The sequence below is a fragment of the Carex rostrata genome, chromosome 14 (assembly GCF_964058835.1).
Source record: "Carex rostrata chromosome 14, lpCarRost1.2, whole genome shotgun sequence".
Lineage (NCBI taxonomy): Eukaryota > Viridiplantae > Streptophyta > Magnoliopsida > Poales > Cyperaceae > Carex > Carex rostrata.
In genome coordinates this window covers 2,270,155-2,414,333 of record NC_135931.1, presented here as the reverse complement: position 1 = coordinate 2,414,333, position 144,179 = coordinate 2,270,155, and the positions used below count along the sequence as shown (strand labels likewise).

General features: G+C 34.6%; 9 protein-coding genes and 3 long non-coding RNA genes across 18 annotated transcripts; 5 read left to right on the top strand and 7 right to left on the bottom strand.

Annotated features, from left to right (window-relative positions):
• The first annotated feature begins 6,715 nt into the window (after positions 1 to 6,715).
• On the top strand, positions 6,716 to 12,823 carry LOC144565730 (homeobox protein KNOX3-like). The gene is made up of 5 exons (XM_078315550.1): positions 6,716 to 7,349; positions 8,217 to 8,339; positions 8,600 to 8,741; positions 10,965 to 11,197; positions 12,479 to 12,823. Exons 1-5 carry the CDS (start codon positions 7,020 to 7,022, stop codon positions 12,698 to 12,700), a joined length of 1,050 nt encoding a protein of 349 aa, XP_078171676.1. The 5' UTR covers positions 6,716 to 7,019; the 3' UTR covers positions 12,701 to 12,823.
• A 13,362-nt stretch (positions 12,824 to 26,185) lies between these two features.
• On the top strand, positions 26,186 to 28,265 carry LOC144565739 (uncharacterized). Its single transcript, XR_013514948.1, has 3 exons — positions 26,186 to 26,888; positions 27,458 to 27,517; positions 28,217 to 28,265. It is a non-coding gene; the product is annotated as an uncharacterized LOC144565739 (long non-coding RNA).
• Positions 28,266 to 75,426: 47,161 nt separating this feature from the next.
• Positions 75,427 to 79,447, top strand: LOC144565315 (lipid droplet phospholipase 1-like). Of its 2 annotated transcripts, XM_078315037.1 has the most exons (10): positions 75,429 to 75,779; positions 75,995 to 76,062; positions 76,358 to 76,428; positions 76,502 to 76,720; positions 77,065 to 77,225; positions 77,366 to 77,421; positions 77,629 to 77,681; positions 77,905 to 78,028; positions 78,834 to 78,931; positions 79,206 to 79,447. In XM_078315037.1, the coding sequence occupies exons 1-10, from the start codon at positions 75,550 to 75,552 to the stop codon at positions 79,275 to 79,277; spliced, it is 1,152 nt and encodes a 383-aa protein (XP_078171163.1). In that variant the 5' UTR covers positions 75,429 to 75,549; the 3' UTR covers positions 79,278 to 79,447. The 2 variants fall into 2 exon arrangements, 1 of the variants encoding a protein (XP_078171163.1); XR_013514871.1 differs by lacking the exon at positions 79,206 to 79,447 and having other exon boundaries at positions 75,427 to 75,779; positions 77,905 to 78,101.
• LOC144565316 (uncharacterized) lies at positions 79,230 to 79,827 on the bottom strand. The gene is made up of 2 exons (XR_013514872.1): positions 79,729 to 79,827; positions 79,230 to 79,453 (listed from the first exon to the last, which is right to left on the bottom strand). It is a non-coding gene; the product is annotated as an uncharacterized LOC144565316 (long non-coding RNA).
• A 10,600-nt stretch (positions 79,828 to 90,427) lies between these two features.
• On the bottom strand, positions 90,428 to 91,273 carry LOC144565530 (protein FAR1-RELATED SEQUENCE 5-like). The gene has a single exon (XM_078315322.1). The coding sequence runs from the start codon at positions 91,271 to 91,273 to the stop codon at positions 90,428 to 90,430; it is 846 nt and encodes a 281-aa protein (XP_078171448.1).
• LOC144565612 (protein FAR1-RELATED SEQUENCE 5-like) lies at positions 90,924 to 91,939 on the bottom strand. Of its 2 annotated transcripts, XR_013514917.1 has the most exons (3): positions 91,819 to 91,939; positions 91,287 to 91,732; positions 90,924 to 91,060 (listed from the first exon to the last, which is right to left on the bottom strand). XR_013514917.1 is itself a non-coding variant. In XM_078315409.1 (2 exons), exons 1-2 carry the CDS (start codon positions 91,882 to 91,884, stop codon positions 91,358 to 91,360), a joined length of 441 nt encoding a protein of 146 aa, XP_078171535.1. In that variant the 5' UTR covers positions 91,885 to 91,939; the 3' UTR covers positions 91,138 to 91,357. The 2 variants fall into 2 exon arrangements, 1 of the variants encoding a protein (XP_078171535.1); XM_078315409.1 differs by lacking the exon at positions 90,924 to 91,060 and having other exon boundaries at positions 91,138 to 91,732.
• A 13,081-nt stretch (positions 91,940 to 105,020) lies between these two features.
• Positions 105,021 to 112,900, top strand: LOC144565057 (Sulfite exporter TauE/SafE family protein). Of its 2 annotated transcripts, XM_078314684.1 has the most exons (12): positions 105,021 to 105,289; positions 105,813 to 105,972; positions 106,310 to 106,510; positions 107,630 to 107,691; positions 107,890 to 107,935; positions 108,057 to 108,124; positions 108,383 to 108,469; positions 108,569 to 108,619; positions 110,011 to 110,250; positions 111,328 to 111,421; positions 111,992 to 112,132; positions 112,417 to 112,900. In XM_078314684.1, the coding sequence occupies exons 1-12, from the start codon at positions 105,116 to 105,118 to the stop codon at positions 112,494 to 112,496; spliced, it is 1,404 nt and encodes a 467-aa protein (XP_078170810.1). In that variant the 5' UTR covers positions 105,021 to 105,115; the 3' UTR covers positions 112,497 to 112,900. The 2 variants fall into 2 exon arrangements, with proteins under 2 accessions (XP_078170810.1, XP_078170811.1); XM_078314685.1 differs by lacking the exons at positions 111,992 to 112,132; positions 112,417 to 112,900 and adding an exon at positions 111,514 to 111,978 and having other exon boundaries at positions 105,024 to 105,289.
• Positions 110,914 to 111,321, bottom strand: LOC144565059 (uncharacterized). The gene is made up of 2 exons (XR_013514830.1): positions 111,178 to 111,321; positions 110,914 to 111,122 (listed from the first exon to the last, which is right to left on the bottom strand). It is a non-coding gene; the product is annotated as an uncharacterized LOC144565059 (long non-coding RNA).
• Positions 112,901 to 113,319: 419 nt separating the features above from the next.
• On the bottom strand, positions 113,320 to 114,494 carry LOC144565058 (uncharacterized). The gene has a single exon (XM_078314686.1). The coding sequence runs from the start codon at positions 114,492 to 114,494 to the stop codon at positions 113,523 to 113,525; it is 972 nt and encodes a 323-aa protein (XP_078170812.1). The 3' UTR covers positions 113,320 to 113,522.
• Positions 114,495 to 120,036: 5,542 nt separating this feature from the next.
• On the bottom strand, positions 120,037 to 127,313 carry LOC144565098 (serine/threonine-protein kinase VPS15-like). Of its 2 annotated transcripts, XM_078314742.1 has the most exons (13): positions 127,106 to 127,313; positions 126,700 to 126,804; positions 126,528 to 126,602; positions 126,323 to 126,445; positions 125,871 to 125,916; positions 125,623 to 125,783; positions 125,453 to 125,532; positions 125,110 to 125,215; positions 124,685 to 124,861; positions 121,719 to 124,568; positions 121,323 to 121,567; positions 121,098 to 121,197; positions 120,037 to 120,372 (listed from the first exon to the last, which is right to left on the bottom strand). In XM_078314742.1, the coding sequence occupies exons 1-13, from the start codon at positions 127,196 to 127,198 to the stop codon at positions 120,196 to 120,198; spliced, it is 4,338 nt and encodes a 1,445-aa protein (XP_078170868.1). In that variant the 5' UTR covers positions 127,199 to 127,313; the 3' UTR covers positions 120,037 to 120,195. The 2 variants fall into 2 exon arrangements, with proteins under 2 accessions (XP_078170868.1, XP_078170869.1); XM_078314743.1 differs by lacking the exons at positions 125,871 to 125,916; positions 126,700 to 126,804; positions 127,106 to 127,313.
• A 4,699-nt stretch (positions 127,314 to 132,012) lies between these two features.
• LOC144564942 (serine/threonine-protein phosphatase 7 long form homolog) lies at positions 132,013 to 133,145 on the top strand. Its single transcript, XM_078314529.1, has 4 exons — positions 132,013 to 132,117; positions 132,205 to 132,406; positions 132,507 to 132,762; positions 132,851 to 133,145. Exons 1-4 carry the CDS (start codon positions 132,013 to 132,015, stop codon positions 132,915 to 132,917), a joined length of 630 nt encoding a protein of 209 aa, XP_078170655.1. The 3' UTR covers positions 132,918 to 133,145.
• Positions 133,146 to 138,026: 4,881 nt separating this feature from the next.
• On the bottom strand, positions 138,027 to 141,141 carry LOC144565865 (uncharacterized). 3 transcript variants are annotated; one of them, XM_078315708.1, is made up of 7 exons: positions 140,930 to 141,141; positions 139,929 to 140,225; positions 139,505 to 139,551; positions 139,376 to 139,408; positions 139,070 to 139,211; positions 138,907 to 138,965; positions 138,027 to 138,640 (listed from the first exon to the last, which is right to left on the bottom strand). In XM_078315708.1, the coding sequence occupies exons 1-6, from the start codon at positions 141,042 to 141,044 to the stop codon at positions 138,931 to 138,933; spliced, it is 669 nt and encodes a 222-aa protein (XP_078171834.1). In that variant the 5' UTR covers positions 141,045 to 141,141; the 3' UTR covers positions 138,027 to 138,640; positions 138,907 to 138,930. The 3 variants fall into 3 exon arrangements, with proteins under 3 accessions (XP_078171834.1, XP_078171835.1, XP_078171833.1); XM_078315709.1 differs by having other exon boundaries at positions 138,891 to 138,965; positions 140,930 to 141,134; XM_078315707.1 differs by having other exon boundaries at positions 138,027 to 138,965; positions 140,930 to 141,134.
• Positions 141,142 to 144,179: the final 3,038 nt, after the last annotated feature.

Below are 144,179 nucleotides of genomic sequence, written 5' to 3'. Positions count from 1 at the left end.
TAGTTCGTGATCTGATTGAGTTTGATTTAAAAAAAAATCAATTCGAAATTAATTAAATTAATTCGGTTTTAAAACAAATCAAACTCAGTTCGGTTTGAAATTGATTTGTATTGAATATGAACTGGAACTGAGTTTGGCTCGGTTCGAAATCCTTATTTTTAGTTCTAAATTAACTCTACTTCAATTTCAAACCAGTTCGGTTTGAAACTAGTTCGAATCACACCAAATCAAACTCAAACTCTTATTTTTAGTTCGAAACACTAATTCAATTTCTAACCAGTTTAGTTCAAAATTGGTTCGAACTCGAATTCAATATAGGTTAAGTTCAATTTGATTCGATTCGTTTGCAACCCTAGTTGCAGGCCTTTTAGCCTTTGCATTGAATTAATTGACATAATTAATGACATTGCAATTGTAAATATTAAGTGGCAGACCGCTCGTGCAAGGGCACTATGAGAGAAGGAAGCACTGTTTATCTTCTTCACATGTCAAACGCCCCCTCCTGAGCTCCCTTTTTCTCTCTGCCTTGTATTCTGTCCCCCTAAATATTCTTGGAAATAAATCTGCTGTTATTGTTGAGGAATAACAGAAACCTGGGATTCCAATCCCATCCGTTGATATTGATTGAGATTCACGCATGAAATTTTTTTTGATTGAGATTCGTGCTTAAAAAGATGTGAACAGAAGGAATTGAAATCGCAGGTTCCTGTTATTCCTCAAGAGTAATGGCAGATTTGTTTGCAATATTCTTGGTTTCTGTCTAGCAAATGCATCTCTTTAATAGAAAAGGAAGAAAGAAAAAGGTTTATTAGTTGTTGTTGATGGGAGAGTTACTTTCTATCTATCTATCTATAAATAAATAAATATATGTTTATAGAACTCGACTACTTTGATAACAAGCTAACAATACGTACCTTTGCGGCCATTTCTATTGAAACTCCAAAAAAAAAAGATTTTTACAAAAGTACCCTTGAATTTAGACTTTTTTTCAAAACTTCCCCAACTGCCCTTCCTATAGGCGGTCCACACTCTTAGCAAACCGCCCAGGGCAGGGGTGGTCCACTAGGGACCTGACTGCCTCTCTGCTGGGCGGTTCTCTATTTTTTATTTTTTATTATTTTTTTAGAGATCTTAATATTTTCGTTTAAATAACTTTAGTTTTTTTGTTTAGAGTGTATGCCAAAAAATAAGACATTTGATATATTCATGAGTGATGTCGTAACTTTTTATAACTTTGATTTGATTTGTAAGTTGGATATCACAAGTCTAAAGATAACACTAATTAAGGACTTGGTCTTGATTCAAAAAATTTCAAGTTCTGATAGTTTGTTGATATTTCAAAATTTTTGATTAAATGATGTCTTGGAGCTTTGATATTCTTCTCTTTATTTATGGTACTAAAACAGTAGTTTAGAGCTACTAAAATATATTCAAACCTCAAATTAAATCTCTGTCCATGCACAAAGCAGCCTAGACTGACATCTGATATGGTACCAAGTCCAAACTCAGCAACCAAGCACTAAGCAAAGACCACTGGTATAGTGCAATGCACTAAAAACATCAAATTTCACCTTTGCTGGTAAATCAGCAAGTATGGACTGATACATGAAACAAACTGCAAAAATGATTAGACCAGCATGTAGAGCATTAAAAAATACACATAATTGACACAAATTTCAATTTATTTGAATTTTTGTACAGTTAGTTACGAATTTTCAAAGTTCAACTTTAAAAAAAACTTTAAATAACCATAACTTTAGATAGGAAAGTCGGATTTGCGCGTATGACTACTTTTTGAAAAGGGGGGGACGAGATGGATCCGAATTTTACTTGAGAAAACCCCTAGGTATCCGAAGCATCGAAATTGAAAAAAAATGCCGTTTAGTGCCTCAAAAATTCAGTTTAATTTTTCTATCAATAGTAGGCATACAGTGATCGGTATTTTGTTTAGTCAAAAGCTTGAGAGATTATTCAAGAATTATCCATATAATTATTTTAAAATGCATTTACTATTTATTATGTGCATTTGCTTATTCAAGCAAATGGTATATATTGACAATAATCAAATAATTCAATTATTCTCTTAAAAAAAAATTGACATCATTGATGCAATCTAACCATATTTCTTTGTGTGTATTTGAATAAAATAAATTATTAAGAATCAAGGCCAAGTCCTTAATTAGTGTTATCTTTAGACTTGTGATATCCAACTGACAAATCAAATCAAAGTTATAAAGAATTACGACATCACTCATAAATATATCAAATGTCTTATTTTTTTGACATACACCCTAAACAAATAAACTACATTTTTTAAATGAAAATTTTAAGATCTCTAAAAATAAAATAAAATAGAGGACCGTCCAGCAGAGAGACGATCAGGTCCCTAGTGGACCGCCCCTGCCCCGGGCGGATTGCTAGGAGTGTGGACTGCTCATAGGATGGGCGGTTGGGACAGATTTGAAAAAAAATCTGAATCCGGAGGTACTTTTGTAATTTTTTTTTTTTTTTAGGATTTAAAAATGGCCAGTACCTTTGTATTGAGCGAAAGTAGAACTCTGGAAGCAAGTTCGTGGAAGGAAAACACAGTGAACACGAAAAGTAGTTCATGATAAAAAGAAAAGTGTGCTTGAAAGTCTTGTTTGTCATTTGTTAAATGAAGGTGTCCATATGTAAAAAATTGGGTGACTATTTGTAAAAATGAAGTGATCCTTTGTTATGTAGAATGTGGTCACCAATAGAAATTAAGAGTTTATTTAGTTGAATTATTAATAGAGTTAATTCAAGAATTACATTATTCTTTTTTGAGTTAATTCATATTTGGATGAAAGGCTATTAACTATTTTTTGTTTGTTTTTTTATAGGTTAATTCATTGTTCTACTAATCTAACAAAATAATGAATTAGCTACTATATATTCTCAATTTAAATTTAGTTCACTATTCTCAATTCAAATGCACCCTAAAAGTTCAACACAATGGCGCACAAGTTGTTTCTCTATAGAGTTTAACGAAAATAATATCTAATTAAAATGCTAGGAAGTATTTAGCCCTTTAATAAAAAAATAATTTGGAAGTAATAACTATCTTTTAAAAAAAAGGATAGAGATTTAGTCTTTCAAATTTCAAAGTCTACAAATGATCTCTATTCAGTTTTTTAACTCATCTCTCGATCACATATAAAGTATTTTTTTAGTACTTAACTAAAAACCGATTCTTGATTAGAAATAATAATTATAAATGAAATGGTAGATGTTAAATCGTAGCCAGCATACACCAAAAAGAAAGTGACTTTATTCTTTCCAAGCGAAGTGAAAATTTGTTGATAAAAGAGGCTACAATATGTTAAAAGGAATAGACTATCTATTAAAATAACGCACCAAAATCAAAGATTAAGATCAGTACCAAATACCAATGAATAAATGTTACAAGGTTAGACGATTGCTGCTGAGATATTATAGCTATAAGCCTATAACAGTTTCACTATTGTGGACCTCGTCGTTTATTGGTTATACAGGATTGTCAAAATAATTCATCACCGAGCAAACTTTTTTTTTTCAAAAAATAGTAAACAAAGTACTGCGCCAGCAAATATTTTTTTATTGTGTATTATTGTTGTGCTTACGTTTAGTCATATTTTTTTTGAGTGAGTCTATGGTACTATGCATATCACGGGTTGTTACCGTGCTACGGCTCTATATTCGAGTTTTCAAATCCTAACGGTCGATCCGAACCGTTCATCTTGTTCTCCATATTAATATGTGTTTGGAGACCAAATTTTACATTTTTTGAAATTTGTTTACTATTTTTTTAGATATTTAGAAAATCACTTGATCTGAAAATTCTGGACCATCCAAAAACAGTGATTTTCAATAAATCTAAAAAAATAGTAAAAAAATTTCAAAAAATGTAAAATTTGGTCTCCAAACACATATTAATATGGAGAACAAGATGAATGGTTCGGATCGACCGTTAGAATTTGAAAACTCGAATATAGAGCCGTAGCACGGTGCCAAATCGTAATATGCATAGTACCATAGACTCACTCTATTTTTTTTGTCCGGCACATATGGCAGATTCAGAATTTTTATCAGAAAAAAATATAATTGAGTTTAAATAGTTAATCAAGTTTAAATTCATTAATTAATTAGTTACTTAATAAAAAATAATGCTTTAATATATATTTTTTAATACTCTGACTTGTAATTTCTAATTCTCTACATATAATTCTAATTATCAATCATAATTCAAAAAATTATTTTCATTTTAATTCTAAATTTAACCCGAATTTTATTCCGAAGAGAGTAAAACATCCCAATCTCTGTGAAACTCAAAATCTAGAGGCACCACCTGGGACCACATGGGTCCTCCCATGCCGGCGCAGATAATAATATACTGTTATCCTATTTTTCTGGTAGTTGAACGATATTCTAGAATGAACAAGCCGAAAAAATAGCACTTTTGAAAATGATAAATTATAATATAACCCTCTCTTCAAGTTTTCCTACTTCATAGACCGTATCATGGCTCTTTACTTCTTTTGGTACTTTTAGCTTTAAACCCTGTCTTGATTTCTTTTTTAAACACCACCCACTTCAACTCCCTCCGAAAATTAATTACAGTTTTATTGCATCCAATGACTTTATTATCAATTTTCAAGTAAAATTATATACGATGAATAAATTATAAATACCAGTGTTGTAAATAATAATCAGTCAATTAATCAGCCTACATAGATATATGATTTCTCTCCATTCACCATGATATTATCACTACTCGGGTGGCCATTTTTTTTATGACAGTTCCTCTAATCAGCGGGTGAGATGTTGTCTGTCACTAGCTTCAGTGCAGTTTCAAGTGTAAACACTCTTATCAATGTCAATTTAGAGCTCAATAAATGTGAACGCTACAACATGTATGAAATAGGCTCTAATAATGTAAATATGAGTGTTGTTTCCAGGCTCATATTGACTTTGAATCAGGGTGTCACATGCTCCCCAACGTGATCAGCCAATATAGATGGTGCAGGCTGGCTTCATCTCTAATTGCGATAACTATTCATGCAGTTTCATATCTTTTATTACTAATTTGAATACATCTATATTAGAAAATTACGTGACCCGTCAGTCAGCTAATATGAGTAGTGACTTTTCACGAGGATAAAAAAGTGACTTTTCGCGACAGAGTACCGATTGTTCAGCTTTCTCTTTTCGCGACGATATTTTTCGCGATAGAGTACCGTCATAAATGCGTTTTTTCCCTCGCGAAAAGTGTCCACTCTGTTGTCAATGATTTTAATGATTTTTAGTTAACTCATATGTTGTTAATGTGTACTTTTATCTTTTCTTTCTTCATTTATGTCTGCACTCTGTAATATGGATATCACATTCCTTTTTTCTCTCCCGCTGCTTTCTTTTCCACGATATTTGGTCTCCAAGTACATTTTAATATGGACATCACGTTGAATGGTTCGGATCAACTATTTGAATTTTGAAATCGCAAAAATGACATATAAAAATACGGTGTCAAGATGTGTCACTATAAAATGATGTAATTTGATCCCTCATCATATGTATATATACATAGAGAGAGAGAGGGAGGTTGGCTAATATCAAAACGATTGTTCCTGAGGTCCCGTGCAATTAAGTCGTTTTTCAATTTTCAAAGTTCAAAACGTCGATCCGAACCGTTCAAGTTAATCTCTATATTAAAATGTGCTTCGAGACCAAATTTTACAATTTTTGGATTTTTTTTACTATTTATTAAGCCATTTTGAAAATCACTGATTCAACGGTGGCTTCTGGTTTTATTGTTTTGTTAAGCCACCGTTGGATCAAAGATTTTCAAAGTGGCTTAATAAATAGTAAAAAAATTCAGAAAAATGTAAAATTTGGTCTCCAAGCACATTTTTATATAGAGACCACATTTAACAATTTAGATCGACTTTTTAAACTTTGAGAATTGAAAAACGACTTAGTTCCACAGGACCTTAGAAACAATCGATTTGATATTAGCCAACCTGTATATATATATAGAGGTTGGCTATTATACTTCCATAAGCATATGTGGGCATATGCTTACAACTCATTTTTGCGTTTCCAATGTTCAAATGGTCGATCTGAAGCACTTAACATGTTCTCCATGTTAATATGTGCTTGGAGACCAAATTATATATTTTTTGAAACTTTTTTACTATTTTTTCAAAAATTTTCAAAACAGAGTTTTTCATATTTTATTTTATTTTTTACGACTGATTTGAAAAATTATGAAAAAATAGTAAAAAAATTTCAAAAAATATAAAATTTGGTCTCCAAACACATATTAATATGGAGAACATGTTGAACGCTTCAAATCAACCATTTGAACATTGAAAATGCAAAAACAAGTTATAAGCATATACTCTCATATACTTATGGAAGTAGAATAGCTAACCCCCTCTCTATATATATATCTATATATTGATGAATATACATTCGAATACAAATCTACGGATAATTTCGCAAAAAAAGAAAATTCTAATTGAATATCATAAATATACTCCATATAGAAAATTTAATATTTCAAGCGCGTGCTGTGGTACGTATTTCTGTCTCGTCAATGTTTCAGGGCACTAAAGAGGTAATTAAATTTCCATGCAGGGACTCGTTTGTAATTGTGTTCTTTTTTATAGTATTAGTTTTGTTTAATATCTGAGCAGCACCGCCACTTCAAGGCCACTCCCCTTTTGATTTGACCTGGAAAAGAAAGCCACCACCACACACACACACACACACTCTCTCTCTCTCCCTCTCACAGTTTCTCTTTCTGTCTCTCAAGGTTTCTTTGGGTTGCAGCCCCTTGCCTTTTCCCCATGTCACCATCTCTCCCTCCTCGCCTTCCAATGATAACTTAAACCCTTTCTCCTTTAGGCAGAGCAAGAAATACCTCAACTTCAACCTTTCTCCTTTATCCTTTCTCTTCTCCCAAAACCTTGTCTTCCTTTCTTCTCTCCCCAACAAGAGGAATAGAGAAGCAGAAACCAATGGAAGAGATCTCCCACCAGTTTGGAGCCACCAACACAAACCCATGGGGCTCTCTCATGTACTCTTTCACCTCTCCTCATACCACTCAACCTAACAACCCTAACATACCAAATCCAAATGCACTAGTTGCATCTCCTACTCCTTTAAGCGTTGCAATACCACTTGCATTGAACAGTACAACTCATGTAGCTGCACCTGCCAGTAAAGAGGCCTCTTCTTCTTCCTCCCCTTTCCAGCTCGTGCCTAGTGAGGTTGAAGCCATCAAGGCTAAGATCATATCTCATCCGCACTATTCTTCTCTCCTCGCTGCCTACTTAGATTGCCAAAAGGCATATATACCTTCTATCTTTTATAAATAAGTTGTACTTGATCGATATGATACTGATTTAACTAAAATTATGCCAACTTTGATCACAGCAGTACAATACGATAATTCGTTCTATTTCTAGAAACTTGGAAAGACGGTTTTTGATTGATGCTAAAATGTTCTAGCATCAGTGCTATTTTTATATTTTTTTAACTTATTTCTACAAAACCGTAAAAGTAGATTTTTTTTTTTATGTTAATATATTTTTCATCTGTGTTAGCATAGCTACTACTAAATAGCAAACTATCGTCCTTTAAGCTACACCTAGTTTTCTCCAAACATTAAATACTCATTAATCAATTGAGGGATTACTTAGATTTTTCCTCACAATTCAGTGCACTTGATCTTCATACCGTTTGTCTTCAACATTATTGATTCCCCCAAAACTATTTGGGTGCTTTTTTTTTTTTTTTTTTAAAATTTTGTCGACATTCTTTCAGGGTTAAGACTTACCCATATATTTGTTAAGATGTTTTGTACTTATTTTTTGGCTTTGATATCTGTACTCGTTGCAATATAATTATATCATATAGTGACAGGTGATATTATCTGTATATATTCTTCCAATATTTTTTTATGTAAAATAATGAAGTCTATGATGTAGTTTCTCAAAAACGGAAAAGTTGAACTCAAAATTATATATGATCCAACATCCCCTTCGTATTGAAAAAGAAAGTTGTCATTCTTACCCTAAAAGAGAACTATTATTCTCCTTCATATTGCACTCGTTCCACCTCATTGCAATTTCTTAAATTATTTTGGTTAATTTATAAAAGACTTTTGTGCACTATCTTTTCCAATGATAACTATATATCTTCTCTGTTGATAGGTAGGAGCTCCTCCAGAGGTGGCTGCACGGCTATCTGCAGTCGCACAAGAGTTGGAAGTGAGACAGCGCAGCTCATTTAATCGACCTGATGCACCAATTGAGCCAGAACTAGACCAATTCATGGTAATTGAGCCAGGAAATAAATATGTTATTATAATTGAGATAAATAATCACATTACATCTGAAAGCTAATTGGTACTTGTTAATTTAAAGTTCACCAATTATTCATGCGAATATAACCTACTATTATTCCTAAAATAATCACATTGCAGTAGCTCAAGCTTACAGTCACACCATTTTTTTTTTCTTTTTGCACAACTAAAAATGGTTTTGATTGGGATTCTTTTGCAAGGTTTATCTTATCTTAGTTTTTGTCTACATAGGAGGCCTATCATGAAATGCTAGTGAAGTATAGAGAAGAGCTAACAAGGCCATTGCAAGAGGCCATGGAGTTTCTTCGCCGTGTTGAGACACAACTCAATTCCCTTTCACTCTCTAATCGATCACTACGGATCCTCTCAACTGGTAATTGCTTGGAAAAACAAAAGTATTTATCAATAATTATTCCTGTGCTCGAACTGGTTCTTGTTTGTTCTTAGCATGCTGTTAATACTGGATTATTAAGTTGGTTCTCTTTTGCAAGGTTTCCTTTTTAGATTTCTTCAGCATTTTTTGTTACATGTTTTGATCCTTTTATGAAAAGGTATGTTTACTTAGTTGCATTTTAGGGTTTTTGAGTAATCATTATGTGTTCTATTTTTGTTAGCTTTTGTCATTTAATTCGAATAATTCTTGGTTTTCTGAATCTCCTGAATAATCTTATTCCTCATCTGAAGCAGCAGTCAAGCAGATTTAGGGTTGTCAAATTTGGGAATTCTCTCTGCCTTCTCTTGTTAGTGTGATCCATTAAGTTTTCTACAAAGGAAAGTATTTGAGTAGATCAGCGGATTTTATGGTCGCTACATTTCTATTTTGTTGCAGTTCGTGGGATAACATTAAACCTTTCTCAAGGGGGAAAGAAATATAGTAAATTTAGGGTTTTTTTTGCTGCTCTCTCTTTTCTTGGCAAAGGTCTAAATGATAGTAGGAGAGCAAAGACGAGGAGTACCACTGCCGTATGTCAGTAACCCAAGTACATGCGTTTTCACGAGGCGAGAAAAGTACTAAAAAAATCTAAGGGAGAGAGAGAGAGGAGGAACCTAACAACATAAGCAGTCACGCAAGTGCTCAAATAAAAATTCTCTCGTCTCTCTCTCTCTCTCTCTCTCTCTCTCTCTCCTGGACTGATATTTAGTTCGTGATCTTTTGCTGTTTTAATAGTTTAATAATATTGAGACTTAAGTTCAGATGGAAAAAGAGAGCAGTTATTTCATGGTCTATCACGAGCCTACAGTACTACAGTCCTCTTCTCCACTTTTCTCCACTTTTCTTCAGTTATCTGGATACTATTTTTTCTACAATAAATGCTTAATTTATAAAATGTGTTTTAGGAAAAAGTGTTCTATAATATTTCTCTTGATAATATTTAATGTACGGTAGTTGTAATATCTTCCTTATGAAAGCTAAGGTTTCTATTATTAATTCATCAATGAATTTGGTAAAATATAGAGAAACAAGCTCAATAAAGAATATGCTTCTTTTAACTGATGAGGTTTAGCATGCAATAAAAATATAGGCTTGTTTCTAATTTGATTAGTACATTTTAAAAACGTTTTCTACATTCTGATCTGTTGCTAGTGAGTATCATTTTGTGGAGTAAATGCTAGTGAAGGTATAATTGTTCTTTGTTTAACTGTGTTTAATATTTAAAAAATGTGGTATGAATGGAAGTCAAGGAAAGCAGACTAAGCAGTGTAGACTGTGTCTAATTCTGAAAACTAGGTCCTTTTTGAAATTTTTTTATTTAAAAATCTGACAGGGTCTTTTTGTTTGGGGTTCCAAGGAAAGGAAATGCCTTTGCCTCGAGAATAATCACCTGAGAAGAAAATTTCTTTTGTACCCCTCCCCCCTTAATTTATTTTATCTTGGGTTTTTTTGGTCATGCTTCTGATAGGTTGAGAGAGGAAGGGAGGTATATGTTAAATAAATAAACAGTAGGGTAAGGGGTGAAATAACATTGGATGCCTGTCTAATCAATCCAATCGTGAACTTTTACAGCCATTAAAATTAAACCCTAGTTTTTTTTTTTTCTGGTTTGTTAATTTCTATCCTTTGATTGTTACAACCTTTTCTCGTTACATTTATTTTTTGTTCGAAATAATCTTGGTTTAGAGTTTGTCATCAATTAAAAGACTTTGTTTGAATCTGTTATGCGAGTCTTTGATGATCTTTGGGTCAAAGGCTCAAAGCTTATCCTTGTCAGAAAACTATGTTACTGATCTCCTTATTGAGTTTCTGGACATTGGTGCAGCTTTTCTTGTATTTTGAGGAGAATAACATGTACTGTTATAAACCAAAAATCATTTACGAGGCTTAGTTATATGCCTCCATGTACATGCACATTATTCCATGTTTAGCCCTTTCTTTTCAGCTCACATAAAAAAATATTATATTTTTGATTTCATGCTAGCATTGCTCATATTTAGTTCCATGTAATTTCAAGTAAAAATCATTGGTTGTTGAACTTTGTTTGGAAAATTAGATGACCTCGCACAAATATTATCCTCAGTTATTTGATCTTTGTATACGGCTTCAATATTATCATGATTGTTCGTTTAAACAAAACTAAGTGATCTTTCTTTTGTGCAGGTTCATCAGAGGAGGATCAAGAGGGTAGCGGTGGAGAGACGGAACTGCCAGAGATAGATGCACATGGTGTGGATCAGGAACTCAAGCATCATCTCTTAAAGAAGTACAGCGGCTACTTGAGCTCGCTCAAGCAGGAGTTATCCAAAAAGAAAAAGAAAGGCAAACTACCCAAGGATGCACGCCAGCAATTGTTGAATTGGTGGGAGATGCATTACAAGTGGCCTTATCCATCGGTGCGTGGTTTCTACTCACGTGTGCTTATTAAGTCAGGGTACAACAAAATCTTAAAAGACATAAAATGGGAAGACTTGTTGAGTTTTTAATTGGCAACCAAGGCCCATTCAACTAGTCTCCATTTCTAGTTCAAAAATCCCCTCATTATTGAACCAAACGATGCAGAAACCTAACTATCAATTACACATTTTTTTTTTACTTTTATTGAATTAGTTTCTACATCTCATATCTTTAAAAACATATAGCATTTTGATTGTGTAGAGAAGTCTGTGATGTCAATCTTGGGTTTAAGATAACTTAAAACCTTATCCAACTTGTACGTGACATTATATTTAGTTCCATATAGCTCTCTTTCTATTTCATAGTTGCATCTGATCATTTGCTACTTCTTACCAACGATTATATTTAGTTCCATATAGCTCTCTTTCTATTTCATAGTTGCATCTGATCATTTGCTACTTCTTACCAATGATTAAGGTAACTCGTATCTTCATATTTTTTAACTACGTAGCCAAATGATGATAGTATATATTTGCATGCATACACCATCAATCTATCTATGATAGATAGATATATCCCATGTTAGGTGGCTTCATGCATAAACAATAGTGGGCAAACCATTTAGTTTTGTCATTTGCACTAATACCTCTATCTAGTAAAATGTTATCAATCAAATACAATCAAAATCTGGGGCCAATTGTCATTGGGTGTGGCGAATGGGAAGTGTGGTGGTAATCAGCCCTCCTCAGTTATGCTTGAGATATTTGACACCAGCAATGTATACTTGTGTTGTATTTTTTGGGAGAGATTCTCCATGCCTATAGTTATACACATAAATACTGATATTAGCTAACATTGTCCGAAGTATCTGTCAATGTCATCACCTATTACTATACTAAAACTTCTTTACAACCCCAGAACCCCCAAATATATATATAAACTGTATTAAATCGCTGGAAGCAAAAGTACCTAGTGCTCATAAATACAAATTATGATTTGCTATAAATATGTTGTCAAAATGTAAGACGTTAACAACTATACAATAAGTTAATGAAAAGCCTACAAATATTCAAATAATCATTCAAGAACATGATCTTTTTTAGATTAGTCATTATTGTTTCTACTATTATATTCTTCTTGCAGCAACCAGTAATATTCCACATGTACTTGTTATGGGCAATCACTTGTGTCTGGACTCGGGAGAGTAGTAACCTAAATGTTAACTAACTGCAAATTGCTAAATCTTTAGTCTGATTTTTCTCTTATAAATCTATATGCAGGAAACCCAAAAGATGGCATTGGCGGAGTCTACGGGCCTAGATCTGAAGCAAATAAACAACTGGTTCATAAACCAAAGGAAGCGCCACTGGAAACCATCAGATGAAATGCAGTTTGTCATGATGGATGCGTACCATCCCCCAAATGCGGCATCTGGTTTCTACATGGACGGTCACTTCTTAAGTGATGGGCATTTGCCACCGTGCTCCATAAAATATATGTAAGGTTTTCAATATAAAAACCTAGCCCTAAAACATGATGTATGAATTATTTATATGCTTGTTGTTGTGTGTTTCATTGTATGTTGATCATGAACTTATTCCAAAACTTTTTCCCCATGTAGTTGTTATATTGTTTGCATTTTATGGAAACATTTCATTGCACTTAATATGGACTACTAGGTTCTTGATGATCTTATGGGATGCATTGCTCTACTGAGAGATCTGATTCAGTCGTGGGCACCTTCAAAATGCATCATTTGTTACCCCCTTAGTACTAAATAATATTTCAGCTGTTGTTATTTTGAAGACCTCAGAATTAATTCAGGTGAACTTGTGTGCAAAATATATCCTCGTAATTTAATTTAATGTTAGCATGAATGCTAGATTTTCTCCATATACAGGTGGAAAAGAACTGTTACTATACCTACCAAAAGTTCTTATACAATACATATAACCTGCATTACATTAACTTTTAATCAGGAAAAATGAATTTCGATTGAAACCTCAGTTGGGACATGGGATTAGATTTTGAGGTACGGTTAGACATTGAGAAAGTGGAAGAGACGGATATGTTGTAAATTTTAAAACAGGATTGATTGATGCATCAATAACCAACTCTTCAAATACGCGGAAAAGAATCTCCAGGAATCCAATTGCGTACAACACTTCATATTAAACTCTTTTTTTTTTTTTTGGAAAACAGTTTGACCATATGCCTATTGCCCTACTGAATGCAAGATTGATTCTAATTAAAGTCTTAATAAACATAAGCCATTAGGTTTTCCTATTACACAAAATCTAATCCAGAAGATTGATTCTAATTGATTGAATATTAATGTGATTGATATTGATACTACAATCTTGGAAGTTTATATTAATAAGATTGCATGTATAGAGCATATATGATTCTTAGAGTCTCCAGTTATTGTATCTCTATAATCATGCATATCTTTAACAAGCCACTTCATCCTAGCTAGTCCAACACCCGTTTCAAATCTTCCAAGAATTGTGCAAAGAGTTCCCCAGTTGTGGTCTCTCTACTTGCTTCAATTTGCTCCATCTCTAGGGTCTTCTCCAGTAGAACAAGTCCATTTTTCAATGCAGAAGCTCTTTCAAACAATTGTATTATCTGCATTTCTAGGTTGTTTGCCTTCATCTTCAATTCTGTAACAGTATCGCTAGATTCCATGACTTCAACTGTAGCACTGAACTTACATATTTCTGAAATCAATTGATCAATGTTTTCTTTAATGTCAGTACTGCATTTGTTGAAATTGTTGATTGCGTCTTTCATTTTGTTCACGCAAGTTATCTGTGTAACTTTTGTTTTTCGGTTTGACAACTGAACCTTCAATTGACTGACCTCGTCCTTCAGTTGAGTAAATTTAGCTTCAAGATTCGTCATCTGAAAGTTGATTTCATTTGTCTTGATCGATAACCAGTTTAGATGCCTTTGAGTAATTTTCAATTCAAGGTCAACAACCTTCTCTTTCAATTGTTTGATCATTCTGTTGCTCGTTGTCTCTAGATACATCTCTTCAAGATCTGATTGATTTTTACGAATCTCGAGGTCTTTGTTCTTGACTAGCAGATCTACTATGCTATTTTCAAGCATTTGGACTCTAAATTTTAGATCCCTGTTTTGCTGCATAACCTCCAAAGATGTGAGTCTCCAATGAAGGAACTCTCTGTCGAGCCTTTGGATTGCTTCCCAGTGAGTTTCACCTGTTGGTCCCAGAACCGGCAGCATTGAATATTGGTTCCAGCCGGAAAACTCTTCTCTGTTGAAAGGTGGTTCATGCTGAATAGTTGGTTGATGTTCAACCCCATAACTTGGCAATGGTGGGTAATTTGTCTCTAGGTCAAATGGTTCTGGCAATTGAGCATCAAAGTATATGGACTGCTCGAATGAGTCAACGGAAGGAAGAAAACCGGCAGAGGAGCTCCTTGATAGACTGCTTGATTCACCGGTAGGGTCGAAATTCATTCCACGCTGAATTCGTTCAGGTGACCCAAAATCGAGAAGAGAGTTGGGAAGGCAGCTTCTTTCTAGGTCGCTTGTTTCACCTGCGGGGTCGAAATTCATTATTGCATGCTGAATTTTTTCAGATGGTACATTGATGTACGCAATACTAAGATTTGAATGATATTATTGAACATTACCGTTTGTATCGATGTGGGAGCGAAGACGATTGGCGGAGGAGCTCCTGTTTGTTTCACCGGTGGGCTCGTTCAAATCGATGGAGGAGGAAGAAGAGCTGGTAGAGGAGCACCTTGAATTTATTGGAATATGGCTGGATGTTTCACCTGCAAGGTCGAAATTCATTAATGCATGCTGAATTTGTTCATGTGGCACATCGATGTACTTATTAGTTATTACTAAGATTTGAAGGGCATGATTGAGCATTACCGTATGTAGGCATATCGTACAGTAACAAATCCATGTAGGTGCGAAGATAATTGCGGACGGAGCTCCCGTGTGTAGAACCAGTGGGCTCGTACAAATTGGAGGAAGGAGAATTGTCGGAGCACCTTGGAGGAATTGGATGGCTGCTTGTTTCGTCGTAGGGGTTGAAATCCATTGCAACAGAGATAAAATCCATATCACGCTGAGCATTTAAATAGATGTTGGTAACAAAGACTAGTGCAACTTTAATTTCGGCAGCGCAAAAATTGGAACGTCAATTTTATTTGAACAAGTTGGCTGACTAAGCAAACTCCAAATTCGGTATTTTATTTTTGGGCCTGCATGCTATTCTGAGCACCAATTTGATGTGCTCCGTTGTTAATTATACAAATACTAACTTTGAATAGGGCTATATCTATTAATAAGAAATTGAAATGTCAATTTAATTCAGGTTTTTTTTTTTTGGGACCTGCACTTCTGAGCATCTATTCGAAGTGATGTGCTGTCAATTATATCAATAACATCCTAGAATAGCAATTTTGAGATGTATGTATTTTTTATTTCTGTTTATACAAGGTGTAAATATTTTAAAATAGCAGTTTTGACTTAATGAAGCACACGAATCATATGTAACATTTTTTAATTCTATAATCCGTGAAAGCAAAACTACTCTGTTAAAATCTATACGCTGCATTAGCTGAAAGTATCGGAAACAATACACGATGACAGTGCATTGGAGGTGAATAGTACGGGCTTTTTTTATTTATTTTTAATATCTAAATCCGGATACTGCCATTTTTCTGATAGACTTGCCCGGTCCGTCAGGAACAATACGGGCTGGACCGTTCGGCTCTGCCAAACATAGGAGTCTCCGATTACAAGTCATTATAAATACAAATGTGACAAATTTTAATTTAATTACTATAATATAGGGTAATTTTTTTATGAGTTTATTTCAGTGTTCTAAATAGCTAGCTACAGCGGCGTTATAGTTACGCTATAGCTTTTTCGAATCATAAACGCTAAGCTATGAGATAAAAATGCGCTAACTCAGCTACGACCGCTATAGCTATAATAGTTGACCGCTATTACCGCTATATGAGACCCGCTATAGCTACCGCTATGCTACATGGGTTTTTTCTTTTGCAATTTATATGAACTTCTGTACTTCTATTCTTATTTTTAATGCTACACGGTCTTCTACGATAAGTATACTAAACCAAACTATATGCTTCTATTTTTATTTTTGATTTATTATATCATTCTATATCGAGAAATATTCAAATAGTAATTCTTCATTTTGATTGCTCTTCGCATAGTATTCATTTGTAAAATTATTATCGTTCGTTTCAATTGAAAACTGATTTTGATTATTATTATAATATATAAAATATTTAAATATGTAAATTGACTTCATTTACCTTATAAAATTAATTGCTCTTTGTCTATTATAATATGTAATACTATGAAGTATAAATTATTAAATAATGTTACTTTTTAGATCTTTTTTTTCCTTCTTATTTGCATAATTGATAAAAAGTATAAATTTAAATTAGTTGTCATTTAGTTGTTACATTAATTCTCTAATATCGATTATGTTAATAATCATTAGAAATATATAATATAAAATTTGAAAAGGAAAAATCGCTATATATGATAGCTTCCGCTATAACTACGCTATTCGCAATAGCTTTTTTTTTTTTTTGTCTCCCTGCTATGCCGCTATAATTGCTATTTAGAACCTTGGTTTATTTTAATAGAAAATTAGTTTGAAAGTCCGAAAAATGTTTAGTTTCATTAGCAATTCCCTTGTTTGTTTCTCGTGTAAGCAGACAGGCCATCGATCAACATCTTGTTGGTCCAATCAACCAGCTCCTCCACCCATTCTGCCTCTTGCGCTTTCTTCTCAGCCAGCTCCTCTACCTTCATTGCCCATTCCCCCTCCTATTACACTGGTCTCTATCACCATGGTGCCACCTCCTTCCCAGGCTCGACTTCTGGAAGCAAATACCTTACTTGTGATGAGATATTATGCTACTCCGGCATCATCTTGCTTTCGCAGAACTCTATCTCAAGGTTTGGTCTTGACTGATGTTCGTCATATAGGAGCTCAGTACATCTAATTTCATCTCACTCGTTGCTTTCCTCTCAAGAACTGGACCTGCTTGGCAAGAGAGCTCCTAGATCATCAGTTTCTAGTAACTCCCCCTAACCTTGGCGAGACGACCGACTTCAAGAACGGTAATTGATTCTGGGAGACATTGTTTTCCCAGTGAGACCTTATGATTTTGATTCCTTCAATCGCCGTACATGTCTCCAAGCTTATTGGATCCAAGTTCATGGATTTCCTCACGACCTCTGGCGTGATGCTGAGATCCGACAGTTAGCCCATGATTTGGGTGGTGTTCTGCTAGATTCAGATACTCGTTGCTTTGATCGTCTTAGTATGGTTAGCCTCCAGATCAAGATCAGAGTTTCGGACAAAGAAGTGATTCCGACATGTCGGTACCTTCTATTCACTGAGGAGAATAGTGAGGACTTTACTCAGCTTATTCAAACTGTGGTCGAAGATGAGGTGGATACTTTACCTTGGGGTCATTCTTGTAGCCATCTCTTTTCAAGGAAGCGCCTCCGATCACCGTCTCCTCCTCAGTCCCAACCTTCTCCGCCTCCAGCACCATTGCAATTCTCTGATGTTCCTAGTTCTTCGCGGTACCTTATCATTCCCCCTGTGATACAAGATGTGCCGATTTCAAATCTGGTTCCTTCTTCAACTACCACTTCTATCGATCCTTCTACTCTGCATACAACTAATCTTGAGATTTCTTCTACTCTTCATACAACTGAAACCACTATCCCTGCCACCACTCATCCTGTTACTGAACCCATTATTCTTGCTACTGAAACCACTCTTCCTAACACCACTTTTACTGCTCCAGAAACCACTATTCCTGTTACTGCAACATTTCTTCTTCCCACCACTCTTCCTGACACTCTTCTACATTATCAAACTCATGTTCTAGATACTTCAGTTGCTGTATTTTCTCAAACCCATGTTCCAGCTACTTTAGTTCCTATCTCTCAACCTTTGACTGATACAACCGTTCCACCTGTCCTTGCTGAAGCGTTTATGCCAATAGCCTCACAACCTATCAAAGGCAAGGGTCCAGCCCCTTTTGACTCCAAATCTTCTGATAAGTCGCGACATAGCTTTCGTCTGCATATGAAGGGTGGCTGGCAAGGGAGGTGCTGGTAAGGGTGGTGCTGGAAAATCTGCCAATGCTACAGGTACTGTCATTGTTTCTCAATTCCCTTATGTTAGCTTCACTGATAGGGAGATTATTAATTTATATACACTTAGTGGTTTCTCTTTGAGTAATAATAAGGATGAACAGCTTCATGTTGTACATTGCTTAAAATTTTATCTAGGGCTAGGTTTAATGATTCTTTGTCTTTGGTGTTGTCTTCTAAAGCTTTTGATCCTTCTAGGCCCCCAACTAATATTAGTAGTCTTATTTTAGATAATATAGATGAGGAGTCAAGTTCTACTAATGTTTAGAATTTTTAACTGGAATGCGAGAGGTTTAGGTTCTTCCGTTAAGCGTAGATTTCTTAGAGATACTTTATTTAATAATAAAATTGATTTAGTTGGAATTCAAGAGACTAAAAAAGATTCCTTTACTGTTAGAAATTTACATGCTTTTAGTTCCACTATTACTCATTGGGTTTGTAAAGGTTCTCAAGGCTTATCAGGAGGTATTTTCATTGGTATTAATGAGACTAATTTTTTTATTATTGACTCTTGGATTAAGGATTTTTCCATAACTGTACATCTCAAAAATAAGATTGACCATTTTGAGTGGTTGTTTACTGTTGTCTATGGCCCTGTGCTCTCTAGTCAGAGATCTAATTTTTTAATTGAACTTAGAACAATTAGTTTGTTGGGCCCTCAAGCTTGGCTTATTTGTGGAGACTTCAACTTGATTAGAAATAGACATGAAAAACAAGGTCCTTTTAATTATGCCCTTAGTAATAGATTTAATAGTTTGATTTCTGATTTAGAATTAACTGAATTACCACTTCATGATAGAAATTTTACATGGGCGAGGTCTGCCACTTCTACCTCTAAGGCTCTTTTGGATATGTATTTTTGTTCAAATCAATGGTTTACTCAGTTTTCTTCCTCAATAGTTCATTCTTTACCACGATTATTCTCTGATCATAACCCCACCATATTATCTATTGATTATGTAATTTCCTATCATAAGAAAAATATAAGATTTGAAAAAATTTGGCTTACTCAAGATGGTTTTCCAGATTTGGTTGTTACATGGTAGAATTCTTTCAATTTGAATTATGATCTAGGAAATTTTTGGAAATTTAAACTACAATTTTTTCAAAAAAAAAAATTAAGGGGCTAGAATGCTAATCTTCTTGGTGAAAAGAGGAGATTGAAACACCCCCTTTCAGACCAAATAGCTAATTTTGAATTACAACATGAATCTCATTCCTCATCTCCTTCTGACTATTCTCAATGGCATGAGTGTCAATCTAATCTTCATAAAATTTATCATGAAGAGGAAGTTTTCTAACACCAATGATCTAGATTAAAATGGTTTTTAGAGGGTGATTCCAATACATTTTTTTTTCATATTGCAGCATCTATTAGGAAAAAGAAAAATGTTATTTCCTCTTTAAGTATTAATGGTATACCTGAATATGATCCTGTTGTTCTTAAGCATCACATTACTTGTTATTATAAGGAATTATTAGGGACTAGTTCATCTCGATTACTATCTCTTCAACCTGATCTTTGGTTAGTTTCTGAAAAACTTTCTCGTGCTCAACAAATTTCTCTTGAGTTACCCTTTACTTTGGAGGAAATTAGAAAAATAGTTTTCTCATGTAACCCTGGTAAAGCCCCACGTCCTGATGGGTTATCTTTCTTATTTTATCAGTCTTTTTGGGAACTAATTCACCCTGATCTCTTACGATTATTTCTAGTTTTTTACAACAAAACCCTCGATATTTCAAAACTTAAATTAGCTTTCATCTATTCGATTCCTAAGAAGGCGGATGCCTCTTCGATTACAAATTATAGGCCTATTAGTCTTATTAATTGTAGCTTTAAGATGATTACTAAATTATTAACTAATAAGCTTTCTTTAGTTTTAGATCCTCTTGTAGATGATTCTCAAGCTGCTTTTATTAAAGGTCGATTAATAAGAGATAATATTGTTAGTGCACATAAAATCCTTCATTAAGTTAGGTTATCTAAATAGAAAGGCATCCTTGTCAAACTTGACTTTGAGAAAACCTTTGATAAGGTTAATTGGAATTTTTTGTTTGAGGTATTAGCTGCTAGAGGTTTTGGTAATCTCTTTATTAATTGGATTGGTGATATCTTACGAAGTGGATGGACTTGTATTTCGTTTAATAGAGAGTTAGGCGATTACTTCCATTGTAAACAGGGTCTTAGGCAAGGTGATCCTTTGTCCCCTCTTCTTTTTGATCTAGTTGCTGACGCTCTTAATAGGATTTTAAGTAAGGCTCAGTCGGCTAGCCTGATATCTGGATTAGGTATTAACATTAAGGTTTTGAATTTACACTTTGTTGATGACACTTTATTATTTTTGGAGGCTAACTCCCTTATGGTTGAACATCTGAAATTTCTTTTATTAGACTTTGAAAATTTGTCTAGTCTGAAGATTAACTTTGATAAAAGTGAACTTATTCCCCTTAATTTATCAACTCATGAAGCTTCTCTTTTAGGTAGTCAAATAAATTGTAGAATAAGTACTTTACCAATTACATATTTAAGGGTTCCTTTACACTGGAAGAAGTTGGTTGTTTCTGATTGGTTTCCTTTAGTTGACAAAATAGAGACAAAATTACAAACTTGGAAATGTTCTCTATTATCTCTTAGAGGTAGGGTAACGTTATTTAATTCTGTTTTGACATCTATGCACTTGTATTAGTTATCAATTTATAGAATGCCTATCAGTATTAGGAATAAAATTGATATAATTAGGAAACGATTTCTTTGGTCTAATGGTGCTCCTGGAAGGAAGATATATCATCTCATGAAGTGGTCAAATGTTTGTTTACCTAAAAATCATGGGGGCTTAGGTGTTTTAAACATTAATTACATAAATATTTCGCTCTTAGCTAAATGGTGGTTTAGATTTAAAGATCCAACTGTTAAAAGGAAGTGGAAATCAATTCTTATTGCCAAATATGACCTTAATAGTTTAGATTCTAATAGTTTTTCATTTTTTTGGTCTAGTATTTTAGATCTTACTCAAATATTTGATATGAGTATTAATAAGGTTGTAGGCGATGGTTCTAATACTTCTTTTTGGTTCGATAGATGGCATGGTTGATGTGAATTATTACAATGCAAGTAATAAATCCTAAATTGCACTCAATTTGGTTGTAAGTGTACAACCTTGTCAAGTAGTACTTAGGGATCATCTCCACAGGGACAAGTTGGAATATTAACTCTAACCTAACAATTTAATTTAGTAAAAGAAAGTAAAAAGGTTTTGTGTTTGTTCAAGTGGTTTGGTTTCGATTAAAATGAATTAAACTAAAGTCTTTAAAGCAAAATTAGGTTTTTAACAAGAATGAGAAATTAGAGTTTCTTAGGGTTCCTATCCACTAGTGTTATGATTAATTGGTTTATTAAATTTGTTCTTTTAATTATGAAGGCACAGTTGGATGTTGTAGGTACAAAGGGATATCTCTATATTAATACCATCTTTAAATTAGAATAAACGTCACCTCTCGGTACTTGGCTACCCTAATCTAAAGTCATTAAGTTCTTACTGTCCCAATAAATCTAGAAAACTATCTTTCACCTCTCGGTACTTGGCACAATTCTCTAAACTATTAGGTAAAGCCCGTATAAGACAAGCGTCACCTCTCGGTACCTAGCCTATCGAATACCCTATTCCTTATGGTCTGGACCTAATATTCAATTTCTCAATTGCAAATACCAAATCCTAGGGTTTCATGTGATTTCGATTAAGTCCTCACAATCAATTAAAATAAAGAATAGATCATAACAAAGAACAAGAATATATAAAATAAAACCAACTAAATCACAACAAAAGTTTCAAGTACAGCCCTAATCAACCCTAGAAAAGCCCTTAGCCAATCATGGCTAAGACACAAATGAAATCAAAAGAATAAAAGAGTTCCAAAGGAAAGGAAATAATAAAACCGATTGATCAATGATCTCTTCTTCCTTCTTCTCTCTCTTCTTGCTTTTCCTTGTTTAATCCTAGAAATTCTGCCTAAAAAAACGTACTCCATCTGTTCTACAGGTTTCTATATATATACAACTAAAAAAACCCAGAAATAACCAATCAAAGATAACCAATTCGGACTCTGAACCGACTTAATTGCGCGCCGTAATAGACTCATTGCGGGCCGCAGTTAATGAAGATTTTTAATCAGCCTGCGCAGAAATCTGAAGACCATTGCGGGCCGCAATCACCCTATTACGGGCCACAATGGATGTGCTGAAATCGCCTGATATTCTCTGTTTTGGTTGGTTGATTACGGGCCGCAAGGCATCTCTTTCGGGCCGCAATGGGTATGGCAGATGCTCCATTCTTCGTGCTAACTCGCCCGTTTTGAGTTGTTAAGCTCCATAAACTTGATTACCTGTAGAACAAACATAACTAGGGCAGTAACTTGAACTTTTGGACATTTCTAACCTAATTAAACCTAATTTAATCAAAACTTGACTTAATTTACATAACAAACCCTAGGTTTCAATAGATACAATTTCGGCTTATCAAATTCCCCCAAGCTTGAACATTGCTTGTCCCAAGCAATATCTAAACTTGGACTATGTTCTTGCCAAAATTTAAAAATCTCAACGTAAATTTTGTACAAATTTAAAGTGCAACCCTTGGCTAATCATGCTTCACTCCACAATTCAATTACTCTAACTTTTATTTCCCTAAAGGTTTAGAATTCGTAAACTTCGGATATCTAAATTTGTTACAAAAAATGCATTCTTATTTGCGAAAATTCTTTTTAAAAATCCCCCAAGCTTGAATCAAACTTAGGTTAGAAAGTCGCGGACTTCTTGTGTTGATATATGCAAAATTTTATTTTTCTTTTGTTGACACTATAAATCTTTATCCTTAGAACAAAACCGGCTAGTTATAGGTAGCTAATCCATACCCAACCGTTTTAATTCAAAAGTGCATTTGCATGCTCTTGGTTCAACCCTTCCATGACACGAACTCACAGGGTTAGTGCAAACTCGGTTACTTTATCGGGCAAATTAGCGGAGCAAAGTGTCTATGACTCATTGCTATAAGTACGTCATGTTGTCGTAACATAAGCAAATGAAGTCTTCCTTTTCTAAAATTTTTCAACTTGTCTATTTTTCAATATTTTTGCAAAAATATCATGAATACACACATCTTTAGGCATTAAATCATACCTATGGATATCCCGATCTTTCTAAATTCGTTTTTCACAAACAAGTTGCATTTTCAAAAAAATAAATTTAAATCCCTAAATTTCCAATTTCTTAAACCTCTATTTCCACAAAGTTTTTCGCCAAAGTATGTGGTTATTTCAAATTATTCCAAGGGTATTACTAAAAACTCGTTAAAATTTCAAGGGTTTATTTTTGCAAATTTTTTTACACAAAAAAAAAAATTAAACATGATTTTATACTTTATGCATTTTCAAACAATTAAGTCCAATTATGCAAGACTCTATTTTCATAACCTCGTAAAACATCTTGACAAATTCGCAATTTCAAGCAATTAAGTTTAAAATCACAAATCCTATTCATGGTCAAGTAAAAAACAGGGTTATAAATCTTAAAAATTTTGAAAAACATGCATGCAAAGATACAATTTCTTCCCATCCCCCAAGCTTAAATTAAACATTGTCCCCAATGCGTAAAAATAATCAAAAGTAAATAGGGAGAAACATGGACTACTCTATTGGCGGAAGGTGGTGGTGGTGCGCGTAGTCTCAATGCTTGCATGGAGGATCGGGAGGACGGCCTCCCCATTGCTCCGTTTCGTGTCGATTTCCTCGAGATTTGTCGGTTTCAGATGTTTCCATCGACTTCTTTTGCATCCTTCGAGGTATCAATGGCTTATGTTCCACCTTGGATGCATCCCCCGAGGTTTCGGCAAAGTTTGGAAGGATCTCAGCGGTTGATACTTGGAAAACTGGGCTCAAAACAGGGAGTAAATCATCTGGGAAGGGTTCATTGCGGGCCGCAATAGATTCATTGCGGGCCGCAATGGATTCTGGTTTCTGCAGTTCTGTCTGAAGGTGCTGCGGACCGCAATGAGTGTCATTGCGGGCCGCAATGAGGTATGCAGAATTCGATTTTTCGGCTTTTTCGCACTCCTGATCCATCCAATACTCAACGGAACCCTTCTCCCAGTTGTTTATGAGTCCTGTCAAGAATATAAACACTGAAAACACTTTGATCGTCAGATGGATATCTCATGGATCTTTTGATATCAAATTGCAACTTTTCTTCACCAATGTTCATTGTTATAATCCCATCATGAACATAAATCACAGCTTTTGCCGTATTGAGAAATGGTCTACCTAACAAAAGTGGTGTATGAGTGTCCTCATCCATGTCAACCACAACAAAATCTATTGGGACAAAGAATTTACCAATTTGAATTGGCAAGTCCTCTACCACTCCTAGAGGTAACTTGACCGATTGGTCTGCCAATTGGAGAGATATTCTGGTTGGCTTAAGTTCCCCAACACCTAACCTATCATAGACCGACTTAGGCATAAGACTTACACTTGCTCCTAGATCACAGAGTGCACGTTTAAATTAGACATTTCCTATAGAACATGGTATGGAAAATTTACCCGGATCATCCAACTTTTTAGGCAATTCATTCATTACCATGGCACTACCGTTTGAGTCTAAGGATACCATTTGTACTTCCTCAAGCTTACGCCTATTTGAAAGAATGTGCTTGAAAAATTTGGTGTAAACCGGCATTTGGGTCATTACCTCCGTCAATGGTAGGTTTACATGCAATTGTTTCAACATTTCAAGGAATTTAGCAAATTGTCTGCCAGTTCTTTCATTTTTAAGCCTACCAGGAAAAGGTGCATATTTGTGAGGAGGGATATAAAGAGGTACCTGTGCACTTACCTTTGGCGGCTCATCTTGAGATGGATTTGCTTTCATGGCAGGGTCGCTTGGTGCAATTGGTGTAGCTTCCTTTGAGGCAGAATCCTCATGTGTGGAGATGTGCTCATCACTGCTTCGTGTCTCTTCACCCTGCGGCTGTGCATAGTCATCCTTTGGCATAGGTGGATCCTCATATTGCATGCCGCTGCGAAGCACGTGCCTAACTGCCTTGACTTCCCTGGGATTGTTCTCAGGTTTTGGTGGAAGGGTGCCCAGTTGGCGGAAGAATTGTGTAGCTTGTTGTGCAACTTGGTTTTCAAGCATTTTATTTTGGGTTGCCAACATGTCTACCTTTTTGGTCAATTCATCAAACTTTTGGTTTTGACTTGTCATGAATGCCTCCATCATCAATTCAAGATTGGATTTTGGTTGTGCATTAGAACTATACCCTTGGTTACCATAACCTTGATTTGGTCTATTAAAGTTTGAGTTACCCTGGGTATTTTGGTCATTTTGTCTCCACGAAAAGTTTGGGTGATTTCTCCAACCGGGGTTATAAGTATTGGAGTAAGGATTGTTATTTGGTGTAAAATTACTGTAATATTCCGTTACATCGAGTATTATTTTTATACCGATAAATTTAGGAACAAATAATAATTATATACACGTCTTGAGTTAGGATCACACGTGTGATTGTCCATATAGAAAATATTGTAGGAACTCTCACAAAAATTCAAATAATATCCCATTTAATTTTTAAAATAAATATATTCTTTAGCGGGTCTCAGCAATTATGAAATAAATACAAATCAAATCCTTATTTAAAACCTCGATTTGAGTTACTTCTTTTCGATAACCTCTCGAATTTAGCTTCAGTTGTAATTTTCAGATGGACAACTGTTAGTATTTCAATCACAGATCACTCATATCAATTCGGATTGGAATGAAATTTAATACCTGAAAATATAACTTCATGATCTACAACTTTCGTGTAGAAGACTATCCTAAATTCCAAAAGTAGGATTCTCCATAAAATTGTAAAGTCAGTAAATATTTCAGTTCGGAGACTGCAGACCTTTATCGATCATTTTTATCTTTTCTCCTCACTGGAAATTAGGATTAAGGTGAAACTAATTGCGTTAGAACCGTAACAGAAAAACTTACAACTCTTACATTTTAACTTTCTTCAAATTTCGAACTTATAATTCCAGTTATTTCAATCTTAGAAGACAAACATTAAAACGAAATTCTGTCATGGGCTCAAATCCGAATTTACAATATGTTGGTCCACTAAACTCAAGCCCAAAAATCACAAATCATCTTCTAAACCTAACCCTACCTTATATAAAGCCTCTCCACAGCCACCCCCCTTCTTTTCCCTAACCCTAGCCGCAGCACCTTTTCCCTCATTTCAGATCTAAACCCCTGCTGGACCCAAACCGGCCAGCCAACTTCCGAAGAGAACCACCGCCTATACGTCCGGATTTTGGAGAAGAGATCAACATGAGAGTTGTAGTGCTCGACGATACGGAACCGTGAGCGCTGGATTCATCCCAATCGGAGTCTCGACTGCTGAGAACCGTCCAAAACAGTGACTGCTGCGCCTACCTTTCCTAAACTGCAAATTTCAAGTAATAGAGTTTCAATCATAAATCTCATTTTTCTTAATGATAAAATCTTGACTATTAAGTTGTATTCTTTCTATAATAAACTAAAAATATATTTATTTTGATTATAGATACTCATTATTATTTTAATAAATATTAAATGAATATCGTGATACATCTGAAAACTTGTTCACTTTGATTTGGTTGCTGGATGTATCATCTCAAATTAATAGTTTGACTTGGTTTAAATAGATGTAGTTAAATTATCCTATATGTTTAACATCTTTTCATAGTTTATAATTATTATTTCATTAAACTACATCTAAAAATAGTTGTGGAATGAAGTTTGAAAACAATATATATATTTCCTTGATCAAAGATTTTGGATTCCTAACTTAACAGGTTCTGGATTCTTATATAGCTTATTTAATTTGAATTATAAAAGAGTTATAAAGTGTGAATCAAAATAATCAGTGACCAAAGTTTAAAAATTAGAACTAATAATCTAGGGTTATAATGATAAATATAAAATTTTAGAAAATAAGAATATGTGAACTCAAATCTTATTAATTAGAGATATGTTTATTTCTTAGGTTCGACTTTCGAGGAACTGAGAGACGTAGATATCGGTCAAGAATTTACTACGCAAACAGGTGCGGGTTCCTGGTCTTTTTACAAATAATACAAAAAATGCATGGATTGAGGTAAGTAGTCCTTTTTCTTAATCTGGTGGATAAACTGCATGTTGTGAATGTCGAACAATCGTTTGAATTTGTGTAGAATTGCATGATAGGAACTCTTGATGCATGAAATTGAATTGATAGGAATTGAATTGTGAATTTGAGAATGGGGAACTTGAATGAATCGTTTTAAATTGGGGCCGTCCGTGTGAGGCGGCTCTGCATGTGTTTTTGAAAAGCGGGCTGTCCATGTGTGGCAGCCCAGTGTGTGAACAGGACAGAACAGAACAGAACAGAACAGAACAGAACGGGTCGCCAAATTCGCGGCGGTTCGCCGGATGGGTCCCCGAAATAGCCCATCTAGAGTGTGATAATCGGGTCGTCCTTGCGTGGCGATTCGCCGGGTTTTCATGTACGGGCATGGATTCCCAGAGTGTGGAATTTTAAAACCTTTTTAAATGAGTTAAAAAGGGGCGGGAATAAAAACTAGTTATTTTAAAGTGATTTGCATATCCGAATTGATAGGGACATGGGGAAAAATTCAAAAACCTTCTTTTTATGTTATTTGGGGAAATTAAATGCATTGATTTGTAAAAGCACCGGGCTGGAACTAAATCCCGCGCTGAGAGTTAGTTCGATCTCTCACCGTACCACCTGTTATGTGGGTTCCAGGAAACGAAGAAGAAAGCATGGAGGAAGGCCGCGGGTGAGGAAACTAGCGAAAGTTGTTAAGATAGCCACTCTCTGTTTATTTTATATTTGTATGAACAATATATTGTGTGGACATGGCAGTGACTGTTTGACTAGCCATGTCTGACATATTGTCCCTTTTCTGTTTGTTTGTGAACTCCATTTATTTTTAAATAAAGTGGCTTGTTGAATGTTTTTATTGATGATGTATGTGATGTGCTTAACGCCTAGCGCATAAATGCGCGGCGGGTTGTCCGGGGGTGTGACAATTACCTTGGTTAATCGCATTAACCTCATCAAAACTACTTCCATTACTTACACCACAATTAATTGCTAAATGGTCGGTACCACCACAAATTGAACAAGGAAGAGGAAAGGAATTGTTTACCGCATTTACGCTCAGTTGATCAATTTTTCGATTCAAAGCGGCAATTTCTGCAGCCAAGTTTGGGTTCGAATTCACCTCCTTCATTCCCCGCTGCATGATGATCGGTGTCTCCCTAGGGTTGTGCCATTGGGTTTGGTTGAGAGCCATGTCATCCACCAACTTGTATCCGTCCACAGCTCCTTTGTTCATGAGACTACCTCCAGCAGCTGCGTCTAACATACCTTTGTCGTGTGGCATGAGGCTGTTGTAGAAGATTTGCAGTAAATTCCACCATTCGATACCATGATGTAGACAACACCTCTGCAGTTCTTGAAACCTCTCCCACGCCTCGCTCATGGTTTCATCTTCTTTTTGTCGGAAATTGTGGATTTGATGGCGCAAGGAGTTTGTTTTGGATGGTGGAAAGAACTTGTTGAGGAAAGCATTCGCCACCTTAGACCAAGTATTCATGTTCTCAGGCCGTTGTCCCCTTATCCAACCTTTAGCCTTATCTGCAAGAGAAAAAGTAAAAGCCATAACTTTGAGATCTTCAGGAGAAACAGTTTGTACCTTAATTGTACTGCAGATTTCTTCAAAATTGGCTAAGTGTTGTGTGGCATCTTCGTGAGGCAGATCGTGGAACAAGTTACGCTGCACCATGCTAACCCATGCAGGCGGAATTTGGTATTCTTCAGCATTGATAGTAGGTGCTGTATAGCCAAGGTGGATTTCCTCAGCCCTAGGTGCCGTAAAGTCTCTCAAAGGGCGGTTGGCATCGGCTACTTCATTGTTTTCTCTTTCGAGAGCGGCTGCCCGCAAACGTTGAAGCTCATTGGCCATCCTATCCCTTTCCCTCTGAAGATTTTCAAATCGAATATCTTCATTTCCGGTCGACATGTCTAACTGGCGTGGATTCAAGTGCAAGAAAGGTCCCCTTGTTGGGTGTTTGTTTCTCCTCTCGTAGAAGAGATGGGTTGACCCTCGCTTAGAAAACCACTCAACCAAATCTGTGACGTTCGGGGTTGAAGGTTCCTCTGCCAGATTTCAACCTAAAAAGATGAGAGAGAAAGAAAGCAAAAGAAAACTAAAAACAATTACTAACTAAATTACTTAGGTCTGAAATAATATCCACTGTTGTCCCCGGCAATGGCGCCAAAAACTTGATGTGAATTATTACAATGCAAGTAATAAATCCTAAATTGCACTCAATTTGGTTGCAAGTGTACAACCTTGTCAAGTAGTACTTAGGGATCGTCTCCACAGGGACAAGTTGGAATATTAACTCTAACCTAACAATTTAATTTAGTAAAAGAAAGTAAAAAGGTTTTGTGTTTGTTCAAGTGGTTTGGTTTCGATTAAAATGAATTAAACTAAAGTCTTTAAAGTAAAATTAGTTTTTTAACAAGAATGAGAAATTAGAGTTTCTTAGGGTTCCTATCCACTAGTGTTATGACTAATTGGTTTATTAAATTTGTTCTTTTAATTATGAAGACACAGTTGGATGTTGTAGGTACAAAGTGATATCTCTATATTAATACCATCTTTAAATTAGAATAAACGTCACCTCTCGGTACTTGGCTACCCTAATATAAAGTCATTAAGTTCTTACTGTCCCAATAAATCTAGAAAACTATCTTTCACCTCTCGGTACTTGGCACAATTCTCTAAACTATTAGGTAAAGACCGTATAAGACAAGCGTCACCTCTCGGTACCTAGCCTATCGAATACCCTATTCCTTATGGTCTGGACCTAATATTCAATTTCTCAATTGCAAATACCAAATCCTAGGGTTTCATGTGATTTCGATTAAGTCCTCACAATCAATTAAAATAAAGAATAGATCATAACAAAGAACAAGAATATATAAAATAAAACCAACTAAATCACAACAAAAGTTTCAAGTACAGCCCTAATCAACCTTAGAAAAGCCCTTAGCCAATCATGGCTAAGACACAAATGAAATCAAAAAATAAAAGAGTTCCAAAGGAAAGGAAATAATAAAACTGATTGATCAATGATCTCTTCTTCCTTCTTCTCTTTCTTCTTGCTTTTCCTTGTTTAATCCTAGAAATTATGCCTAAAAAAACGTACTCCATCTGTTCTACAGGTTTCTATATATATACAACTAAAAAAACCCAGAAATAACCAATCAAAAATAACCAATTCGGACTCTGAACCGACTTAATTGCGGGCCGCAATAGACTCATTGCGGGCCGCAGTTAATGAAGATTTTTAATCAGCCTGCGTAGAAATCTGAAGACCATTGCGGGCCGCAATCACCCTATTACGGGCCGCAATGGATGTGCTGAAATCGCCTGATATTCTCTTTTTTGGTTGGTTGATTACGGGCCGCAATGCATCTCTTCCGGGTCGCAATGGGTATGGCAGATGCTCCATTCTTCGTGCTAACTCGCCCGTTTTGAGTCGTTAAGCTCCATAAACTTGATTACCTGTAGAACAAACATAACTAGGGCAGTAACTTGAACTTTTGGACATTTCTAACCTAATTAAACCTAATTTAATCAAAACTTGGCTTAATTTACATAACAAACCCTAGGTTTCAATAGATACAATTTCGGCTTATCAATGGTAATGACAATTGTGCTTTTCCTAATCTTTTTAGAATCATTTCTAACCCTAATATCACTGTAGCAGATGTGTTCACTAATTTTCCCTTATCATTCCAATTTAATAGGCAATTAACTGGTATTATATTTTCTGAATGGTTACAACTTGTAGGGCTTTTCTCTTCTTATTTATTAGATTCATCATGTCCTGACAAAATATTATGGAGATGGAATTCGTCTGATTTTTTTACTGTAAATTCTCTTTATAAATGGTTGTCCTTTAGAGGTGGTCCAACTAATATTTATAATACTATTTGGAAGGCCAAGATTCCACTTAAGATTAAGATTTTTGTTTGATTACTTAGGCAAGATAAAATACTTACTAAATGCAATTTACAATCAAGGGGTTGGCATGGTAATATTGATTGTGTTTTTTGTGGTGCCCAAGAAACTATTGATCACCTATTTGTTACTTGTCCTTTTATTTCTTCTTTATGGTCTTGGATTGGTAACCATAACAAGTTTCTTTTTAATTGTACCCAAGTTTCTGATCTTTGGTATTTTGATTATTGAATTCCATTAAAGGATTCACTATTAGTGGAATTGATTAGGGCGGTAACTCTTTGGATTGTATGGTTAACACGAAATAAGATTTGTTTTCAAAATTCTCCTATACCTTCTATTAGGTCTGTAGCTGCTTTTATTATTGCTTTAACTTCATTTTGGTGTAAGTCACGATTAGATAATTCTTATTTTAAGTTATCTTTGATTATGCCTTTTGATGTTTCTTCTTTGACTCAGATAGACCCTCTGATAGTATTATTTGACATGGATACATAGGACCAGGACAGCTCCCCGCTGGATTTTGACGAGGACCCTGGTCTTGGTTTAGAAGGGTTGGACCTAGCTGATTATTTGAGTGACATAACCATTTATGATGCTATTGATCGTGCTGTTGGCCTACTGCCTAGTATTTCTTCTTCATCAGCTAGTGCCTCCTATTCTAGTATTATAACCATTTTTGATTCCATTTAGTATTACTATTTCATGTCATGTTAGTATGCTTTTTAGCCTATGCTGTTAGATGTTATTTTGATACTATTATCTAGAGTTACGTCGTCTAGTGCTAGGACGAAAACAAAAGGAAAATAATGTGGAACGCCTTCTACAAATTTATATTTTTTTTACTTGAACCTTGAAACCAGAAGAGGTAAGATAGGAATGCAAGAATCTTTTATTATTTCTTGATTAACTTCAACAGTACACAATATACCCTTTATATAGAGAAAGGAATTACAAAGCTAAATCACAGAAGCATAGTTTGTACGTTATAACTAACTATCTCAACTAACATATTAATAGCCTATGCTAACTAACACTTGTTCTAACTAACTGTGTTGACTGATTTTGAGTCTCTGTTGACTGATCTTGAGCAGTAGCTGTGATGGCTCTATTAAACCTATATAAATTTTATTTTTTATAAAATGAAATTACAAAAGAAATTATTTATCTAGGCTCTCTTTATCTCAATATTCTAATTGTGATTTATTAAAGATGTTTTTATATTGCTAACTTGCCTTGTACTACAACCCATACTTAATTTGAATCTGGCCCGTCTTTGTACATAACCCTTTTTAGTATCAATATATCAGTTGTTGACAGTTTGTCGACAACCATAAAAAAAGAGGGAATTTCACGTATACCCCTCAAAAACTTCAAAATTACGTATTTTCCTTTTAAATTTGGAAATTACGTATTTCCCCCTCTAAAGTTAAAAAACTCACATATTTACCCATTTCATTGTCTTTTATATTAAAACTCATTCTAAATATATAAAATACCTATTTTACCCTTCATTAAAATTATAAAATGCCCCATCGAATTCAAATTTGAATCTAAAGGGTTTCTCTACCGTCCGATCCGCATGCATCGCAATAAGATTATTGTGTATTCGCTTCAAGATTCGTGCTAATTTAATCCGCACGAATCTCAAAGCAATTTTGATCTGTGTGCATCGCATTAAGATCTGTGTTCATTGCTTCAATTTATGTGTTTGTTTGCTTCAAGATTTGTGTTGATCTAGCGATCACGGATCTCAAAGCAATTCGAACGGTAGAGGAACCTTTAGATTCAAATTGGAGTTAGATGGGTGTTTTATGTTTTTTACTAAAAGGGTAAAATTGGTATTTTATAAATTTAGAATGTGTTTTAATAGAAAAGATAATAAAATGGGTAAATATGAGAATTTTTGAAGTTTAGAGGGGGAAATATGTAATTTCAAATTTTAGAGGGGAAAATACGTAATTTTGAAGTTTTTGAAGGGAATACGTGAAATTCTCCCTAAAAAAAAAGAATCTGGCCCGTCCGTTTTAGATTGGACAGACCAAATTACAAGGGAATGAACTTTGCTGATTTTCGGATCTCAACCATTCAAATTTGTTGAGATTTGTGCATAAAAAAGTTTCTTTATAGAGATACGTGAATAGAAAATTTTAAATGGTTAGGATCGGAAAAGTAGCACGCTACTTTTCTATAAGAAAAACAGCAGGTTCATATCCAATTACAAGAGCATGCGAATCAATTCAAGGGTGAGCAACAATCGGACAGAGGGGGCATATTGTTGTTTGTTATGCAGCCTATTGATCGATTTTTTTATTGATGCTTTATTGTTTATAATTTATTACTTGGTATTATTGTATTTGTGTTGCAACTGAGATATATTATAAGAGAATAAATAAGTAAAATAATAGACTAAATGACAGATATATATTTTGTTAAATGATATATTAAATAACATATTAAATGGCGCATATATATATAGGGATTGACTTGGGTGAGCCATGGAGTAAAACACGTTTGTACTTCACGCCATAGTTTCATTTTGAAAATCCAAACAACCGATATGAACCTTCCAACATGTTCTTTATATTGAAATGTGCTTGGAGACTAAATTTTACATTTTTTGGATTTTTTGTATTATTTATTAAGCAATTTTGAAAATCTCTGTTTTGCTGTGAACAGTAAAAATTTCTGGACCATCGGATGAGCGATTTCAAAGTGGCTTAATAAATAGTAAAAAATTCCAAAAAATATAAAATTTGGTCTCCAAGCACATTTTAATATGGAGATCGTGTTGAGCGGTTCAGATCGGTTGTTTGGATTTTCAAAATGTAAATATAGTGCCATGGAGCACCAAGTTGATTTATTCCATGGCTCATTTTAGCCATCTCCTATATATATATTTATCCTTTGACATATTCTCATATAAAAATGTCAAACAAAATGACATACTAAATGATAAATAACATTCATCAAATGATATAAAAAGTAAAAAAAAAATGAAAACATGACCAATTAATAATCAATCAATTCAAAAGTTCCTTAAATGAAATTCAACAAATATAAATAAATCATTACCAATCAAAAAGATAATATAATTTGCATGTGAAGAGTAAGTGTGGTGATAGGTGTCTAAATAAATTTAGGCTTATATACATAAACAAACATAAAATAGATGCATAGAATCAAAATATTTGATCGAAAGACTGATATTCAATTCGAATTTTTTTTTTAATTAAAGTCATTGACAAATCAGAATATCTACGTGCTTAATATAAAAATGGAAATACAAGTAAGGTGAAAATTCACTGTTAATTTTGTGCTCTGACCAGGCTTCTTATTCTTACTTATATTGGAACCTCAGGTGGGACAGATTAGATTTTGATGAGGTAAGATTAGACGTTGAGAAAATGGAAGATCAAGGATAATATGTTTTAATTTTTAAAACAACATTCATTAATACATCAATAACCAACTCTTCAAATACGCGCACAAGACTTCTTAATACATCAATAATATTAGATGAGGCTTCTTATTCTTACTTGTTACTTAAAAAGTAACAAGTAACTTTGAAACCCTCGTGGCACAATAACACTTCATATCAAACTATTAACAAACAGCTTTATCATATGCATATTGTACTCTTAACAAGATTGATTCTAATTAAACCCTTAATAAATATAATTATCATATTGTACTAGCCATTAGGCTTTCCTATTACACAAAATCTAATTCAGCAGATTGACTCTAATTCACTGGATATTAATGTGATTGATATTGATACTATAATCTTGGAAATATATATTAATAAAATTGCATATAACATATATATGATGTTTAGTGTCTCCAGTTATTGTATCTCTATAATCATGCATATAATCTTTTAACAAGCCACTTCATCCTAGTCGAACACCCGTTTCAAATCTTCCAAGAATTGTGCAAAGAGTTCCCCAGTTGTGGACTCTCTACTTGCTTCAGCTTGCTCCATCTCTAGCGTCTTCTCCAGTGGAACAAGTCCATTTTTTAATTCAGAAGCTCTTTCAAACAATTGTATTATCTGCATTTCTAGGTTGTTTGCCTTCATCTTCAATTCTGTGACAGCATCGCTAGTTTCCATGTCTTCAACTGTAGCACTGAACTTGCATATTTCTGAAATCAATTGATCAATGTTTTCTTTAATGTCAGTACTGCATTTGTTGAAATCGTTGATTGCGTCTTTCATTTTGTTCACGCAAGTTATCTGTGTAACTTTTGTTCTTCGGTTTGGCAACTGCACCTTCAATTGACTGACCTCGTCCTTAAGTTGAGTAAATTTAGCTTCAAGATTCGTCATCTGAAAGTTGATTTCATTTGTCGTGATCGTTAACCAGTTTAGATCCCTTTCAGTAATTATCAATTCAAGGCCAAAAACCTTATCCTGCAACTGTTTGATCACTATGTTGTTCGTTGTCTCTAGATACATCTCTTCAAGTTCGGAGTGTTTTTTACGAATCTCGAGGTCTTTGTTCTTGACTAGCAGATCCACTATGCTATTTTCAAGCATTTGGACTCTAAATTTTAGATCCCTGTTTTGCTGCATAACTTCCAAAGATGTACGTCTCCAATGAAGGAACTCTTTGTCAAGCCTTTGGATTGCTTCCCAGTGGGTTTCACCTGTTGGTCCCAGTACCGGCAGCATTGAATGTTGGTTCCAGTCGGAAAACTCTTCTCTATCGAAAGGTGCTTCACGACCAATAGTTGGTCGAGTTTCAACCCAATAACTTGGCAATGGCTGGTTATTTGTCTCTAGATCAAATGGTTCTGGCAATTGAGCATCAAAGTATATGGCCTGCTCGAACGAGTCAACGGAAGGAAGAGAACTGGCAGAGGAGCTCCTTGATAGAATGCTTGATTCACCGGTAGGGTCGAAATTCATTCCATGCTGAATTCGTTCAGGTGACCCAAAATCGAGAAGAGAGTTGGGAAGGCATCTTCTTTCTAGGTCGCTTATTTCACCTGCGAGGTCGAAATTCATTATTGCATGCTGAATTTTTTCAGGTGGTATATTGATGTACTCAATACTAAGAGCATCTACATCCTAAAACTCAAAAAGATTTCAAAATAACTGTTAACTACTTTTTAGAAATTATGGTCTTTAAAGTTTCTAACTCTCACATCCCTGAAACTCATTTTAGAGTTTTTATTAAGTTACGTCAGCAACAAATTAAAAATGAGAAACAATTTGAGCCAATCATTTGGCCAACATAGAGTTTATAAACAGTTTCTTAATAAGAAACTCTCCCACATCCTTGAAACTAGATTAGAAACTGTCACGTCAGATTAGAAACTCTAATAATTTCAGGGATGTAGATGCTCTAAGATTTGAATGGTATTATTGAACATTACTGTTTGTATACGGCTCGTAGAAATCGATGTGGGAGCGAAGACGATTGGCTGAGGAGCTCCTGTTTGTTTCACCGGTGGGCTCGTTCAAATAGATGGAGGAAGAAGAGCTGGTACACCTTGAATTTATTGGAATATGGCTGGTTGTTTCACCTGCAAGGTCCAAATTCATTAATGCATGCTGGATTTGTTCATGTGGCACATCGATGTACTTAATATTAAGATTTGAAGGGCTTAATTGAATATTTTTTTTGATGGTTGGTGGCGAATTACCGCCAACAGATTGATTGATATATATAAAAAAAAGTTATTTACAAAGGCTTAATTGAACATTACCATATGAAGGCATATCGTACAGTAACAACTCCATGTAGGTGTGAAGATAATTGGGGACGGAGCTCTCGTGCGTAAAACCGGTGGGCTCGTTCAAATCCATTGAGGAGGAAGGAGAATTGCCGGAGCACCTTGGAGGAATTGGATGGCTGCTTGTTTCGTTATAGGGGTTGAAATCTATTGCAACAGAGATGAAATTAATCCATAGCATGCTGAGCATTTAAATAGATATATATAGATGTTGGTAACAAAGACTAGTGCAACTTTAATTTCGGCAGCGCAAAAATTAGAATGTCAATTTTATTCCAACAATTTGACTGACTAGGCAAATTCCAAATCCGGATTTTTATTTTGGGGACGCCATGCTATTCTGAGCACTCTCCGTTGTTAATTATACAAATACCATCTATGAATGGGGTAATATCTATTAATATGCTTTGCAAAAAAAAAAAAATCTATTAATATGAAATTGGAACGTCAATTTAATTCAGAAAATTCCAAATTCGTTTTTTTTTTAAAAAAAAATTTTTGGGACCTGCACTTCTGAGCATCAATTCGAAGTGCTCTGTTGTCAATTATATCAATAGTATCCTAGAATAGCAATTTTGAGATGTATGTATTTTTTTTATTTCCGTTTACACAGCGTAAATATTTTAAAATAACAGTTTTGACTAGAGGTGCTACTTTTATCCGATTATCCGCATCTGATCCGGAACTGATCAGGATCCGATTAATTTGGATAGGGTATGGTTTAAAAAATATAACCGGTTAAATTATGAGCATGGTTACAAAGTTAATAATTTAATATCTGACCCGGATTCGAACCGGAACCGATACTGTAATGGGTAGGATATGGGTTTCATTTAATTATCCGACTCATAACCGAACCCGACCCGATACCCGTATAAATACCCGATAAAACATATATTAATAACTATTAATATATAAAAATACAACTTTGCATATTAATTTTTGCATAAGCTGTGGTGAGCCCAGTACTTTTTTGAATATGAGAAATTAGAATGCAGTAACATATTCGCTATGTTTATACACATAGATGGATGCCAAATTTATTCCTTCTATAACAGCCGCATTAATTTTTTAAATAGAATTTATTACTATGGATACATCCTTCAATATTTGCCTGGATATCCTTTGCATAATAATGGGAATTTATTGCTCTCATTGATATGTCATTTCTACAAATTATTAGTATTCCATTAATAGATTTTTTGAACCATAGAAAAAGAAATCGTCATCTCTAATATTTTACTTTTAAAAAAATATATCTCTTCTTCAATATTTTTTTTTCAAAAGTTATTTTCTCTCCATCCTCCTGATTTTTTTTGTGACATATACCCGCTCCGGATACGGAGATCCAGAACCGCTCCGTATCCGAACCAGACCCGATAATCTACAAACAAGTTATGGGTATATATCTACCCGGAACCGAAAGACTGGACCCGAAATATCTACGGGTAGATAGGTATTCGGATCCGGACCTGATCCGAATTGAAACAAATAAGTGTATGGATCGAAATTTGGACCCGAACACTTTTAGGGTACGAGTCCAAATATAATAGTATCCGGACCCGACCCGACCCGATAGCACCTCTAGTTTTGACTTAATGAAGCACACGAATCATATGTAACATTTTTTTAAGAGATCAACTAACTATCTTTCAGTCAATTTCCTCCATTCATCCCCAGTCAATAACTACTTGGACCGTTAACTAACTGAACTTCATTAATTACTTTGGGGACCACCTAATATTTGATAGATTTTATAATTGACGCGTGCAAATATGGATACCTATGCATAAAAGTTTCGATTCGATCGAAACTCTCCATTCGTAAATGATATCCACAATGTTGACAAATGCAAGTGTTAATATATAATATATCTAGTATTCATACCTAAGATACCAAGTATTTCGAAAAAAAAACTAGAGACATCATATAAATATCTTCTACACGTTTTTAGAGTTTGATTTTTTTTCTCCGTTCAATCTCGTCAATATTTTTTTGACGATCTGTGAGAAAATTTACAAATCTAAAACCATAGATAGATGCCTTTTACGTAATTTTCTCTTTCAAATGAGATCCATGATGATGTACTTTTGGGTTGTCCGTCGTGCAAGTATTCATACCTCGTCATGCAAGTATTCATATCTTGTTGAGCAAATATTCACACCTCCTCGTTCAAGTATTCATCTCTCATAATGCATGTGTATATAATTCATATCTGAAGTTTTGGTACCTGACATATTTTATCAATTTTTTTTCATATAGCAATGGTTGACGTCTGAAAATATTAATATTAAGTATTGCAAGTATTTATACATCGTCACAAAAAGTATTCATACATCGTCATGCAAGTATTCATTCAAAACTGTTTTGAGGCTCTTCTATTTTTTTTTTTTGACTCTTTTCCATCTCAAAACTATTTTGAGGCTCTTCTATTTATTTTTTGGGATCGGCTAACTATCTCCCAGCTAATTTCTCCCATTCATGCCCTAGTCAATAACTACCTGTGGGGACCGCTCATTAACTGGACATCATTAATTACTTGAGGACCACCTGATATTTGATATATTTTATAACTGACACGCGAAAATATGGATACTTATGCGCGCAAGTGTTAATATATAATATATCAAGTATTCATACTTAAGATACCAAGTATTTTGAAAAGAAAAAAAAACTGGACACATCACACACTCATCTTTGACACGTTGTTAGAGGTGAGATTTTTTCTCCATTCAATCTTGCCAATATTTCTGACGATCTATGAAAAAATTGCAAATTTAAAACCATGAACGTCTTCTACGCAATTTTCTCTTTCAAATGAGATCCATGATGACGTACTTTCAAGTTGTCCGTTGTGCAAGTATTCATACCTCGTCATGCAAGTATTTATACATTGTCGTGTAAGTATTTATATCTCGTCATGCAAGTATTCATATCTCGTAATGCAAGTTTGAATATTTCATGTCTGAAGTGTTTGTACCTAATATATTTTATTATTTTTTCCATATGACATTAGTTGACGTCTGAAAATATTAATATTAAGTATTGCAAGTATTTATACATCGTTAAGAAAGTATTCATACATTGTCATGAAAGTATTCATACATCGTCATGCAAGTATTTATATATTGTCATGAATATCTTGTTGTGTAAGTATTTATACCTCGATTCGTATCTATGATACCAAATATTAAAAAAAAATGTTGGAAATATCAACTTTATTTTATATCTTTCATCACACATCCATCTTTTACGCATTTTTAGATGCGAGTTCTTTGTCTCCATTCAATCTCGCCAATATTTTTGACGATCTGTGAGGAATTTTGCGAATCTAAACCACAAATGTCTTCTATGTAATTTTTACTTTTAAATGAGATCCATGATGAAATATTTTTAATTTTGCGAATCTAAACCACAAATGTCTTCTATGTATAAATAAAATATAGAATTTATAAAACTCGTACATTTAGGATTTTTAGAGAATTAATTGAATATATATAATTATATAAAAGGAAATCGAATTATTCGAATCTTAAATTGAGAAATAAATATATGAATTATATGTACGAATATAATTACAAAAATTTATGAACTTTCGATTTGAATTTATGAAAGAAACGAAATTTAAACCAATTAAATGAGACCATATTGGAATTTTGAATTGTTTGAACCTTTGGATTAAATCCAACACGGATCTTGAAGCACCCAATTAAATCCAGCACGGATCTTGGAAATATTCCACAGTTCTAAATTTTAATTCGGGAGTGCGGAATTTTTCCGCACTTTGGGTATTTTTAAATTTTTTTCAAAATCCTGGTTATTTTTATTAAAATATTTTAAAAATTGAGTAAAAATAAAAATGTCAGACGAATGAGGGATAGAAGATGGAAGATAAAAATCTTTATTCTTTTGTTAATTCTATAATCGGTGAAAACAAAACTACTCTGTTAAAATCTATACCCTGCATTAGCGGAAAGTATCGAAAACAGTATACCATGACGGTGTAGTGGAGGTAAATAGTACGGATACTGCATTGCATTTTTTTTCCTTTTTCTTTTAATCTAAATCCGGATACTGCCTTTTTTCTGATAGACAGGCCTTGCTCGGCCTGTCAGGAACAACACGGGCTGGACCGTTCGGCTCTGGCAAGCATAGGAGTCATGAATTAAAAGTCATTATAAATACAAATGAGACTAATTTTAATTTTAATTACTATAATATAGGGTAATTTTTATTTTTTTATCCGATTATTTTAAAAGAAAATTAGTCTGAAAGTCCGGAAAAAGTTTAGTTTCTTTCTTGGATTGCGTGTTCATCTAGAACAATTAATTAATACGAAGTTAGAATAATTGGTGTTATTAATTTTTGTTCCAGCTTTAGGCCTATCAATTCTCTGTTAATTTTGCAGATATGCCATTTGTGTGGCTCCGAGCTGACTACGGTCTGTGGATCCAATTTTATGTAGGTGCATCAATGTTTTTAATAAGAATTTGCTAATTTTATGTAGGTGCTATGTATTTTATACGGGTATATAAGAATAATATTTATGTATTCGTCACTAGAGTTACTTTGTCTAGTGCGAGGACGGAAATGGAAGGAAAAGAATGTTAAATCTCTTTTATAAATTAAATTTTTTTGACTTCAACCTATATAAATTTTATATTTCATAAGTTGTACTATAAAACCTTTTTCATAAAATGAAATTACAAAAAAAATTGTTCATCCAACCTCTCTCTATCTCAATATTCTAGTTCTAATTTATTAGAGATGAGGACTGAGAGAAACTTTTTTTTTATCTAAATACCTATTTTATCCTTCAATACTTTATCTCTTTTTTATATTTGCCTGATTAATACAATACGTTAATAAAGGAATGCTAATAAAGCCAATTGCTAGAATAGTAGAATATAAAGAGTACAATAAAGAAAGTTTTTAAGGTCGGAGGGTCATGCACCCACCGGCAATTAACTGTATCTTCATTCTTATATTATGCACGTAGTTGTTCTGATCCGCCAACGGCTGATATTGAAAGATGAATTTTCGAGTTGAATATCACCCTCCAATCACATAACTTGTTTCTTTTGATTAAATACATCTATTTTATGTGTAAAACTCTAAATTTAGTTAAAAAAATATACTTGTCACACAGACTACTACATAGTTTATCACACTAAATTTGAATAAATTCCTAGTGATCTGTTTTCTTATTTCTCTTTACAACTATCTTTAATTTTTGCAATTAAATTATTTCCTTATTTCTCTAAGCGATCCGTTTCCTTATTTCTTCTTACAACTATATTCAATTCTTGCAATTAAATTATTTCTTTATTTCTCTATTTGTCAAATTAATATGAAATAAATAGTCCATTACCTATTACCCATTTAGTATACCATTTGAATATCTCTGTGATGGATCGTACCCATTTAGTATACCATTGGAATATCTCTGTGATGGATCATAGTTAACAACAACAAAATACAGAACCCTCTTCCATCCATGAACTAAATATACCAACACTAAATATCTCTGGTGATGCTTTAACAACATTTAACTTCTTTTTAATTGTTAAAGCAATAAATATTTTACAAGTTGGGTTTAGAACCATAGACCATGAACTAAATATGTACAAATAAGAACACAGTAGTTAGACTCTTATAATAAATTATTTACTAATTGGTAAACAATTGGAGTGTTGTATTAGGATTGCAACTACACTCTTCTCCTTCCATATGCAGACACTACTAGAGTGATACAAGGGCCTTTAATTGGAGTGTTGTATTAGAGTTTTAATCACCCTTTTCTCTTGCTATCTGGAGACACTATTAGTGTGCTACACAAACCTTCAGTTGGAGTGTTGTATTGTTTCAACTATACTCTTCCCTTGCCATCAACAAACATTACTTGAGTGTTGCAAAGACATTCAATTGGAGTGTTGTAATAGGGTTGCAACCACCCTATTCTCTTTTCATCTTGAGACAGGACTAGTATGTTGCAAACACCTTCAACTAGAGTGTTGTATTGGGGTTGAAACTACCCTCTTCTCATGCCATCTGCAAACATTACTTGAGTGCTGCAAAGACCTTCAATTGGAGTATTTTATTAGGGTTGCAACTACACTCTTCTCCTTTCATATGGAGACACTACTTGAGTGCTGCAAAGACATTCAATTGGAATGTTGTATTAGGGTTGCAACCACCCTTTTCTCTTGCCATCTAAAGACACTATTAGTGTGTTGCAAAGACATTCAATTGTAGTGTTGTATTAGGGTTGCAACCATGCACTTCTTTTGCCATCTGAAGACACTACGCTAGTGTGCTGCAAAGGCCTCAATTGGAGCTTTGTATTAGGGTTTCAACCACCCTCTTCTCTTTCCATCTGGTTACACAATTAGTGTGCTACAAAGACCTTCAACTGGAGTGTTATAATAAGGTTACAACTACCCTCATTTGTTGCCATCTAGAGATATTATTGGTGTCCTCCAAAGACTTTCAATTGGAGTGTTGAATTAGGGATGCAACTACCCTTTTATCTTGCCATATGGAGACACTACAATAGTGTTGCAAACACCTTCAATTGGAGTATTATAATAGGGTTGCAACTACCATAATCTCTAACCATATGAGACAATACTAGTGTGCTGCAAAGGCTTTTAATTGGAGTGTTGTATTAGAGTTGTAACCAACTTCTTCTCTTGTCATATGGAGACACTATTAGTGTGTTGCAAAGACCTTCAATTGCAGTGTTGTATTAGGGTTGCGACCACACACTTCTTTTGGCATCTGGAGACACTACACTAGTGTGCTACAAAGGCCTTCAATTAGAGGTTTGTATTAGGGTTGTAACCACCATCTTCTTTTTCCATCTGGTGAGATTAGTGTGCTGCAAAGACCTTCAACTAGAGTGTTGTATTAAGGTTACAACTACCTTTTTTTGTTGCCATCTGGAGACACTATTGGTGTCTTACAAAGACCTTCAATTGGAGTGTTGAATTAGGGATGCAGCTACCCTCTTTTCTTACCATCTGGAGACACTATACTAGTGTGCTGTAAAAGCCTTCAATTGGAGCTCTGTATTAGGGTTGTAACCATCATCTTCTTTTTCCATCTGGTGACATTATTAGTGTACTGCAAAGACCTTCAACTAGAGTGTTGTATTAAGGTTTCAACTACCCTCTTTTGTTGCCATTTGGAGACACTATAGGTGTCCCACAAAGACCTTCAATTGGAGTATTGGATTAGGGATGCAACCCTCTTCTCTTGCCATATGGAGACTACAATGGTTTTGCAAATACCTTCAATTGGAATTGTTGTATTAGAGTTGCAACTATGCTAATCTCTAACCATATGGACACCATACTAGTATGTTTCGAAGGCCTTCAAATAGAATGTTGTATTAGAGTTGTAACCACCTTCTTCTCTTGCTATGTGGAGAAACTACTAGTGTGATGCAAAGACCTTCAATTATGGTGTTGTACTAGGGTTGCAACCACCTTCTTCTCTTGACATATGGAGACACTATTAGTGTGTTGCAAAGACTTTCAATTGCAGTGTTGTATTAGGGTTGCTACCACGCACTTCTTTTGCCATCTAGAGACACTACACTAGTGTGCTACAAAGGCCTTCAATTGGAGCTTTGTATGCAACCACCATCTTCTTTTTCCATCTGGTGACAATACTAGTGTGCTGCAAAGATCTTGAACTGGAGTGTTGTATTAAAGTTACAACTACCTTCTATTATTCCCATCTGAAAACACTATTGGTGTCCTGCAAAGACCTTCAATTAGAGTGTTGAATTAGGGATGCAACTACCATTTTCTCTTGCCATATGGAGACACTACAATAATGTTGCAAATATCTTCAATTGGAGTGTTGTAATAGGGTTGGAACTTCGTTAATCTCTAACCATATGGAGATAATACCAGTGTGCTTCGAAGGCCTTCAAATAGAGTGTTGTCATATAATTGTAACCACTATCTTCTCCTGCTATATGGAGACACTACTAGCGTGAAGCAAAAATCTTTAATTAGAGTTTTGTACTAGGGTGTCAACTACATGGCTCTTCACATCTGGAGACACTATTAGTGTATTGCAAAGGCCTTCAATTGCAATGTCATATTAGGGTTGTGACCACATACTTCTTTTGCCATCTAGAGACACTACACTAGTGTGCTGCAAAGGCCTTCAATTAGAGGTTTGTATTAGGGTTTGCAACCATCATCTTCTTTTTCCATCTGGTGACACTATTAGTGTCTGTAAAGACCTTTAACTAGAGTGTTGTATTAAGGTTACAAACACCTTCAATTGGAGTGTTGTATTAGAGTTGCAACTACCATCTTCCCTTGCCATATAGAGACATGACTAGAGTGCTCCCAACACCATCAATTAGATTGTTGTATTAGGGTTGTAAATGCCCTATTATCTTTCCATATAGAGACAATACTAAAGTGCACCAAACACCTTCAATTGGAGTGTTATATTAGGATTGTAAACGCCCTACTATCTTGCTATATAGAGTCACTACTAGAGTGCTCCAAACACCTTCAATTGAAGTGTTGTCTTAGGGTTGTAAAAGCCCTATTATCTTGCCAAATAGAGAAAGTACTAGAGGGCTTCAAACACGATGTTGTATTAGGGTTGTAAATGCCCTATTATCGTGCCATGTAGAGACACTACTATAGTGCTCCAAACACCTTGAATTAGAGTGTTGGATTTGGATAGACACAACTAGAGATGCAACTACCATTTGGAGAGACACTACTATAGTGTCCTGCAAAGGCCTTCAATTGGAGTGTTGAATTAGGGATGCAACTACCATTTTCTCTTGCCATATGGAGACACTACAATAATGTTGCAAATATCTTCAATTGGAGTGTTGTAATAGGGTTGGAACTTCGTTAATCTCTAACCATATGGAGATAATACCAGTGTGCTTCGAAGGCCTTCAAATAGAGTGTTGTCATATAATTGTAACCACTATCTTCTCCTGCTATATGGAGACACTACTAGCGTGAAGCAAAAATCTTTAATTAGAGTTTTGTACTAGGGTGTCAACCACATGGCTCTTCACATCTGGAGACACTATTAGTGTATTGCAAAGGCCTTCAATTGCAATGTCATATTAGGGTTGTGACCACATACTTCTTTTGCCATCTAGAGACACTACACTAGTGTGCTGCAAAGGCCTTCAATTAGAGGTTTGTATTAGGGTTTGCAACCATCATCTTCTTTTTCCATCTGGTGACACTATTAGTGTCTGTAAAGACCTTTAACTAGAGTGTTGTATTAAGGTTACAAACACCTTCAATTGGAGTGTTGTATTAGAGTTGCAACTACCATCTTCCCTTGCCATATAGAGACATGACTAGAGTGCTTCCAACACCATCAATTAGATTGTTGTATTAGGGTTGTAAATGCCCTATTATCTTTCCATATAGAGACAATACTAAAGTGCACCAAACACCTTCAATTGGAGTGTTATATTAGGATTGTAAACGCCCTACTATCTTGCTATATAGAGTCACTACTAGAGTGCTCCAAACACCTTATTATCATGCCATATAGAGACACTACTAGAGTACGTAAAACACATTCAATTGGAGTGTTGTATTAGGGTCGTAAATGAAACATTATCTCGCCATCTGGAGACACTACTAGAGTGCTCCAAACATCTTTAATTGGAGTGTTTTATTAGGGTTACAATTGCCCTCTTATGTTGCCATATGGAGACACTACTAGAGTGCTGCAAACATATTGAATTGGAGTGTTGTATTATGGTTGCAAATGCCCTATTATCTTGCCATATATAGACACTAGTAGAGTGCTCCAAACACACTCAATTGGAGTGTTGTTTCGGCTTGGAAATGCCCGATTATCTTGCCATCTGGAGACACTACTAGAGTGCTCCAAACACCTACAATTGAAGTATTGTATTAGGGTTGTAAATGCACTACTAGAGTGCTCCGAACACCTTCAATTGGAGTGTTGTATTAGGGCTGTAAATGCTCTATTATCTTGCCATAAGGAGACACTGCTAGAGTGCTCCAAACACCTTCAATTGGAGTGTTGCATTAAGGTTATAACGACCCTCTTATGTTGCTATCTAGAGATACCACTAGAAGTCTGGAAACATATTCAATTGTAGTGTTGTATTAGGGTTGCAACTAAGCCATTCTCTTGCCATATACATTACTAGTGCTCGAAACACCTTCAATTAGAGTGTTGTATTATAGTTATAAATTCTCTATTATCTTGCAACATAGAGACACTACTAGAGTGCTCCAAACACCTTCAATTGGAGTGTTGTATTAAGGATGCAAATGCCCTATTATCTCGCTATACAGAGACACTACTAGAATCCCCAAACACCTTCAATTGGAGTATTGTATCAGGGTAGTAATTGCCCTATTATCTTGCCATCTGGAGACACTACTAGAGTGCTACAAACAACTTCAATTGGTGTGTTGTATCAGGGTAGTAATTGCTGTATTATCTTGCCATCTGGAGACACTGCTAGAGTGCTACAAAGAACTTCAATTGGAGTGTTTTGTTAGGGTTGTAAATGCCCTATTATCTTGCTATATGGAGAAACTATTAGAGTGCTCCAAACCCCATGAATTAAATGTTGTATTAGGGTTGTAAATGCCCTATTGTCTTTCTATGTAGAGACACTACTGGAGTGCTCCAAACACGTTCAATTGGAGTGTTGTATTATAGTTGCAAATGACTTATTATCATGCCATATAGACACACTACTCGAGTGCCCCAAACACCTTCTATTGGAGTGTTGCATTAGGGCTGTAAAGCCCTATTATCTTGCCAAATGGAGACACTATTGGAGTGTTCCAAACACCTACAATTGGAGTGTTGTATTAGGGTTGTAAATGCTCTATTATGTTGCTATCTAGAGACACTATTAGAGTGCTCCAAGCATCTTCAATTGGTGTGTTGTATCAGGGTAGTAATTGCCCTATTATCTTGCCATCTGGAGACACTGCTAGAGTGCTCCAAACAAAGTGTTTTGTTAGGGTTGTAAATGCCCTATTATCTTTCCATATAGAGACACTACATGAGTGCTCCAAACACCATCAATTGGAGCATTCTATTAAGGTTACAACGAACCTCTTATGTTGCTATGTATAGACTTTCTAGAGGTCTGCAAACATATTTAATTGGAGTGTTGTATTAGGGTTGCAACTACCATTTTCTTTTGCCATATAGATATGTTACTATAGTGCTCTAAACACCTTCAATTAGATTGTTCTATTAGGGTTGTAAATGCCGTATTATCTTGCTATATAATGATACTAGAGTGCTTCAAACACCTTCAATTGGTGTGTTCTATTAGGGTTGTAAATGTCCTATTATGTTGCTATTAGAGACACTACTAGAGTACTCGAAACACTTTCAATTGGAGTATTGTATTAGTGTTGTAAATGCCTTACTATCTTGCCACATAGGGACAATAAGAGAGTGCCCCAAACTACTTTAATTTGAGTACTGCATTAGGGTTGTAAATGCCCTATTATATTGTCATCTAGAGATGCTACAAGAGTTTTCCAAACAGATACAATTGAAGTGTTGAATTAGGGTTGGAATTGTCCTATTATCTTGCCATCTAGAGACCTAGAGCTATCCAAACACCTTCAATTGGAGTGTTGTATTAGGATTATAAATGACCTATTATCTTGACATACAGAGAGACTACTAGAGTTCCCCAAACACCTTCAATTAGGGTGTTGTATCAGGGTTGTAATAGCCATATCATCTTGCCATCTGGAGAAACTACTAGAGTGCTCCAAACACATTCAATTGGAGTGTTGCATTAAGGTTGTAAATGTCATATTATCTTGCCATCTGGAGACGCAACTAGAGTGGTCCAAACACCTACAATTGGAGTGTTGTATTAGGGTTGGAAATGCCCGATTATCTTGCTATCTGGAGAGACTACTGGAGTGCTCCAAACACCTTCAATTGGAGTGTTGTATTAGGGATGTAAATACCCTATAATCTTGCCATATGGTGACACTACTAGAGTTCTCCAAACACATTCAATTGGAGTGTTGTATTCGGGTAATAAATTCCCTATTATCTTTCCATATAGAGACGCTACTAGGGTGTGCCCTAAACACCTTCAATTGAAGTGTTGCATTAGGGCTGTAAATGCTTATCTTGCCATCTGGAGACGCTACTACAGCGCTCCAAACTCCTACAATGGGAGTGTTGCATTAGGGCTGTAAATGCCCTGTTATTTTGCCATCTGGAGACACTACTAGAGTGTTACAAACATCTTCAATTGAAGATTTGTATTAGCGTTGTAATTGCCCAATTATCTTGCTATCTGGAGCCACTACTAGAGTGCTCCAAATACTTTCAATTAGAGTGTTGTATTAAGGATGTAAATACCCTATAATCATGCCATCTAGAGACACTGCTAGAGTTATCCAAACAACTTCAATTGGAGTGTTGTATTAGGATTGTAAATTCCTTATTATCTTCCTATATAGAGATACTACTAGAGTTTCGAAAACACCTTCAATTATAGCATTGTATTAGGGTTGTAAATGCCTTATTATCTTGCCATCTTGAGACACTACTACAGTACTCGAAACATCTTCATTTGGAATGTTTTGTTAGGGTTGTAAATGCCCTATTATCTTGCTATATGGAGAAACTACTAGAGTGCTCCAAACACCATTAATTGGAGTGTTGTATTAGGGTTGTAAATGTCCTATTATCTTTCCATATAGGGACACTACAATAGTGGTTTAAACTAGTTAAATTTGAGTGTTGCATTAGGGTTGTAAATGCCCTATTATATTGCCATCTACAGACGCTACTAGAATTCTCCAAAGACATTCAATTGTAGTGTTGTATTAGGGCTGTAAAAGCATTGTTATCTTATCATATGGAGACACTACTAGAGTGCCCCAAACACCTTCAATTGGAGTATCGCATTATAGTTGTAAATGCCCTATTATCTTGCCATTTGGTGACGCTACTACAGTGCTCCAAACACTTACAATGGGAGTGTTGTATTAGAGTTGTAAATCACTATTATCTTGTTATATGGAGAAACTACTATAGTGCTCAAAACACCTTCAATTGGAGTGTTGCTTTAGGGTGATAAAGGCCCTATTATCTTGCCATATAGAGATACTACTAGAGCATTCTAAACACCTTCAATTGGAGTGTTGTATTACGGTTGTAAATGCTTTATTATCATGCCATATTGAGACAATACTAGAGTGCCCCAAACACTTTCAATTGGAGTATTGCATTAGGGTTGTAAATGCCTTATTATCTTGTCATCTAGGTACGCTACTACAGTGCTCCAAACACTTACAATGGGAGTGTTGCATTTGAGTTGTAAATGCCCTATTATCTTGCCATCTAGAGACACTTTTAGAGTGCTCCAAACACCTTCAATTAGAGTGTTGTATTAGGATTGTAAATGCCCTATTATCTTACCATATAGAGATACGACTAGAGCATTCCAAACACCTTGAATTAGAGTGTCGTGTTAGGGCTGTAAATGCATTATTATCTTGCCATATTGAGATACTTCTAGAGTGCCCTAAACACTTTAAATTGGAGTGTTACATTAGCCATTAGGGTTGTAAATACCCTATTATCTTGCCATATAGAGATACTACTAGAGCATTCTAAACACCTTCAACTGGAGTGTTGTATTACGGTTGTAAATGCCTTATTATATTGCCATATTGAGACACTACTAGAGTGCCCCAAACATTGTTGTATTATGGTTGTAAATGCCCTATTATCTTGCCATCTAGGTACGCTACTACAGTGCTCCAAACACTTACAATGGGAGTATTGCATTTGAGTTATAAATGCCCTATTATCTTGTCATATAGAGACACTTTTAGAGTGCTCAAAACACCTTCAATTGGAGTGTCGTGCTAGGGTTATAAATGCGTTATTATCTTACCATATTGAGATACTACTAGTGTGCCCAAACACTTTCAATTGGATTGTTGCATTATAGTTGTAAATGGCCTATTATCTTGCCATCTGGTGACACTACTACAGTGCTCCAAACACTTACAATGGGAGTGTTGTATTAGAGTTGTAAATGCCCTATTATCTTGCCATCGAGGCACTTCTATAGTGCTCCAAACACCTTCAATTGGAGTGTTGCATTAGGGTTGTAAAGGCCCTATTATCTTGCCATATAGAGATACTACTAGAGTGTTCGAAACACCTTCAATTAGAGTGTTGTATTACGGTTGTAAATGCCTTATTATCATGCCATATTGAGACACTACTAGAGTGCCCCAAACACTTTTAATTGGAGTGTTGCATTAGGGTTGTAACTGCCCTATTATCTTGCCATCTAGGTACGAGAGCGTATCCTCTGTGGAGGTTTTCTTGCGGTGCTGTGCAGTGGTTTTGATCTGGTCCGTTCATTTCGGATCGGACGGACCAGATCAGATCTTGCCCGAATTTAAAAAAAAACTCAAAATTTGGTGAACCCGTAATCCAGTCCGTCCCATCCGAAACGAACGGACCAGATCAAAACCACCGCACAGCACCGCAGGAAAACCTCCGCAGAGGATACGCTCTCATCTAGGTACGCTACTACAGAGCTCCAAGCACTTACAATGGGAGTGTTGCATTTGAGTTGTAAATGCCCTATTATCTTACCATATAGAGACACTTTTAGAGTGCACCAAACACCTTCAATTAGAGTGTTGTATTAGGGTTGTAAATGCCCTATTATCTTACCATATAGAGATACGATTAGAGCGTTCCAAACACCTTCAATTTGAGTGTCGTGTTAGGGCTGTAAATGCGTTATTATCTTGCCATATTGAGATACTACTAGAGTGCCCCAAACACTTTCAATTGGATTGTTGCATTATAGTTGTAAATGCCCTATTATCTTGCCATATGGTCACGCTACTACAGTGCTCAAAACACATACAATGAGAGTGTTGTATTGGAGTTGTAAATGCCCTATTATCTTGCCATCTAGAGGCACTTCTAGAGTGCGCCAAACACCTTCAATTAGAGTGTTGTAATAGGGTTGTAAATGCCCTATTATCTTGTCATATAGAGATACGACTAGAGCATTCCAAACACCATCATTTGGAGTATTGTATTACGATTGTAAATACCTTATTATCTTGCCATATTGAGACACTACTATAGTGCTCCAAACACTCACAAATGGGAGTATTGTATTAGAGTTGTAAATACCCTATTATCTTTCTATCTAGAGACACTTCTAGAGTGCTCCAAATACCTTCAATTAGAGTATTGTATTAGGGTTGTAAATGCCCTATTATCTTGCTATATAGAGACACTACTAGAGCGTTCCAAACACCTTCAATTGGTGTGTTGTATTAGGGTTCTAAATGCCTTATTATTTTGCCATATTGAGACACTACTAGGGTGCCCCAAACACTTTCAATTGGAGTGTTGTGTTAGGGTTGTAAAAGTCTTATTATCTTGTCGTATAAAGACACTACTAGAGTGCCCCAAACACCTTCAAATTGGAGTGTTCTATTAGGGCTGTAAATGCCCAATCTTGCCATCTATAGACGCCGCTAGAGTGTTCCAAACACCTTCAATTGGAGTGCTGTATTAGGGTTGTAAATGCCTTAGTATCTTTCCATATAGAGACACTACACTATTGCTTCAAACACCATCAATTGGAGCGTTATATTAAGGTTACAACGACCGTCTTATGTTGCTATATAGAGACACTACTAGAGGTCTGCAAACATATTCAATTGGAGTGTTGTATTAGGGTCCTAAATGCCCTATTATCATGCTATATAGCGATACTACTCAGTGCTCCAAACACATTCAATTTGAGTGTTGTAAATAGCCTATTATCTTGCTATGTAGAGACACTACTAGAGTGCTCCAAACACCTATAATTGAAGTGTTGTATTAGGGTTAGAATTGCCCTATTATCTTGCCACCTGGAGACAGTAATAGAGCTATCCTAACACCTTCAAATGGAGTGTTGTATTAGGGTTGTAAGTGCCCTATTTTCTTGCAACTGGAGAAACTATTAGATTGCTTAAAACAACTTCAATTGGAGTGTTTTATTAGGGTTGTAAATACCCAATTATCATACCATCTGGAAACACTACTAGAATGAACCAAACAACTTCAATTATAGTGTTGTATGAGGGTTGTAAATGCTCTATTATCTTGCTACCTGGACAAACTACTAGAGTGCTCCGAACAGTTTCAATTGGAGTGTTGTATTAGGGTTGTAAATGGCCTATTGTCTTGCCATCTAGAGACACTCCTAGAGTGCTCCCAGCACCTTCTATTGAAGTGTTCTTTTAAGGATGTAAATACTCCCAGCACCTTCTATTGAAGTGTTGTTTTAAGGATGTAAATACCCAATTATCTTGCCTTGTGGAGATACTACTAGTATTCTCCAAACACCTTCAATTGGAGTGTTATATTACGGTTGTAAATGCCCTATTATCTTGATATATATAGATACTACTAGAGTTTCCGAAACACCTTCAACTCGAGTGTTGTATTACGGTTGTAAATGCCCTATTTTCCTGCTATATGGAGAAACTACTAGAGTGCTCAAACCAACTTCAATTGGGATGTTGCATTATGGTTATAAATGCCCTATTATCTTCCCATCTGGAGACGCTTCTACGGTGCTCCAAACACCTACAATTGGTGTGTTGTATTAAGTATGTAAATGCACTATTATCTTGCCATCTGCAGACAGTACTAGAGTTCTCCAAACACCTTCAATGATAGTGTTGTATTAGGTTGTAAATGCCCTATTATCTTGCAATATATAGACACTACTACAGTTCCCCAAACACCTTCAATTGGAGTGATGTATTAGGGTTGTAAATGCCCTATTATCTTGTTATACAGAGACACTACTAGAGTGCTCCAAACACCTTCAATTCGAGTGTTGTATTAGGGTTGTAAAAGCCCTATTATTCAATTATATAGAGACACTACTAAAGTGCTTCAAACACCCTCAATTCGAGTGTTGTATTATGGTTGTAACTGCCCTATTATCTTGCCATCTAGAGACACTACTAGAGTGCTCCAAAAACCTTCAACTGGAGTGTTGTATTAGAGCTGTAAAAGCCCCATCATCTTGCCATATGGAGATGCTACTAGAGTGCTCCAAACACCTACAATTGGAATGTTGTTTTAGGGTTGTAAATGCCCTATTATCTTACCATCCAGAGACACTACTAGAGTGCTGCAAACACGTTCAATTGGGGTGTTATATTAGGGTTGTCAATGACCTATTATCATGTCATATAAAGACACTACTAGAGTTCCCCAAACATCTTCATTTGGAGTGTTATATTAGGGTGGTAAATACCCTATTATCTCGCTCTGTAGAGACGCTACTAGAGTGCTCCAAACAACTACAATTTGAGTGTTGTATTAGGGTTGTAAATCCCCTACTATCTTGCTACCTGGACAAACTATTAGAGTGCTCCGAACAGTTTCAATTGGAGTGTTGTACTAGGGTTGTAAATGACCAATTATCTTGCCATCTGGAGACACTACTAGAGTGCTCCAAACACCATCAATTGGTGTGTTGTATTAAGGATGTAAATGCCCTATTATCATGCCATCTGCAGACAGTACTAGAGTTCTCCAAACACCTTCAATGAGAGTGTCGTATTAGGTAGTAAATGCCCTTTTATCTTGCAATATATAGACACTACTAGAGTTCCCCAAACACTTTCAATTTGAGTGATGAATTAGGGTTGTAAATGCCCTGTTATCTTGTTATACAAAGACACTACTAGAGTGCTCCAAACACCTTCAATTCGAGTGTTGTATTAGGGTTGTAAATGCCCTATTATTCAATTATATAGAGACACTACTAAAGTGCTTCAAACACCCTCAATTCGAGTGTTGTATTAGGGTTGTAAATGCCCTATTATCTTGTCATCTAGAGACAATACTAGAGTGCTCCAAACACCTTCAATTGGAGTGTTGTATTGGAGCTGTAAAAGTCCTATCATCTTGCCATATGGAGATGCTACTAGAGTCCTCCAAACACCTACAATTGGAATGTTGTTTTAGGGTTGTAAATGCCTTATTATCTTACCATCCAGAGACACTACTAGAGTGCTGCAAACACATTTAATTTGGGTGTTATATTAGGGTTGTAAATGGCCTATTATCATGCCATATAAAGACACTACTAGAGTTCCCCAAACATCTTCATTTGGAGTGTTATATTAGGGTTGTAAATACCCTATTATCTTGCTGTGTAGAGACGATACTAGAGTGCTCCAAACACCTACAATTAGAGTGTTGTATTAGGGTTGTAAATGCCCTACTATCTTGCTACCTGGACAAACTACCAGAGAGCTCCGAACAATTTCAATTGGAGTGTTGCATTATGTTTGTAAATAGCCAATTATCTTGTTATCTGAAGACACTACTAGAGTGCTTCCAACACGTTCAAGTGAAGTGTTGTATTAAGGATGTAATACATCATTATCTTGTCATCTGGATACACTACTAGAGTTCTCAAAACACCTTCAATTGGAGTTTTTTATTAGGGTTGTAAATGCCCTACTAGGGTTGTAAATGCCCTACTAGGGTTGTAAATGCCCTATTTTCCTGCTATCTAGAGAAACTACTCGAGTGCTCAAAACAACTTCAATTGGAGTGTTGTATTAGGGTTGTAAATGCACTATTATCTTGCCATCTGAACACACCGCTAGAGTGCACCAAACACCTTCAATCGGAGTGTTGTATTAGTGTTGTAAATGTCCTATTATCTTGCCCTCTAGATACACTACTAGTGTGCCCCAAACACCTTTAATTGGAGAGTTGTATCAGGGTTGTAATTGCCTTATTATCTTGCTATCTGGAGAAACTACTAGGGTGCTCCAAACACCTACAATTGGAGCGTTATTTCAGGGTTGTAAAGCCCTATTATCTTGTCATCCGGAGACACTAGTAGAGTGCTCCAAACACGTTCAATTGGGGTGTTGTATTAGGATTGTAAATGACCTATTATCATGCCATATAAAGACACTACTAGAGTTCCCCAAACATTTTCATTTGATGTGTTGTATTAGGGTTGTAAATACCCTATTATCTTGCTATGTAGAGACGCTACTAGAGTGCTCCAAACACCTACAATTAGAATGTTGTATTAGGATTGTAAATGCCATATTATCTTGCAACCTGGACAAACTACTAGGGTGCTCCGAACAGTTTCAATTCGAGTGTTGTATTAGGGTTGTAAATGCCCTATTATCTTGCCATCTAGACACACTACTATAGTGGTCCAAACACCTTCAATTGGAGTGTTGTATTAGAGCTGTAGAAGCCCTATCATCTTGCCATATGGAGATGCTACTAGAGTGCTCCAAACACCTACAATTAGAATGTTGTTTTAGGGTTGTAAATGCCCTATTATCTTACCCCGATACACTACTAGAGTACTACAAACACGTTCAATTGGGGTTGTATTAGGGTTGTAAATGGCCAATTATCATGCCATATAAATACACTACTAGAGTTTCCCAAACATCTTCATTTGGAGTGTTATATTAGAGTAGTAAATATCCTATTATCTTGCTATGTAGAGACGCTACTAGAGTGCTCCAAACACCTACAATTCGAGTGTTGTATGAGGGTTGTAAATGCCCTACTATTTTGCTACCTAGACAAACTACTAGAGTGCTCCGAACAGTTTCGATTGGTGTGTTGTATTAAGGTTGTAAATGCCCAATTATCTTGCCATCTGGAGACACTACTAGAGTGCTCCAAATAGCTTCAATTAGAGTGTTGTATTAGAGTTGTAAATGCATTATTATCTTGCCATCTGGACACACCGCTAGAGTGATCCAAACACCTTCAATTGGAGTGTTGTATTAGGGTTCTAAATGACCTATTATCATGTCATATAAAGACACTACTAGAGTTCCCCAAACATCTTCATTTGGAGTGTTATATATTAGGGTGGTAAATAATACCCTATTATCTTGCTATGTAGAGACACTACTAGAGTGCTCCAAACACCTATAATTAGAGTGTTGTATTAGGGTTGTAAATGCATATCTTGCTACCTGGACAAACTACTAGAGTGCTCCGAACAGTTTGAATTGGAGTGTTGTATTAGGGTTGTAAATAGCCTATTATCTTGCCATCTGAAGACACTACTAGAGTGCTCCAAACACTTTCAATTGGAGTGTTGTATTAGAGTTGTAAAAGCCCTATCATCTTGCCATATGGAGATGCTACTAGAGTGCTCCAAACACCTACAATTGGAATGTTGTTTTAGGGTTGTAAATGCCCTATTATCTTACCATCCAGAGACACTACTAGAGTGCTGCAAACACATTCAATTGGGGTGTTGTATTAGGGTTGTAAATGGCCTATTATCATGCCATATAAAGACAGTACTAGAGTTCCCCAAACATGTTCAGTTGGAGTGTTATATTAGGGTTGTAAATACCCTATTATCTTGCTATGTAGAGACGCTACTAGAGTGCTCCAAACACCTACAATTCGAGTGTTGTATTAGGGTTGTAATTGCCCTACTATCTTACTACATGGACAAACTACTAGAGTGCTCCAAACAGTTTCAATTAGAGTGTTGTATTAGGGTTGTAAATGCCCAATTATCCTACCATCTGGAGACACTACTAGAGTGCTCCAAATAACTTCAATTAGAGTGTTGTATTAGGGTTGTAAATGGCCTATTATCATGCCATATAAAGACACTACTAGAGTTTCCCAAACATCTTCATTTGGAGTGTTATATTAGGGTTGTAAATACCCTGTTATCTTGCTATGTAGAGACGCTACTAGAGTGCTCCAAACACCTACAATTAGAGTGTTGTATTAGGGTTTTAAATGCCCTACTATCGTGCTACCTGGACAAACTACTAGAGTGCTCCGAACAGTTTCAATTGGAGTGTTGTATTAGGGTTGTAAATAGCCTATTATTTTGCCATCTGAAGACACTACTAGAGGGCTTCCAACACCATCAATTGAAGTGTTGTATTAAGTATGTAAAACCCTATTATCTTGCCATCTGGACACACTACTAGAGATCTCCGAACACCTTCATTTGGAGTGTTGTATCTGGGTTGTAAATGCCTTATTATCTTGATATATAGAGACACTACTAGAGTTCCCCAAACACCTTCAATTGGAGTGTTGTATTAGGGTTGTAAATGCCATAATTTCTTGCTATCTGGAGAAACTACAAAAGTGCTCAAAACAATTTTGGTGTTTTGTATTAGGGTTGTAAACGCCCAATTGTCTTGCCAGCTGGAGACACTACTAGAGTGCTCGAAGCAGCTTCAATTAGAGTGTTGTATTAGTGTTGTAAATGCACTATTATCTTGCCATCTAGAGACGCTACTAGAGTGCTCCAAACACCTTCAATTGGAGTGTTATATTTGGGTTGTAATTGCTCTATTATCTTGCCTTATAAAGACACTACTAGAATTTCCTAAACATCTTCATTTGGAGTGTTCTATTTGGGCTGTAAATGTCCTACTATCTTGCCATCTGGAGATGCTACTAGAGTGCTCCAAACACATACAATTGGAGTGTTGTATTAGGATTGTAAATGCCCTATTATCTTGCCATCTAGAGACACTACTAGCGTGCTCCAAACACTTTCAATTCGAGTGTCGTATTTTGGTTGCAAATGCCCTATTGTAAATGCCCTATTGTCATGTAATACCCCATGATCTTGTCATCTAAAGACATCACTAGAGTTCCCCAAACATTTTCATTTGGAGTGTTGTATTAGAGCTGTAAAAGCCCTATTATATTGCCATATGGAGATGCTACTAGAGTGCTCCAAACACCTAAAATTGGAATGTTGTTTTAGGGTTGTAAATGTCATATTATCTTACCATCCAGAGACACTACTAGAGTGCTGCAAACACGTTCAATTGGGGTGTTGTATTAGAGTTGTAAATGACCTATTATCATGTCATATAAAGACACTCCTAGAGTTCCCCAAACATCTTCATTTGGAGTGTTATATTAGGGTTGTAAATACCCTATTATCTTGCTGTGTAGAGACGCTACTAGAGTGCTCCAAACACCTACAATTAGAGTGTTGTATTAGGGTTGTAAATGCCCTACTATCTTGCTACCTGGACAAACTACCAGAGAGCTCCGAACAATTTCAATTGGAGTGTTGCATTATGTTTGTAAATAGCCAATTATCTTGTTATCTGAAGACACTACTAGAGTGCTTCCAACACCTTCAAGTGAAGTGTTGTATTAAGGATGTAATACCCCATTATCTTGTCATTTGGACACACTACTAGTGTTCTCCAAACACCTTCATTTGGAGTGTTTTATTAAGGTTGTAACTGCCCTATTATCTTGATATATAGAGACACTACTAGAGTTCCCCAAACACTTTCAAGTCAAGTGTTGTATTAGGGTTGTAAATGCCCTATTTTTCTGCTATCTGGAGAAACTACTAGAGTGCTCAAAACAACTTCAATTGGAGTGTTGTATTAGGGTTGTAAATGCCCTACTATCTTGCTACCTGGACAAACTACTAGAGAGCTCCGAACAGTTTCAATTGGAGTGTTGCATTATGGTTGTAAATGGTCAATTATCTTGCCATCTGAAAACAATACTAGAGTGCTTCCAACACCTTCAAGTGAAGTGTTGTATTAAGGATGTAATACCCCATTATCTTGTCATCTGGACACACTACTAGATTTCTCCAAACTCCTTCATTTGGAGTGTTTTATTTGGGTTGTAAATGCCCTATTATCTTGATATATAGAGACACTACTAGAGTTCCCCAAACACTTTCAATTCAAGTGTTGTATTAGTGTTGTAAATGCCCTATTTTCCTGTTATCTGGAGAAACTACTAGAGTGCTCAAAACAACTTCAATTGGAGTGTTGTATTAGGGTTGTAAATGCCCTATTATCTTGCCATCTGGAGAATCTACTAGAGTGCTCCAAATAGCTTCAATTAGAGTGTTGTATTAGGACTGTAAATGCACTATTATCTTGCCATCTGGACACACCACTAGAGTGCCCCAAACACCATCAATTGGAGTGTTGTATTAGTGTTGTAAATGCCCTATTATCTTGTCCTCTAGATACACTACTAGAGTGCTCCAAACACCTATAATTGGAGAGTTGTATCAGGGTTGTAATTGCCTTATTATTATGCTATCTGGAGAAACTACTAGGGTGCTCCAAATACCTACAATTGGAGTGTTGTTTCAGGGTTGTAAATGCCCTAATATCTTGCCATCTGGAGACACTACTAGAGTGCTGCAAACAAGTTCAATTGGGGTGTTGAATTAGGGTTGTAAATGGCATATTATCAAACCATATAAAGACACTACTAGAGTTCCCCAAACATCTTCATTTGATGTGTTGTATTAGGATTGTAATTGCCTATTATCTTGATATCTGGAGAAACTACTATAGTGCTCCAAACACCTTCAATTGGAGTGTTGTATTAGAGCTGTAAAAGCCCTATCCTCTTACCATATCGAGATGCTATTAGAGTGCTCCAAACACCTACAGTTGGAGAGTTGTTTTAGGGTTGTAAGTGCCCTATTATCTTGCCATCCGGGGACACTACTAGATTCCCCAAACATCTTCATTTGGAGTGCTATATTAGGGTTGTAAATACCCTATTATCTTGCTATGTAGAGACGCTACTAGAGTGCTCCAAACACCTACAATTAGAATATTGTATTAGGATTGTAAATGCCGTATTATCTTGCAACCTGGACAAACTACTAGAGTGCTCCGAACAGTTTCAATTAGAGTGTTGTATTAGGGTTGTAAATGCCCAATTATCTTGCCATCTGGAGACACTACAAGAGTGTTCCAAAAAGTTTCAATTGGATTGTTGTATTAGGGTTGTAAATGCCCAATTATCCTGCCATCTGGAGACACTACTAGATTGCTCCAAATAACTTCAATTAGAGTGTTGTATTAGGGTTGTAAATGCACTATTATCGTGCCATCTGGAGACACTGCTAGATTGCTCCAAACACCTTTAATTGGAGTGTTGTATTAGGGTTGTAAATGGCCTATTATCATGCCTTATAAAGACACTACTAGAGTTCCCCAAACATCTTCATTTGGAGTGTTATATTAGGGTTGTAAATACCCTATTATCTTGTTATGTAGAGACGCTACTAGAGTGCTCCAAACACCTACAATTAGAGTGTTGTATTAGGGTTTTAAATGCCCTACTATCTTGCTACCTGGACAAACTACTAGAGTGCTCCGAACAGTTTCAATTGGAGTGTTGTATTAGGGTTGTAAATAGCCTATTATCTTGCCATCTAAAGACACTACTAGAGTGCTTCCAACACCATCAATTGAAGTGTTGTATTAAGTATGTAAAACCCTATTATCTTGCCATCTGGACACACTACTAGAGATCTCCAAACACCTTCATTTGGAGTGTTGTATCAGGGTTGTTAATTCCCTATTATCTTGATATATAGAGACACTACTAGAGTTCCCCAAACTCATTCAATTGGAGTGTTGTATTAGGGTTGTAAATGCCCTATTATCTTGACATATACACTACTAGAGTTCCCCAAACACCTTCAATTGGAGTGTTGTATTAGGGTTGTAAATGCCATAATTTCTTGCTATCTGGAGAAACTACAAAAGTGCTCAAAACAATTTTGGTGTTTTGTATTAGGGTTGTAAACGCCCAATTGTTTTGCCAGCTGGAGACACTACTAGAGTGCTCGAAGCAGCTTCAATTAGAGTGTTGTATTAGTGTTGTAAATGCACTATTATCTTGCCATCTAGAGACCCTACTAGAGTGCTCCAAACACCTTCAATTGGAGTGTTATATTTGGGTTGTAATTGCTCTATTATCTTGCCTTATAAAGACACTACTAGAATTTCCTAAACATTTTCATTTGGAGTGTTCTATTTGGGCTGTAAATGTCTTATTATCTTGCCATCTGGAGATGCTACTAGACAGCTCCAAACACATACAATTGGAGTGTCGTATTTGGATTGTAAATGCCCTATTATCCTGCCATCTAGAGACACTACTAGAGTGCTCCAAACACTTTCAATTGGAGTGTCGTATTTTGGTTGCAAATGCCCTATTGTCATGCTATATAGAGACACCACTATGGTGCTCCAAACACATTTAATTGGAGTGTTGTATTAGGGTTGTAAATACCTTATTATCATGCCATATTGAGACATTACTAGAGTACCCCAAACACATTCAGTTGGAGTGGTGCATTAAGGATATAAATGCCCTATTATCTGGCCATCTGGAGACGCTACTACAGTGCTTCAGAAAACTATAATTGGAGTGTTGCATTAGGGTTCTAAATGCCCTATTATCTTGCCATCTAAAGACACTACTAGAGTGCTCCAAACACCTTCCATTGGAGTGTTGTATTAGGACTGTAAATTCCCTATTATCTTGCCATCTGGAGACACTACTAGAGTGCTCCAAACACGTTCATTTGGGGTGTTGTATTAGGGTTGTGAATGACCTATTATCTTGCTATGTAGAGACGCTAATAGAGTGCTCCAAACACCTACAATTTGAGTATTGTATTAGGGTTTCTAATGCGCTATTATCTTGCTATATACACTACTAGAGTGCTCCAAACGCATTCAATTGGAATGTTGTATTAGGGTTGTAAATGCCCTATTATCTTGCCATACAGAGGCAGCATAATGTATGCGGGATTCTTTTCTGATAATCTGCCAGCAAATGATATAGCTAATATGCGCGCATCATATTCCTAAAGGAAGCGAGTCACATATGATTTAGCTTATAGTGAAAGCCTTACTACGTAGCTGTTCACACATTATATTATCTAGAAATAGGCTTGAGGTAGTGCTGTTCAAACATTATATTATCTAGAAATAGACAATCAGAGCTTAATTTCTGACACAGTACATGACGACCAAAGACATTATATTATCTAAAAATAAAGATACTCTATCAGAGTAATAACAAACTGAAATTACTTTAATTGAAATTTATACAACAACTCATTAATAGCTATTGGGTTTGGATTTAATTAATGGAAAAGAATAAGAAAAACGAAATACCTAAAATCATCAAAGTAAGAAAAACAAAGTACCACTTTGATAATAAAAACACTGGCCGAGAGGTACAACAATTAATTAATGGTTATTGGGTTTGGATTCAATTAATGGAAAAGAGTAGAAATAAACCTTACCAAGATCAGAGAGGAGCAGGGAAAGAGTCAGAAAGAGGAGTCGGCACGATTCAAGAAGCGATGGCGCGACGAAGAAAAAGAGCGCTGGTGACGGTGATAAGAGAGAGGAGCTGTGTCGCTAAACCTAAGTCCTAAGGGAGTGCGTATCCTCTGCATTAACTCAAAAAGGAATCTTTTGAGTTAACGAATCTCAACCGTCTGATTTTAAACGAAGCCAATCCGGCTCTACTTATGGTATAGGGGGCCCTTTAATATTAGTGCGGACTTATGATGCATGAATCTTGAAACAGATCGGATGATCAATATTCATTAACTCAAAAGATTCCCTTTTGAGCTAACAAAGAGGATACGAATTCAATCCTAGGGGAAGCGGACGTATTGTTTACTCTCTCAAACGATCCAATCCAAATGGGTTGTTCAATAGCAGCTTAAACGGGTCTTTAAACGGGCTGTTCAATAGCATTCTAATGGACAATCAAGTGAACAACACTGGTTCATGTTCACATTGGGTCCAAATTTCTTTACTAATTGAACATGAACTGAACTTTGAGCCCGTTCGTATTACAACCCGTTCAAGTCTTGTCCATAACTTGTTCAAACCTGTTGTCCATGGACTATCCTGTTCAATTACCACCCTAGTACATAACTTGTTTTTGCTTGAATTATGAATACTTGTGTATAATAAATTATGAACATTAAAGCATTAGTAAAAAATTGATCAATACCAATAAGTCGCACAGGGAGGAAACTAAAAAATTGACATAAAAAGAGCTAGATAAATAAATATTTTGTTATTTTATCTTATGAGGAACAGCAATAGTAATAATGAGTTTGGCTAGTATAACATTAGTGTCATTTCAACCTATATAACACCAACTCTAAAACCTATCAAATCGACTTCGAACTACTAATCCAAACCGTTCAAACCGATTTACATTATGAGTGATGAGTTTACATAAATTTTTTTTATATTTTTGAATTATTTTAGTATCAAATCAAGCAGTAAAAATATTGAAAAATTAATGTATTAAAATTAACTTAAAAACTCACATATTTGACCGCTTGACTTAATACTAAATAAGTTTGAAAAGTTATAAATTTTGCATGTAAACGCACAACTAATGAAGTAGATAGGTTTGAACTGTTTGGATTCACCGTTTGAAGTCGATTTGATAGGTTTTAGAGTTGGTGTTATATAGGTTGAAATAACACTAATGTTATACTAGCCAAACTCAATAATAATATTTGTAAAAATTAAAAATATTAAAGGACAAAATTAGAAAAATTCAATTAATAGAAATGGCTTAGATATTTTCACTTATACTTAATTCTGCCCATGAGGTTGCATAACAAATGACAATGCCCCTCCGTCGCATTGTTACTTACCCTTGAATGGAGGATTCACATGTTCTTGTAATTTGGTCCGTCCAATCAAAAACGGATGGGGCAAATTCAAAGTACGGATTGCAGTACATAGCAAGCAATCAAAGACGTCTCCTCGCTTAGATCATGAGCAAAATAGGGCTAATGCTGAAGATGCAGGGGCTTCGACGGGCTTTGTGAACATGCTTGTTCACAAACAGCGCTTCGTAAGTTATTTTTCATTAAATTAATATATTTTCATTCTTATTGAATATAATCGAACTAACCTTGATAATCTTTTTTTAAATGAAATTGTCTTTCAAATTCTTAACAGGAGCAAACACAAGGGCGCGAACCCAGATGGAGCGATGAGCTGTTTCAGCCTACCCATATGAACAAGAAGACGGGGGAATACGTTAATACTAAGGCTAAAAATGCACAGGTAATAGTACTTTTGAATCGTTTTATAAAATATCATGGTTCATGTTGTACGTAACATTATTGTTATATTTTACAAAATTTGCAGCTAAAATATGAGAAAGCTATGAAGGACAAGTATGGAGAGGATAAAGAGACATGGCCCAGATACGACGGCGATCTCTGGTTCACTACGGGCGTTGATGATCAGAATGCCCACGGCGATAACTATGGTCTCGGTGCTCTAGGTAAAATAAACATTCTTTGAAATTTTAAATTTATTTTTAGTTTTGTCAGATAATACTAATTGTCTTACTTTTAATGTTTCAGGCAAGACGAGAGGCATATTTCGCTCCGGTGGGTCTAGCATTGCTCGGTCGCATTCGTCACAGTCATATTCTTCTATGCCGCTATCGACGCATCTCACATAAGAAGATATCGACAGTATATCTTCTCAGGTACTTGATAAGATGGAGGCTCGCATCGAGGGTGGAGGCTCGGTTCAGAGCTTCTTCAGTACGAAATTCGATATTTCATTATGTTTTAATTGTGAAATCTAAACCCTAAATCATAATTATCTAAAATACTTTCTTACAACCTCATAAGGAGGTTCAGACTCGCAGCCAGCCTCGATGCCCGCTTAGGATGACAAGGATGATGACGGCGATGATGACAAGGGGCATTACTCGGATTTCGCCGGCGATAGTACTGCTTAGGTTTTTTTATATATTTATATCTTGTTAGATGATACTGTTTACTGTTTATGGTACTGTTTAAATGGTACTCGACATGTAAGTAGCTTGTGTTACTCGGATATTTATGTTTGATGAGATGATATACAGTTTCTTGATCTTTATGTTTATATTTGTTTGTATGCTTATGTTGTATGCGATGTTTATGTTATATGCGATCGTTATGTTGTTTGTGTATCGATTTTTATGTTTATGTTATGATGTATGTTGGTACGTGTAATACCAATTAATTAAATGGTGCAAATATAAATAACAAAAAAAATATGAAAAACCTAAAAGAAGGTATCTGCGATTGGTTTTACATATCAGCGACCGTTTTCTGAACGTTTTGTTGGTCGTAGAAACTGTTTTCTGACGTCAGCAAAACACCTTTAGAGACCGTTTTTTAAGTTTCAGCGACTGTGTTATTGGTCGCAGAAACTTTTTTCTGACGTCAGCAAAAAAAACAGCGATGAAAAAAATTGGTTGCAGAAAGAGTATCAGCAACCAGCTGACGTCATTCCGCAACCGTTGACGTCAGCAGAAGAGTATCTGCGATGAAGCTTACAACGACCGGACTTTCAGAAACCGGAATATTATATCAGCGACCGTTTTCTCTATCTGAGACCGGCGAAACAACTTTCTGCGACCGGAATTCCAGTCGCAGATTGTGCTTTCTGCTGTTGTGGCTTAGATCATGAGCAAAATAAAAATATTAATATAGGTAATTTTATATCATGGGAGAGACTCGTAGCACAAATTTTTTGTAAAAATAAAATTTATAAAAGATAAAGTAAAAAAAATTAATATATAAAATTAAAAAATGTTTAGTACCTTTTTTTCTTCTGCTTGCTTCCGTTTCTATATTCGACAGCGACACGACATACTCTTGTGACGTATACGAGGAGGGATCAAGTTACAACAAGCATTTTCTACATTTTCAAAGTTCAAATCGTCGATCCAAACCGTTAGATGTGATCTCTACAATAAATATGCTTGGAGACCAAATTTTACATTTTTTTTAAATATGTTTTACTATTTATTAAGATGGGTACAAAAACTAGTCAAATTCAGACCATTGAATTTTGTACCCATCTTAATAAATAGTAAAAAAATTTAAAAAAAATATAAAATTTGGTCTCCAAGCACATTTTATTGTAGAGATCACATCTAACGATTTGGATCGACTATTTGGACTTTGAAAATATAGAAAATACTTGTTGTAACTTGTTGTAACTCAAAAATTGGTGTAACTTGATCCCTCCTCGACGTATACACTGATATTATTCTTATATATAGAGACGGATGAAGTTTATATAAATGGAGTTAATTGACTTTCAGTTTTTTTGAATTTTTTATTCATGTATGATTTTTTATATAATTTAGAGTACTATATGTAAATTGGCCATATTTTTAACATGAAAATTTTATATAATTAATATTTATTATATGTTTGACTCTTATAGTTCGAAAATCTGACTCTGCCTTCTCTTATATAGTTCTTTAAAATACATAGCACCTCCAAGTTCGCAAATCCGTGTTAAAAACATTATATTGATGCAAAAAGTTTCAATCTGATCCAAAATCAATTTTCTTTTGAATGTAGTTGCACCTGTCTAGAGGTTTTGAATCCTGAGTCAACTCAGAGCCACACAAATGACATGCCAGCAAAATTAACAGACAATTAATTGGCTGGAGCAAAATTAATAACACCTATTAATTATTCACCTCCTTATTGATTGTTCTAGAATCTAGATGAAGAGCAACGTAAGAAAAAAATAAACCTTTTCAGATGATTCTAGAATGTCCTGAATTTTCCGATGCTAATAAAAGTCGCACAAGGATTTCAAATGTTTCTAGAATTAATCTAGTTAGAGAGCCGAGTATTCTCTGGTCTCTTGAAAGCAAACCAGCAAGCAACATTGACCGGTACATTTATTGGGTGTGCTTGAATCAAAATGTTGACTTTACTAATTGTATCAATTGACATCGATTGGTCCGTTCACTCTCTTTAGATATCAGAGAAAAGAAAAGAAAAGTCGGATGCTATTTTAACGAAAGGAAGCGTCTAATTATCCACAGACTTTTGTCCACCATTTGTCCACAGCTTTGACTTGCGCAAATACTGTAAAATTACTTATACATGCTGTATAATTATACAATATATCACATAAAATATATCAGTTAATCACAAGACATCCAGCAACTATTTGAAGTGGTCCCATGATAGTTAGAAAAATATTGCAACTTGCACAATAGGAGAAAAGAAATGTACTTTCAAACTGTACTTTCGAAAAATGCAGTTATAGGAAATTATTGGCAGTTAGAGTTAGTTATTAGCATCCGCACTGGGTTGAATCTTATACTGTAAAATTGAATCTTGTATACAGTAAAATTTTCAATTGAATCTTGTATACTGTAAAATTTTCAAATAATACTGTAAATTTTCAATTAAATCTTGTATACTGTAAAATTTCTAAATCTAAACCATAAAATAATATCATATATACTGTAAGATAAAATGTAAAAAATGCTACATTTCAGCTTAAACTACAACCTGCAAAGAATCATGTATACTGTAAAATTTTAAAATATAAACCATAAAATAGTACCATGTATACTGTAAAATTTCTAAATCTATACATACATCCATCATCTGTACAACAAAAATCTGTTCACCACACAAAATCTGTTCACCACAAACAAAATATGTTCACCACACACAAAATATGTTCACCACACACAAAATCTGTTCACCACAGACAGCATCTATTCAACACAAACCACAAATATTCACTACAACATTTAATAGGTTGAATATGCAGTGTAATCATATGCAAGGTTGCATATGCAGTGCATACAAACATGTATCATACAAAATAAAATGCATTAAAGAGTAATCATGCATATGCAGTGTAATCACTACTCCATATCGCCTCTCTATCATTTCTTTCCTCCAGATTTTCACAAGATGAATACTGTAAAATTATAAGATGAATAATGTAAAATTACAAGATAAATACTGTAAAATTAACAAATCAATACTCCATATCGCATCTCTATCATCTCTTTCCTCCAGATTTTCACAAGATGAATACTGTAAAATTAACGGGGCAATACTATAAAATTAACAGATCAATACTCCATATCGCCTCTCTATCATCTCTTTCCTCCAGATTTTCACAAGATGAATACTGTAAAATTAACAAATCAATGCTCCATATCGCCTCTCTATCATCTATTTCTTCCAGATTTTCACAAGATGAATAATGTAAAATGACAAGATGAATACTGTAAAATTAACGGGGCAATACAGTAAAATTAACATATCAATACTCCATATCGCCTCTCTATCATCTCTTTCCTCCATATTTCATTTGAAATGCTAGATCTGTTACTGCATACAACGAAAACAACAAATTCAACAGAAATAACTTACTAGATTTGAATTTTGCCGTGCTCTTCAACAAAAATAACTTCTATTCGATTGCGCTCCACGATTGAAAGTTCCATTGCGATCATGTATAAAAAACGAGATCGAGTCAGTAATCTCAATTAAAATCGATATTGCAAAGGAAAAATGAACCAGAGAAGATAAAGGGTGTTGCATTTGTTCGACCTTCGTCTATGGATCATTCTTGGCATAGTCGTTGCTGTTGCATTTGTTCTTCTCTTAATTTTCTTCTCTATGTGGCTTGCCTTGAAGCGCCGCCCCAAGACACCGTCAATCCCTATTTTCTCGAAAGAAATATCAGAAATTGAACAAGTCCCTATTGAAACTCAGAATCAGAATGTGGGTGAAATCAATCAAAAGGCGGCTTTGTTGAAGGATGAGATTGGAGAGCGGAGTATGAAAAAAATTATGTCGAGATAGGTAAAGGGTGTGCTCAAATCTGATCGGATTGCAATCAAGGAGAGGAGAAGAGGCGACGAGCAAGGAGAAAAGAAAGAGAGATAAATTCAAAAAAGGAAATCTGATCGGAAATTTGAAAAATGAAATTCGGAAGGTTCCGTCGTTTGGCGATATGTTTAAATACGAGTTAAACCGTTAAAAAGTGAAAACCGGATAATGCTGTGGACAGATGGTGGACAAGAACCTTTTCTCTTAACGAAATATGTTTCTTTTTGTAAAAATTTTAACAGAGCAGTTTGGACTTTATGCAGCACAATATTTGTGTACAATAATATTTTGATTCCATAATATGTGCATTGCAAAAAATATATTTTTGATTTAGTGGCAAAAATATACGGCTCTCGTGTAAAAAGTAATAATTCAAAATTAAAAAAAAAAATCACTGTAATATACATATTATATGGATGGATAGCTTGACCACCAACTCATAATTAAAAAAATATATATATCTGTATACTGCATGGAGTCAAAACTGCTCTATTAAATCTTTACCCATTTTTTTATATTTGTAAAAAATAGTGAGCTAAGAATTTTGTTTCCTTTTTAATCCTTAATAATTACCCTGTTTAAATTAAGTTTCATTACATTCCTTTTCTTTGCGCAGTCAACGCACGACCTAGCAAATAAAGAAAGTTAAAAAATATATTTCTTTGAGATATTATCTTCTCAACTTGCAGGGACGGATCTACTGTAGCACGGGGGCAGTCGCTCTCTCCTCCCTGAATTTCGAGTTTTAGTGATGATTTATTGGTACCAATCAACTTTGTCTCTTCTTGAAAAAAAATTTGCCCCCCCCCCCCCCCCCCTCTGGATGTTTGATTTGTAATTCGGGTTAAATTTAATGTTAAAATCAAAATAAATTTCTTGAATTATGATTGGTAATATTAATTATAAATTATAGGATCATAAATTATAAGTCAGGGTATTGAAAAATATAAATCAAAATATTATTTTTTTTATCGAGTACTCAATTAGTTAATGGGTTTAAATCCGATAAGTTATTTAAACCTGATTTGATATCCCCCCCCACCCCCGACGAAAATCCTGGGTCTGCCCCTATTAACTCGGTCTAAGTCATATATATTAGAAAAAAAAATTATTTGTTAAATATTTACGGTTTAAATCACACCTGGTTAGTAGCAAGTTCAATCAATTAATTTTTCAATTTTTATTTTTATTTGAGAAGGCAATGTCAATTTTTAAAATGAAATGTTTATATTTTTTATAAGAAGAGGATTAGAAATCTCGGTCAAATGCAAATCATCCAAATAATTAATAAATTGATTTCGAGTAGCTCTGAGCTGATGAGATGTCACAAAAAAAAAATCCATTTTGACAATTGATATTTTATCTTTATTTTCACAAAAATCATCAAAGTTTAGAAGAAAACACAGTAAATCTAATTCTCATATGTGAAACCATTTTTTGAGTACTATATTAGTACTATATTATTTTTATTCATAATTATGTAATCTAATTATCATATGTGAAACCATTTTTTGACTTAAAATTTGTGTTAACTAGTCCCAAATACACTAATTATAACACTACGACAAAACTATAACATCTATAATTTTTAAATGTTAAATTAGCATGTAATTAAAAACTTTTACTAATTGTTATCAAATACGTAAGACAAAAAAATGGTCCAAATAACAAGAAATTTTTGCTAGTTATAAAAATACAACACATTAATCAAATTATTATTTGGAATACAACAATAAAATTTCTACACAATGTACACATAAATACAATAAAATAGAGCATATACAATTCAACAATTATTTTGAACCATAACTTTTAACCCTCAGTCAAACACATGCTATGGAAATAATTTATCCGATTTATATTTAAACAGGCCATAAAAGTGTTCAAAATAAAAGGAAAAGATTAAAGCCCAAGGCTAATAATGCGGCCATTTTTCTTAATACCCCAAAATAAAAGGTTAATTTTAAAAATAACCCCGTATTTTATTTTATTTTCAAAAAAGACCTAACCGCCTGGCCCACGGGCGGTCTCCTAGGAGACCAAACCGACCCCCCCCCCCCCCCCCCCCGGGCGGTCTCCCTGGGGACCAACCCCCCCCCCCCCCCCCCCCCCCCCCACGGGCGGTCTGGTCATTTTTTTCTCTTTTTTTTTTAGAGATTTGAGTATTTTGATTAAAATAATTTTGTGAAGAAAAAGTTTTCTTGTTTAGAGTGTATGCCAAAAAAATAAGACATTTGATAAATTTATGAAGTGATGTCATAATTCTTTATAACTTTGATTTTATTTGTCAGTTAGATATCACAAGTCTAAATATAACACTAATGAAAGACTTAGCCTTTATTCAAAAATTTCCAAGCTCTGATAGCTTGTTGATCTTTTTCTCTTTTTTCCGATTTTTATAATATACATTATACATATATACATATACATATACATATACATATATACAATATACATATATACAGAGTAAAGCTAATATAAACTTAAGTGTACCAAGTGTACAATACACTTAACCTTAGGACCATCAGATTCCTTTAAAAGTCGTGTTGCCACGAGTTTTAATGAATCTACACGACTTTTAAAGAAATCTGATGGTCATAAAGTTAAGTGTACGGTACACTTAAGTGCATATTAGCTTTACTCCATCTATACATATATACATATATACATAGAGATAGGCTAATGTGCATTCGAATGTATATGGTCCGAAGTGCTTACGGTCCAAATTTGAAATTTCAAAATCCAAACGGTCGATCTGAACCGTTCATCTTGTTCTCCATATTAATATGTGCTTGGAGACCAAATTTTACATTTTTCTGAATTTTTTTACTATTTATTAAGCCACTTTGAAAATCGTTGATCCAACGGTTTTACTGTTTTGTGCAACCACCGTTGGATCAGCAATTTTCAAAGTGGCTTAATAAATAGTAAAAAAATTTAGAAAAATGTAAAATTTGGTCTCCAAGCACATATTAATATGGAGAACAAGATGAACGGTTCGGATCGACCGTTTGGATTTTGAAATTTCAAATTTGGACCGTAAGCACTTCGGACCATATACATTCGAATGCACATTAGCCTATCTCTATATACATATATACATATATACATATACACATATACACATATACATGTACACATATACACATACATACATACATACATACATATATACATATATAAATATACATATATACATATACACATATACATGTACACATGTACACATACATACATACATACATACATACATACATACATACATACATATACATATATACATATACATATACACATATATACATATACAGGTATACATATACACATATACATATACACAGAAAAATGTAAAATTTGGTCTCCAAGCACATATTAATATGGAGAACAAGATGAACGGTTTAGATCGACTTTTTGAATTTTGAAATTTCAAATTTGGACCGTGTGTATTTTAACCCATATGCTACCGAAAGCACATTAGCCTATCTCTATTATATATATAATATACATATATATACATGTATTATATTATTTGAATTTTTTTTACTATTTATTAAGATGGTTTGAAAATCACTGTTTTTTAATGCCTACCGTCGTACGAAAACTTAAACTGAGTTTTTGAGGCATTAAACGACGTTTTTTGAAATTATGATGCTTCCAATACAACAATGCCTGAGGTTTTCCCAGGAAAAATCAGATTCGTCTCGTCCTCTCCTTTCCAAAAAGTGCTCGTACGCTCAAATCCGACTTTCTAGCCAAAGTTATGGATGTTTAAAGTTTTTTCGAAAGTTGAACTTTGGAAATTCATAACTAACTGTAGAAAAATCCAAATAAATTAAAATTTGTGTCAATTCTGTGTATTTTTGAATGCTCTACCTGCTGGTGCACTCATTTTTTCAGTTTGGTCCCTGTATCAATCCATACTTTCTGATTTACTAGCAGTGGTCAGTCTAGGGTGCTTTGTTCATGGACAGAGATCTAATTTGAGTTTGAACATATTTTAGTATCTCTAAACTACTGTTTTAGTATCATAAAGAGTTACGACATCACTTCATAAATTTATCAAATGTCTTATTTTTTTGTATATATGTATATGTATATATGTATATGTGTATATGTATATGTGTATATGTATATGTATATATGGGAATATGCTAGCATGCTATGCATAGCATAGAGGGCCTCCATGCAACGGCTCAATATTCGATTTTTCAAAATCCTAACGGTCGATCCGAACCGTTCATCTTGTTATCCATATTAATATGTGTTTGGTTTTTCAAATTTTACATTTTTTGGAATTTTTTTACTATTTTTTTAGATTTATTGAAAATCACTGTTTTCAGCAAATCTGGACCATAACAAAAACAACGATTTTCAATAAATCTAAAGAAATAGTAAAAAAATTCCAAAAAATGTAAAATTTGGTCTCCAAACACATATTAATATGGAGAACAAGATGAACGGTTCGGATCGACCGTTAGGATTTTGAAAACTCGAAATCCGAGCCGTTGCACGGAGGGGCTCTATGCTATGCTATGCATGCTAGCATATTGCTGTGTGTGTGTGTGTGTGTGTGTGTGTGTGTGTGTTATACATATATTATAAAAACTGGAAAAAGAAAAAAAGATCAACAAGCTGTCAGAGCTTGAAAATTTTTGAATAAAGGCCAAGTCTTTCATTAGTGTTATATTTAGACTTGTGATGTCTAACTGACAAATAAAATCAAAGTTATAAAGAGTTACGACATCACTTCATAAATTTATCAAATGTCTTATTTTTTTGGCATACACTCTAAACAAGAAAACTTTTTCTTCACAAAATTATTTAAATCAAAATACTCAGATCTCTTAAAAAAACCAGACCGCCTGTGGGGGGGGGGGGGGGGGGGGGGGGGGGGGGGTTTGATCCCCAGGGAGACCGCCCGTGGGCCAGGCGGTTAGGTCATTTTTGAAAAAAAATAAAATGCGGAGTTATTTTTTAAATTAACTTTTTCTTTTGGGATATTAATAAAAATGGCCGCTAATAATGTAAACCGCGTCACCACTCGCCACAAGAAGCTATCACAGAAAAGTAAAAAGAAGAAAAACAATAATAAGCCATATCCCATTACCATATAAGAAAGAGACTGAAAAGAAACGATAACAATTAAAAAAGGAAAAGAAAATGTCAGACTCAGACCGGAAAGTCGAAGTCGGCGCTACAATAGATTGACTTTCTCGTGGCCAATAATACGTCAACTAATATGTTGCCGGGTTTGGACCCACATTCAGTGATTTGATGTGCGCTCGAAGAGACAAGTTGCCACTCGCTACAATATAATAATCCGTCGCCGCAGCCTAGAAATACCAACGAGTTACTCGCAACACAAAATTTCTACAGAACTCACCACATGAAATATATCCAAAAAGTAGTTTCTGATTTTGGAAATATGAATTCAGATCCCACAAGTAACGCAAATTGTGATTTTAGATCCTGACCGTCCGATCTGAACTAGCACGAATATTGTGGGCCATCCGTGCATACCGCGAATATTGGGGGAGATATTAGAGACTGAGTCACTCAGCCAGGTCAGGGAAGGGAATCAAGCGAAGCAAAGAGCGCGCGCGCGAGCGCAAGATAGAGAGAGAGTTACATTATAAAAATGCGTACCATTTTCGCCTCTGCCTCACCAAACCAAGACACTTAGCAATGGCGCAACCACAATCGAACGGCGTTGATACCAAATACCTCGAGAAGAAGAAGAAGAAGAAGAGAAGGGTAGTCGTATGGAGCCGAAAGCCGTTGTCTTTACTCCGACCCAGCTGCTTGATGGTCGCAGCAAACGCCGATCCACCGGCGATCGCCGGAGAAAGAGGCGATGGGGCAGAGAGGAGGATTCCTAGCCACCTGGTTGTCATGGTCAACGGTCTAGTAGGAAGGTGCGTTATTCTCTATTTAGGTAGAACATTTCCTCTTTCTACCAAATTTTCTTCTGCAGAGCACCTAATGTGCTTGTTCTCTACGCATGCGCTATTAGTAATTAAGTTAATACTCTACCGGTCCATGGTTAGTGCTCCTTTGCAATTCAAACCTTCAAAAATTAGCAAATTAAACTATTTTACCTTCTTTTGTGTTTTTTATATCATGTTTTCAGTACTGACGACTGGGCATATGCTGAAAAACAGTTCCTCAAAAGATATCCAGAAGACGTGGTTGTTCTACGTGAGTAATTAAATATTTAAATTTTCTCTTTGATTGAATAATTTATGATACCCAGAAATTGCAATAGAGGCTTCCTGTATTAGTAAGCTCTACAATCTTATATAAATGGTAACTCATCAAAGTACCTAGAATAAGTAAAAAAATGATTGAGTAATATTAGCATTAGCAATAATTGAGCTCTTCGTAGTACTTACTAAAAGAAAAACTTTAGGATAAGTATCTATTTAGCATGATTCTAGTAGAATTTGCTTTGAAGTTTCTTTTTAATATTTCTTTTAACTATTGCTATTGATAGGTAGTGGATGTAACGGTGCTGTCAAAACTCTCCACGGAGTTGATATAATGGGAAAGAGATTAGCTGATGAGGTAAATTACTCCTTCAATCTTCTAATTTTCTTGTGTAAAATTTTTGAATGCCATTCAATTTTTGTTCTTCTAGGTACGGAGGTTTGTACAAAACAGACACGAGCTACGAAAAATATCAATTGTGGCGCATTCACTAGGTGGGCTGGTTGCGAGATACGCAATCGCACTATTGTATTCTAATGGGGATAATGCTAAAGGGGAAGCAGTAATCGAAGAGAAAATAGCTGGGTTAGAACCTGTTAATTTTATCACTTTTGCCACACCTCACCTTGGTACCCGGTCTCACAGACAGGTCAGTTCAACGAAGTGCCATTTATGTCATTTTTTTTTAATTAAAAGTTCAACCGAAATTCCAAAATGCCCTTAATTAAAGACTCAAGAGTAATGTCAAAAGTGCCGCTGATTAAATTAGATGAGGCAATCATACTTTAGTTCAATAAATAGTTGTCAGAACAAAATCTCACCCTATCTTCCTGAGGGCACATCTCTCAGTCTACAGTTAATAGCTTCATTATCAAAGATCCAGCAAATTTTACTATAAGGCAGGGTTTCGGTTATTGATTGACTTTTCAGTTCCGAACAATCTATGTATTACAGTTCAGTTTGTCCTCAGTAGCATAAACAATAACTTTTCAGATTCCCATTCTTCGTGGAGTTCGTGCATTAGAAAAGGCGGCATATAACCTCTCATGGATAGCTGGTAGAAGCGGGAAGCATCTATATTTAAAAGATAGGGAAGAAGGAAAACCACCTCTTCTTCTCCAAATGGTTACTGATTTTGGCGACCTTCCTTTCATGTAAATCTATTCAAATAAAAATTTCTTTATTTTGTTTATGTGCTCATCTACTTTCCTTTTTGGTCATTTATACCCTTTTAATTTTGATACTTCAATCATTTTAACTGTTGCTAATGTTGCTTCTTGCATTTATTATGTAGGTCTGCCTTGAGATCTTTCAAGCGTCATGTTGCATACTCTAATTATTGTTTTGATTGTATCCTTTCTAATAATAGAACTTAACAAGCAATTGGAAGTTTTGATTGGTTTTATTACAGGAAATTTTTGCACTTTAAGCTGCCTTTTGTCGAATATAACAGTGTTTGAATTCAGGTGTCAAAATATACTTGTAAATCTTTTTTCTGTTTGCCTTGTGAGAAGACCATCTTTTGTTGTTTAATGTCTTTCTTAACTACTAATTCAGACGTTGTTGGCCGAAAAACATCTTCTATAAGATGCACGGATGAGGTTCCCAAGGTTAGTATATAGGTTCCATAGTTAATGTTTTGTTGTATAATATCATGCAAATTGTACCTGGTTTGTGTAGTAACGATCTGCCAAGGGAAGTTGCTTTTAGTTTTAAAAGGTAATTGTAAAATTATACTTGAAAATGAAAAGGTCACCAAAAGAAGTAAGCCGATGTCTTCTGTACTCCTTTCATTTTTAACTCATTTGTTATTTTCTTTATTCACACTTGCAGAGCCGGAATTTTGTGCATGATAGTAAATATCCACATATTGTATATGTAGAGAAACCGAATGTCACAGAAGATAACTTCTCAGAAGATATGGTTTATCACGCAAAAACTACGGATGAAATGGAAGGTTTGAGCAAAAAATAAATATATGCATTTCCCTCTCAGGACACTAAGATCAATACTATCCTTGAAAAAACCTGGTACAATTAGTCCATATCTTTTTCTCAGTTAATCAAGTAGCAGGTAATTCATTTTCTGATTCATCACCAAAAATAGAAGAAAATAAAAAAAACCTCCCTTCAGAGGAATCAACAAATTCCAAAGAATTACAAAAGTGTGTCTTCATATATATTTTTATAGAAAGAATAAACGAGGATTATACAGAATCCTCATCCTTAGAGGACGAACATCCTTCTGATTATGAAGAGGACTATTTTATGGACCATGTCCATTATCCTTTTTGTGATTTCGATAGGAATCTAGGACACATTGTCGACCAAGTTGACGATCATACGTTCCAGGTCCGCTTCTGTGAGACTGATTCGATAGTCACGTGCTATCTATCTCATAAACTATTTCATAAGAATATCCGACCCTTGGTGGGGGGTCTGGTAAGATTGGAATACTTTTTCTCAGTTAATCAAGGACCAAATATAAGATTATTATAGTATTTCAAACATCATCTACTAAATTGTAGGATGCAATATTATTACAACAAAGGCTTATCTGCCTCTACACAAATCTTAACACAAAAAAACTGAACATGGGTAAATAGAGTTTACTGGATACTAACCATAAAATGCATTCTTAGACCAATTGACTTATGCTTGGAGTGGAAATTTTGAAGTTGGAATGATGATTAATTGGACCGATATAGCTAGGAATTTTTACCATTGTAAGATTTATGTTTGATTATAAAAATTTAATTGCAGAGGTCATGATAAAAGGTCTGAAGAGAATTCCATGGGAAAGGATAGATGTTAGCTTTAGAAAGACAATGCAAAAGATATTTGCTCATTCTACGATTCAGGTTTTTCCGGTTATTTTTAATTTTTTTCATTTCTCTTAATTTCCTTAATTATTAAGCATTGACGCTGCCGAAATTCAAGAATGTAAAAAGAAACCAAATACCCAACTGAAACATATCTGGTACAAGACCTGTAGGCTAGTTCCTGATTTTAAGAGATCTACCAACAAAATTTATTTTATTTGTCTGTAGATTTATTATGGTCCAAATATCATAATTTTACCATTTTCTTCTCAATTTGGTAACTTTTGTGTTATTTACCATTCTTCCCATGCAGGTCAAGACCTATCTGATAAATTCAGCTGGGGCTGATGTGATATCTCACATGATCGACAATTTTGTTCTGTAATCTAAAGATACTAAATTGATTTGAAACCACATTTCTCCATTGTAGAATTGTACATAAATATTTTGTCCTAGAATCTTTTCTGGGAAATGACATTTTATACAATGCCCCATGGCCCATGCATTATAGCAAGCATTAATCAATGTACATGATACCATGAGAGCATTGGTGAGTACCTTCTCACAGACGGATCTAAGGCTTACCCAAACGGTAGCCAAGCCAACTCTATTTCAAAATTTTAATTATATGTATATGAATTTAATTGAATTTTATCTTTTTTTAAACTTCCTATGTAATCTAGCCACTCTTAATAAATGACAAATGTTTAGTTGTAACCTAGTGGTTAAAGCTCTATTTTGTGATTAAGAGTCTTGGGTTGAAGATCTACTCATTATAATTGTACATTTTAATTTTCAGTCACTCCTATCAAAATTTTCTAGTTCTGCCTATGTACCTTCTTTCACTTGTAGGTAAAACTATCATATAACTTTTTTGTCTCTTGTCAAATATATTACTAATTTTTTTCAAGCAAAGTATTTGCTTTATTGGGCGAGGATTTTTATGTCATTCTAGTAATTTTTTCTTAATATTATCAGGAAAGGGAAGAACATTTAAATGATGCTGTTTGCACATATGGGCTTGCGGGGGGGACAGATCTCGATTTTTTTTTTTGCCTATCCTGCAGTTTGAAAAAAATAACACTAATATCGTGGGTTTAAAATTCAATACTATCTATAACTAAACAAATATGTTCAACAGTTCTTACTGAAAGTGTGCATTTAATTCTACATTCGTACCAAATATGAGATAATAATTAGACCTGAATGTTTTGAATACATTCGTTCAAAATGAACATTGAACACGTGATATAATTCTTTCGGAAGTTTCATACCGAACGAACCATGCATTTAAAAATTCAATACAATGCATGCGTTCAATCGGTCCTAGAGACGTGCTTATATTTGCTTATCTCGTACTTTTCTTTGATAGTCGAAATTGTTGATTGCAGACGGGACGTTCTAGATTGGCTCCATTCCTATAGCAAATAAGAATAAACAAATAAAGAGTTTGAAATCTACACCGTCCATTTCACACTCGATAGTCATATCGGATTTGATCGAGTAGTTGCATATCCTTGTATATTTGAAGTCCTATAACGTGAATCCAAATCCTCCGTGGTAACAGAATACTTTTGTTTAAATCACGGCTGTCTGATTGGAATCCGAGCCAATTCAACTGAGGTGGAACACACGGACCGCTTTTATAGTTGTGCGGATTCTGATTGAACGGTCCAGATCTAAACAGAAATATTCTGTAACCGTAGTGATACAAATTTTGTAGAACGTCCCGTCTAGAAAGACAATTTGAGCAAGTTTCAGTAAATTCAAATGAAAACTGCTGAGGAAATATGGTTACAATGTTAGCCCAATAAAGCCCAAGACTTGTTAGCTCAATATATAGTTATGATTAGTTAGTTTGGATCAACAGTTCAATATATTTAACTAGAGAAAGAAAAAAAAATCAAAGGAATTGAGAAGTCGGCTCAAGAAAGCCCAATTGTTAGATTGTTTTTATTGTTCATTTATCATATACGAGGAGGATACATTGGGCCTGATTTTCGTTGTACTGGCATTATTTGTTGATCTTGATATATGTTTCTTACCTAGATAAAAGTTTGACGCTTAGGTACTATGCATAGAGAGGAGGGTTCAAATGCCTCCATGTTTTTGTGTCTCCATCATGCCTCCATCTTTCTCCATTATTTTCAAAGTTCAAACAGTTGATCCGAACCGCTCAACTTAACTTCCATACTAAAATATGTTTGGAGACCAAATTTTATATTTTTAGAAAAAATTTTACTATTTTTTTAGATAGGTACAAAAATACTGTTTTTAGATGGTTCAGATTTATTAATTTTGTACCTATCTAAAAAAATAGTAAACAAATTCCTAAAAATATAAAATTTGATCTCCAACATATTTTAGTATGGAGGTTAGGTTGAGCGGTTCGGATCGACTGTTTGAACTTTGAAAATGATGGAGAGAGATGGAGGCATGATGGAGGCACAAAAACATGGAGGCATTTGAACCCTCCTCATGCATAGATTGGTTCGTCCTAGACATTAATATTTTCGTTTTGAAATTTTAAATAGTTAATCTGCAATGTTTAATATAATTTTCATATAAAAATATATTTAGACAAAATTTTACATTTTTTATAATTATTTTTACTATTTTTTTTTTTTTTTGAAAATCTTCGCAGAAGCTACGAAGTCGTGAGGAGGAATCGAACTCTCGACCTTTAGGTACAACAACTCTATGACTTATTCCTAGCCAATTGTGTTACCTCCCCTTTCTCTTTTTACCATTTTTCTTAGGCCGGTAAAAAATTACTACTATTGAATGGTACGATCTTTTGATCAAGTGATTTTCTATATACCAAAAAAAAGATAGTAAAAAAAAATGTAAAATTATATAAGTACATTTTTATATGAAATTATTTTGAATAGTTTAAATCGATTGTTTAAATTTTAAAAATAGTTATATTAATTTATAGTAAAGATCAATATGCACTATGCATAGTAACATAATCTCATTCTGGAGTCTGGATCAAATAACATTGCTCTGTTTACTTGTTGATGATATTATTTAAAATAAAGCTAGAACCAATTATTGTTGTTAAACCCATACAGCTGGAACTCGTTATATTTGCTAATATCTTTTGACAACTGGTTAAAAGCTATGATGATGACTAATGAGAGACACCACAATCATTGCTGACAAAAGCATTTTTATATTTAATACGAAAATAATTTTAATCCTCGAAACAATATAATTCTGTCTCTGACTCGTTCCCTACTAACAACAACATGCTATATGATATATCACGTGAAAACCATGCCAAATAATGTGTGAATTACCACAGTTGGCAAGCCTCAATAATCTAGATATACGAGTGACGCGATTAGAGGTGGGAAAAATGCCACGGCGGAGCCGGTTTCGTGAAGCAAACAGCACGGCACGTGTATCGGTTACGTGCCGTCGGTGTTATCAAAATCAGACTGGACCGGCAGTTGAACGGGAAAAAACCGGAACCGGTCAATTGTCCGGTCTGGTTATTTAAAAGGATCGCTTCTGCTGTTGGCCCGGTGAAAACTGGTTCAAACGGCCGAATTATTACGAAATCGTTGAACTAGTTAGATTAAAAGCCCGGTTCAAAACAAAAATTAACACGACTCTCCAGAAATTCTCCTCCCCTGCGATCTCATCCCACCAGCGGTCTCTGTGAGAAACTTGAATTTGTCCTTCTCCCTCAGATCTAAGCACGGATCTTCATCTTCTCTCATTGCGCACCCCAATCTCTTCGAAGCAAAATCAAAATCCAAACTTGCGAAACCCTAAATCATCTGGTTAGTGATGTTAGCAGTCTTGATTGGTCCCTTCCGCTAATTTGGTTGTACTCCTATCACTTCTAATGAAACACTAAATTATCTAAGAAAGAAGTTTCGCATATATACATAGCACCTGGTGATTTTTGACAATCCTTTCTTCTTACCTTTTGTTATATTAGCTTTTATTGTTTGTCTATGGACTATGGCTCAATAGTTGTTACTGTGTCAGTTCATTTGTATAAGGATATATCCTTTGCTGACTGTTGTGCTCCAATCCAAAGGAAAAAAAACAATAAGAATATTGTTATTTTGATGAATTATGTAATGAATCGTAATAATACTGATGGGTACCAATTTGAAATAAATTAAATGTATAAATATTGTTATTTGATTTATTCATAAAATGAATTATGCTATCGACACAAAAGGTAATAAATTGGCATTCCAATAATATAAGAAATCACAACTCATTATCAAACTTAAGTAATTGATTTTTTTTTTAAAATCGGCGATTGAACCGGTTGACCCACTAATCCGACCGATAAACCAATGACCCGGAGTTTTTACGGGTCGACGTCCGGTTCGGTTCTGATAACATTGCGTGCCGTGATTTGCGTATTCTGTACTGTGATTGTTTTTTGAAAACTTGACACGGCACAGCCTGTCACGCGAAAGATTCAAGTACGACACAGCACGGCACATAGTTAAGCAAGTCACGTGTAATTAATACCGTTAGATCTTTACTAAATGGTGAATCTTAAATAAACTAACATAAATTATGATTAAAAAGTCACGCGAGTCACGTTTGGTACCAGCACGTTTAGATACGGCATGATTCACGTAGCGCGACCATTCGCATGCTTTGACCATCCCTTGATATTTCGATCACCGCACGACACAGTACATGAAAAATTAATTTGGTCACGATACGACACGAGACCAAAGTCACTGGACGGCATGACATGGCATGTTTTTTCCACTCTAGAGGTGATGGTAATACATATATTACATATCAATTCATGTTATAAATTTATATCTTTATTTTTAAATTTTAAACAGTCAAACAATTAAACGTTATATTCATATGAAAACATACTACTAAATTTATATTTATTATTATTATTATTTTCTTATTTTTCCAAATAGGTAGAAAACGTGATATTCATATGAAGACGTGATGGTCCAGATTTTTAGATCAAATTAATTTTTACCTATCTAAAATAATAGTATAAAGATTGTAAACAAAAATATAAAATTTGGTATTGAATTATATTTTCACATGAAAATCATTTTAAAGATACGAACCCATAGCCTCATTCTAAATATATTTGAAGTGCTATCATGGCCGGTTGCTGTCGCGATAGATCTGCTGGAGGAGAGTATACCTAAAGATCATAAAAATTATAGCTGCTGCCGTTTTGCCGTACTAAAAAAAAAAAAAAAAAAAAAAAAGGAAAAAAGAAAAGCTCCAAAATTTCTGCAAGTAAATTACAAATGAGATATTTGGAGAAACTTTATCCTTTATGATTCTTTGTAAATAAAAATAATCGTCAACTCTCAAATCCAATACTTTTTTAGATTTTTTTTTTTTTGTTATATGAATTAAAGTTATATATGTCTGAGAATCTGAGATACTTCACCACATATTAGGTCTATAGTTCTTCTTCTCTCTTTTATAATTCATTATTTTTTCTGAATAAATTATGGAATGAAGGCTATAATTGTGGTCCTATTGGCATTTGGAGTAAAGTTAGGGTGTGATGTGCTCATCAAGATGGTTTGGTAAACATAACTCCAAAAATATATCGAATCAGCTTCAAACGACAAATCCAAACCGTTGAAATCCATATACTTCATGAGTGATGCATGTACATGTAAAATTTTAAAAGTTTCAAATTCATTTGCTACAATGTCAAACGGTCAAAGAAATGAATCCTTCATAAGTTATTTTATATATTTATTTTTCATCATTTATTTGACCGCTTGACTTTGTAGCAAATAAATTCGAAACTTTCAAAATTTTGCATGTACATGCATCACTCATGAAATACATGGATTTTGATAGTTTAAATTTATCATTTGAAGTCGATCCGATATATTTTTGAAATTGTACTCGATCACCAAACTCTCTTGATAAGCACATCACTAGTTTTGCTCTTTGTTATTGAACATGCATTTCCGTTTAAAAAATATCACCAGTATAGTTTGACTTTACTTTATGCCTTGTGCTAAGCATGCCACCTAGACTTGGTAAAACATAGATAATTAATAAGCTAGCTAGTGCATATTGGATGCGAGGATGACAGATTGGAATTATTGAAGGGAGAAAGGAATACCACGTCTTTATGTGGTATACCAGCCATTATCTTTTTTGGCGTGGTACCGCTTTCTTTCTCAAAATTCATGATCTTTGGAAAAGTTGTGCTCGAATAGGATGCTTACATGCATTAATGATATTATTAGGTATGACATAATTATTATTTCGTGTTAGATGTTTGTAGTTTGCATGGATTTTTGTGTTTTTCATATCAAATTAAATTAAAAGTATTGAAGTCTAGTTTTCAGATAACATAATTTCTCTATACAAAAAAATTACATATTTGTACGGTTTTAACCACGGGTGGTTCGGTTCGATCCGGTCCTAAACCGAACGGTTCTTTTCAATACACTACATGTAGTAGCATTTTTTTGTTTCTGTTTTTATTTTTGCTTACTTGTGTTATAAGGTGTCTATTTGTAATATATTTGTACTAAGTAAAGACCAATGGATGTATATATATGGTAAGGACTAATAGGTGTACTGGTACACAATCTATGCACATACATGTTTCTTTTTTTTTTATTATTATTATTATAGTCGTTAGACAAACTCACACATCTTTCTCCTGCTTTAAGCATGAATCGGATCCATGTTCTTCTGTAGGAGAACTTGAGGTCATGACCATCTGCTCTTCACATGTTTCTCTATATATACTATACTAGTATCATACCCGTGCGTTGCAACGGAGACATATTATAAGAAATAAAAAATATCAAAGAAAATAATAATAATTATTCCAAAATTAAGACACATGTTAATAGAAAATTTATATGATGTTGTATTTTTAATTAACTTTAATCGTGATCTCTGATAACAATTTGATGATGTGATGATTCTTTATTTAAGTACCAATAATATCAAATAATAGCTCGATTCGAATCTAATATCAAATATCATACAACAATTCAATATCAACATATAATATGATATAAAAAAACATAAATAAAAAGTGTTATCGTGTGTATGTATATGATATATACACACACACATATTATAAGAGAAATATATATTCACACACATGTTCCAATTTATATTCTTCTTTGTTTCCAATTTATATTATTCTTCTTCTTTGTTTCCAATTTAGAAATACACACACGCATTGATATATTATATATTGGAAATATATTCTAAATTGCCTACAACAATATGTATAGAAACAAAGAAAGAGAAATAAGGAAATAAAAAAAAATGATTTCCATTGTGATCCGTATAGAAACGAAGAAGAAGTAAGGAAACAAAGAATAAGAAAATGAAAGGTGGAGTTTTCTCAATTGAAGAGGAGAAATATGGAAACAAAGAAATAAGAAAACTAATAAATATATCGCTAAATTTTAGAGTTTGTTCAATTTTAATTGTAACGTATCGTGTGGCAGCACATGTGGTGAGTATGTTTTTAACTAAATTTAGATTTTTATACATAAAACAAATGCATTTAATCTAAAGAAGACAAATTATGTAATTTGAGGGCTGAGATCAAATCCGAAGTTTCATCTTTCAATCATAGCCGTTGGCAGATCGGACACCCAGCGTGCTTAATAATAAAATGGAGATACATGCACCTCTCTTGTACTTTGAACTTAATTAAAAGATGAGGAGGGTTCAAATGCCTCCATATTTTTGTGCCTCCATCTCTCTCCATCATTTTCAAAGTTAAAACAGTCGATCCGAACCGCTCAACCTAACTTCCATACTAAAATATGTTTGGAGACCAAATTTTATATTTTTAGAAATTTTTTTACTATTTTTTTAGATAGATACAAAAATACCGTTTTTAGATGGTTCAGATTTACTGATTTTGTACCTATCTAAAAAAATAGTAAAAAAATTTCTAAAAATATAAAATTTGATCTCCAAACATATTTTAGTATGGAAGTTAGGTTGAGCGGTTCGAATCGACTGTTTAAACTTTGAAAATGATAGAGAGATGAAGGCATGATGGAGACATTTGAACCCTCCCTTAAAAGATATAGGCTACCCAACTTTTCATCCAAAAAAAGTTAACATATCAACCGCATTAATGAACGCAATAAATATGCTCGATCTCCAACGTGATCTACATATATATTATTTGACAAAACGACATCTGATGTACATATTTTATTTGTAAAAAAACATAATGAGAGAAAAAAACGCATTTGAACATTGCCAACACATGGAGTCAGACAATTGTGGGCTCAAAGGGACTTATCACATCATAATAAATTATCTTAAAGAAATGCTAATGGTGATCCAATATTTTGGCAGCTCTCCTCTTCAGTCTCCGCCTTAGATTAAATAACAAAACTGGATATACTCTGGACCTTTGATGTCTTCTTCAATCTGCCATCAAAGAAGAAAATTTGTATTTGTAAAGCTCCTGCTAGTTATCAAGCGATACTTCTACACGTGCTACACAAACCACCAATAATTTTTTTTTTTTTTTTTGCGGTCCAATTTTGAGTAAATCTACACTTATCATCATTTTCATTTCATAAGACAAAAAGGACCAGTTAAGTTCTGACATTGAATGATTCACCAACTTGTGGTTGCAAAATCCTCTCAATGATACTCTTACATCAATTGAAAGCCACTCTCAATCTCTCTCAAACGAAAAAAGAGTACTCTCCGTGGATTTAGTTGTTTGGGACGGAATTGGGTATATATTCTATACTTAAAAATCTCATCGAAACATAAATATTGAAAATATCATATCCAAATTCGAAAGGCTCGCCTATATTTTACCGAATTGATGAATTAAACCTGGTGGTCTTGTTTGGTTGCTATTTAAATTTAGAGGCTTCAAATTAATGTTTTATTCTTTTCATGTCTCATTATGTCTTATATTCTATATATATATAGAGAGAGAGAGAGATAGGCTAATGTGCTTCCATAAGCACTTGGCCCGAAGTGCTGCCACCCCATTTTTTATTTTTCAAAATTCAAACAGTCGATCCGAACCGTTCATCTTGTTCTCCATATTAATATCTGCTTAGAGACCAAATTTTATATTTTTTGGAATTTTTTTGCTATTTATTAAGCCACTTTGAAAATCGCTGATCCAACGGTGGCTTGCCAAACAGTAAAATCAGGGGTTCACCGTTGGATCAGCGATTTTCAAAGTGGCTTAATAAATAGCAAAAAAATTCCAAAAAATGTAAAATTTGGTCTCCAAGCAGATATTAATATGGAGAACAAGATGAACGGTTCGGTTTGACTGTTTGGATTTTGAAAAATCAAAAATGGGGTGGCAGCACTTCGGGCCAAGTGCTTATGGAAGCACATTAGCCTATCTCTCTCTCTCTCTCTCTCTCTCTATATATATATAGAGTAAGGCTTGGGTGCTATGGATAGCATAGAGATCTACGGTGCTACGGCTCAATATTTGAGTTTTCAAAATCCTAACGGTCGATCCGAACCGTTCATCTTGTTCTCCATATTAATATGTGTTTGGAGACCAAATTTTACATTTTTTGGAAATTTTTTACTATTTTTTTAGCTAGGTAGAAAATTACTTGATCTAAAAAATTCTGCACCATTCAGATATTTTATTTTCTACCTATCTAAAAAAATAGTGAACAATTTCCAAAAAATGTAAAATTTGGTCTCCAAACACTTATTAATATGGAGAACAAGATGAACGGTTCGGATCGACCGTTAAGATTTTGAAAACTCGAATATGGAGCCGTAGCACCGTATGCCTCTATGCTATCCATATATAGCACCCAAGCCTTACTATATATATATATATATATATATATAGAGATGGGCTATGGTGCATTGCAATGCATAGGTCATGGTGTGCATTTGACCATAAATCACCGATTCAAAGTTCAAATGACCGATCCAAACCGTTCATCTTGTTCTCCATATTAATATGTGCTTGGAGACCAAATTTTACATTTTTTGGAATTTTTTTACTATTTATTAAGCCACTTTGAAAATCGCTGATCCAACGGTGGCTTCTGATTTTACTGTTCCAAACAGTCACCGTTGGATCAGCGATTTTCAAAGTGGCTTAATAAATAGTAAAAAAATTCCAAAAAATGTAAAATTTGGTCTCCAAGCACATATTAATATGGAGAACAAGATGAACGGTTTGGATCGGTCATTTGGACTTTGAATCGGTGATTTATGGTCCAATGCACACCATGGCCTATGCATTGCAATGCACCATAGCCCATCTCTATATATATATATATATATATATATATATATATATATATATATAGAGGAGTGATCAAGTTACAACATTTTTTGAGTTACAACAAATTAAAACAAGCATTTTGTACATTTTGAAAGCCCAAATCGTCGATCCAAACCGTTAGATGTGATCTCTACAATAAAATATGCTTGGAGACCAAATTTTACATTTTTTGGAATTTTTTTACTATTTATTAAAATGGGTACAATATTCAATGGTCTGAATTTGACTAGTTTTTGTACCCATCTTAATAAATAGTAAAAAAATTTCGAAAAATGTAAAATTTGGTCTCCAAGCACATTTTATTGTAGAGATCACATCTAACGGTTTGGATCGACGATTTGGACTTTCAAAATGTAGAAAATGCTTGTTGTAACTCAAAAAATGTTGTAACTTGATCCCTCCTCATATATATATATATATATATATATATATATATATATATATATATATAGTACGGCTAACGCGCTTCCTCTAGTATATGGGCCGAAATGCTTCCGGTGGAAATTTGAAATTTCAAAATTCAAAAAGTCGATCTGAACCGTTCATCTGCTTCTCCATATTAATATCTGCTTGGAGACCAAATTTTACATTTTTCTGAAATTTTTTACTATTTATTAAGCCACTTTGAAAATCGCTGATCCAATGGTTTTACTGTTTTATTAAGCCACCGTTGGATCAGCGATTTTCAAAGTGGCTTAATAAATAGTAAAAAATTTCAAAAAAATGTAAAATTTGGTCTCCAAGCAGATATTAATATGGAGAAGGAGATGAACGGTTCAGATCGACATTTTGAATTTTGAAATTTCAAATTTCCACCGGAAGCATTTCGGCCCATATGCTAGAGGAAGCGCGTTAGCCGTACTCTATATATATATATATAGAGAGAGAGAGAGAGAGAGATGGGCTATGGTACTTCGCGAAGTAAACCGAGTATTTTACTTCATATTTTGAACCCTTCGATTTACTTTAAATTGCGTGCCGATTAAATCTTTGATCAGCGACATTTTTCTTGAAAACTTTCATCCAGTGTTCTACTCTAAATGGAATCGTCCAGTCTAAGTAACAATTAAAGTTGATTGTCATCCAGTCCAAGTAAAACCCTTCGATCCAATTTAAATGGAGTCGTCCAGTGCATGTAAAACCCTCAACCTGTCCCTTGAGATTTCCTCTCGCTAAGCTAAACCTTCTTCTCTCTCTCTCTGCTCTCTCCCTTGAGATTTCCCCGCCCACCTGCTGACCCCTCAAAACACTGATGATGACTAATGAGAGACAATTTTGTAGAACGTCCCGTCTAGAATAGACAATTTGTGCAAGTCATTACTGGTCTCTTTATTGTAGAGCACCTTCATGTAGTTGTTGTCATGCAAGTCGTACCTATCGATCATTGCCATCCAACCCTTCTCAAAATCTGCAACAGTGAGGCTACGAATGATGACAATCCCTAGTTCCTCACCAAAACCTGACATCTGATGGTAAAGCTGCCCCAAATGATCATTTGCCTTTCTCATGACGTGCCATTGGCAGCATCTGTGGACCGTTTTTGGGAATATCATCTCAATTGACTTCTTCATCGCTGGATCTTGGTCTGTAATTATAGCATGGAGGTGTTTCCCATACATTGCCACTAACCACGTTTCGAAAAGCCAACCAAAATTTTCTGCTGTCTCACATTTTAGAAGTGCCATGCCGAATAAAATTGATTGTCGATGGTGATTCACACCAATGAACGGTGCGAAAGGCAAGCTATACTTATTGGTTTGGTAGGTGGTGTCGAATGTCACGACATCACCGAACTCTTGGTATGCACGTCTTGCCCTACCATCGACCCAAAAAATATTCTTCACAATACCATTTTCGTCAGCATCTATCGAATAAAAAAATTCGGGATCCGCCTCCTGCTTCTTGTGAAAATACATCAAGGTAGTATGAACATCCACTCCTTTGAGCCTTCCATTATCTGTTGCTATCAAATTGCTTATATCTTTCCTCTTGAATCGAACATTTTGTTTACCTCCATGTTGGATAGCTAAATATTCCATGATTTGCGATGTTCCAACATTTTGAGCACTCAAGTTACGAATGACATCCTTATCATCTGTTGTCATACATTTGTGGGACCGCAGATTTCTCTTCTTTGAAGGGCTTGTGATCATATCATGATTGTGATCCTCCTCAAAAACACTAACTTTTCAAATCCCAGATTTTACAAGCTTGATCCTACACGAAGCCTTACAACCGATCCTTGTCACACCATGCTCTTTCTTAGGTGTAGCTATATTGGTCGAGCTTCCGATGGGTATTGCCTTTTCTTTATGCCACCTCGATAATCCTTCTTTAGAACATACAAATCTGATTGATGACACTCCATGCCTATTCTTTGCATGAGTTGCTTTGCGAACACTAAATCCGACACGACATGCGTACTCATTGTAGAAAGTGTATGCCTTCTCAGACGTACTGAACTCCATGCCGACACACGGCTTACTTGCAATGTCTAGAACATCATCTTCCTCTTCAGTGGGTAATTCTTCCGTCACATGAATGTAAGGATCAGTGACATCTAACTGTTACACAAAAGTAAAGTCAATTACTAAACAACCCTTCTACATTGGAGGTGTAAAGTACAACACATGCAAAAAATAACAATTACCCGCAACTGAATTTTGGGAGCGTAATCATCTTCATCAACCGATATATTGCTTGAGCCTAATGACATTGTTTTCTAATCAAAGCCTATCAAAAGGAATGTCAATTCAATTTTATTAGATAATACATTTCTGCTATACACTTGGTACTGGTAATTGAGTGCTTAATTTCTTGGTTAACAAAATTATAACAGACACTTGTGTTGTCTTTTACAGGATATAAATACTCAGGTTCTAAGATACTACAATGTTACTCGTGGTAAAAGATTAACTCAAAAGTGATTTGACAATGTAATGCAACCATCAATACCAAGTAAATGGGAGAAAATCCAAGTCATTACTGGTCTCTTTATTTCTTGAAAAAATAATTCGATGGATAAAATAAATCTTTTAAAATAACCATCAATACCAAATAAATAGATGAAGAATAACTCCTACCTTTATTGGATTCAGTAGAGCTTAACAGTGACGAGACGGAGAGGCCTGATTCGGAGGAGGGAGAGGTGCGATTCGGAAGAGCTAGGTCGGGTAGGGGGAGAGGCACGCCTAGAGAAGCAACAGTGAGGAAAGAGTAGAGGGAGACTTAGAGGTGGGGGCGGGCAAATCGCAAAGAGAAAGAGAGAGCAGTTTAGAAGGGGGTTTGAGGAAATCGCAGAGAGAGAGGGGGGAAGAGGGAGCTGAAGGGTTTTACTCGGAATGGACGCCTCCATTAACTGGACGACTCCATTATTGGAGGATCGCTCTGGCAACAAATTTCATCACTGGATGAAAGTTTTCAAGAAAAATGTCGCTGATCAAAGATTTAATCGGCACGCAATTTAAAGTAAATCGAAGGGTTCAAAATCTGAAGTAAAATACTCGGTTTACTTCGCGAAGTACCATAGCCCATCTATATATATATATATATATATATATATATATATTTAAACAATAAATCCGAACCACAAAACGTAATATCCATATTAAAATATATTTAGAAATCAAATTTTATATTTTTAAAAATATTTAGTATTTTTTTTAGATAAGTGCAAATCATTGTTTATGCACCATCTAAAAAATAATGATTTTATATCTATCTAAAGAAATAGTAAAATGGTTTAAAAAAATACTAAATTTGATCTCCAAGCATATTTTAATATGGATATCACATTGTGCGATTCGGATCAACCGTTTGAACTTTGAATACAGAGATATAGAATGTAAGACACAGTGAGGTATTTGAACCCTCTTAAATTTAAGAAGGATTGAGTTGCTTATCATATTTGACATCTTATTTGATAATTTAAGTCATGATTTAAATTAATTCGTCTGGAGGAATAAGATGTTGAAAAATAAATCTTTGTCTATGACAATGAGCTTTACAGATGAATTGAATGCGAAGTTAATCTGCCTTGAGGTGCAAAGTATCTTACACCCAATTAACTCACCTCTTACTCATCGTTTGACAACTTAAGTATAGAGTAAGAGGTTTACTCCAAAATCTAACATGATCATTGATGTTTATTAAATATTAATTACTTATAACTTATCTTTATTGAAGAAAGAGGAGTTACAATTTATAACTAATTCAAGTCTAAAATCCATCAAATCGGTTTCAAATGACTAATTTGAACTATTAAAACTCATCTACCTTACGAGTGATGCGTCTACATATGAAAACTTTAAACATTCGAATTAAGTTAGTATAAAGTCAAGCGGTCAAAATTAGAAGGTTAATAAATTAATTTTAATGTATTTATTTTTTGAATCTTTTTTTACCACTTAACTCTATGTAAAATTTTTTTTTTTTTTTACATGTAGATGCATCACTCGTAAGATAGACGGATTTCAACGATTTAGATTCATCGTTTGAAGCTGGTTCGATAAATTTTAGACTTGAATTCACCAAGAGGTTTGATGAAGTTAATAACACCCTAGTTCTACTCTTAATTCACATATCTATCATTTTTTTATGAATAGTAATAAACTATACTAAGTTATTACACATCAAAAAATCAGAGCAAAATGTAAAATTACAAACTCTGGGACCAAAGTTAGTTACTGACAATTACGTATATACTCTTACATTAATTTGGAGATTTCAAATTTTAAAACTCTGGGACTAGATTTGGTTATTTAGTGAAATTATAATGAAAATTATGAAGAATATATTATTTTAGATTCATCGCATTGTGTTTTGACAACAATCAGATATCACAACATAACACTTAAATTGTATAAAAATGTTAAGCTCTTCTTCTTCTTCTTCTTCTTCTTCTTATTATTATTATTATTATTTTTTTTTTTTTTTTTTTGCTATGTGATGCACGAATTATTAAAGAATGAAAAAAAAAAATATTGCTATGTAATGAAAACTATTGGATGGTCACAATGATTAAAATGTTAAGCTATTTTTTTTTCGTATGTAATGTACGAATTATTAACAAATGGAAAAAATATTTTATGATAGTACAAAAGTAATTTACTTTGAAATTACGTGACATCCACTGAACCTGAAGAATTAATCCCAAATATATACTATGCAAGTAAAATAACGAAGACGAATCAGGTGCGAATATTCAGGTGTTTTCTAGTCAGAAAATATGAATCAGATAAGATACGAAATCATATATATGAAATGAACAGATTTTCTTTTCTTTCTTTTTTTCTTTTTTTTTTGTCAAATAGTTTCAAAACAAAAGAAAATCTGTTCATTTCGCTGCCTTCATATTCCCCATAAGACTCCCATAAATCGAGTAATTCATAAAACGTCATTGTATCAGCCTTTGAGATGAATTGCAATATGTTTTTGTTTCATACAATATATATTATGATAAACATTAATTCCATGACGCACCAATCCAGTAACGTAACAGAATTAATTTGTAATGATAACGAGAAATTAGCAATGCTCATTTGAATATCGCAAATTTTATCTGGCGACTTAATGATTGCAAATTAAAATATTTAGCGTACAGAACTTACTTTACAAAGTCAGAGATGCAAATGAGATAATTCTTCTTCAAAATTATTTGGCGACTATATAATACGAATTGCGTGAATGAATGTGTCATCACATAATTTAGTTTGGCACTTGCAAATTTATAATGATCTTACTATTAATTTAATCAAAATTTCGATCTGATAAACTAAAGATCATTTCAAAAAATAATGCATAACTTGGGTTAACTTAGTTTTAATTTTGATTTCAATAACGGTAACTAGTCATCATGTCATCACATACCGAAATTTTTAATTATACCCTTTTTAAAAAAATAAATAAACCAAAACATTCTGATTTTGGAAGAATTTCACATTTACTCCAGCCGCTAAACTAATTTGCGGTCCCATTCTTGGAGGGAGCGCAGATTGGTTTGATGGCTCCCCAAAATCCCAAAAGATTGTCATATTAAATATATTTAAGTTTTGAGGGACCTCCAAACTAATTTGCGGTCCTGATGGATAAGACCGCAGATCGACTTAACGGTCCGGATAAATATGAAATTCTCCTAAATTTGAGGTGTTTTAGTTTATTTTTTTTAAAGGATATAAATAAAAATTTCGGCATCACATACAACGATGACAGGAGATTAAAACCGGATATATTAATTGTATTAGTTGCATGAATATTCTAACACAGGGAAAATATTCAAAGATTTTTTTTGTTGATATTAAGCCTGCATATTAAATAAAAATAAAAAAATTATTTTATTTAGCCCAGCCTTGCTGTCACGGACCAAGCTTATTTGACTAAAAAGATTCTGATCGTGCTTTGGATAACTTGACTAAATTTATTTTTTCATTGGATCAGGAATAAATTTGTGTATATTTTATACTTACAAAATAAATTCGTGCATAATTTGACGCTTTCAGGAATGAATTGTATACATTTTAATTGTGTACCCGGTTTGTGTATTTTTTTTTTTAATTAAGCACGAATTATGTTTTATATATATGTTGGAATTTATGCGAAGATTTTTATTAATATCCCTGAAACAAATATAAATTTTAAAAATGCCCCTGTCCCCAATTTTTTTTTAAAAATGCCCTGACCGCCTGGGCCCAGGGCGGCCCAATATTCCCTGTGAGGCGCCACCCCCTGGGGCGGCCCATAGCACAAGTGAGGCGCCACACAGCAGGGCGCCCCATATTTAATCTGATTTATAAACCCCGTTTTCTGCCTCTGTCACTTCTCGATTTGAGAATTTCGCTCGAGGCGAGAAACTGAGTGAATAGGTATGTTTTTTAATTATAATAATTAGTCATTACTGTAGTTATTTTTTACTGTTGTAATTACTGTTGCGTACTGTACATTTACTGTTGCGTACTGTACATTTACTGTTGCCTACTGTAAATTTACTGTTGCCTACTGTACATTGACTGTAGCGTACTGTACGTTTACTGTAGCAATTTAGTTGTACACGCACTGTAGCGTACCGTATATTTACTGTAGCAATTGCTGTACACGTACTGTGTCAACATTGTAATTTTTTTAAAAAAAATTTTAATTATTTTTCAATTAGTCATTTATTATTGTACCCATTATTATGTCATGTAATACTTGTAATTTTTTTTTTAAATGTAGTTTGTTAAAGAAGAGATGTTAGTTGCACTGTATGTCGGCGGCAAGCTAGAAAGGGATGAAGATGGCGTGCATTACACGAAAGAAGTCGCATTTGGCTTCGAGATTAATGAAAATACCACATTTGAGGAACTGAAGGAGCTAATATACGAAAAGACATATGTAAACCCCAACAGGTATGAAATAGAATTGGCTACACGGATTGACAACTCACGTGTGGGGGGTAGACCTTACTTTGTTAAGTTTCCAATAACAGATGCCAATTTGTGGAGAGTTGTGTATACTCAATTTGTGGCTTGTGGGGTCCCGGTGATGGACATATATTCGAAGAGGGTTCCCCGGACGAGGGCTGGACCTTCAAGTTCGGCTGGGGCGGGACCTTCAGGTTATGACAACTAGGGGTACCACCAGCACTCCCCTTATGACAACCAAAGGTACCACCAGCACTCCCCTTATGACCACCAGGAGTACCACCAGCAATCCCCTTATGACAAACAGGAATATCACCAGCAGTCCCCTTATGACAGCCAGAGGTACTACAGCCCCGATTATGACAACCAGGGGTACCACAACTCCCCAGAAAATACTGAAGAGTTGCCACCACCACCCAGACAGACACCCATAATCCCTAGATTTCCAACTATGCCAGAGTCAGGACCGGTACCCGTTAATCGAAATGATATTGATATTGATGTTGATGCTATTGATGCCATACCAGAAAGGGAAATGGAAACGGGGGACGAATACCAAGGGGTTTGGGAAGCTGATGACTTATCAGATGGTGATGCAAATGTACCAGGTTTATCCAGGACAGAAAAATTCCCGATTACAGGTCGGGGAAGTAAGCATCCGGTCGCCACATTCAACGACACCACAGCTTTTGAAGAGGCAGACATTAGTTTCTTCGGTCCTCGTGTTGAATACAATAAAGAACTTGCCGCAGGGCAAGTTTATACCAACATAGACGAACTTGTAAAGAAAATAAATGAGACTCATGTTCACGGCAACTGAGAATGTATACTACACAAAAGGGACCGAACAAGGTTAGTTGTGCTGTGTAAAACTCACCCGCGCTGCGAGTTCCGCCTTTTTGCAACCCCTGTGGGTTCAGGGGAAGCATGGATGATTAAGAAGTGTGAACCACCTCATACATGCAAGTCTGCGTCCACAAGGACAGACCATGCGCAGCTGACGACATCACTAATTGCCGATGCAATTGAGGAGGACATTAAGTTGGATCCATCGATGAGCATCAAGGCGGTGGCTATGACCGTCAGACACAAATACAAATATGTAATCCCAAAATACAACAGGCTGTGGAGAGGTCGTGAACTTGCTATCTGCAGGATATTCGGTAGTTGGAAGGATTCGTATGGCTATCTGGCACCATTGCTCCAGGCCATGGCAAGTACAAATGTCGGCACCGTATATGAGCGATGGCATGGCCCTTTTTTTGATAAAGACGGAGTACTAATAGAGGGAGCTCAACAATTCAAGGGCATAGCATGGGCTTTCGGTGCTTGTATCCAGGCTGTGCCATACATCAGACCCGTTATCAGCATTGATGCATGCTTCATGTCTGGCCGTTACGAGGGGAGGCTACTGATAGCATGCGCATATGATGCTGAGAACCAGCTGTTGCCTTTGGCGTTTGCAATTGTTCATAAAGAGGACGGCGAGAACTAGGGATTCTTTATGCAGTTTTTAACGGGTGATTGGGGAAGGGAAGTTTTTCTGCGTGATATCAGACCAGCACAAAGGAATAAAATATGTTTTTGATCGTGAAGATTACGGTTGGTCAACACGTACTGGCCAGTGTATGCACAGGTTGTGTATGCAACACGTTACGGAGAACCTTTCCAAGGCAACCGGGGGCGACAAGTGGGTTACTGATACATTTAGATGGAATTGCAGAAAGAAAAAGCCGAGAAGGGTGGTAGAGATGACTAGCAGTTTTGCAAAGGTACATGTATTTCAATTGTTTACATATATTATTGTACTTTAAGAAAACAATTTTTTTTAGTACAATTGTTTACTTACATTATTCTATTTCCTTATTTTTTATGTAGTACATGCCAAAGGCAAATCTCTACTTAATGAAGGTGGGCAAAAATAATCCCCGAGATGTCAACGAAGATCCAGCATACGAGAAAATATATCAATCCCGTGATGGAGGTTGGCGTTGGGGAATTATGACCACCAACGGGTCCGAGTCGCTGAATGCAGTATTCAAGCAGAGCCGGATGTTGCCTGTGGCTGCAGTTGTAGAGGACACATTCTACAAGTTAAATGCCTGGTTTCAGATGCGACGTGCTAAGGCCGCAGAATTAATAAGGATGAACCAGTCATTTTCAACAAGAGTGGAGGAGAAACTAAGACGACACAGGGACAAAGGTGCAACTATGACCGTGATCCCGATGGGTAATGATGGAACATAATTCGAAGTGCAAAATCCAAATGAGTACGTTCCTACCAGCCGTAAACCAGACGGCACTATGGCGTTTGTCAAGAGGGCTTGCAAGTACGTGGTTAAATTCGGAGATGCCAGGGCGGTAACCTGTACATGCCAGGGACCCCAACTAAGTCACATACCATGCAGTCACGTGATGGCGGTATGCCGAGTGAGGAACTACTGCGAGGATCACTATGTTGCTGACATGTACCGTACCGATTACCTTGCTTCCACTTGGGGTGGATCTTTCCATTCTTATCCCGATCAGCACGAGTGGCCTGCATATGAAGGTGATAGAATACTCCCTTCAGAAGGATGGATAAGGAAGGGGAGGAGGAGACACAAACGTGCTATAATGACCATGGACGAGATGGGTGGTAGGAGGCCATCGGGAAATCAGGCTCGCCGTTCCGTTTCTGACAGGCGCAGGGCAGGTATGTAGCATTTTTCGGAATTCATTTATGATTTTATTATATTACTAACTGAATTGTATTCTTATTTTCAGATGCCATAAACGCGCACAACGAAAGAGAAAATGCTAGAGTTGTTGCTGAAGCAACTGGTAGAACACAACCCCCCTCCTCCGAGCCAATCATCTAGTTGCCAAGCCTCTACAAGTAATGCCGCACCTGCAGCTCATACCAGTACAACTAGTCGTTTGTTAGGTTTATTGAGACGTCGTGGTAGGGGCAGATAAACTTGCTATTTTGCTTGTGTGAACTTTTTTGTTTATTGTAATATATTTCTGACTGTAGTATTTTTACTATGGGACTGCTGTATTACATTGGCGCGCATTATGTTGACATTATGTTTTATTATTTCATGTTCATGTTGGTATTATGTTGTTTGCACTTTACATTTCGTTATTATAACACAGTTTAATAATACAATTAAAGTTCAACAATATAATTAAGAGCGTAACAATATAATTAAAACCGTTAGATGTTCAATCTATTATAAAATATGCTTGGAGACCAAATTTTACATTTTTTGACATACTCATAATATTTTATTTTTTGACATACACATATACATAAACCCTAAACTTTTTTCACAAAATTATTCAAATCAAAATACTAAGATTTTTCTAAAAAAAAAAAAAAAAAAACACACACACACATGAGGCGCCCTGCTGTGTGGCGCCTCACTTGTGCTTTGGGCCGCCCCAGGGGCTGGCGCCCCACAGGGAATTTTGGGCCGCCCTGGGCCCAGGCGGTCAGGGCATTTTTAAAAAAAAATTGGGGACAGGGGCATTTTTAAAATTTACATTTGTTTCAGGGTTATTAATAAAAATGGCCGGAATTTATGTAAGGAGATACTGGTTAGATAAACTTTAATATTATCAATGTTTGCTAAGTGTGAACTCTGTAGTCTGTACACAGGGCGGGCCTACAAAATTTTAATAAAGAGCTGAAATTTAAAATCAATAATATGTGGATATTATTAGGTGAGATTTAAATACATGTTTTTATATTAATGAAATATAATTCAAATTACTAAACTACATATAAACACTTGATAGTTTATAAGGGGATGAATTATCTAATAAAAATAAAAAATAAAATGAAACTAAATTTCAATATAAATAATTAAAATTTTAAAATCATAAAGGTAGCCAATTAAAATTTTAAAATCATAAAGGTCAGGTGGATGAGTCAACTGGTTCAATCGTTGATTTTATAAAACATTCAAGGCAAAGGCTTCTATGGACATAAGGACCTATTTGTAAAATGAACATATTTTTATTTTCAAAGTTCAAACAGTCGATCCGAACCATTCATCTTGTTCTCCATATTAATATGTGCTTGGAGACCAAATTTTACATTTTTCTGAATTTTTTTACTATTTATTAAGATGGGTACAAAATTCAATGGTCTGAATTTGATATTTTTTGTACTCATCTTAATAAATAGTAAAAAAATTCTGAAAAATGTAAAATTTGGTCTCCAAACACATATTAATATGGAGAACAAGATGAACGGTTCAGATCAACTGTTTGAACTTTGAAAATAAAAAGGGTGTTCATTTTACAAATAAATTCTTATGTCCATAGAAGCATCACTCAACATTTAAAATAAAAAATGTTACCTATATCGGTATGTGTATAAGTGTATTACTGTCGGATACTCAGACAAGTAACGTGTATTGTTTTATTGTCTTTTAATACTTAATTCAATCTGAAGTTCGTAGAATGTGTCAATTATATTAATTAGAGTAATTCAGACTATGATATATTGCTACATCATCAGCATGAAGAGTTTCCACTTTGTATATGTTTGTAGTTGTTTCCAACAATATGATGCAACTCCAGAGAGGAGAAGGAAAAGATCTCGCTAATTATTTGCATGTTCTAATATGTTTCCAATTTTACCAGAGAGGAGAAGGAAATGATCTAAAATAAACGAGATTCCTGGAGAGAGATTCATAATTTAAGGAATTTGATTGAACCGGGGTTTTTTTTTCTAAACGGATAATGAATTTTTATCAAAAAAACCTGTTAATTAAACTGGTTTTTAACGGTTCATATGCATATACGGTTTATTCAAAAAATCAAACCTGCAGCCTCCGGGTCCGGTTTTTTCCAGTCAAACCGTCTGTCCGATCCGGTTTTGATAACACTGAAAAAATTTGTTACATATCTATAAAAAAAATTATTGTCTATTATGCGCTCATTGAACTCTAATGAGAGATTATGAGGTGTCAAAAATTGATGGGAGTAAATAGGAGGGAGAGAAAGGAAAGAAAGAAGAGAAAAATGAAAGTTCATTTTATTTGAATATTTTAGATAGTAGGGCAATTTGTAAAATTTCTCGTTATATTATTACCTTTTAACTGTTGTGGAGCTTTACTGTTGATAATTTTATTTGTTGGGACATAAAAAGACCTGATCCATTATAAGTTTACTTACAAATAAATATGCATCATATCGCTCATAATATCTATTTTATCAGTGTTGAGTGTGATGTAAAATTTGTACATGGTTTGTACTTAGTACAATCATGAATTATGACAAATGTTCATTAGTAAGCTATACAAGAGCAATCTATTTTGAACGAACAATATGACAATATTCTATTATTCTTTTGTTGGAATCCGTATCCTCTGAGGTAACATAATATTTTTGTTTAGATCCACTGATCCATACTGTTCAATTATTCGAATCCGATCTAATTCAATTCGAGATGAAATGCATAGGGCTTCTATAATATTCATGCAATTGTGATTGAATTGACCAGATCTAAAAAGAAATATTTGATTACTTGGGTAATATGAATTCAAATTCGCATCCTCTGTATTACTACAGAAGAATTATTCTGCAGAATGAAATAATCCGGACCTGTTATAAAATAAATATGAACAAGCATAAAGAAGAATAAGCAAAATAGAGATGAAAAGATGGCAATATCTTTATTCATATATTTCTCATGTGTGTACAAATACAAGATTACAAAAGCTCTATTTATAGGCCACAAATTGTGAATGAAAAACCATCTAAATTAATTACAAGAATAAATGGGAAAATTAATTCCAATAGTAGTGGGATATGAATTCCAATAGTAGTGAGGATAGTCGAGAATGAATGTTAGGAGTTATGGACATCCACATTAATATTTTATTCATAACACTGGATTTTTAATATGGTACGAATTTTAAAGGAAACCTCTACAATTTAAATAGGCACCGAATTAAATTTGATCCGGTTAAGAATAAATCTAGACTCACCTTGCAATACTGTAGAGATAGAATCCTATGTATTCTGTTTGTTGAGCAAGCTGTAGGTAGGTAGCAATTCATTGCTTAATTGATCGGAATTGGTCTGAGAATCAACCATTTATTGACTTGAATTTTAAATTGTTGATCATACACTAACAAAAGAACAAGGCGGCGAGTTTGTTTTTAGGTTCGGTTATTAATATATAGAAACACGCCACGTGAGTATATTGTGTGAAATTAGTATAAATTTTATTGTAGGCAAGCAGGAATTATTGAATTATATATATAATTATGCGTCCCCCTATTTGCTAGGGAACCCAAAATGTTGTACCATAAACGATCGAAATCCTTTTTCAAAAGATAATATTTTAACCTTTTTTTCACTTGTAATCAAACAAGAGGTTAAATTTATGATCAACAAAAAAATTTATTGTATAAGAGGAGCTGTTAGGACATAAAAACGAATATAATTTTTTTAAATTTGAAATAAAAAAATACAAATGTTGCATACGAACTTTGATCTTGTTGAACGCTACAGGTTGTGTGTGTATAGACTTTGTTTAAGTTTTCAAAATTATTATGAGATCAAGAAGTCTAATATTGAACATTTTCAAATAGAAATGTCTAATAATGTTATATCTAGATTTAAGCAACCAAAGATATGTATAAATCTTATTATTTATTTTTTTAATAATACAACCGATTCAAAATTTCAAAATTTAATTATTCAAGTTTTTTCATCAATTAGTATCGTCACAAATAAAAAATGGGGGTAACTATTTTTAGACTTGACTGGGAAATAAAAAAATCATAATTGTGCTTAGTACAAACCATGTACATAGGCCGTGCATGTCTCATTGCTACTCAAAGGTTTAAATAGTGTTTATCGCGTTATAACGGAACAGCTAAAAAAACAACGCTATACCCATATTGCACCGCTATAAAGCGCTATAGCATATTATAGCACTGATAACGCATAGCTTTTATGGTCCAAAAATACTATAATGGTGCTACAGCGTCTTTATAGCGCGTTATTTAAAACTCTACTATTACTATATAGACCATGCATGTCTCCGTATCTGACCCGAAAAACAAAAAATCAATTTCTATTCAAAGTTTGGTACAACCTTCTGTGGTCCTTTAGCAAACCTCATATGCTCCAAATATCGTTAAAAAGCAATCACCCTACGGCATAAATAAATCTGCTGCGATTCCAGTAGAACCCTCCTTTTCCAAATTTAACCATCAATATCTTAGAATGTACGAATTTTAAAAGAGTGATGCTTCTATGGATCAAATGATCTATTTGTAAAATGAACATATTTTTATTTTCAAAGTTCAAACAGTCGATCCGAACCGTTCATCTTGTTCTTCATATTAATATGTGCTTGGAGACCAAATTTTACATTTTTCTGAATTTTTTTACTATTTATTAAGATGGGTACAAAAAATATCAAATTCAGACCATTGAATTTTGTACCCATCTTAATAAATAGTAAAAAAAATTCAGAAAAATGTAAAATTTGGTCTCCAAGCACATATTAATATGGAGAACAAGATGAACGGTTCGGATCGACTGTTTGAACTTTGAAAATAAAAATATGTTCATTTTACAAATAGATCATTTGATCCATAGAAGCCTTTGCATAGTTAATTTTTATGTACGAATCTCTAAATAAATGAGTGGTTAGATTTGAAAAAACAGATTCCTACGATTCCTTAGAATAGTAGCAGATTTATTTCCAATGATGATTAATTAAGAAAGAATTTCATATATACCCCTCAAAACAATCGAAATTACATATTCCCCCTTTTAATTTCATAATATCATATTTATCCTTCTAAATTAAAAAACTCACAAATTTAACATTTTTATTGTCTTTTCTATAAGAACTCATTTTAATTTTATAAAATATCCATTTTACTCTTTATTAAAAAAAAATATATATATTTAGTTTGTTTAGAAAAATTTCATTCTTCTAATTGATCGTTTTTTTAGAATAATATTTCATTTATCTATTTCTGACGCATACACAAGCGTATACCTAAATCTAAATGTCATAGTATATACAATAAAGTAGAGAAATGAATTACTTGACCTCGGAAATTTACTAACTAGAAGCTGACATTTTTTTTCAATAAAAGGCAAAATAAATATTTTATGAATTTAGATGAGTTCTAATATAAAAGATAATTAACGGATAAATTGGTGACTTTTGAAATTTAGAAGAGTAAATATGATATTATGAAGTTTAGAAGGAGACTATTAGAGATATGTAATTCGTATTTTTTGGTACATGAAATTCCATTAATTAATTGATCTTGATTGCATTCATGTGATATTTGTATCTGTAGCTTGGATTTTTTTTCTATTCCTATTTTTACCCCTGCCGTGTCCGTCGATACGGCAAAGTATATTTTTTATTTTTTTTTCTCCCCTTTCATCTATATAAACTCTTTCGCCCGCCTCTCTATAACGCTCCTCTCTCTCTCTCTCTCTCTCTCTCTCACACACACACACACACACACACCCCCTCCCCCCCGCCCCCCTTCGCACACTAGCAATCATTTCACCATGGTCGAAACCGTGGCCTTCTGGGGCAATGAAAAAACCCTGAAAGTCAGGGGCTTTCTCGCATATTTCCTCGCAGCCTCCTCTGTCGCTATTGCCGCTGCCTATTTCTTCTCAGATGAATCTCAACATAATTCCCTCAAGCAATTTTTGTCTGGTAGTCCACGTGTTTGGCCAGTGAGTACAATTTTCACAGATTTTTTTAGGGTATATTCGTTAAAATATTTTTCAAGGTTTTTTGTCAAGGAAAAGTACTGTCTGGATACTTTGAAATTTGGTATTTTGTTTGTTTTGAATTTTTATAAATGGAGAGAACGGAAATTTACAAAAAAAAAAAAAAAATCAAGGGAAAGAAGAATTTTTGGTGAAATTGGAACGATTCAAGTAAGAAATTACTGTACTATTCGTAAATGCTCTTTGTGAGTAAAATAATAATAGGAAACAATTCAGGACGGGAATCTAGAGATTAGATTTCAAAGTGCTATTTCTTTCGAATTCCCCGTTCTAGAAAATATTTAAGCTTTAATTTGGAAATGACCAACATATAACATTTTTTTTTTTGCTATGTAGCTATTTTTGCGTTACAATGAACTTAGCAACGCTAGTAACGCATTATTCGATTTTTCTAGAATACGAATGCTCATATAAAAAACAACAATTTAAGCAATCTTTTGTGCATTTATGTTGAAATGGAGAGCAGAAGTTGGAGCTGAACTGGAGGACAGCGGTGGCGACTATTATTGGGTTCCTGGGCTCTGCGTTTGGGACCGTAGGTGGGGTCGGAGGCGGAGGCATATTTGTTCCTCTGCTAAACCTTGTCGTTGGTTTTGACACCAAGTCCGCTGCTGCTCTCTCCAAATGTACGAATCTTTTACTTTGTTTTTATCCTGGACTCGGTTTATCTGGGTGCACCAGACTTGAAATTTTGTTGTTTCCATTTGTGCTGACTAATTAAGGTGACTTCATCATTGCAATATTATTACTATTTTTATTTTACTGTGGGGGTATAGGGAGATATTATTAGTTCTTTGAAGCGATAGTGAAATCTATTTATTAAAATCTTAAAAATACCTTGAATTATAGAATCCATTCTTGCATTCTGTTAACTCTCAAGTGTCTGTACGTAACAAAATATATTTGTACCTTTTTGTCTAAGTAATTATTATTCTACTCTGATGCTGCATTACATTGAACCAGGTATGATAATGGGGGCATCGATGTCGTCAGTGTGGTACAACCTCCAAGTGCCACATCCAACAAGGGAGGTACCGATATTAGACTACAGACTTTCGCTACTATTTCAACCGATGCTCATGCTTGGCATTACATTTGGGGTTGAACTAAGTGTGATCTTCCCTTTTTGGCTCATTACCATTCTCATCATAATTCTATTCGTAGGTTAGTATTTTACTTTTTTTCCTTAATTTTAGGAATTTTTTTTTTAATGTGCACATAAGATTTTGGGTAATCTTCTTTTAACCCTTGAAATATATATGCACCCTTGTACTGTTGTGCAGCTATATATATATAGTGATGCTACAATGCTTTGGGAAGTAAAGATGGTGTTTTACTTCCTGCTCATATCTCCATTTTCGAAGTTCAAATAGTTGATGCGAACTTCTCAACATGATCTTCATATTGAAATGTACTTTGAGACCAAATTTTACACTTTTTGGAATTTGTTTACTATTTTATTAGAATTTTTTTAAATCATTGTTTTTCTGAATTTTTTATTATTTTTTTATTTAATGAAAAGCTGTAATTTTCAAAAATTCTAAAAAATTAGTAAAAAGTTCCAAAAAATGTAAAATTTGATCTCCAAGCATGTATCAATATGAAGATCATGTTGAGACGTTCGGATCGACTGTTTGAAATTTGAAAATGGAAAGAGAGAGAAATGGGCTATCATGCTTTGGGAAGTAAAGAGGGTGTTTTACTTCCAAGTCATATCTGTGTTTGCAAAGTTCAAACAGTCGATCCGAACTTCTCAACATAATCTTCATATTAATACGGCTTGGGTACCAAATATAACATTTTTTGAAAAAAATTACTATTTTTTTAGAATTAAAAAAAAAGAAGTGTTTTTGTGAATTTTTTATTTAATGAAAAGCTGCAATTTTCAAAAAAATTAAAAAATAGTAAAAATTTCCAAAAAATGTCATAAATTTGGTCATGTCAATATGAAGATCATGTTGAGAAGTTCGGATCAACTGTTTGATCATTATATAACTTGTATGTTCTTCATTTCCTGGTCTCGCTTCAACATATGGTCTTATGAAACAGATGTTGGGTCGGTTTTGAAAAATGAGTGATAATACAGAGTTACCTACCAATTATAAAGTCTAATTAAATATTTTTTCAATGAAACGGATAAGTCTTAATATCCTTACTGATTCTAAGGAGAATCAAATTCAAACAATATTTTATTCTTTTATGTAACAGCACAACCTGTGCACTAAATACATATATAGTCCATTGGTCTCATCTAATAAATGCATTTTTTTTTTGTGATTTTAGGTACTTCATCTAGGTCTTTATACAGAGGTATTCAGATGTGGAAGCAGGAAACAAGTATAAAGGTTGTTTTTCACAATAATTAATTGACTTATTTATCTAAGCTGAAAATTATATCTCATTTGAACATAATTCTAAAAAGAAAAAAACACTCATTTATTCACAAACTGTTGTCATCCATGCACACAAAATTTCATACTATACTGAACTTGATCATACATAATGAATTTTTTCTGTCTTGTTTTTACCTATATGGTTTGCAGAGAGAAATTGAAGAACATGAAGAGGAACAAGTAAAGGCTTGTTCAGGTAAATCACACGTGTACTTGTGCTTCAAAACTAAGAGTATTATTATAATGCAATTTTTGTGCACTTTCTCCATCTTAATGTGTATAATAACAGATGTATAAATGTTTGTTTTCTGATACAGTGGTAATTGAGACAGATTGTGAAGAGCCTCTCCTTCCCCGGCCCCAACCCGTCGAAAAAACCGGACTGGTACCTTTTTGTTTATTATAGAAAATTATTATATTCTTCCGTGGTCTTTTAAAAATTAGGTTCTGATATGTAGAACCAACCAACAAAGACAGAAGCATATTCCCAAATTAGGTTATTGCCGTAAAAGATCAATGGATAAGTTTTATTCAAATGAGGTCACACTTGAGTAGTGAACTATGAGCTCTCCAGTGCAATTACCATCTCAAACTACCTAATTTTTGTTTTCCTTTTTCTGATCTTATGTTACAAATAAAAAAGGAGACATTTCTGTTCAATTTGAGGTGGAAAGGAATGCTGGTTCTCATGCTTGTCTGGTTTTCTTTTCTCGCTCTTCAAATCCTTAAGGTACAGGTCTTTTTACAAAATACTTCTTTTTTGGCTGTTTAATGGTGAAATTTTGGTATCATGACTAACGTGAATCCCTTTTGTTTCTTTTTTGTGTAGAACAATTTGCAAGTATGTAGCAACTTCTATTGGTTTATCAATTTCTTACAGGTACCAGGACCCCTTTTCCCTTTTACTTCATATTTAATACGATGATTAATTATAATACTCTTTGTATATACCCAACTTGTTTTAAAAACATGACAACACATTCGAGGTGTTATAACTTATTGGTTCATTTTTCCTTTGTCATTCACTAGCAATAAAAGAAAAGAAAAAATTCAAATTTCTAGTGAGCTATTTCGTCCTATGATTTTTAATATGTATAGCTCAAGGTCTTCGTGTTGTTGTATTGCAGTCTTATCATATTAAAATATACATGGTATCCATATTCTTTTTTAGTTCTATAAGATAGAAGTAGATCAGAACTGGTCCCTAAATATTTTATTATTTCTTATTTTTATTCTCTTATATTCAAAGGAAATCGGTATATCTTATGGTAGCCATAAGGCTATACGTCTTCTGTGTCTTCTTTTTTCCTTGACAATATGATATGTTGCTCCTAATTTTTTATCCATTTTTACCATAAACATAGAACATGTGGTAAAAATAATGTATGGGATTGCCAGGGAGTCTGTATTCCATGGTAAACAAAACTGTAGGACAAATATTTTATATTTGTTTGATGTTGCTTTTTCTTTGCCAACCTCATAACTGGTAAAAAAAAAAAAATACTAGCAACACCATTTTGGAGCAATGAAGTCAAGTCTTCCTTATTTTGTAGATCTGATTTTGCTATTTTGACTGTATTCAGTTTGTCTTTAACTTGCAATAGTTCAGCATGCATGTGATTCTGTTCCCACAAGCCAAACCATTCATAGAGTGCGACATGTCATGTCTTCAGTTTGTATTTGACTAAAGAGAAAAACAAAATAAGCTAATGAGCTTCCCACAAACTATATTTAACACATTGGGCAAATATTTTTCATTTAGTTTTATTTCTTGTGGATAGCCCACAATGGTACTTTTTCTGAACAATATGTCTGCATTTGGACTCTCTGCATTACACTAGTGAGTTTTGTATGGCAATCTCAGTGTACCAATTCAAGTAATTGTTCACCCGTTACAACTTTGCAACTTCCCTATCAAAACTGATATCCCAGTACTCCGGTGCAGTAATTAACTTGCTATATTCATTATAATCTGAACAATTTCTGAAATAAACTTAGGAAGTTTCCTGTAAGATGCTCTACACAAGAAGAAAAAGTTCCATTTCTCCTCTTGATAGGATAAAAAACATAATTTAAATGCAGCTTGTCTGTGACACCATGTCATCCCACCTAATTTACAACATCTTCCATGTGCTAGTACAAGGGGCAGGCCAGCCTCAGATTTAAACGATTTACAATTTTTGTACAAATCACTTTCACTGTAAAAGTTTGTTTTACATGTTGGTGCATACATGATAGAAAAAACCTGATGGTTTCTTTTTAAACATATAGATCCCAATTGCAGTCGGTGTGTTCTCATGGCAAGGTGTGAAACTATGGAAGGAGAGCCGCAATAGGCGCAGGTCTGGAAACTCAGAGTGCGTTTGCGAGGCCTCCATTGAATGGACTGCCATGCAACTCATTTTCTGTGCATTTTGCGGGTTGCTCGGTGGAACTGTGGGCGGATTGCTCGGCTCGGGTGGTGGTTTTATCCTCGGGCCCCTTCTACTTGAACTAGGTGTAATCCCTCAGGTACTTTGAAATGTAAAATTACAATTATTTAAGTTTATTTAAAATTTAAATCGATGTCTTACATTGTTTTGATATAAGAAAAAAAATAATGAAAGCACTGAAGGATAGGCACATTGTGTCATAACTCGTCAAGCAAGAGATTGCAATTATTGAAGGATGACATATATTTCATCTAAATATACTTTTCTCCTAATTGTTCAAATTTGAATGGGACCATTTGCAAGTTGCAACTATGAGAAAATGGGTATGCGCAACGCCTTTAACATGTTACGTCAAACAGATAAATTAAGGTGGATTGACTGATGGAGGCTACATGAAACACTCCTCATTTGCCTTCTTTAAAATTATGTAATATATTTGAGATCAGAAGATGGTATAAATTCTCAAAAAGTGGGTTTTATATATAGGGAAGAAAAACCCAGCTTGTTATTTTTTAGATGATATTATACTCCTGCACCTTAAAACTGTTCTTTAGACCACAAATTAGTGATTAACAGCTTGTATAAATGCATACATCAGTCATTAAAAAGAGAAGATTGCTTACCGTTTGTTCAAAATAATAGATGAAAAGATTTATTTTGTATCTTCACAATAGTCATTAAGAATTGGCATCTTTCGAGTTAGGGTTGTAGAGTAGGCACCATGATGTGTTTGTTTTTAAATTTTTCAATGAATTTAGAACCTGTGATGAGATGAGTTTGGTTTTAGTCTGATCTTTTGGTTGTCCCATGCAGAAATCACAAACCCATTAGCCCACATGTTCAACAAAACACTGTTTTTTCTTTGTTTTATTATGTTTGGTACAAATAGTACTGGGATGCTTTGTGGGACCATTTGCATTAATTCATTGAACCAATTAAACATGAAGTGACCTTTGTTAGACTCTGTGGGATCCGCAGGGTGCCTCGTCAATCATGGTGAAGTAACCTTTGTTAGACTTCAACCCTGTGAACAGTAACAAATAATAAAAATAAAAATTATTATTATTATAATTATTGTTATTATTAGTGTAATAGTAGTGATTATATTTATGATAATAGTAAATTATGATGCTCAATTTATCACATTTGTGTGTAGGTAGCAAGTGCTACAGCTACATTTGTGATGATGTTCTCTTCGTCTCTCTCAGTTGTGGAGTTCTACTTGCTGCATAGATTCCCCATTCCCTATGGTACATATATTTTGGATTTTTTTTATTTTTTTAGAAATTAAAAATTCAAATCTTCAGGAAAGGGATTGATTGTTTTTTTTTTCGAAAAATAGATGGAACCGCGCCAATGGTACGGTTTTAGCAGGTGCAAGTTTCAGATGTTTAAACCCATCTGGCCCACAGATTTGCTCGAAAACTGTTGGAACCGCACCATTGGTACGGTTCCAGCAACCTGTCCTTTGTGGAACCGCACCAAACAATCAATCCCTTTTCTGAAGATTTAAATTTTTAATTTCTAAAAAATAGAAAATAAAAACTATATTTTGTATTATTATTATCAGTAAATTATCACTGGTCAGCTGAGCCTGATCTGGACCCAATATGGTTTGTTGGCCCATTATAATTACCGCTGGTTGTCTTACCTGACTTGATCCAAACCTAACTTTCAACCACCTGGGCCTGGTTACTAACAGGACTGGGCCAACAAACTGGCAGTGCGTACATAATCCATAATTCAATTCACTTGTTTAATAAATTTCATTAAATACATCCTTAGCAGTTTATCTAACCTGTGGATACTTATGTTTGCAGCGCTGTATCTGATATCGGTTTCTGTTTTGGCTGGTTTCTGGGGGCAGTGCCTCGTCAGAAAAATAGTGAAAGTTCTCGGAAGGGCATCTATTATTGTGTTCATTCTCTCCTCTGTCATCCTTGCTAGTGCTCTCACCATGGGTACAAAAAATTTACAATATCTAGTTCATCCATTATTAATATTCTTTCTTATATTTTTCCTGGTTTAGGATAGCCTTTGGTCTTTGATCTAACTGATTTATTTCGATTGATGTATGTCTTAACATACAAGTTGAAGATTTTTTAACACTTTTTGCTTAAGCCCAAAAAAATTCATCCAAGTCCTAGAATCAGTAAGAATTGTAAGGTGATGCTTTTTCCCTACCCAAAAATTGCCACAAAATTATTTACTGACATCCATCTTGTTGTATGTTTGTTAATTTCAGGATTTGTGGGTGCCATAAAGAGCATTACAATGATACATAATCACGAATATATGGGATTTTTGGATTTTTGCAATCGTTGAAGGAAAAGGGAATAAAGACAAAAGAAAAATTGTTTCTAATAGGGCTGTGGTGGTCAATGCCTAATTGACCTCATCTCTTCTGTAAAAAAATAGATGTGATAGCTAAATAAAGGCAATAAATATCTTTGCAGAGGGTTAGTTCCTTGTTAACCCCTTGCAAATACATATTAAAGCCTTTGTTTATTCAATTGTTATTGTTCTTGTTTATGAAGCATTGCTTGTAATAGTGAGATTGAAAGTTTTATTAATATCTTTGCATAGGGTTAGCTCCTTGTTAACCCCTTGCAAATACATATAAAAGCCTTTGCTTATTCCATTGTAATTGTTTTGTTTATGGAAATGTATAATTCATCAAAATATTTTTTTTTCCTTGGTTTATGATTTTACATTTCTATTTTAAGAGAAACTTTGTAGTTTTAATGTGTTAGGGACTAGCTGTTTTGGTACCAGACATGAATATTTTGGTTTTAATGAAACCGGTGGCCGCCTCCACCATTTTTAGAAAAAAAAAAAAAAAAATTATACATTCCGGATAAGGTATGAACATACAATTTCTTAATTTTACTGTTCAAATATAACCAAGTGAATTGAAAAATAGCAGTTTTCTGCAATTCTTTTGTGAAAAAAAAATATTATCACTGAAATTACAAGCATAATATCATTGGAAAATAATTTCCAATAACAAAGGAAATGTTGCAATGCGATATAAAAATTAATGTAACTTTGTGCAAATGAAATTCCCTGGTCATTGGGTTAACCATCAAGACTATAATTTGTAAACATGATGGTTGGGGGCACTACTAAAGAAAAAGGAGAACAAAAGGAAAGCCAGAAAACTTATATATTTTGTCTTATGTTGAGGTACATCTCTTTTCTTTTTTTCATTTGAGCTGAACCTAGGAGCAGAGTAAAAATTTAAACAATAAAGGATTTTCTAGATTAATTCTCTATATCTGGCCACTTGAAAATAACCCGAACGAGGCCAACCCTTTTCCCGACCAAAATAAAGAGACAAAACACAAATCGTCATTCTAAAACAACATCTGCACCATTTGAACCTGTAAATTTAATATGAGAGTCATCTTCCCTCTCATTAGCCTTACTGACAGGATCTAAAGAAACACTTGTACCAGTTGTACCAGCTTCATTTGTCCTGTTACTTGATCCACTAACCACCTCTTTTCCATCAACATTTAAATTCAAATCAGGGGTACTGCTAATAGTACCAGTCTCATTCAAAGTAACAACAATCCCATTAGTTAAGTTCACAGATACCGGTTTATCCTTTAAACCAGTACCAGTACCAGTACTGTTATCTGCTCTATTCTCCAAGCCATTCCGAGTCACCAAACTGGGCACACTTGATTCATTATTCGCTCTAACATTTGTTAAATTTCTCTCTTTACTCTCTAAATAGTCTTCATGCCATGCAGTCATGTTGACATCATGTGTCACGGCACTTGCCACATTATCTTGATGGAAGGTTCTCTCTCTTGCTTCTCTAACTTTATCTTTACCGATCTCCTCATCCTCGAGTAGGCTAATCTCCTCGGCATGACTAGTCTCCTCAGCATCTACATCACCACTTCCATCCTTTTCTATTCCACCTTTCTCTGAATCATCGGTTTCTTCTGCCTCAGCCTCTTCAATTATCTCTGCTATCTCTTCATCTCCATAAGTTTCATCTAAATTGGTGTCCCGCTCAGAGATTTTTGTTACTTTTCTTTTGTTTTTCTTGCTTTTTCTTTCAATCTCTGTATCTGCAGGATCCTTTCGGCCAAACCTAATCAACTCTTCACCAGGGGTGTTGCTTAGTTCATCTTTAATTGAACTAAGTGAATTTTCTTTGTTTCCATCGTATGATTTTTTCTCATAATATGAGTGTCTTACTTGGTAAAACAACCATACAGTGACTGCCAATAGAAGGAATAACTGGAGTGCATCTTTTACCTTGATGCCCTTCGAACGGTTGTTCCGACTCGAAACTTGTCTCAACATGGATTAGAAACTTGAATTTCAAAAATATGAATTGCTTCAAATTGTATGTCACAAGCTTTTTCTAGGTTTTACTGCCTGAAAAGTTGAGAAGTTGTTAGGATATGATAGATAAGGGTGGTTGGTAATGACTAATGACCAAATTAAATGCTGATTTGTCAATATTTGACAATTTTGTCACGCGTTTAATTTAAGAGGGCAACATCAAATCAATCTCTTGGGCCTAATGAGAGAAAATAATTTTATCATGGTAATATTAGCACCTAACACAAAGAAGGGGGTATGAGTTCTAAAATATTTTAGCCAAAACTTCAAATTTGATATTTCAAAAACCTTGCAAACACTAAGAAAACCTACCTACACTTACAAATATAAAATCCACAGCTTTATGTTGTCCCCAATACAACAAAAGGGGAAAACTGGAGAAAGCTCAAGCTCAGCTTCTCAGTTCTTACTAATACATGACTTAAACCAATCGAGGTCTCATCATTTAAGCAAAACAACAAGCACCCAAATTCAAGCTGAAACCCCCAAAGAATAATCACAAATCAACAGAGCTAGACCATCAAAAACCAAAATCAAAATGGAAAGAGAAACTCCCACCTCTGAATCTGATGGATTAGCGGTGACAGGAAGCAGGTAGGAAGCAGGCACGCACCAAAAAGGGAAGGCCTTACCCCTTAGCCCTTAGGGTTTCTGTGAGATGAAGCTACTTGGTCTAAGAGAAAGAGAAAGAGAGATTGGACTAATCAGGGAGCTTTTCACAGAGTCAAAGTTTGTGGCGGAGTACCATGGGATTGTGCAAAATCTCAACTCTCCAGACTCCAGAGTGCGACTGTATGAATATTATATTAAACAGAGGTGTTGCTTGGTTACCTAAGTTGTCATTAATTAATCTATTGCATTGGGTCGTGTCACGTGTGTGTGTGCGCGCTTGGTTTTCATTTCTGATCACTGATTGTGGGCCAGTAGATAATGCTTAGCGGGTAAATAAACTGGGACCCAGTGAGTTGCACAGTCTTATAGCAAAGATTGCAACAGATGGTCTGTCTCGCTCTCTCTCTCTATCGTATTAGATCTCCGGGCAATGAGAATGGTTAGATTCCTCTAGACTCTAGATATAGATGGAGGGAAGGATCGAGGAACCCGATGTGATTTCTTAAATACGATTATCATATTTAGAGTGGGAAAAATGGAACGGTGCGGCCAGTTCCGCACGGAACGACACGGTACGTGTGTTAGTTATGTGTTGTGATTTGTGTATCTCGTGCTGTGATTATTCGTATGTCGTGACTATCTTTAGAAAATTTAGCACGGCACGACACAGCACGGCACGTAGTCACGAGTAATTAGGACCGTTAGATCTTAATCAAATGGTGAATATTGAATAAACTAATTTAAATTATAATTAAACGGTCATGCGAGTTACGTTTGGTCACAGTACATTTAGACATTGCGTAACTTACGTGGCGTGATCACCTCTTGACATTTTAATCACAGCACGGTACAGCACGTGAAAAATTAACTTAACCACAGCACAGCACGAGATCAAACTTATGACGTGTTAGTCACAGCAAAAAAATTCTACTCTAATTATATTCTTTTTAAATAGTCAGTAATTTTACGTTTATTTGTTGAGCTTCTGCATCTACAAATAAATAAATTTAAGAGGAATTTAATGTGTATACTTTTAAATTTTTTTATTGTTTCTCTTCTAAAATTTATGCTATCAAATTTAACCTTATAAATTTTAGAATTTGTAATTATCTGATTTGTTGACTTTTATATAAAAAATCATTTAAAATTTATAAAGCTCTTATTTCATTCTTTATTAAAGAAAATTATATGGCATGTATGCATGTGTAAAAATAATATTGGGTCTGCTAACTGTTTAGTTTATTCTAGTGCAAATGGTTCATTTCTCTAATTGTGTGTGCATCACAAGTAGGAAAGTGAATTATTTGTTCTCATAAACTGATCAATTAGAAGATTTAATATTTTTTTACACATGTTACGTATTTTTATTTTTATTTATTAAAGGAGAAAATGAGAAATTTGATAAATATAAAATGAGTTTTGATAGAAAACACAATTAAATGAATAAATTTGTGAGTTTCTGAAATTTAGAAGAGTAAATATGATTTTATGAAGTTTAAAAAGAAAATACATAATTTTGAGATTTTTGACATGAAATTATCCCCGTATTTAAACGTATGTGTGCATATTTTCTTATTTCAATTTGTTTTGATTTTCAATTAGTGAATTCATGAACTACTTCTAAGCACGTACTGTTTTTCTGATTTGTTAAAAAAAATACATTGTTAACTCGTATACTCAAACAGTTATAATTAAATATTTAAATTAAAAAAAAAATCTTAGCAGGTTACTTAATTATCACTAACCTTTAAAAAAAATTAGACATTAAGACTTGAATGCACGTGTCAATATTTGCTCTTGAACACAGTATTAGAAAACTAGATATAAAAATTAGCTAATATTTAAAACAGAGATAATAATATCATTCTTTTGAAAAATCAAAACAGATAACAAAAGCCCAAAACGGATAATGATGCATAGGACAATGGATTTGACCATCAATGTGATATATTAATTAATATGATGGAGATGTGGCCGATTTTTTTTTATTAATAGAAAAATAAATAAATAAATATTAAAATAGATGTAGGATGTCGTGAAATTTCGAAATATAGAAAAAACATGATGGTTTATCAAAATATAGGATTTTTTATTTTTGCTTTTTTAGTTAATTAGCAAGTGCAAGTGTATTACGGTTTAGATTAACTGGACGTGATAGTTTATAACGTCCAGCGAATGTGATAAACTATCACGTTCTTCCTATATTTTAAAATTTCACAAAACCCAACTCCTATTTTGATATTAATTTATTTATTTTCTTATAAATAAAAAAATCGGGAGATATGGTGAGTAATGACTAATGAGAAATTATTGGTCTTTATGGGTGAAATCGGTACATGCAAGTCTTATCCTTTTTAAAATTCCATGTCATTGTCCTCTCATTATTATTCAATGAAAGCATGAGACTTGAAAACAGTGATTAATTCCTCGACCTTGCGTAATTGCGTGGCCAAACTCATAATACTCATTAGACATTGTAATGCCTTGATTTATAAATTTTAGCAATCGGAAGGTCTTGAGAAGCAATATGAATTTGGAAATTCTAGATGGGTTTCACGCAAATTTTATCCATAACAAAATAAATAAATAAATAAAAAATCAATGATGACATTAAATTATACAGCAAAAATCACTATTTTTCGAATTAAAAATGACGAAAAATGAATGTAAAGTAGTTATTTTTCTAATTTATTTACCGTAAATGTGTTTTTAAGTGATTTTGACAGGTTCTATAGAAAGTTGTGAATTTAGGTTACAAATAGAGAAAAAATGTCATCTCACGAAGTATATGGCATGCAACATGGAGCAGAATAGCTAGGAATTAGCTAAGTCCAAAAGTCTATGTGACACATGACTATGAGTGTAAACGGATCGGATATTATCTAATTTCGTCCGGATCCAAATCCAGAAAATTATTTAAATTATCCGATCTTTATCAAAAGACAACTTTTGTCATTTGTTAGGCATATTATGCTATTTGTAGAAAGCTTAGGATCATCTCTTCATGGAATTAAGTCTGATTTTTTGTGTTGCAATTCTTAAACCTCCTGAGTGTTGCAATATCTTGCCAAGAAATATCAAGAATACACAGGGCTAGCTTCTCTACGCCTTATTCAGTCTTGCAGCGGTACCCATTTGTGTTGGTGTACTCAATGCCGTTCTTATATTTCTTAATATTTTATAAGTGCACAAAAGTGCTTTACGATGGCTTTACACCACTAGTACCAGTTGCCACCTGTGGTTTTTGTCATATGGTATGTGTGCCAGTCGGTACCAATCTGTACGAGTACAGGACAGTGTACCAGTATGTGGAAATTTGCCAATTAAGGCCCTGAAGCAGCACTGTTATCATTATTTAAAGCGTTTCCTTTTACCTAATTTGAATTGCATAAACTTGTATATGTTAGAAGTTGTGCATTGTTTAATTTTCCAGCATTTGTAAATTGTGCCGTGCGTTGTTTTGATGTTGCAGAATGCAGATAGAATAGAAATGTCAGGGAGTTTTAGAAGTGTACCGGATACTAGAGATGATGACAGGACAACAATTAATTTCCTGTTAGGTTTCCTCAAGTCCTTCTCATCAGCAGCGGGTAGTGGGTACATGCCAATTTTCAGATTTTTTTTTTTTAGGGGAATAGCCTTCATAAATTTTTGTATGCAGCAGATGACATTAATAAAGTTTTAACCTTGTTGAAAATCTTAGTAAATAAATTAATAATAAACATTTAAATTTGGAAAATTCGATTAGGCATGAAATTGGTAATGGGCTGCTAGAAATAAAAATGAAATGAGAGTTGCCTGAAAAGAAGAAAGAAAATATACTAGTAGTTTATTTATTCCCTCCATTATTTCATACTATTCTCACACTAACCCGAACATCAGTATTTTCCACTATTTTCATTACATTACTAACCCGAATAATACTATTTTTATTTTAATATATAAAATTTATTCACTTTGAAGATATATTTTAAAGTCTAATAAAGAGCGTGACAAATATAGAAAAAGGAGGAGGATTCGTGATAGACTTGGCGAACTAACGGTAAAAAAACCTCTTTATGAAAATAAAATCCTCACGAATTGGACAGGAGTAGTACTAGGATGGGTAACCTACTGGAAAGTTCTTATGTTGCTGATTTCAATTGAATTTTATTTCTAACCTATCCCAACTTAACTTGTTTGGGAATGAAGGCTTTGAAGGAGGAGCTTGACAAATTAAAACAGAGCACGGAGTCGGGGACAATAGAAGTAAAACAGCGCTGCATGAAGCCAAACATGCTCTGTTAACAAATTTATCCGAGATTTACCTGAAAGATTGGAATCAAACATTGATATTCCAGACATTTGTGGTCGATTCAAGGTTATTACCAATTTATTTGTGCAGTTCATATATTATATGCTTTGCCAAAATCCAAAATGTATATCAAGTCGTGATTTCGATCAGACGGTTTACTTCCGAAATTTTTATTAATAGAAAATTAATTAAATAAATATCTAAAATGAAGAACGAATCTGAGTTTTTTCAAGATATAGGAAAAACGTGATTGTGTATAACATCCTCAACGATATTAATTACCGCACTTATTAATTAACTAAAATAAAAAAATTCTGACCGTGACTATCAATCACGGACTGTAGTGATATGGGACGAACTGTAGGCAATTAGGTATGCTTGGACGTGATTATCAATCACGGCCAGGATTTTTTTTTTTTAAGTTAATTAATAAGTACATTGATTAGTATCGCTAATCCTAACCATGATAATCTATAACATCCAGAGGATGTTATAAACTATCACGTTTTTCCTATATCTCGAAAAATCTCAAATTCGTTCTCCATTGTAGATATTTATTTAATTAATTTCCTAGTAATAAAAATTTCGGCCATATTTAATACTGCCACAACAAGACATCTTTTATACGACCTCCTGCACAACATAGTAAAAGAAAAATCCGTCCTTTTCTTTTCTTCTATTTAATTTAATCATATTTAAAAGGGTGAAATATAATATCTACAAAACAAGCAAAGAACCTACGTACAGTTATATCTATTTCCATACTTTAATAGCACCATCTCGACTGCTAGATATCAACAGCCTTTGATTCAACTTGACGGATGCCAAAGACAGCACCGCGTCTCGGTGACAACCAGCCGAGTCATTAGCCGCAACAGCAAGCAAACCCTTTTGTGTTAGCTTAGATGTTGATTGTCTCTTGTTCATTTCCTGTCAAACAACCACAAACATGTATTCTATAACCATTGACATTCAAAAAATGAGGTCAAACATTACCAAAATATGATCTAATGCATGAAACTTTTATAACCAAACCTATTTTTTTTTTTTTCATAATAAAAATTATTTATTCAAATTGACTGTTTTTTCATTAACACCCCTATTTAAACTAAGATGGCCATTTTTTCATGATAACTTATCAGTGGTACTTTTTATGGTATTAACCAGGAATTTGCATCCTCTGAGATATCTCATATTTTGCGTGACTTTTTGAAAATCTCAACCGTTCATATACGTTCTGCACGAATCTCAAAGCTCAAATAATACTGGCCCCCTGTGCTATCCCCGAATAGGCACCGGACACGTTGGTCACGCATAATATGAGATATCTCAGAGGATACGCACTCATTAACCAGACCACCACCAGACTTTCTTAAAATATTTATTATATAACTTGTGCTCGACTCGTCAACAAATGGGTGCATAACAAATGGATTTGATGCAATTTGGATTTTGTACATTTTTCAAACTTAAGACAAGCAGGGCTGATGCTTTCTTTAATACATGGTGACATATGCGGTGCAATGGAAGTGATGGACGATCCCAGGGCAAGCCAGCCCTGGGCAACAGTTAACATGCCTTTTTAAAATAGTGTTCCAGAGGTCTGAATACCAGAGGAGTATTATTTAATTCTAGCATTACAAAAATGAAATTACCTGGACAACTTGTACACCAAAGCTTGACCGAACATCATAAAAAGCATCATTCCCAATTCCCTTTGCTGAGGGACCACAGACACAGTAACTCCGCTCAGGACTGCATTTAATTAGTACATATTAAACAAAAAAAATTGCTTTGCGGAGAAGTTCCAGAATAAGTTTCCTACAAGCTCGTCTCTAACTGAGAGAGGAGCGGAAAAAAATATATCCTCTTGTAAGTACCTAGCATGATCCCAGTAGCGTATCCTCACATCGGTACCAGCAGTCAGTATGTCTCCACCAGGCAAAGGAAGCAGTGACCTCACACCTGGGAAGCGAGGAGATGGCTCATTCAACTCCTCGATTCTGTATTTGGAAGTTGTGCTCCTCATATCTTGCCTAGAACCAGGCTTAATTGTAGTCCTCGTCTGTGCTCTTGGTATGTTTGATATCTCAGCTTCATTCTCCATGTTTGCCGTTCTAAGCACCTATGCATAAAAATGTGGGTCTATTTGATAATTTTGCTTGTATTAAATATGATACTTTGGGATGTTTGCAAAAAGCATGGAAATGGCATGATGCAGAGTAAAAACAAGTGTGCCTTTATTTACTATAATAGATGGATAGCCTACGAATTACCTGATGGCAGCTCCCATTCTCAGCATTCCAAAGAGACACCTCATTTAAGCCAGCTGCAATATAAACCAATGGCCGTCCACCCGACAAAGCCACCGAGTTTGCTTGTGGCACAAACAAACACATCTTCTCCACAGGACTCACTGTTGAGTAGTTCCACGAGTTAACTGGTACCAAAAACCTCATGTCCCATAGTGTAAGCACGCCTCTTGAAGAACCTGAGACAAACCAATTCCCGCATGGCCCCACAACAAGAGATGTTATATAACCCTCCTCCGGTGCCAACCTGAATTTCCATGCATCAGAGTTTGACCTTATGTCCCAGATGTGGATACCACACTGTCGCGTGCTGAACATCACAGTCTGGCTGAAGCTGTCACTGGTGGCACAGTTTATGAGGCTGACAATAGGGCCCTCACAAATACCCTTTTTCTTCACATCAGTTATACCAGAATATCTCTCCACAACACTGCCTAAACCTCTAGAAACATAATCAACTGAGAACAGGTGCAGAGTTCCATCACTGGCGCCAGCTACCACCTGGGCAGTCCCACGTAGCATCTCTGCACAAAGTGCACGGGCCCCACCACCACCTAGGCCATATGTCAGCCTCGACCTAAATGAAATGTCCTTTTCCAACTTCCTGGTATCCCATATCCTGACAGTTGAGTCATCAGAGGCACTAACAAGGAATGCCTGATCGTTCGACACTGCCACATCATTCACAGCCAAACGATGCTCCTGCAGGTGGGCCACCAGTACACCACGGGGCCTCCACCCAGTGAATGATGGTGTCCCCACCATGTCAGACTGGGAACCATCATCATCTCCTCTAGAAATATTTGAGGAGCTGCCCTTAAGGCCAATGTCATGAATACTGATATCTTGGAATTTACTCGCAGTGATGTAAGAACTGTCACTGTCTCTCTCCCCGTCCTTTTTGCCTCTGACGTCTTGATTGGAGCTAGATTTGATGATTGCACTGGAGAGAGAACTAGAGATAAGCTTCGGCGGTACAGAGCTGGATAAGCCCCCCAGAGGTCTGTTGACAGGTTGCAGCCATGCCATGCCGTCTCCCACAGAAGCTGCTCCAATAGCACGTTTGTCAATGCAAACTGAGTAGATTGGTAGGCCTTCAGATGGCACTTCACAGAATGAGGTATTCCCAGCAGCCATTTGAGGGGAAACAAGGCTAGAGAACTGCATCTTACCAGCCGAAACCAAGTCCTTTGCATCCCTTGATGGTTGCTTGGGAGGTCTAGCTTTGGAGCTCTCATTTGTTACTTTTTTACTATTATTTTCTATAGTTTCCCACTGGTTCAAGAAAGATGTGCTATTGTACCATATTTTCCTTTGCCTCTCGAGCATGTCAGAGCTGCTCCTTGCATCCTCTAAAACTTGGTAAAAGACCTGTTTTGGCACTGGGGGCTTCAGAGATGCAAGTAGAGATGCCTCGGAAGAAAACTTAGCCGGCTCCCTCGTGAAGAAAGGCCTTACAAGAGGAGAGAGATACACAAACGAATCAACAGGACCCAAGCTCTCGCTACAAGCTGCGAGAAAGGTGACAACCGACCTTCTCACCCATTGGATCGGATAGCTCAATAGAGGCCTTGCTTTCTCAATCAAACCTAGAAGCACGGTTTTTCTCAAGATACCACTTTTACAAAGCATGGATAGGCAATCAAGCACATTAACTATGACAGCCTCCATTTCATCACTTAAAGCCGGTTCAATGTAAGGCAAGAGGTACTCCTCAACACTTCTTTGGCCCACAAAATAGGAGACATACACAAGCTGCTCATAAAAGGTTGCACGTAACTGGTCATCCCGGTCATTTAAAAATGCTGGGAGGATGGGAAGTAGAAAATCATTGCTTTGTCTATGACCAAAGAAATAACATAAGTAACCTACATCCCTCAAGAGGGCCCTGCGTACATTAGGCGTCTGCCTGGGTCCCATCACCAGCTCTTGCACAGTTTCTGATAAGGACCTCCTCAAAATACCCAAATGCCCTTGACTTTTGATAGCAAACCGATATGCAGTAATGGCAATCTTGTAGATATTGCTTGCATAGCATATTCTAACACTCTCCTCAGAATCATCTGGAAGCATAGAAAGCATTGGCAGAATATACTCAGGAAATATCATGGCATCACTTGGTGGGAAATCTTGTACAAGGGACAGGACATCACACAGTGTATCTAACGCAGCGCAACGCACAACAGCCATAGGATCAGAGAGCATGGCAATTACATAGGGGACCACATGCTGGAGGCGGTCTTCATCATCTATGTAAAGAGACGCAGCCCGCAATAGGAGAAGCCCAGCTCGTCTCAGTTGAGGCTGCTTCACGTTCCTCATACATGAACAGAGAAGTGATGCGATGAGCACCATCCCCTCACATTTTGTATTGAAACTCTTGCTGTGAAAGAAGGTTATGTCGTAATTATCTGACATGGTATCATAAGAGGACACCAAGGAATTTAGCTCAGTTTTCAGGATTCTTCTCATCTGAGGTATCAGTTCAGTTTCTCTGTGAAGACCTGTTAGCTCAGTAGAAAAGTGTTGCTTGGAAGAAGAGCTGGATCGGTATTGCAGTGTATTTCCCTTTGCTGGGGAAGTCTTTGTGTAGGTCTGGTTGGACCTCTGTTCGACTTCTTTGAGAAGGGAGTTCAAATCTCCTACAATTTGAATGTGATCAGGAGGTACCTTCTCCAACCCAGGGTTAACCTTGTTCTGATTTAGTGAGTTAGTGTTTGATTCAGAGATTAGGTTTCCAGTCGGTTCAGTGGCAGCCTTTGTAATCATCATTTGCTCTTTCAGCTTTAGAAACGCACTCTGGGTCAACGCGACCTACAATGAATAATAAGAAGAAAAAGTCAGCACTGTGAGTCAATGTAACCTATAATCATTATATAATATGCAAAAATCGGCACTCCTTTGCAAATAGAAAAATAACAATTACTAACCCTTGTATCGGGGTCGAGTGGAATTAGGCATGAGAAGAACTTGTGCAGGAAAGGGGAGAAGTAATTTGGAAAAATGACAGATGCATAGTTTTGCAAGTAGCTTGCACATGACAGCCTAGATTCTGGGTCTAACTGGATCATGTGGAGTATCATATTTTGAATTCCATCATCTTGAATCTGCACCACGGAAAAAAAAAATATATATATAAAGCAATAAATAAAACAGCAATCTCTGTCGCAGTACTAATGAGACCAATTTGAAGGATTCTGTGCTTCCAGTTTATATTAGCGAAGAATTGATAGGAAAAAAAATGCACACAGAACAAATAAGCTCAAGGATAAAGCAGAACTAATATGCTAAAAAATAAAACAAGAAGAAAAAATATCCCAACAATTTTTTAAAAACAGAAACAGACAAATCAAACCTTTTCCAAGATAGGTCTGGGATCAAATTGCCCTCGGCGATAGGCAAGAAGCTGAGAAAGCTCAAAAAGTGGTTGGCCCTCTAGAAATAGCTCAGCAATAACACACCTAAAGGTACCCATAAAGAATGTAAGTGTAAAAATATTTTTGTCGCAAATACATAAAAAAGGAAGTCTGCTGTTTTAGCAATTCCCAGAATGTAATTATTTGTTTTGAAATGAGCACCAGACAACTTATTGTAATGCTCAGGAAGGATTCATGATAGCAACTATCAAATGCCTATCAAAAACATGTTCATTATTTCAAAGCTTGTAACCAACAGCAAGAATAAAATAAATAGCTTACCCAACTGAGAATATATCCATAGAAGGCTTTAGAGGCGCATCAGGTGCAATACTTGCCTCTCCTCCATGTTCATAGAATCTCTAGAATATGATAAAATTTTGAGTGGGCAGGGATTGAAATAATAAAATATTATCAATAAAAAAAATTAGAAAGGGATGAAAAGAATGTACTTCAGGTGCAAGATAGCAGCGCCTCCTTCCACCAGTATCAAAAAAGAAAGAGAAGTCTGACGGGTCATCATCTGGGATGTAAGTCGGTTTAAATGATGCAAAGTCTGCGAGGTAGAGCCAATTCCAGGAGGTGACAAGTACATTCTCGCATTTTATGTCACCTGAAAATGAAAAGATAAGAATTGTGAAAAATGAAAAATAAACTTAATTACTATTTTGCCAACTGGAAGGCGGGCTAGCATTCATACCATGGCAAACTCCCTTGCTATGGCTCTGCTCCACTGCACATAATAACTGCACGAAGCAAATGAGCTAAGTCCACAACCATATCTGGAAAGTAACAAAAAAATAACCTTACGTAAACACCCAACCCTGACAAGTGTTTGGTTATCTGTGCTGTGTGCCCTTGAAAAAGATTTGTACAAACACCAAATGAAAAGGTTTAAACCCACAAACTCTGATAATGTACAACTGCACTCAATAATTACAGTTCTGGTGCCAGTACACTGATGTGTAGCATCCTGGTGACCCTACACAATTATTGATTTGATACTTTTTTGGGCGTGTCTGTATGTGCTTACACTTATTTGCTCTACTTAATAGTAACTAAAATAAAGGCACTCATGTTACTATACAATTTCCAATTGAATTATAACTACAAAGATACAACTAAATTTAAAAAGAAAGAACAGTAATGTACCTGAAAAGCAATCCATTTCTTCTCGATAAAACTGAGGAAAGGACGTGTGCTTAACCGGTCATGTAGGTTGCCGAAGAAATACTGCCTCAAGAGGTAAGCCGCCTTATCTGTCTCAAGCCAAACCTAAAACAACCAAAATAAAGATCAAAGCAACAATATTATAGAGAGAGCACAGAACTGCATGCACGTGTCAAGAAAGTCTTACCTGGAAAGGCCATACGTGGGGCTGCTGAACATTTTGAAATATGTCCCTGATTTCCACCAGCCTTTTCTCATACTCCTATATGCCATGAAAACTTTCTGGCATCAGTACTGTTCTTGAAAAATGATCATCAATTTAAATATCGATCAAGCTCCATTATAAAATTTGATTATACCTTGAGTGGAAGGGGGTCGCCTCTCTTAAAATATACTTTTACCAACACTAGACCTTCATCATGCTTGCAGAGTACCGACTTAAGAAATCGGCCACGACCAACAACCTGAAATAAAAAATAATAACAATAATAGAACATATAGCACATCGAGTAGATAGTTATTTTCTTTTGACCACTATTTCTTATCTTATTTTATCAAAAGAAATGTTCACTGTTAATTAAATCATCGACTCAGTGAGAAAAATTGGATTGCTGAATTGGAGATACAAGGGGCAACGCAAACATCTTCCTCAATTTTGGTTTTCAGTCCATGCTACCCAAAATTGATCTCTACAAGAAGTATCATAGCTCCAAAGTGGCCAAATAAGTAAATAACACAAATAAAGGTAACAAATCAACATCTGACCTCTACTAGCACGAGGTTATAGGTAGTGGGGAGCTCGTGAAGATAGTACTCGGTCGCTGAACCTTGTGTCGTCCGTGCAATTTTATTTCCCATGTCTCTCCTTATTTAACCCTTCTTCCAGAGACAAAACGAGGAGGTGCAAAATCCCCCAATTCTACTGTTGGTGAAATACCTTATGGTTTGGGAAATCAATCGGGCGATTCTTACTGGCAGGTGATTCTTCCTTTCGAAGGAAGAAAAAAATAAGGTTGAGGGCTTCCAAATTGAGAAAGTTGATTGGTGAATTTCAATTAATGGATATAATTTCTGATTTGGGAGTACAAAACCTGTGGAAAATTAGAACAGTGAGAAGAGAAGTAGGGTTAGGATTTTCCGATAAGAATACAATTAGCTCAGTTCATTGACAGATTAATAGAATTTATCTCCGAATAAAAAAATCAACTTAATCAATTCAAGGAGAGAAAGAGAGAGAATACCTGAATTCTCAAGCTTCACCTTGCTTCTGTAGCGGGACGGGAGGAAAAAAAAATTGAGAAAGACGAAGAGACGGAGGAGTAACGAAGCGGCAAGAAGCCTTTGCCTAATTTTAATTGTTGATTGAGAACTCCGTTAATCAAGCGAACGATTAGAAAATCAAATCAAAGGATGGAGACTGCTACGGTGTTCAAACGGTTCGGTTTGTTCGGTTTTCAAATCAACCGAAAAATTTTGGTTTAAGTGGTTTGGTTTTTTGGTTTAAGTGGATCGATTCATTTGAAATTTTGAGTTATTTTGGTTTAAATGGATCAGTTTGATTTAAATTTTTCAAAAACGACTAAATTGAACTGACTGAATTATATTGTGGTTCAAATATGATTTATATTTTGTTTGATTCAATCATTGTTTTCTTTCTTTTATTTTAGCTTAAATATTTTATAACATCTATATATTTTGTATGAAATTGAACAACTTGTGCATGAATATGTGTAATTTTTGTTAATAATGGCATCAATAGGTTTACTTCAGTTTGAACCGTTGCTCGGTTCGGTTCTTAATCGGTTTATAAGTTTAATCAGTTCAGTTCGGTTTGATTTTTGAAAACGAAGAAAAGTTTAGTTTGATTATTTTAGTTCGGTTTCAATTGAACCGACCGTTTGAACACCCCTAAAGATTGCCCATCAAACCGAGATTGGTCCGATGGGCATGGGACACGAACACGTATCCTCTGCATTAACTCAAAAGGTAATCTTTTGAGTTAATGCATCTCGGCCGTTTGATTTTATACGGAACCAATATGGCCGTCTGATTTTAATACATGGGCCCTTTAATATTAGTGCGGATCTCATCTGCACAGATTTTAAAGCGAATCAGATGGCCCAGATACATCAACTCAAAGCAGAGGATACGTTTTCCATCGGAACCACCCCCCTCCCTTTTCACATCACTGTGAGCCAATGCGCTCTAATTTACAACAAAAAAATTAATGCTCTCTACCTGTCTACTACTAAAATTACATTAAAGAAGGAAAAAATATTTACAATGGCGGTACATCATAAATTAAACTTGATAACGGTAAAAGATCCTAATACAAATTTCAAAATCATAGTCCTATCCAGTAATCACGGTTTCCTGATCAAGATTCAAATTTAGATTTTCCAAGATTTGGTGGGGAAAACAATAAACTTGGAGGATCATATTGTAAACTCATTATTGGTCCAATATTCAACATACGTTCCAAACCTGAGAAATCAGAAATGGTTAACTATAATTTCTCTTATTCTAATTTTATTAAAATCTTGTATGGTTAAATAAATAAACTAATATAGGTGTGCATGAGTAAAACTAGGGTGTTCTTCAGCTCACTAAGGTGTTTGGTGAGCTTAACTCCAAAATATATTATATCTGTTTCAAATGATAAGTCTAAACCGTTGAAATCCATCTACTTTACGTGTGATGAAGTTACATGCAAAGATTTCAAGTTTTCAAATTATTTTAGTATAAAGTCAAGCGGTCAAAATTCGAAGGTTTATAAATTAATTTTGAAACATTCATTTTTTGAACATTTTTTTACCACTTGACTTTATACAAAATTAATTCTAAATTCTAAATTCATCACTCGTGAAATAAATCGGTTTCAACGGTTTGGATTTATTGTTTAAAGCCAATCAAATAGATTTTGAAATTAAACTCACCAAACACCTTGATAAGCTTAAGAAAACCCTAGTTCTACTCGATGTACATAATCTTCCTGTACCTCAAAACAAAACATACTAGCCCATAATAGTGACATATTTTACGAGTTTTCGTTGCAAATCAACATCCATATGAAAATTTACACGTTGGTATATAGCAAAAGAAGATATTTTGCATGATCTATCATGCAACTGTTGCTTATTCATTGTTTTTGAATAAGCATTATGTTCACATAATACTAACTATAATATTTTATATACATGAAAAAAGAAGTAAAACAATGTTAGCAATTAAATAGAGATATTTTTATGTTAACATAAAGTTTGATAAAAAAAATATGCTTGCATTAAATATATATTTATATTTTTAATAGTATAATAAGATATCAGTGACAATCAATAAACTTGTATCATAATTTTGATGAAATAAAATTATTATTTTAAATAAAAAAATAGTTGACCACCACATCGCAATTGATTGCAACAATTTTAGTGTTGATTTTCAAGATACTAATACCAATTTGCTGGTTAGTATTCAGTTGCTAAAACTTGTGCCGTACGTGCAATTTTATTTCCCATGCCTCTCCTTATTTAGCCCTTCTTCCAAAGACAACGAGGAGGTACAACCGGGGTTCCAAAATCCTCCTATTCTACTATTGTTGCCGTCGTGGTTCAGGAAATCATTCAGGCGATTTTTTAGACCGACTACGTGCATTTTGGGAGAGGATCGGAAGTATGTTTCGTTAATGAACCAATTTGTGTTTTTTTTCAAACCGATTGACGTGCGTTTTGAGAGAGGATCGTTTTGGGCTAGCGCAGGAGGGTCTAACTTGTGCAGTGTTGGAGAGGATGTCGTGATTGATGAACGGAAAAAAGATTTTGGATAGCATGAAGTATGTTTCGTTAATGAATCAATTGAGAAAGAAAGGAGGACAATGCTCGTTCCCTTTTTTGTTAGTTATAAAATAAATATAATATTTCAGTATTTTATTTTTATACGGCTTTTGACTTTACCATTGCTTTAATTGTTATCTTTTTATTCATTTATATTTGTATTGTATTAAATTAGTGTTTTATATGAATGAAGTGTATAATTATTGCTTAACTTAGCTTTCCAATGAACCTATTTTTTTCTCTTTATTGTCACAATACAAAATATGTTGTAAAAAATTCGAGCTAATGGTGCAATTAGGTCCCGAAATTTTTATAAATGCCCAAAAAATATATTATATTATCAAATCTACCCACATTTTGGATGAATCTCGATTTGTACCCCTTCCGGTTACTGGGTAACCGGATTTGAATTAATTTTTCGGTTATTGGGTGCCCGGATATACATAATTTGTTGGGTTATTGGGTAAGCGGAAAGAGACCACATGTTGGGTCACTGGGTAAGCGGAAAGAGTGTTTTTTTTGTTTGGTCTGTGATTTTGCCACTGTTGGTCCGTGAGAGACAGAGGTGAGGTGCCAAATAAGGTTGGGTTGGGTCACTGTTGCCATAGTTTTCTTCATATTTTATCAAGAGATGTAGGGTAGGAAAAAAGAGCAAAAGCAAGGTGTGTGGTCCGCGCAGAGAAGAGAAGAGAAGAGGAAGAGAAGGCATCAGGTTTTTTTTTCTGTTAATCTTTATTTTTTTATTTAGAGAATATTGATTATAATTGTTTGAAATATTGTTTAGATTGTTTAGATTATTAGTTCAAAGTAGAAACAAATTAGAAGGTAGTTCAATAACCGGAAAGCTTGATTTAGAATATTAATTTGTTTAGATTGTTTAGAATATTAATTTGTTTTCAACTTTTTCAAAACAAGAATATTTTTCAATTTCTATTTCGGTAGAATTTTAATTAGAAGTGGAAACAAATTATTTTAATTAAAAATGTTTTGTATAAGTTGAAAAATTTTGTTGTTAACGGAAAGTTTGGTTGTTTTATATGTTGGGAAATTTTGTTATTATTATGATTTTGATTTATTTTATATTTTGTTATTATTAATAATATATGATAATATTGATTTATACAATATTTTTTATGTACATATTTATGTTTTGTAAATAATGGGTATATTTTATGTATATATTTTACATAGTTTTTAATATTTTATGTATATATTTATACAATATTTTTCATATTTAGTGATATTAGACACATGACTATTTTTATGTATATATTTATTTGATATATTTTGTAATTAAATTATCTATGCTACTAAATTACTTTTTTTTTCCTTTCTGTCTTCCTTTCTCTTTTGATATATTCTTTATTTTTATCAAATTTCCTATTTAGTAGCATATATAATTTAATTAAAAAATAGTTCCGAAATGGTTTATAATAATTTAGGTAATTTCAAAATGGTGTCCGAATAATTTAGAAAGTTCAAAAATGGTGTAGAATAATTTTGACAATACCAAATTGGCCGAAATTTTTATAAATACCCAAAAAAATATTAAATTACGAAATATACCCAAAAATTGAATGGATTTTGAAAAGTGGATAGATTTGGTAATTTTCTTTTTTTTTGGCTATTTATAAAAATTTCGGCCAAATTGGTGCACGAATAATTTAGAAATTTTCAAAATTGTGTAAAATAGTTTAGAAAATTGCAAATTGATTCTGAAACGGTTTAGAATAATTTAGGTAGTTTAAAATGATTTAGAAAAAAATATAAAAAAATTTAAACAATTTAGATTAGTTTAAAAATTTGGAAAACAATGAATTAATTTCAAATTAATTTTGTAGTATGGCAGACGAAATCAATGATCAAGTAGAGAGGGAGCGTAATAATTTTAGTGATTTGTTGTGGATACCTCACAGCCATCATAGGGTGTCTCTGGCTTATGAGGAGGTAAACATGTACTTATTTCCATTTTTCGTGACTTGTTCAGAAATCTCGTCATGTTTTAATTTCTAATTTTTATTTTCGGTAATGTAGGATAAGAAGGTTATAAACGTGAAGCACTACCGTTGTCAAACCGAGTACCACAGTGCATACGCTCCATTTTTGATTCGATTGGGCTTGTACCAAATCGCATGCATGCCTCATAAAATGATCGATGCGGCGCTGATACACAGACTTGTGGAGCGGTGGCGTCCTGAGACGCACACCTTTGATCTTCCATTTGGAGAGATGACAGGTATTAACTACGAAACTACTTCAAATAAATTTGTTATTTGTGATAATTTACTGACAGTTCTAACAAAGAAATTTATATTTTTGTGTTTAATAAATTACAGTTACGTTGGAGGACGTGAGCTGTTTGTGGGGTTTGCCCATTACAAGAGTTCCAGTGACTGGGAGTACAGACGGGACGAACGCAAAAGGTCGGATCTTCGAATTGTTAGGGATCAAAGAGCATGAGCAAAGTGAACTTATGAAAAAACGGGGGCCTGAAGGAAACGAAAAGTGCATGGAGTTGACTTTCTTGAAATCCAAGTTTCGTAATCGATTTAAAGAGCTGCCGGGCAAGCACAATGATCAAACGCTGAAGTGGTAAGCATTATATATATTTATATATATATAAATTTATTCGTGCTTTATTCTACGAATAATATACTCACATTCTCTTGAAATTTTCTAGGTATGTCCGTGCATTTATCTTGGACCTATTGTCGTCCAATTTGTTCTCAGACAGTAGCGGAGACTAGATACCGCTGTGGTATCTCGATCTAATTGTGGATTTGAACCAGCCGGTACAATACAATTGGGGTGGAGCAGTTCTTGCAAATCTGTATTGAAATCTCTGTGTCGCTTCCGATCCCGGGAGGGGATCTATACATGGTCCGGTGATGCTTCTGCAGCACTGGTCGTGGACCCGCTTTCCAGTAAGCCGGCCGAAACCTAAAGATAAAGACTGGGAACCTGTCTGGGACTCCCCATCAGCACTGGGAACCTGTAAAAAACCCCGTCATCGTTGTACAAGATTTCTCCTCCAACAAAAATTCTCACACAGATGGCGGTCATTTTTTGTTTTGATTGGTCTGAATAACAAACTACAATTTAAAGAAATAATAATTCTATAAGTACAACATAATTTCGTAAATTAAATCATTTATAAATTATTTATAAAAAAAATACTTTGCTCTTCACACAGATGGCAGTCATTTTTTGTTTTGATTGGTGATAAGCCGAAATTGTATCTATTGAAACCTAGGGTTTGTTATGTAAATTAAGCCAAGTTTTGTTGAAATTAGGTTTAATTAGGTTAGAAATGTCCAAAAGTTCAAGTTACTTCCCTAGTTATGTTTATTTTACAGGTAATCAAGTGTTTGGAGCTTAACGAAACAAAACGGGTGAGTTAGCACGAAGATTGGAGCTTCTGCCAACATTCATTGCGGCCCGGAATGGATCCATTGCGGCCCGCAACCAAACAAGTCAGAGTTTTCATTTCTGCACCTTTATTGCGGCCCGCAATGACCTCTCCAGATTTTTCTGCGCAGTCTGTTAACTGCCTCCATGCACTGCGGCCCGCAATGAATATATTGCGGCCCGCAATTAGGTCGGTTCAGAGCCCGAATTTGCTATTTTTGGTTGGTTATTTCTAGGTTTTTGAGTTGGGTATAAATAGGGACCTGTAGAATAGATTAAGGACGTTTTTTAGGCAGAATTTCAAGGGTTTCAACAAGGAAGAGCAAGGAAAAGCTAGAAGAGAGAAGAATGAAGAATAGATCATTGATAAATCGGTTTTATTATTTTCTTTCCTTTGGAACTCTTTTATTCTTTTGATTTGATTTGTATATTAGCCATGGCTGGCTAAGGGCTTTTCTAGGGTTGATTAGGGTTGTACTTGAAACTTTTGTTATGATTTAGTTGGTTTTATTTTATATATTATTGTTCTTTGTTATGATCTATTCTTTATTTTAATTGATTGTGAGGACTTAATCGAAATCACATGAAACCCTAGGATTTGGTATTTGCAATTGAGAAATTGAATATTAGGTCCAGACCATAAGGAATAGGGTATTCGATAGGCTAGGTACCGAGAGGTGACGCTTGTCTTATACGGGCTTTACCTAATAGTTTAGAAAATTGTGCCAAGTACCGAGAGGTGAAAGATAGTTTTCTAGATCAATTGAGATAGTAAGAACTTAATGACTTTAGATTAGGGTAGCCAAGTACCGAGAGGTGACGTTTATTCTAATTTAAAGATGGTATTAATATAGAGATATCCCTTTGTACCTACAACACTCAACTGTGCCTTCATAACTAAAAGAACAAATTTAATAAACCAATTAGTTATAACACTAGTGGATAGGAACCCTAAGAAACCCTAATTTCTCATTCTTGTTAAAAACCTAATTTTGCTTTAAAGACTTTAGTTTAATTTAGTTCGATCACTATCAAACAAACCACTTGAACAAACACAAAACCTTTTTACTTTCTTTTACTAAAATAAATTGTTAGGTTAGAGTTAATATTCCAACTTGTCCCTGTGGAGACGATCCCTAAGTACTACTTGACAAGGTTGTACACTTGCAACCGAATTGAGTATCAACTAGGATTTATTACTTGTATTGTAATAATTCACATCAATTGGTCATTTTTTTTCTTTGTAGAAATACACATTTTGCATTATATCCTCCGTTTAATAAAAAAAATAAATGAATGAAAGTAACATGAATGAAAATGATAATTGAGAAAAATAACTTGAATTTTTTTCTTCACAAATCCTCTGACTTGTTTTCATTTATTTTGTGTTTTATGCTTTATAAAAATGTTAACCATAATAGAAAAATAATATACGGTTGGTACAATAATCTATATTTTATTATATGTATGTTAAAAACATAATTATAATTAAATAAAATATAAAATATTATATAAATCAATAATAAACTATGTAAAATATTAAAAAAAAACTATCTTATCATAAAAATATAAAAAATAAAATTACCTCTTCGTTTTCTTTTTCCTCTTTCTTTCTCTCTGTCTGAGTGTCTTCCTCTCACCTTCTGAGTGTGATACGAGATGTGAATATATAGATAAACCCGGTAGCTCTTTTTCCGCCTCACCGACAAAATAGTGACAAAAGATCGAGAATTGCGGAAAAAACACTCTTTCCAGTTACTGAGTAATCCAACTTTCTTTCCGCTTACCCGGTAACCCAACATTTGGTCTCTTTCCGCTTACCCAGTAACCAAACTTTCTTTCCGCTTACCCAGTAACCCAACCTTCTTTCCGCTTACCCAGTAACCCAACATTTGGTCTCTTTCTGCTTACCCAATAACCCAACAAATTCTGTATATCCGGGCACCCAATAACCGAAAAATTGATTCAAATCCGGTTACCCAGTAACCGGAAGGGGTACAAATCGAGATTCATCCGAAATGTGGGCAGATTTGATAATTTAATATATTTTTTGGGCATTTATAAAAATTTCGGAATTAGGTCGTGGTTTATATACTTATAAACCACATAGAAAAAACTACAAATAACAAATATATATTGTGAGAAAAATAAGAAAAATAAGAGCCCTCGGTCGTAATAAACAATAAGAGATAATAGAATCGAGTGAAAGGCGTTGATAATATGTCATACACAAAATGTCTTAAACAGTTAAACTTGACCATTTTTATGGAGTTTATTTTAGGACGAGATGCTTTAAACAAAGCAACCTTGTGGAATTCAAGTAATTATCTCACTTGTAAAGAAATTGCAAAAATTGACGTGTAACTATTATTTCAATTGCAGAAATATGGCACAATTTTTAATTTAATAATTTATTTATTTTTATAAAATTATAACATTGTTAACAATGTCACATCATCTTGTAAATAACTCCAATTGATAATTGCTGAAATAGAAGAACTGAAATTGCAGAATTATTAGCATAATTGAAGTTATAATTAATTACAAGAATAAAATATTATAAATTAATTAAGAAATAATTATTACAAATAATGATGTAACAAAAATAAATCATGTTTTATAATTTTAAGAGGAGGGTTCAAATGCACCCAAAGTTTTGTGCACCCAAATGCACCCTATCTTTCAAATTCTTTTTCTCCGTTTTCAAAGTCTGAATAGTCAATCTAAACCGTTAGATGCGATCTATATATTAATATGTGCTTAGAGACCAAATTTTATATTTTTTGGAATTTTTTTACTATTTATTAAGTCACTTTGAAAATCGCTGATTTTACATTTTCTGGACCATTGGATCAGCGATTTTCAAAGTGGCTTAATAAATAGTAAAAAAATTCCAAAAAATGTAAAATTTGGTCTCCAACTACATCTTAATATATAGATCGCATCTAACGGTTCGGATTGACTATTCAGACTATAAAAATGGAGAAAAAAGATAAGGTGCATTTAGGTGCACAAAAATTTGAATGCATTTGAACCCTCCTCTAATTTTAAAGTATTATTGTCTATGAGCACGAACTTGCTTTGTCTTTCGTTCATTTACAGCCACGGGCTGACAAATGGCTCAAATTGATAAACTAAGCCCATTAGAACCTCGTTCTTTAATAGATGGATATAGTTGTTTTAGAGCTTCTCCAATCCAGTAATTAAAATTAATTGCTAAACATCAGTTATGAAAATTTTAGAAATTATCTGCTGCATCGGTGCAATTAATTTCAATTTCTTTCTATGTACACATTAGCATATCTTCCTTTTTTGTTAGAGAAAGAGCGCTACAAAAAAATTAAACCAATTAATTAATTAACGTGTCATTAAACAAGCGTTTTCTTTGAAAGCAAATTTGCTAATTTAGAAACTATGATATATCTCAACAATTATATTAGCAATCTAAAGAAATCACCATTATAGAAGGCTCGCAAACAAATCTACAATACAAGAATACAAGATTACCTCATAGCTTTTGAATTTTGTAAGCATTCCTTGCCACGCTTACGCACAAAGCTAACATATTTTATTGCATTTCAATAATAACTAGTTAAGTGTCCGTGCGTTGCAACGGAAATTGAAATATATTGTTATGATTGTTTTATTTAGATGTCATTAATTTTATTTTATTTTTTCATTATGTATTAGTCAATAATGAAAGTAAACAATAGCTTTAGAGTTGATAATATATTATTTGCCTTCATTGTCAACAATTAATTTTAGTGAAAATAATTAATTGTAAACAGCTCTAAAATAAATATCAAATCTTTCTTACTGCATTGATGATGTATTAGTTAATAATGAGAGCAAACAAGAAGTGTTTGGTTCTAAAAATATGCAAAAATAATTGATTACACATTTTTAAACTAATTATGATAATTTTTGTAGTAGTAGAAAGAGCATTGAAATTAATTACAAAACACAAAAAATTGCTGAAAATGGAGGAGAAGAAATGGATAGCCCATAATATAAAAAGAGGCCGCGGGGAAGAAATCAAGACGCACAGAAAAAGAGGAATCTCAAATGAAACAATTTCTATGTAGATCTTCATGTGACGAGTATATGGTAACTAAATTTTGACTTCTACACATTTGACAACATAAAACCAATGCATACAATCAAAATTACTAATTAATGGCTTAGATTGAGATACACTTTTGATGAGGGGTTGAGATTTATTAAACGAATGGCTGAGATTTTGTTTGAGTGAATAGAGCTTTGGATCCTAAATTTTTCAACGTGCTATTTAGTAGTGAGGATATACGGAATATGTATATATGCTGATGCGAGATAGTGAAAGTTCATTCTGACAACAAACGCATCTCTTAAAATTGTGCACCGTGTTTTATTTAATACAGCGTCTTGCAAGAATTTTTTTTTTTTTTGTATAAAAGTAATTGCCCATCTGTTTCATCACAAATTCAAAATAATTATTCATACAAATAATGTCTTAACTAAAGTTCCAAAAGACAGTAAGAAAGGAAGTTCACATCACAAAGCAAAGCAGCTACAACAACTATCTAAACAAAAGCTACAAGAAATAACATGCTTAGTCTAGCAACAAAATATAACACACATAAACTAGCTATATAGCAGAAATAGCAAATGTAGTAGAACCCGACTCAGAACTAGAAGGAGGAGAATGTGAAGGCAGTAAACTAGCAGCTCTATCAATTTGATTGTAAATCTCAAGATCTGCTAGGAAATTCTCCAAATCAAACCCTTCTAATCTCAAGAATTCATTTCCATTCCACCTTATAATCAAAAGAGTTTTACCAATTTCCAACAATTTTACTCTCTCTTTTATTTTTATTTTTCTTGTTTGAATTGGATTTTCTTTTTATCTCGATGTTAAGAATATACTGACAAAGTTTCTAATCCAGCACAATCTCAAAGAAATTAGCAAGTAATTAATTCTAGTTAATTTTTATAGAGGAAAATGAACTATTCTCCAAAGATCAACCTTTCTCAGATAAAGAACTCCTGTACTGTGTGAATAGCCTCCCCACAAAATATATTCCTGAAATGAAGTCATAAATTATATTGTCCTCTCCAGGATACATAAAATAGAAAAGTAAAATTCAGTAAGGACAAATTAACTTCTCTGCTTGCCAGAATGGAGCTGTTCTTTTCAAAATTGGCATGATTCAAGTACCAAAACTAACCATAATTGACAAAACACACTGAGTTGCTCCTATCACTTGTCATTTTGTATCCAATAATGAAACAGACAGAATTTTGACAGAAAAATACCAAATAAAGAATAATACCATCATAAGAAAGTACCTCACATCACTCCAAAAACTAAAGCTATGACCCGCCAGAAGGGTTTCCATCTACTGATTCTGAAAATGAGACAAATGAATCATTTACTAATGTGTATTTGTGAGAGAAAACATTTCTGGTTTCAACATTAAGTAAACAAAAAGAAAAGGCTAGAAAAATTTACCATGTATCGTGGAAATGGAGGCTAGATTATTTTCTTTATACACTCCAAGAGGTGAACCTCGCACAGAGAGGAGCATCTCGCCATTCATAGGCAATCTCACAGTTTTTGGTGTCATTCCAAAGGAGAGGCGACTACTCATTGCCTGAAAAAATATTTAATTTAAATTAAAAAGAAGCTATGCAATCCCAAGGATGAAAGTAATATGAGCACACTACTATCATACTAAGAGTACCAGTAAGAATGAGCTTGGCCATATATATTTGCACGAAATACAATGAATAAATAGAAAGAAAGAGATAAATGTACCCCTGGAGTTTGCCAAGAGGTGCTCGCCCCAACCTTACAAGTGAGAAACCAAAAGACATTGTTAACAAAGAGTAGAAATTCAAAAACAGCAAAAATAATGTAAATATGTTTAGTATTAAAAAAACATACAGAATTACGAGCATCCATGCCAACAGCCTCTAACGCATTCTTCCTCACTGCAGACAAAGTTCAGACAAAAAGCAGAGGCTTCTATTAACAACAGGCTATTATCGATTCCTTCAAGACACAATGCATTGTCAGAATAACAAAAAAATTGTGCCAGACTCTTCTCATTTCTAATCTAGATGCTGTTATCCATGTCTTAAAAAACAAGACCCTGCTGTCTATGTCCAGTCCCTCCAATCTAATATGAGCAGATCATATCAAACCAAGATCCACATCACTAATGGATTACAGACGGGATTAATTTCTGTATCCAGACAGTCCATTTTAGATCTGACGAATAGAGCATGAAAAGAAAAATAACAGCAGAAATTAACTGTTTTTTGGGAATTAATATTTAGCACAATTCAATGACACAGGAAACTAAAACCTGAATCAACTGAAAACTGGAGAGCTCCAGTAGACGTCACTACTGAAGCACATAAATTCTCTCCAATGCCATGATAGTCATGCTCACAAACAATATCATCGTTCCACTTCAACTCGAAAACATTGTACTTCTCATTTCTCACTACTTCCAAATTTGGGAAATGCTCTTTGAAGAACTGCAGAGATGGTATTTTGAGCTGCTCCTTGGTCATGTAAGATCTGAGGTACCTCAGCCGAGACAATAGATTCTCTGTCTCAGCTTCACAAATGGCTTCAACTGCTGCAATTCGGCGCTCAACTGTTCAAATTATAAAAGCCATCATATTCTAATTTGCCAAGAGACAAAAAGGTTCCTTATCCTATCAAGAAATCAGAAAGAAAGTCCCTCCGCTGTGGTATTTGGAAAGGTTCTAATAGGATTGTAAACTTGGACTATTAACATAATAAAATTTAACTTGTATGTTTGCATCTCAGAATTCAGTATCCAATACGCACGTGCTAGAATTTACATATATACTGTTGACCTAAATTATCTTTCAATAACTAAATTGAGCTTAATTGGAGCTCAATTGTCAAAAAGGCCATGGAAATAGAACCCTAAATTGATGACATACATGGAAAGATTGGGTCGGTAGCCATTGAACTTATTTTGGTGTTTCAGCCAAGCACAAAAACAGTAGGTAGAAATGGGTTCTGAACACCCATAAACTGCAATTTCCTTGTTTTAATTTTTCTGATATAGGGGGGGGGGGGGGGGGGGGGGGTGCTCTTTTGCAAAAAACATTACCAGTATTGTAGGAGATTGGTATTTAAGATAGCCTAGCAATTTTGAGATGGACATTTCTGAGAATAGTTCAAGAAACAAAAACAATTTTTACGAGTAGCCCTACCAAAAGTATCACTCGATACTATTCCAACTCACTCACAAGAGAAGAATTAGACTGAGGGAATCAACTGAACCAATTTTCTTCACGAACAAGAACAAAGAGTTGGAAGAAGAACCTTCCCGTTTGTTGAAGGATTTCTGAGGCTCTTGGATAAGATCTTCGGCTTCTGACTTGCGGTATTTGGGTGCTCGTGGTGGCTTCTTGCTTGCTCGTTTCCTTGGTCTTGGCATGGTCACACTTCAAATCAGTCAAGAGATCAAGAGAGAGACCGCTCTTTGAGTCTTTGGCAGCCTCCACCAAACCTTTCAAAGAAGAGGGAGAGGCGAAATATGAGAGAGAGATCGCAGGCTCGTAGCGGGCTCCAATTTTCAAAGGTCGAGTTAAACCGAATCAGCTTTGAGATTTGTGGCAGAACGTATTTGAACGGTAGGGTAACTCCAGTATTTGAATCCTCTATTATCTTATCGGAGCAAAGTTAGGGTATTTGCTTCAAACGACAAATCCAAATCACTAAAAACCATCAACTTCTAAAAGTCGTATTTGCTTCAAACAACAAATTCAAATCGCTAAAAACATATACATGATGCACGTACATGAATTTTTTTGAAAGTTATGAATTCATTTAGTACAAAATCAACCGATCAAAAAAATATAACTTAAGTTATTTTATAAGTTGCTTTATGTATTAATTTTACATCTTTTTTTACCGCTCGACTTTATACTAAACGAATTCAAAATTTTCAATATTTTGTATGTACATGCATCACTTATGAAGTAGATGGATTTCAACTATTTAAATTCATCGTTGAAAATTAATCCGATAAACTTTTAAAGTTGTACTCATCTGAGTACATTACACCCTAACTTTGCTCATCATTTTATTCTAACTTTGAAATGTGTTAAAATAATTTTTAAGAACATACAAACTCATCTTCCTCGTATTCCTTTGATTCATAGTATATCTCCATTCTATTATTAAGCACGTTGGGTGTCCAATCCGCCAACAGCTACGATTGAAAGATGAAATTTCATATTTAATCTCAACCCTCCAATCACACAATCTGTCTTATTTTGATTAAATACATATGTGTTATGTGTAGAAGTCTAAATTTAGTTAAAAACATGCTCGCCGCACGTACTGCCACACGATACATTACAATTGAAATTGAGTGGACTCTGAAATTTAGCCATATATTTCTTGTTTCCTTATTTCTCCCTTTTCAATTGAGCAAACTCTACCTTCCATTTTTTTATTTCTTTGTTTCCTTCTTCGTTTCTATGCTGATTGGAAATTGATTATTTTTCTTTATTTCCTTATTTCTCTCTTTTTTTTCTATACATATTTGTCGTGAGAAATCTACACTGTATAATACCCTGGCCCTATCCTGCTCTCTCTCGATCCCTCCAACTAAAGGAGTAGGGGCTTGCAAATTGGATTATTAAGATAATCCTTAGTAATCTAGAGAAAAACAATTGTTTCATGCTACTTTTTATTTATCAATTGTTTTAGGCTACTTTTTATTTATCAATTATTTCATGTTACTTTTTATTTGCTCAGCAGCTTAATTAGGATCTTAATTGCGGTTTAGTTAGCTTTTACATTGCCATTCATGTACCATAATTTTAATTCAATTTCTAGAGCATTACCATATTTGCCAGTAAAAGAAGAAGGGGCTGTCAAGATAAAAGAGAGAAAGTCATGAATAGACCCCTTGCCTTTTTCTATTTACCTGCTTGCAAAAGGCGGGTTGGTAGGTGCCTTTTTTCTATTTTAAATTAGAAGTCATGGATGTTTTAAAGTAGGTAGTTGTTACTTGTATGTTTTTCGATAACTTTTTATCTTTTGGCAATGTAATATTTAGACAATTGAGATTAATATGTTCCTTTTTTCTTTTCTTTTTTATATGAAAAATAGAGTTAGGCTGGGGTGCTATGGATAGCATAGTGGCTTCTATGCTACGGCTCAATATTCGAGTTTTCAAAATCCAAACGGTCGATCCGAACCGTTCATCTTATTCTCCATATTAATATCTGCTTGGAGACCAAATTTTACATTTTTCTGATTTTTTTTACTATTTATTAAGTATTTTACAAAATTGTTGATCCAACAGTGGCTGCACAAAACAGTAAAACCGTTGGATTAGCGATTTTCAAAGTGGCTTAATAAATAGTAAAAAAATTCAGAAAATTATAAAATTTGGTCTCCAAGCAGATATTAATATGGAGAATAAGATGAACGGTTCGGATCGACCGTTTGGATTTTGAAAACTCGAATATTGAGCCGTAGCATAGAGGCCACTATGCTATCCATAGCACCCCAGCCTAACTCTGAAAAATATATCAACTTACTATGATTTTTTTTCTCGTATAATATGTTTCTGTTGCAACGCATAGGCGCGATACTAGTTATATTATAATCATTCTTAGGACCTATGTTGCATGGATACGGGTACGGGTATTATATCGGATACAATACGGATACGATAATACAACAATGATCATGATGCACAGAAAAATAAAATGGCCGGTCCACGTGCGGCTCACATAAGGAATCAGAAGCGTCTGCAGGCATATCCTCTCCGTATCCGAGCAGAAAGGAGGAGTATCGGCGTATGCCAACGTGTAGCGGTCCGGATATTTTTCGAATTTCTCCAAAACTGAGGTGATTTGTTTTTTTTTATGCTATAAATAAAAATTTCGGATTAACAACATTACAGCTAACAGCTCTATTTACTGAAACTATTTTTTATATTTAAAATATGTTGAGAACGATACACATAATTTGATAAACTATTCATCGAATAATTTAGTTTTGTCTGACATTTAACGAATGGCTCCATAAAATCAAATCTCAATCAAACGAGTCTTGGGCAAATGAACTTAGTGTCTTAGTAGCTTCTCATTCTATTATTTTCTTATTTCATTTTTCTAGTATTACATGTAAGTTCCTGATGTAAACCATTTACGTTTTACAGTCTGCAGAAAAAAAAAAAAAAATCTTTACCTCGTGGTCGTAGATCTACGATCCAACGCATACAGAATAGCATACCTCTAAGGTAACAGAATATTTCTATTTAGATCATTATCTTCCGATCAGAATTCGCACGAATATTAAAGAGATCCCGTGCATTCCACCTCTGATCGAGTTGGTTCGGATTCCAATCGGACAGCACTGATCTAAACATAAAAATTATGTTACCTCAGACAATATGGACTCGTCTACCTAACAAAATATCCCCAAGAATCACGGATTCGAAGTACAGTCTCCGTCAGATGTGGCCATGTGGGACTAACAATTAGGTGAATTCGCATCCACTGAGATATCGCAAATTTTGCGTGACTTTCTGGAAAATCTCAACCGTTCA

Bases quoted from the DNA above. Each gene is read 5' to 3' on its own strand.
- LOC144565058 (XM_078314686.1), bottom strand. From the start codon at position 114,494: ATGTTGAGACAAGTTTCGAGTCGGAACAACCGTTCGAAGGGCATCAAG.
- LOC144565730 (XM_078315550.1), top strand. From the start codon at position 7,020: ATGGAAGAGATCTCCCACCAGTTTGGAGCCACCAACACAAACCCATGG. The intron at 8,340-8,599 runs GTAATTGAGCCA...TTGTCTACATAG, and splicing joins CAGAACTAGACCAATTCATG to GAGGCCTATCATGAAATGCT. The intron at 8,742-10,964 runs GTAATTGCTTGG...TCTTTTGTGCAG, and splicing joins ACTACGGATCCTCTCAACTG to GTTCATCAGAGGAGGATCAA.
- LOC144565057 (XM_078314684.1), top strand. From the start codon at position 105,116: ATGGTCGAAACCGTGGCCTTCTGGGGCAATGAAAAAACCCTGAAAGTC. The intron at 108,125-108,382 runs GTACCTTTTTGT...CAAATAAAAAAG, and splicing joins CCGTCGAAAAAACCGGACTG to GAGACATTTCTGTTCAATTT. The intron at 110,251-111,327 runs GTACTTTGAAAT...ATTTGTGTGTAG, and splicing joins AACTAGGTGTAATCCCTCAG to GTAGCAAGTGCTACAGCTAC.
- LOC144565098 (XM_078314742.1), bottom strand. From the start codon at position 127,198: ATGGGAAATAAAATTGCACGGACGACACAAGGTTCAGCGACCGAGTAC. The intron at 126,805-127,105 runs GTCAGATGTTGA...TTTTTATTTCAG, and splicing joins ATAACCTCGTGCTAGTAGAG to GTTGTTGGTCGTGGCCGATT. The intron at 126,603-126,699 runs GTATAATCAAAT...CATGGCATATAG, and splicing joins GCGACCCCCTTCCACTCAAG to GAGTATGAGAAAAGGCTGGT.
- LOC144565865 (XM_078315708.1), bottom strand. From the start codon at position 141,044: ATGCCAAGACCAAGGAAACGAGCAAGCAAGAAGCCACCACGAGCACCC. The intron at 139,552-139,928 runs GTTTTAGTTTCC...CTTTGTCTGCAG, and splicing joins CCAGTTTTCAGTTGATTCAG to TGAGGAAGAATGCGTTAGAG. The intron at 138,966-139,069 runs GTAAATTTTTCT...TCTCATTTTCAG, and splicing joins CTCCATTTCCACGATACATG to AATCAGTAGATGGAAACCCT.
- LOC144565612 (XM_078315409.1), bottom strand. From the start codon at position 91,884: ATGTCATTAGGCTCAAGCAATATATCGGTTGATGAAGATGATTACGCT. The intron at 91,733-91,818 runs GTAATTGTTATT...TTTGTGTAACAG, and splicing joins CTCCCAAAATTCAGTTGCGG to TTAGATGTCACTGATCCTTA.
- LOC144565530 (XM_078315322.1), bottom strand. From the start codon at position 91,273: ATGACAACAGATGATAAGGATGTCATTCGTAACTTGAGTGCTCAAAAT.
- LOC144564942 (XM_078314529.1), top strand. From the start codon at position 132,013: ATGGCAGACGAAATCAATGATCAAGTAGAGAGGGAGCGTAATAATTTT. The intron at 132,118-132,204 runs GTAAACATGTAC...TCGGTAATGTAG, and splicing joins TGTCTCTGGCTTATGAGGAG to GATAAGAAGGTTATAAACGT. The intron at 132,407-132,506 runs GTATTAACTACG...AATAAATTACAG, and splicing joins TCCATTTGGAGAGATGACAG to TTACGTTGGAGGACGTGAGC.
- LOC144565315 (XM_078315037.1), top strand. From the start codon at position 75,550: ATGGCGCAACCACAATCGAACGGCGTTGATACCAAATACCTCGAGAAG. The intron at 75,780-75,994 runs GTGCGTTATTCT...TCATGTTTTCAG, and splicing joins GTCAACGGTCTAGTAGGAAG to TACTGACGACTGGGCATATG. The intron at 77,226-77,365 runs GTAAATCTATTC...TTTATTATGTAG, and splicing joins TTTGGCGACCTTCCTTTCAT to GTCTGCCTTGAGATCTTTCA.